The sequence below is a fragment of the Vipera berus genome, assembly GCF_964194415.1.
Source record: "Vipera berus genome assembly, chromosome: 3".
NCBI classification, from domain to species: domain Eukaryota; kingdom Metazoa; phylum Chordata; class Lepidosauria; order Squamata; family Viperidae; genus Vipera; species Vipera berus.
In genome coordinates this window covers 16653333-16777372 of record NC_138204.1, presented here as the reverse complement: position 1 = coordinate 16777372, position 124040 = coordinate 16653333, and the positions used below count along the sequence as shown (strand labels likewise).

The following is a 124040-nucleotide window of genomic DNA, read 5'->3' as shown; positions in this document are numbered from 1 at the left end:
GCCTGAAATGGTATAGGGTTTCCTGCCTGAGCAGGGGGTTGGACTAGATGACCTCCAAGGTCCCTTCCAACTTTATATTATTATTATTATTATTATTATTATTATTATTATTATTATTAGCCACAGGGCCTGGAACTGGCTGTCCCCAAAAATCTGATTAGGCACCTAAGAGTGAGTAACCACCAGGAAATAATGCTTAAATCATTTAATACCAAGAAAGTAAGCGAAGCAGAAGAGACAAATGCATGGCCCCGAAGCCATTTCTAAACCCCCTTTGTTCCAGAAACAGTTCTAGGTGACAGCTCTAAGTGCCCCTGTCGGCTATAAATTAAAGATGAGGAGGGGACCATCTGCAGCTGATTTGCTTTCATTTTACCTGCTTACTCTTATTTTCAGCATGTACCCAGCAGATGTGGAGGCAGAGGAAGGGGGGGGGAAGCCTAAGGAAAAATAAACCATAGATTGAGATAAAGGGGTGGGGAAAGTTAACAATGCGATTAATAATTAAACAAATGTGATCCACAATCACACCCTCCATTTCCACCGTTCAAGCCCAAGTGTAGGAGAGAAGAGGGATCAGCTGCCCCGGGACAACTGTGAGCTTTACAGAATATTTGAAGAGGAACTGGCCAGAAGGGGAAAGATTTGATGGAGCCTGTGGGAATTGGCTTGAAGCTCTTCTTGATTGATCATCCACTCTTGGCCTTGTCTCAGTAAGACTGGCTTGGTGGTAGAGGATGACTTTGTAGTCTGGGGTGGGGGGGGGTAATGCAAAAACAATTGCCACATGCTGCCCTCCCTTCGCAGGTTCGGATGAAATGAGTGAATTTACTACAATGTTTATTGAGAAAACGGCATGCAAGTGGACTGTTGTAATACGGCTGAGTTCCTATGTGTCAGAATTGAAGCACAGTTCAGGGGGAAAAAAACACCCAAAGGAGATATTAGTAGATGGTTTATCAGACCAGATAAGTTGTTATTCTGTGACTCCCTCATCCTTGCCCAACTCCTTAAGCATTATACCACCCACAGGCTCTTTAACTGCAACTAGGTCTTTGGTGAACTTTTTGCCTTTACAGTTATACAGCTTCAGTCTTAATATCTAAAGCTTAGTTTTTTCAAACTTGGAAACTTTTAAAACCTGTGGACTTAGTAGAATAATAGAATAACAGAGTTGGAAGAGACCTTGGAGGTCTTCTAGTCCAACCCCCTGCTCAGGCAGGAAACCCTATAACATTTCAGGAAAATGGCTGTCCAGTCTCTTCTTAAAAACTTCCACTGTTGGAGCATTCACAACCTCTGGAGACAAGTTGATCCACTGGTTAATTCTTCTAACTGTCAGGAAGTTTCTCCTTAGTTATAGGTTGCTTCTCTCCTTGACTAGTTTCCATCCGTTGCTTCTTGTTCTGCTTTCAGGTGCTTTGGAGAATAGCTTGACTCCCTCTTCTTTGTGGCAGCCCCTGAGATATTGGAACACTGCTGTCATGTCACCCCTCACCCTTCTCTTCGTTAAACTACACATACCCAATTCCAGCAACCGTTCCCTATATGTTTTAGCCTCCAGTCCCCCAATCATCTTTCTTGCTCTTCTCTGTGCCCTTTCTAGAGTCTCGACATCTTTTTTACATCGTGGTGACCAAAACTGGATGCAGTATTCTAGGTGTGGCCTTACCAAGGCATTGTAAAGTGGTATTAGTACTTCACGTGATCTTGATTCTATCCCTCTGTTAATGCAGCCTAGAACTGTGTTGGCTTTTTTGGCAGTTGTAGCACACTGCTGGCTCATATTGAAGTGATTGTCTGCTAGGACTCCAAAATCCCTCTATTTACTACTATTTTTCTAGTTACTACTATTGAGCCAGGTATCTCCTGTACTATAACTATGCATTTGGTTTTTCTTGCCTAAATGTAGAACCTTACTTTTTTCACCATCGATTTTCATTTTGTTAGATAGGGCCCAATGTTCAACTCGGTCAAGTCTGACTTCATCTCTGAATTCCCCACCCAGCATGGGGAAGTTGAAGTCCACACGTCCTCAAATTGACAAGTGAAAAAGTTTGGTCTAAAGAATATGAAGGAATGTCTCTTTCAATACTGTACATTTTTACTCAAAAGTAGTAACTGTGAGAGGGATCTCGGAGTCCTAGTAGACAATCACTTCAATATGAGCCAGCAGTGTGCTGCAGCTGCCAAAAAAGCCAACACAGTGCTAGGCTGCATTAACAGAGGCATAGAATCAAGATCACATGAAGTACTAATACCACTTTACAATGCCTTGGTGGGGCCACAACTAGAATACTGCATCCAGTTTTGGTCACCATGATGTAAAAAAGATGTTGAGACTCTAGAAAGGGCACAGAGAAGTGCAACAAAGATGATTGGGGGACTGGAGGCTAAAACATATAGGGAACGGTTGCTGGAATTGGGTATGTGTAGTTTAACGAAGAGAAGGGTGAGGGGTGACATGATAGCAGTGTTCCAATATCTCAGGGGCTGCCACAAAGAAGAGGGAGTCAAGCTATTCTCCAAAGCACCTGAAAGCAGGACAAGAAGCAACGGATGGAAACTAATCCAGGAGAGAAGCAACCTAGAACTAAGGAGAAACTTCCTGACAGAACAATTAACCAGTGGAACAACCTGCCTCCAGAGGTGGTGAATGCTCCAACACTGGAAGTTTTTAAGAAGAGACTGGACAGCCATTTTCCTGAAATGGTATAGGGTTTCCTGCCTGAGCAGGGGGTTGGACTAGATGACCTCCAAGGTCCTTTCCAACTTCTTATTATTATTATTTTTATTTTTATTTTTATTATTTTTATTTTTATTTTTATTATTTTTATTTTTATTTTTATTATTTTTATTTTTATTTTTATTATTTTTATTTTTATTTTTATTATTTTTATTTTTATTATTTTTATTTTTATTTTATTATTTATTTATTTATTTATTTATTTATTTATTTATTTATTTATTTATTTATTTATTTATTTATTTATTTATTTCCTAAAGATCTGGGAGACATGCTCCAAATAGCTTCCACTGCTGAGGTTTCCTGAATGGTTATCCCCACATCTGAAGCAAGGTATATCTGGCACTGACTTTATTGTCTTTCCAGAACAAAAGTTCTTTTCACCATTTTGGGTCTTTATATATGTTAATATTTTACATGCAAGTTTTTTTGGGGAAAAAAGCTTTCTTTTATTTGTTATTGTTTATATCTTATGTTTTTAATTTTTTACTTTGTTTTAGGCACTCCGTGAAAGTTTTGTTTCGAAGTGTGCCACAGGCATTTTTGAAATAAAAACAAGTTTGGTAAGAGAGACGTCTTGTTTCCTAGAAAATCAATTCTACTGAATTGCACTAGGATTTCCCTCTGAGTAGACATAATCATGACGATGGTGTTACATTGTACACACATCCTAATCTCCTGCTTCCAACAGCCCTCTTTAAATCTAAGGCATGAAATCTTAAACTCAATCTTTCAAGTCTTAATCCAGCTTTGGATGGTTTCAGAGCTGGATCTGAAATATCAAAGACACTTCATCCAGGTGATTCTTAAAAGCATTATTCCCAGTAGGAAAGCAAACATGTTGCCTCTTGCAATATGTTTACAGTTAGCAAGCCTTATAGTTCTTCCTACTTGTTGTCTAAAATAGGAACTACAGGAAGATGAAGCAAAGCAAAAAAGTTTTTTTTCCTGTGTGTGGTTATTTGAAATAAAGCTGCAATCAGCCATGAGAGCTCAACTCATTTTAAAATTGGACTCCACCTCTGTTCTGATTGTTTTGCACTGATGGTGTTCAGCTTAGCTGAAAGAGATACAAATTCCCCTGACTGGGATGCCTGTAGAGGGATATGATTTCAGATCCTTTTTTTCAAAACACTTCTGACCTCAGCCTTCTTGCAAAACTCAGCTGTCCTGCTTTGATGAATGATGATGATTCAGGAAGTGGTATCTCTTACAACTATGGATAGAAATATTGGATTCGGCACACTTGCAAAGGTAAATTCAGAGGGATTTTCACAGCAGAAATCTTTGAAACATGAGTTAAGAGATGTGTGTTCCAGTCTTGTACAGATATTCAAAAGATAATAGAGATCAGAGGGACTTAATTCCAGAGAAGTGTGTCTCTATGACAGCAGCTTAAGGGAACTTAAACTTTCAATCAGTTTTGTTGGACATAATTAGAGTGGTTTGTGAATAAGCCCACAGAGACTAAAATTCTTCTATAGCATTCCTACGCTTATTTACAGGCTTGCACTATTAACATTATAAGGCTATTTTGGAGAAATCTAAAATATTATTGAAGAACCAATGGAGAAATAAGAATATAATAATGATAAAATTCGGACCTGAACTGGGCACAGGATATAACTATCTGTACTTTTGAATGGTTAGGAAAAGGCTGATTGTTTTGTTTTGTTTTGCTTGGTATGGATGTTTCTAAATGGATGACATAGATGCTTCTAAGCTGATGGTAATTTTTTATTGTGGAGGTTGTCCTACTGTATGTTGACTTAGATGTTTTAGGAGAACAATTGGCTTCATCAAGTTTTAAACTGGAGGTAAAGGTTTCCCTGTCCAGTCATGTCTGACTCTAGGGCACGGTGCTCATCTCCGTTTCTTAGCTGAAGGAGCTGGCATTGTCCAAAGACATTATCTGTGGTCATGTGGCCAGCATGGCTATATGCCAAAGGCACAGAGAATGCTGTTATCTTCCTACCAAACTGGGACCTATTAATCTACTCACATTTGCACGCTTTCAAACTGCTAGGTAGGCAGGAGTTGGGACAAAGAAAGGCAGCTTACCCCATTGTGCAGCACCCGAATCTCAAACTCGGGCTGTTAGTTTACCAGCTGAAAAGCTCCGCTTTTTAAACCCCTGAGCCATCGCTAGAGGTAGCACTCTCAAAAATCACATTTTATGATTCCACTTGACCAAAGGATGCATGCATGATGATGATACAAAAATGCAAATATGTAAAGCAAAACTTCATAACAGATTGTCATCCCGATGGTTAAACTCCAGTCTGATCAAGGTATTCTGTCCTCTTTGAGATGGCCTTTAAAATGCAAAAAAAAAATGCTTTGAAAAGCAAAAACACTTTGAAATGAAGAGTGCAGTCTTATTGATGATGGGCAGGTTTGTTCCCTGCAACAAGCAGGACAATTTCTCCCAGATACCTCCCAATATTTTTTAGTTTTTAAATAAGGAGGATAATTTCTTCCAGATACCTCCCAATATTTTTTAGTTTTTAAATTAAGAGTCTAAATAAGGGGCCTTTCTGCAGAGCACCATTTGCAGTCAACAAGAATGTGTCCAGGGTCTTTGATGGCTGGTGCTCCACAGATGGACAATCTTCCTTCAATTGGGACTCCATGAAACCTCCCTTGTCTAGTTGTTTGAATCTAGCTCTAGAAAAAGGCTCTTCTGAGATGTTGAGGCATGTAAGTTGTTACAATATTTTTCAAACTGGAAGGCTGATTTGTGATGAGGAAGCCTTATTAGATAAGATAAGATAACTTTATTATCATTTTTCACCATGGGCACATTGGCACACATTAAAAATGAAATTCTGTTGCTTGCTCTCAAAAGTGTAAACATACATAACCCACATATAAACATGCTACATACAGCATACGTATATACCTCATCATCACAATAGTCCTCTAGAGTAGATTTGTAAGACACAAAATCCAGAATCACATTTCTTGACCTCCTTGAAAGGATAGGAATTAAACATTGCAAACACTTTATTCTCAGCTCAGATCTTGTTCTTTCTTGGTAAAAGTGTCTCTCTGTGTGGGTGTTCTTTTGTAATGGGAATCAGGTTCTTTGAAAATGTGAATGGGAGAGGGAATGGTTCCACCCAAGCGGCGGGCAAGCGCATGCACGCGCGCAGCTCCATTTGCGTGAGCAGAGGACACGCTCTTGACCAATGCTCACACAAGTAGGGATGCAGGTATGTGCACACACACTTGTCCACCACTTCCATGGCCTGGTTGTGAATGGCGTATGGGGCACAGCCTGTGAGTTGGGGACCCCTGTTCTAAAGCACTACTCTAGAAGACACAAGTGTGACCTGTAACTATCCTGTAGTCAGCTATTCCCTCTTCTGGGAACATTTTGTTCCTGGAATGGGAAACATTCACCTATAAACCTAACCCAGTCCAAAGGATCCAGCATGAAAGGCTTCAACAACATTTTTTCTACTATTCCTAAAGCCTTCTCTTGTCCATGTGCGAGAGCCAGAACATTTCAACTTTGTCCACACTCTGCCTTTCTTCCAAAGGAAAGAGGACCATTCCCACTGAAAATAGATCCTGCTAATTTGGTCCTCATGCATGTTTCTCCCTGGAAAGTTGCACAACAGGCAAAATGCCAGAAACCATAAGAAGGGATGATTCCTCATTCGTTTTGTGCTAGAGCAGACAAATTCAAGATGGGGAAGTGCATCCATTGTGGATCTTCTTAACTTCTTGGTGGCCTTCCATTCCATCAACCATGGTATTTTTGTGGACTGAGTGAGTCCAGAAAGTGAACTCATGAGTTTGGGAGAGGGAGACATAGGGTGGTGGTTTTCCTCCTTCCTCTGACCAGTTCCAGTCAGTTTTGGTGGGGGGAAGCTGTCCAACCATAGACCCCTTCTTTACCTTCTCCCAGCTTTTTTTTTTTTAAAAAAACATCTACATGAAGCTGCTGAGGTAAGGCATGCTGATGATACTCAATTATATCTCTCTAGTTCTTGTGATCAAGTGAGGCTGTCATAGTTCTGTCGAATGTCTGGAAGCTACAGAGGACTAGACGGGGAAGAATAGGCCATGGCTCAACTCTACCAAGACCAAACAGTTGTAGGTTTTGGGTCCCTTAAGTCAAGAAATCAAAGAGGTATATGCCAAACAGAGTCATACTATTCTAGTTAAGGAACCATACCAATGGTTTGAAATGTAAAATCGGTATCAAGAAAATATTAAACCAATTAATAAAAGAGAAAGTGGTGTGGTTTTGAAATTTTTCCCAACTACCAGGAGAAGGGAGCCCCAAATGCACATCTTTGAAGGTTCATTCCATAGCTTCAAAGAAGATTGGAAGTTGTGGAGAGATCTGGCCCATAAAACCACCAAGAGTCAGATATGATTGAATGGATGATATCATCATCCTCATCCTCATATCCATAGCTTGGAACCTACATAGGAGAAAGTTTTCTCCCTTAGTCCCGCTTTTGAAAGTGATGGTATCTTGAAAGGGCTTCTCCAGCTCTTTTAAAGATATATGTAAGTCCCTCCAACCCACACTATGGGGCTGAGGTTTTTTTTGTTGTTGTTGTTGTTTAAAGTGATTTACATTGCAGATGCCAGCCTAGGACAGATGGCCCATTTGAATAGGCAGGCCTCAGTGAAAGTATTATTTTTTTTAATGGCTCTGGCATGGCTTTGTTCCTTCTAATATATATTCTCTCTCCGCCCTTCCTCCCTGCCCTGTTTAAAGATGTTATTATTCAGCCTCTACTTGGAATTTAAAAGGGAACTCCTGAGGCAGCAGTGCTGAAAAAATGGGAAGTAACAAACACCCATCAGAAAACCAGAAAACCCGGCAACTTTGGCTGCAGTGTTAGAAGGCTGCTGTGAAGTACGGCTCAAAGACCAGATCCCTTAGCCGTATTCAGCCTTTCTGCATTGCTTTCAGAATCCCCATTTGTGGATTCTTAAGAGTGGGAGCTGGTGTCCTTTGCCTTTTACCTTGGAGACACCAAGCACCTCCCGGGGAGACCTCCATCTGCATGAAAGAAAACTGCAAGCCCGTTGCAATCCTGGGGGAGAATTTCAGTGGGTGATGTGATTTGGACACACCGCACACATCCCACAATCCTCCCTCCCTCCCTCCACCCACCCCAAGGAAGGCTGTTCATTTCACTCCAAAAAGATGACTTCTCGCTGCTGCAAAAGGAGAGCAGAATTAGACAGCTGAGGCTCACCAACAGACTTTTAAATGGTGTGCCGGGCTCCATTGCCTTGCAGCAGAAACGAAAAGCCGGTTTTAGTATGGACTTTGAAGTGATGGGAGATAGTGGTGCAAAGTGATACAAACAAGATGAGGGTCAACGTGAGTATTGGGCATTTCTGGCAGCTCTAGCTGTGCTTTAGTAAAATAAATTTATTTTATTTATTTATTAGAGACGATCAGTAGTGTGCGTTTGTGTGTGCATGCATTTATTTTTATATAAAGAGCACTGGTTAAAAAGAAAATCCTTTTAGGTTGCATTTTTTAATTCTTTAGCGTTTTTGTTATGGCAATTTTATACTTTTCACCTTTTGCTTTGCTTGACTGAATCTATAAGCCTTCTCGAAAATATCCATTGATAGTCATAGAAGTGCAATCAACCGCCTCAAAATGTATACTACTAGAACAATTCTTCCACGTGTAACATACCTGGAGGTCTGATCTGTTTGGATTGTTTTACTTCTGAGTAAGTAGCATAAGAAAAAAGGGGTTCCCATTTGTAGGAAATGCAGTTGTCTTAAATGCATGCTCTTATTAGCGGATGTGAATATTGTTGAAGTATGAATGTTTTCCATTGTTCTCTACCTTTCCTCTGGAAGTCAGGGTAAAGGCAATAAGCTTATATATCAGGAAGTGAGGCAGGAGAAGGTTGCCATCTCATTTTGTTTGCCCTCTTGCAAAAATAAAATAGAATCTATGCAGCATGCACCAGTCCCAGCTGGCATTTTTCGCTGATGAACTATAACAATTACATCATAGGGATAAATAATACACACCGTGATTATGCCATCAGTGAAGAAATACCTAATAGCAGTTGAAGTGAACTGAAAGTGAAGGGAGGAAAAGGTTCTGTATAACATTACTATAAAACTAGTTTGTTTCTTATACCATATTATTAGATGAGATGATAGAGAAACATTGCTTTATCGTCTCATTTTCGCAATATAAAAGCATTTCCAAAATTGATAGGAACACCTCTCTTCAATCTACTTGTTAATCTCAGGAGTAATATTTTTTCCCAATTTTCATGGAGTAATTCTTACTGAATCCCATGCCTGGGAGGGATGAGAGTTCTTCATAAAGTCTTGCATCCCATAATTTGCAGCCTTGACAGCGATCTTTGATGAATCCAATAAATACAGAAAAAGATTTTTTTGTTGAATTAACTTTATTCCTAAATCATAATTTGTACATCTTACATTCCTTAAAATTTAGACCAGTAGCTTTTTCAAAATTGGATATTCCAGTACCTCACTTCACATTTTGTATTACGGTACCAATATTAGCCTTCATCCTGTTTTGTTTTGCTTTAAAACATTGGTGTAAAGTTGTATTGTTGGTTTTACTTCAAACATAGCCTCTCTTAAATGTGGGTGTCTTTGAACGTGCCAAAAGGATCCAAGACATATTGCTTGATCAGTACATACTTTCATTGTATATACTGTTCTGCAGATGATTCTTAATCAGAGCATATCCTCTCAAAAGCCTTAAACTGGACATTATAAATAAGTTAATTCAAGGTATGACTGGTTTTGCTGACCCAGAACTTCCAATAAACATTTTCCCCACCATCTCCAAATTGGGGTTAATTTACAACAGCAATTTCTCATTTGAGCTTAGTTCAGAATTTATCTACAGGCCTATCAATGTCCAAATATATCTAGCAGCTTTCAAGACTGAAAACGAAATCCCTATAAGTTGACCCAGGAGTTGTCAAGGCTTTAAAAGAGATCAGACTCTGGTTCTGTAAATAAGTTCAAAAGCAATGATATTCACAAAGATTCTCATTCCACAAAAAAATGGATGCTAAAATTCCAGTCATAAAGTTGAAAATCTGATAGATTAAAGCCATCACCAGCACAGTGTGGAAAAAAAATGTCAAGGGATCCTCACTTGCCATGAACATTTTCTCAACAATTTGCCTGCCTAAAATACCTAATAACATTGGAATTCATCTTAATATGCATATCAGTTCTAGAGACTGTTACTCATTTTATTTACATTAATCTTGCCTCCAGAGCACTCGGAGGTAGTTTTAACCAGTGGTGGGATTCAAATATGTGAACAACCGGTTCTCTGTGTGGTTGCCACTTCCGGAAGTCCATTCTGGGCCTGGGCAACAAAAAATTAGCTACCGGTTCTGCCAAACTGGTGCAAACTGGCTGAATCTCACTACTGGTTTTTTATTTTATTTTATTTATTTTAATCCCATTTATATCCCGCCCTTCTCCGAAGACTCAGGGCGGCTTACAATCTAAGCACAAATCAAATGTGCTTAGCAATAGCCTTCATTCTATGTATATGCCTGCTTATTAGGGCTTTCGGGTCCCCCAAGCGGCATTATTACAAAGTCAGCTTATTGCCCCCAACAATCTGGGTCCTCATTTTACCTACCTCGGAAGGATGGAAGGCTGAGACAACCTTGAGCCTGGTGGGATGCGAACCTGCAATAATTGCAGGCAGCTGGTTTTAACCACAGATATATGTCCTCTGTGATGTGATTTATGCATGCAGACATATTTAATTCAGCAAACAATGATTTATTCCTAGGCAAATATAGTCTCATGTGTTTTATATAATTCAAACAAATCAGCAGCCTTTCCCATAAGGAACAAAGAGTCCCTGGTTGGATATGCATGGCCCCTAATTGATTCTATGGCATGAATCTGAATTCCAGTATTGAAAGAGAGATTTATTTTGTTTCAAAGATTTACATTCAATTAATAGCAATACTTTTCTTTTCCATGACTTTAGAGGAGATTAGATCCCTCACTAAAGCTAAAATAAACAGAATATAAACAGAATATTCTTCAGTCATTTTTTTTGTAGAAAGCCCAACCTGTCTTTCAAAGTAAGAGCTTGATGGCAAGATAAAGTTGCATTTCAGCAAAATATCTAATTGGCATTGCTATTCTAATACTAACCCACATAGTTTCCTCAAGTCAGCCCATTTTAGTCCAATTCTTTTGGCAAAAGATGCATTCAGCCATTTTAACAGTAACCCAGTAAACATTGAATTAATTATACAGTAGCATGGAAACCTACCTCTAATCTCCTTTTTGCTGAATGAAGACTTATACTTTTAACAACATTTCAAATATTATTTCAGAAAAAAATTAAGGAAGTTAAATTCTGATTCTGAATTGGTCAACCAGGAAAAAGTCTTAGCTCTATTGGAAGATGCCTAATCTTATATCTTTAAGGCTTCAGGGCAACATTATTTATAGTCTTTTAACTTCAGTTATTTGAAAAAAACAGGTCTGTTGTTTTAATGCTTTTAAAAGTGTATGAGAAGTTGTGGAGCTGAACATGTAAGAAACGCAGGTACAAAGTACAGCAGGCATCTTTAAGCATTAATCAGAATAACAGAATAACAAAGTTGGAAGGGACCTTGAAGGTCTTCTAGTCCAACCTCATGCTCAAGCAAAAGACCCTACGCCACCATTTCAGACAAATGGTTGTTCAATCTCATCTTAAAAACCTCCAGTGCTGGAGTGCCCACAATTTTCAGAGACAAATCGTTTCACTGATTAAGTGTTCTAATAGTTAGCCGATTTCTCCTTAGTTCTAGGTTGCTTCTCTCCTTGACTAGATTCCATCTACTGCTTCTTATCCTGCCTTCAGGTACTTTAGGGAATAGCTTGACCCCATTTTCTTTGGGGCAGCCCCTTAGACACTGGAACACTGCTCTCATGTGACCTCTGGTCCTTCCAGGAAACTCAGGCCATAATAAGCATTTACGACATTGTTTTTATTGGGTGCAGTTAGATTAATGGCCTTTCCTTGAGAATGAATTGTAGTGTTATTCATCCATTTTTAATCAGCAGAAATTATTTTGTTATGAAGTTTGCTGTCCCTACCGCCAATCTCCCTCCTAACTCTGTTTCTTCTGTTTCAAATCAGTCGAGTCATTGAAGTAGGTAGTAATGGGGGATATACCTTAACGAACTCTACCAGGTTTGTCAAACTTTCCGCAATCATAACCATTAAAGAAACATTTGGAATATTAGAAGACTTTCAGATTAAACGAAAACCCCTCTCTACATTTTTTTTTATTACATTTATATCCCGCCCTTCTCCGAAGACTCAGGGCGGCTTACAAGCTTAGCAGCAGCCTTCATTCTATGTATATGCCTGCTTATTAGGGCTTTCACACACACACCCAAGCGGCATTATTACAAAGTCAGCTTAATTGCCCCCAACAATCTGGGTCCTCATTTTACCTACCTCGGAAGGATGGAAGGCTGAGTCAACCTTGAGCCTGGTGGGACTCGAACCTGCACTAATTGCAGGCAGCTGGTGTTACTTAAGGAGGCATCAGCCCACTGCTCCACCAAGGCTCTTAACTGGCATGACATTCTTAACGTCATGCCAGTTCACACTCATGGTTGAATTTCTGTATGCTTTCCCGTCCTCTCTTTTTTAGAAAGGTCCTTTTAAATTAAAAGGACACTGTCCATGTTTGCAGCACACCTGTTTAAACTAACACCTTGTGTTGTGAGCTTGCTTACCACTTGAATTATTTCATATGCCATGTGCTGCAGTAAGAACTCTTTCAAAAGAATGTTCTTTTGAAAAAACCTCTGAGCACTCAAAAGCCCAGAGAGGCAGATTTCTAGCCCAGAGAAATCTCTTTTTTTCAAACATTCATCAATGCTTTTCTTATTTGTACTTTTCTTCTTGGGTGACTTGTGCAGGATCCCCATTCCATCTAGCACAGCCCCCGAGACCTCCTCACCATTAATTGCTTTCTGAACTGTAGTCTTCCTGAATCCCTTCTGTATTTCAGTGAAGAGTTTTCAGCTTCTGATCCATTCTCCTGAAGAAGCTGACGGCCAGGGCAAGCAAGCACACACACCCATGCACGCACTCACATACACAGAGGCTGAAGTAGGGATCACCAGCTCTCACCAGCTGGTGGGTGGCACACATGGAGACAGAGGCAGTATGCAGAATCCGACCAGCTGATTGATGGCGAGTGCAGGCATTGCAGCTGTCAAGCAGACGTTTGTGTCCGATTATGAATGTGGGGAAAGTGCAATGACCAGTACATCTAAAGAAGATGTAAGTTTGTTTTACTTATGGACTGGATATGAGAAGAAGGAAAAACCCTGTGGATGCTACAGATAAAAGTTATTGCTAATGAAGGATTTCTATGGAAAAGCATTTCAGTAATCACCTGCCTTTTCCATCCATCTCTCCTGGCGTTCTTTGCCTTTTCTTTAACTCATAAAACTGGAGAGCCACTGCTGGTCTGACTTTGATAATATTTCAATCAAATTGCTACAATTCAGGATGCTATTATCCGAATGACATAGTTTGGCCTCAGCAAGCACTAAATAGCAGCATGATTAACAGAGTCTAAATCCTATGTCTAACACCCACACACACCCCACCTGTCAGAGGTCTGAAACATGTCTTGAAGTATGTAATAGTTCCCACTAGAAACCTAGTCATAATTTTCTTGATGATTATCTATTAAATAAACAGAAACATGGTTTTCCCAATGGTGCTTTTCAAAAGGCAACTAGACTCTCTTCCCCCCCGCCGCCCCTTTGGACATGTTTCGCTTCTCATCCATGAAGCTTATTCAGTCCTGAACTGAAGAAGCTTTTTGGATGAGAAGCAAAACATTTTCAAGGGGGAAAAAACCAAGAAAGTTCATGTTAACATCCAGCTTGAGGATCCAAATAAATAACCAGGTTCATTACATTTTTGAAAATCTTACTGTTTATTGAATACAAAGCATGGTACTGGTGAAGCAAAATTCACTCTAAGGTTCTAGGACATCAGATCATAGAATGAAACAATAGTCTCTTTGCCCAATCCCCCCCTTCCTCACCTAGTCCCTGTAAACAATTTCACTTTGTTAGGAACTGTCTGCTTCTTTTCCACACCTGCTGCAGTGTCCTTGGAAATGGTTCAGGCTCTCATGGTCTTCAGCAGAATCAAAAAGGCTTCATTTCTCTATCTAAACACTTCTAAAGCTAACTCTAATGGCAAATGAAGAGACTCATAGCTGCCAAAGTTTCATTCTTGGCAGTCCAGTTGCCTTTTGAAAAGTACCTTTGGGACAACCATGACTTGGATGATTGAGAATCTCCATAGACAGAAACATGGTTTGTAAACTGCAGGAATTATCATAGACCACATGCTAAGAAGTCAAACCCAAAGAGACTCCATTTTAATTTTAGCAAGATATATGAAACTCAACACAGATACAATAAACACATCTTGATCCAAATGATTGAAACAAGTGGGAGATGCTAGCAGTAGGGAGTGATCTTCCTCTGGAATTTTTCTTTGACTTTCCGGTCTACTGTACAGCCCAGAAATTAGTCCCCATCCATGCATTAACAGACCTAACCCTGCTTAGCTGCTGAGACCAGAAAAGAAAAGTGGGTTTTAAATAACTTTTGCCTAACAGATGACATTGCTGAAGCTGCATCTAATTGTTTCACAGCTGAGTCAGTCTGCTGCAGAAGATCTGTATTCCAAAGGATGAATTTATTTCTTGTTCTTGCCTTCCTTCTTTCTGGTCACCCTGTTATGAGTCATTTTACCAAGCAAAATAGGAAATGGGGTTGGGGAGAGGAAGGAAGAAAAAAGTCCTAACTTGCCCATTCTTATTAATAGAATGACAATGCGGAAGGTGCTTGTGCTCAAGGTAGGTTGTGAAACCAAGTCTTCCTTTCCAGGATGCAACAATATTGCCATTTCCTTTACAGGTGTGATTGTTGTACAGCTCAAAACGGTTCTCTGATAATGTGGTGAAAACCCTCTGTGCTCCTGTTAACCACAGCACAAAAGCATGGGCCGGTATACATTTTCTCAAAGATGCTTTTTCACGAGGCAACTGGACTTTCTTGTCTTTTTTTGAAGACATTTTGCTTCTCATCCAAGAAGCTTCTTCAACTCTGACTAGATAGTGGGGAATGGAAGGATTTATGCTCCTGCAGACAGCTGGTCATTTGCATTCTTTTAGCGAGTCACTAATGCTACTGTTCTGTACCAGCCTGCTACCGGCCCTGCAGAAAAGGCAGGGACAACCCCTTTACAAGAAGGCAAGAGGCTGGAACTAAGCCTGCCAAATTTATTAACATAAAACAGAGCAAAGAGAGCAAAGAGAGCAAACACGAACCATGAAACAGGAGCTGTTCAAACAGTTGCCTTCAGCAAACCAGCCCTCCCACGCATTCCCCTTTTAAACAGTTCAGGGCGTGGCTTCTCTCTGCCTCCTTCCGAGGTGCCCCATTGCCTTCCTCTGTTTACTCCTGATTGACTGCCTCCTGCGTCGGGCGTCCTTGAACAGGGCCAGCTGTGGGTCATCTTCATCCACGCTGTCAGGCTCACACAGCCGGGTCTGCGTCGTAACCAGGTGGGAGGGGCCTGGCTGAGGGCTCTCATCAGCAAGCTCTCCAACACCCTCAGCAACCTCTCCAACACCCCCCTCCTCCTCCTCTGAATCGTCCAACCCAACTGCCGAACCCACAGGCTGACCCTGAATCACAACAGCTACCTGGAGGCTTATCTGTATCTTCAGGATCACCTGAGTAGTGCAAATGAATGTGGAGCCTTCTTGGAACTGCTGAAAGGACTGTGTTGTAGACTGGAGATAGATGATGTCGGATCTCTCCCCCTCTGTTGAGAGAGGGCCATTCAGTTTTGACATATCTATCGCCAGTCTACAACGCAGTCCTTTCAACAGTTCCAAGAAAGCTCCACACCCATTTGCACTACTCAGGTGACCCTGAAGACACAAATGAGCCTCCAAGTAGCATTAGCGACTCGCTAAAAGAATGCAAATGAACAGCTGTCTGTATAAATCTTTTTCATTCCCCACCATCCCGTCGGAGCTGAAGAAGCTACTTGGATGAGAAGCGAAATGTCTTCAAACAAAAACAAGAAAGTTCAGTTACCTCATGAAAAAGCACCTTTGGGATAACTATGACCTGGATGACTGAGAATCTCCATAGACATTTATACATTTTCTATATATCATGACCTCTGGACATCAGTTTTGGACTTTTTTCTCCTAGCCACATTGGTGGGCATTTCTGCTTGCCTTCATTTAATAGGGGGGAAAAAGAACCTGTGTAATTTGTAGCTCTCCAACTGCCAAGTTCTAATCTATCCCAGAATGAGCAGGGATGTCCTCAGGATGTAATCAAAACAGTCATTGGTGGCCGCAACAGTGCCATCAATACATTAAAAATGGGTGGGGTTCCAGTTGCACTCTCACAAGCACAAGCTTGACTTTGTAGTCTGTAGACATCTCTGGTAATAAGGCTTGTGAGTGGCTCTACCCTTACAGCTTTGTTGCGGGGTAATTTAAGGACAGCCGTTGGTAGTTCCTTCTGGTTTTGCTTCTCTTCCCAACTAGCATTATCAGCCAGTGAGAAAAACCATGGTCACCATCAGTCATCCCCAGTGTGATAAAGTAGGCTTGGATGGGTGTGAGTGGATGCTCAGGATGAATGTGTCAGTCACCTTTCAAACTTTTCAAGCAGTCAGTTGCACCTGTACCTTCTTGCCCTGGCTATTTCTGAACATGACTCTATCAATCCACCCCTTAGTTTAATTGATACTTCAGGGAAGGGAAGGGAAGGAAAAAAATTCCTTGTATCACTTTATGAGGGTTTTAGAAAAAGAACATTAATACTTAATTATTTCTGATGAAAGAATCCAATAGACATCTGTCTTAATGCTCCAGTAGGTCATTACAACCTGCTGCTTTTATCCCGGTGGAATATTTTATTAAAATATTTTCTTTTAGAGTCAGTTTGGCTCCTTTCCCAGGATGATTAGAGGAGGAATCTTAATAATCATTTGTCAAGGGGACCACAAGAGCAGTAGTTAACATTTTTTCAGCCTGTGCTATGAGGTTTCCTTCATTTGACTCTTTGTTTCATGCAATTTAATTTCATTCAGAGTGATATTAGTTGATGGGTCTCCCAACCACTTTTGCGGCAGCAAATTCTGCAGGCTAGCCTTGATTTTGTGCTGACTCTTGAATGCTCATTGAATGAACATGATTTCTACGGGTTTGAGAGAACGGTAGAAAAGCCGACCAATAGTAAAATGCCAGAAAACGTCATCCAAGAAATAACTTTCTATCTAAATCCTCAGGCAAGAAAAATCTCATGCTGGATTCCACAGCAACAATAAAAGGTTTAGTGACACGTATCTGTATTTTGAGTTCAGTTTGTATGCATGCATGTTGGGTCATTCACCAAAAAGAAAATAAGCTGCAAGGACACTATATTTCTGTTGAATCCAAATGCTTCAGGTAGCATTTAAATAGCTATAAGCCCAAATGCAATTGGCCTGAGAGAGAACTGGGGGAGGTAATATTATGCCAATGTCTGAAGCAGTGTTACTCGACCTTGGCAACTTGAAGCCATGTGGACTTCAACTCCCAGAATTCTCCAGTCAGTCAATGGGAAAGACAGCTCAGAATGCAACTCTTCTGTCTTTCATGCTTACAGTTGTTGAATCCCTGTAGGTAGTAAAAGCATTCATGACCGGTAGAATGGAATTCAGCCACATTAAGCTAGTGGATTTACAGCTTCGTAAGTCTAGTGTTTTTTTTTACTATGTAGGACTAAGTGACGGGTTTGTTTTTTTGTAGATTTTAAAAACTGAACCCTCTGGCAATGGGGAGGAAGTTATGTTTTCATAAGATAATATGCTGGGGTTGGATAGGAAGTCTGAGCATGGGGAAAAAATTGATTGTGCCATGGCAGAAATAGATGGCTCATCCCAGATCGGTCAGGTAAAATGAACTGGTTGTCACAAGAGATGGAGGCAAGCAATTTCTGGCAAAATGAGAAGGTAGTAAAGATGGAAGCATTCAGTGTGTCCTATCTCCAGGCTGCAATTACCTTTGGCGTGATGGTGGGGTCTGTATAATTGTCATAGTGTTTCGTTTTCTTTTGTTTTATGGAAAGGTGCGGGGGGGGGAGGAAAAGCCAACTTGAATATCTTTTTAGGCAGCATAATGATTTGGCCTTACGGAGATCACTGATGCTATTAACTTCTATTTGAGAGCGTATCCAGGGCAAGGTCTTAAGTCTGTCCTAGGTAAAACCTTTCATAAAATGCCCATTGCTTTTTGCCATCTGTTTCTCCAAATTGTTTTATATACTCCAGTGAGTATAACTGAATACGGTTTTTCAAAACTCTACCAGAAATGCTGGAACACTGCTCTCTATTAATTTTTTTAAATTTTTCTTTTAGTTAATTTCTATTAAAGATTTTTTTTTACAGAATTAAAAACATTTAGATGAAAAAAGAAAATACAGGAAAGTAAACGAAAAAATGGTGAGAAAAGAATGAGAAATGAAAGAGAAAGGAGAGATATAGAATGTCTATGGAGATTTTCAGTCACCCAGGTCACAGTTGTCCTAAAGATATTTGTTATTTCTGTTATTTCTGCTATTTTTTAGTCCTTAAAAGGACTGTGGAGTTGTGTGTGAAGCCAGGAGATCCTCCCAGATGTCTGGCTACCAGTCCGTCTGTTACTCATTTAGCACCACCCAGGAGGCACGTGTGGCTTAAGGTTTGCCACGGACGCGAGTAACTTTGTAAATTAGCAAAAAGAGAACTCAATATATACCTAAATAATAAATTGCTCCCATATGAGGCTACACCAAAATACCTGGGGGTCACCCTAGACAGGACTCTGTCTTTTAAAAAACATATTCAGAATTTGGCTGCCAAGGTTAACAGCAGAAACAACATTCTGCAAAAACTATGCGGAACAACTTGGGGAGCTTCAGCTCCAACTCTTCAATGCGCAGCCCTTGGGCTTTGCTACTCTGTAGCGGAATACTGCGCACCTGTATGGATAAACATCCCACATACAAAACTTGTTGATGTTCAACTCAGCCATATGATGAGATTAATTACTGGGTGCATAAAATCTACACCTATTCACTGGCTACCAGTTCTTAGCCACATACTTCCCCCGCACGTACGACGACAAGAAGCTCTCATACGGGAGTATAGTAAGATCCTGCTAAACTCCTCTCTACCCATTCATGCCTATACCTCTGATCTCTTAAGATGTCGATTAAAGTCAAGAAATCCACCACTCCTCACAGCGCTTAAGCTGCTGGCCGAACATCAGAGCACTATACAAAAGTGGATGGAAGCATGGAGTAGCTATACCTCCCAAGATATTTCTGAGCATATTAATCCTAATAGTATACCTCCAGGATTTAATCTACCCCGACACATATGGATGACATACAATAGAATTAGAATGACTCATGGGGTGTGTGCTGATTCTCTGTATAAATGGGGAAAGACACCTTCAGCACAATGTGATCCAACATATAGTGAGGGAATGCACTAATAGAAGATACCCAGGAGATTTTAAGGACTTTCTCTGCGTAACAACGTCAGCTACTGACTGGATCTCCAAACTCGACATTAAACTCTGAAATGTTATTTCTGTTTTCCTCTTAGGGTTTATAATTGCTTCTTTTTAAAAAAAATGTTTTAACTGTTCTAACTTGTAAATATGAAGTGCTCTTAATTCTGTGTGTGACCAGCCATATGCTAAATAATAAATGTCCTAAAGGTGCTTTTTCAAAAGACAACTGAACTTTCTTTGTTTTTTCCTTGAAAATGTTACGCTTTCCTTCCAAGACGTTTCTTCAGAAAAACAGCTTCATGGAAAAAAGTTAAATAAAGAAAAGTCCAGTTGCCTTTTGGAAAAGCACTTTTGGGAGAGATATAGGAAAAAGAGAAAAAGAAATGAAAGACAAAATGTCAAGAAATGACTTCCAATCTTCTTTACAGCAGTTCAAACAAATATTATCCTCTCTAAGGTATAACTTCCTTCTTTCTATAATCTATCTAATAATTGAACATATAAATCACAAGTACATTATTTTTCCATATTTTCAGCAAAAGAGTCCCACTGCAACTTTTCCATGTAATGAGATTAAGGTTTCCATTTGTTCCCTTTTCAAATTGGATTTTTTAGTAGCAGGCTTCAACCACTGGTGTCAGTGAGATTAGGATGCTAAATTTGGAATCCAGAATTAAACAGCCACTGTTGATACACAGTTGCTTTACTCTGGACAGTGGTTCAGTGTAGACTTTTACATTGGAATTGTACATGGTTAAAGAATGATTTGGAAGAATGGCTTTGGAGATGAGCAAACATGCAATATTTCTTTACTGCGGCTCAAAGAAAAAGAACTGCTCTTCTTTCACATTTCTACGCCAACTAGAAAAAAAAAGATATGGGTGCTTTTTAAGAGTTGCATCATTGACTGTTTAAAGCAGTTTGCTGCAGAAATTTGAGAAAAACAAAACAGCTTTTCTGGCAGAGAGACCCTAGATTCATATGAAAAGCATTTTTTCCAAATCATTTTTGAAGCATACATGGCCTTACTTTAGCTATTATGTCAGATATAAGATTATAAAGAGGAATGGAATGGGACAGTCAACCAAGACACCATTAATAAAAATATTTTAAACTCCTGATATGGCAGTAGTAAAAATGGCAGCATTTTAAAGGAAGAGTTAAAAGCAATGGTGAAAAAGCAATAATGAGAAGTAAAGCCATGGCAAATCTAGACAGCACACTAAAAAGCAGAGACATCACCCTGTCAACAAAAGTGCGTATAGTCAAGGCTATGGTCTTCCCAGTTGCAATGTATGGCAGTGAAAGTTGGACCATAAGAAAGGCTGAGTGCCAAAGAATTGAGGCCTTTGAACTATGGTGCTGGAGAAGACTCCTGCGAGTCCCTTGGACTGCAAGGCTATCAAACTGGTCAGTCCTAGAGGAGATCAACCCTGACTGCTCTTTAGAAGGCCAGATCCTGAAGTTGAAACTCAAATACTTTGGCCACCTAATAAGAAGGAAGGACTCACTGGAGAAGAGCCTAATGCTGGGAAAGATTGAGGGCAATAGAAGAAGGGGATGGCAGAGAATGAGGTGGCTGGATGGAGTCACTGAAGCAGTAGGCGTGAGCTTAAATGGACTCCAGAAGATGGTAGAGGACAGGAAGGCCTGGAGGAATGTTGTCCATAGGGTTGCGATGGGTCGGACACGACTTCGCAGCTAACAACAACAACAACAACAACAACAACAACAACAACAAAAGGCATAGTCAACTTGCCAAGCCTTTGGTAAAGCAGGGTTGTCCACAGGGGTATTGCATGTACATATAGAGATACACAGAAAAAAACAAAGAAAGCTTTGAATGCATACTTGTGACCACCATCTTAACTTTATTTTAATCACACTCTTCAGGTACCCCTGGGGTCAAAAAAGGTTTCAGTATTTAGCTCATTTTGTAGGATCCCTCAGATATAATTAGGTTTGTGCAAACAACTTAATAATTTTTTCCATTACTTCTGGAGTGATTAGATAATGGGAGTTTGTGGTGATGATTTCCTTAATTGCCATTATACCTAAGGAGGGAAGGAAGTCAAGAAGAATGGCTGATTCTGCTTAGTGCAGTGGTAGGCAACCTCAGCTCTTTTATGACTCATGGACTTCAACTCCCAGAATTCCTGAGTCAGCTATGCTGACTCAGGAATTCTGGGAGTTGAAGTCCATGAGTCATAAAAGAGCCAAGGTTGCCTACCCCTGGCTTAGTGGATCCTGCACCAGGCAAGGTAGCTTTGGAAGACCTTCATATTAATCCCACTGGAGATTAGATTCAGACAGTTAGGTTTTGTGTTCGGTGTAAGAGTATGCATAGGATTGGGAGGAAATAAAATAGTAGAGAAAGATTGCAGAATTAGGAATAAAAAGAAGTGGGTGAAACTGCTCTCAGTAGGAAGGAAATGAAAAACCTTGGAAAGTGAGTTGGGCTATCAGAACTAGATCTGAACAAAACGCAGGCAGTTCTTGTCTATGGGGATTCTCAGTCATCCAGGTCATGGTTGTCCCAAAGGTGCCTTTTCGTGAGGCAACTGGACTTTCTGACTGGATGGTGGGGATTAAATCCTTCCATTCTCTACCATCCAGTCAGAGCTGATGAAGCTTCTTGCATGAGATGTGAAACCCTTCAAAGAAAAACAAGGAAGTCCAGTTGCCTCTTGAAAAAAGCACCCTTGGGGTAGGTAGCTCATACTGTCACCTCACTACATATATACTTGACTCATAAAATAATCAACCTAGGGTATTGACTAGGAACTTCTCTACTCTTTGTGTGTTTTGAATTGGGAAGTGACAATAGTAGAGCATAGAGTCTTGGTGGAGCAGTGGGCTAATGCCTCCTTTAAGTAACACCAGCTGCCTGCAATTAGTGCAGGTTCAAGTCCCACCAGGCTCAAGGTTGACTCAGCCTTCCATCCTTCCGAGGTAGGTAAAATGAGGACCCAGATTGTTGGGGGCAATAAGCTGACTTTTTAATAATGCCGCTTGGGGGGGGGAAAGCCCTAATAAGCAGGCATATACATAGAATGAAGGCTATTGCTAAGCACATTGGTTTGTGCTTTAGATTGTAAGCCGCCCTGAGTCTTCGGAGAAGGGCAGGATATAAATGGGATTAAAAATAAATAAAAAATAAAAAATATACAGGTGGTCCTCGACTTATCAAGTTTGAGACTAGAATTTCCTTTGCTAGGTAAGGTAGTTAAGTGAGTCATGCCCAATTTTACAACCTTTTTGCCATGGTTGTTAAAATGAATGACTACAGTTGTTAAATGAATCGTGGTCATTAAGCAAATCCAGCTTCCCCCACTGACCTGTCAGCAGTGAGCTGGGATGGTTGCAAATACTGATCACATGACCCTAGGACTCTGCAACCTTTGCAAAAACACGCCAGTTTACAGGTGTCCAAATTTTGATTGTGTGATTGCTCATAAATATGCTGCAATGCTCATAAATATAAAGACCTGTTGTGACTTTTTCCAGTGTTGTTGTAACTTTGAACAGTCACTAAATGAATTGCTGTAAGTCAAGGACTATCTGTAGGTAGCCCAGGGCTGGCATGCAGAGTTGCAGAAGGTTCTCTAAGCTTGGTTTTCACTGGCAGACATTCCCATTACCCATCCAAATAACCAGATAATGTCATATCATCACACAACAGCTGACCCTTGTAAAAAATTAATTCTTGCATTAAAATTTTAACTTGTCATTTCCTCAGTGCAATATGCGTGGAGGGTTAGTTGGAAAGCAATTGCGATATTTGGTTAGATCAAGGCTTTGGGGGGGGGGAATTGGAAAAAAATAGAAGGGCAGGCTGACATATTTGTTAGAACACCTCGATTTGTTTAAAATAATTATTCCATGAGGCAAACAAGCCTGTTGTCCATCTCTAGCAGCTGTTAAGACAGGCAAAGGGAGGGGATGATAAAGCAGGGAGAAGAAGGAGCTCATTGTTTCTAAGCCATCTCAGCAGGCAAAATGGATGTTATCAACAGCAGGACACTGATACAATCTGAGCTGGCAAATGCACGTCTTCTCTTAATTCTCTAGAGCAGCTGTTCCTCTTCAGCAAATGTGATGGTAAAAATATAACCCATATGCTTTTGATGCAAACTACAACTCAACAGAACTTGCACGATGCTGTACTCTTATTTAAACATCGGTTTAGTAGAAAGCTCTCTGACATTTTTCTTAGAAAGTCCTGGACTTCAGCCCTAACATACCCGCACTGTCCTATTTTGGATGGTGATACTGGCATAAATATGATGCCATAATCAGCAGCTCCTATATCTATAGCAAGCTTTCACCCACCTCATTGCCCCAGGAAGCAGTAAAGGAAGCAGTTAGGAATGGTTGCAAACCACTAAGAATCTTAACCAGGCCTTCTTATTCTGCGATGTCGGAAGAGCACATGGGAGTAATTTCCAGTTTAGTTTATAAACAGCACACAGATCAGAGCAAGCAGACATGCCATCAGCAGAGCTAGCAAAAATATAATTTTATGTTTGTACAGTATATGAAATACCAACAAAGATAAAAATTGTTAATTGGCAAAAAGGAGGTCAAAGGTGAGCAAAGGGGAAGGGGAACAGAGAAGAGATGAACTCTTAGGTCCTTGGTGCTCTCTGAAGTTGGTGATTTTCTTGCAGACGTTTAATTACCAAATTAGATAACACCATAAGTGCACAGTGCACAGTTCAACCCTGAGCTACAAACATTATCTTCTAAGACATGAACTATGGGCAAGAATCTGCATTATTTACATTCTCTCAATATCAAAAAGCGTAGAGCTTTCCACAGCCATGGAAACCGTACTGCGGATTGTTAGCATGGACAGTCCCAGTTGGAATGGCCTTTGGTTACTACAGCCTGAACACTTTTATGCATACTGTATAACAGTAAGGTAGTCCTTGATTTGTTGTTTGTTGTTTTTAACCATTTAGTCAGGTCTGACTCTTGGTGATTTTCTAGGCAAGTGCTCTCCATGCTAGTCTGTCAAGCACACAGCTTCTTTCAATCGTTTTATGTTCAACTTTGCATCAGACTTGATGTTATCAAGCCAGTGTGTTCTTTTGTTTGCATCTTCTTCTTTGTCCATTCCTAGCATCATGGCCTTCTCTAATGAATTTGCATGTATAACATGGCCAAAGTAATTCAGACGTATTTGGCCAAAGTAAATCGATTTTAGCTTCCAGTGATATGTCTGGTTTTCTACAGCCACTCATTTAGTTACTGTTCGAAGTGACAACCAATCCTCACCCAAATATCTCTTGCAGCATTCCCATAGTCACATAATCATAATTTGGGCATTTGACAAATGGCATGCAGTGTCCTTGGTTTGTGTGATCATCATTTGTGAGCTTCCCAGCTGGTTTCCAACGAGCAAAGTCAATGGGGGAAACCAATTTCATTTAACAAACACACAAGTCATTTTACAATTGCAGTGATTCGCTTAACCACCATGGCAAAAAAAAGGTTGTAAAATCGACTATCGCCCACTTAACAACCACTTTGTTTAGTAATGGAAATTCTCGTCCTGCTTTTGGTTTTAAATTGAGAACTTACAGAATAGAGATAGCAGCTAGGATACCAAGTGTTCACTCCTTGATTCTGCACCATGAAGGAATCAATTTGGTGGATGGGAATGACATATCCAATACTTTAATTGTGGTGTGATGAACAGGTTGATTGTAGCGCCACAGGGCAGCATTGCCTCCAAATTTCTCCTTCTCTGCATCAATATTCAGTCTTTTAATATGTTTATTATCTTAGGTTTTGGGACAGTAACAATGAGTTCTAGCAATATCACCTTCTCTGACCAGATGTCCTCAACAAACTTCTGAGAAGTCATATCATGTTTTTCATATTGTTAATTCTTCCTTGGGGAAAAGGAAGTGTCCAGTGTTTGGATCACCCCTGAAGTCCTCTTGTACCCCTTTGAACTGCTTCTAGGATTAATGCTATTGTCAACTCTCCTAACCCTGTGCCACAGATATCTACAGCGTAAACAGCCCAAGAGGGCATGAAATTCTAATCCTGGTGGAATACTCACGTTGGAAAATCCTTTGTAGGTAGTCAGGCAAATTACATGCAGCAATTTCCTTTATGGGAAAAGAATCAAGTAGACTGGAAATAAAGGTGAAGTTTTTGCTCAGTCATATCACCAGATGAGACTGTCAAAATGCAAGACACCCCGTGAGGTTAGTCACAAAGAGCTGTTATCAGAGGTACTACACAGTGAAAACTGCAGGAAACTCCAAAGCAGGTTGTTTTTCAATAATGCACACCTATATTTTAGAAACTGGCAGATATAGGAAGTGTGTGGTGGGGTGACATAGGGCTCTGTTCTAGGCCCAGTGCTCTTCAACATCTTCATCAATGATTTGGATGAGGGGATAGATGGGGAACTCATCAACTTTGCAGACGACACCAAGCTGGCAGGAATAGCCAACACTCCAGCAGGTAGGCTTAAGATACAGAAGGATCTTGACAGACTTGAACATTGGGCACTATCTAACAAAATGAAATTCAATGGTGAAAAAAGTAAGGTTCTACATTAGGCAAAAAACCCCAAATGCACAGATACAGTATAGGTGGTACCTTGCTCAATAATAGTAACTGTGAGAGGGATGTCGGAGACCCAGTGGGCAATCACTGAAATATGAGCCAGCAGTGTGCTGCAGCTGCCAAAAAAGCCAACATAATGCTAGGCTGCATTAACAGAGGAATAGAATCAAGATCATGTGAAGTGTTAATACCACTTTACAATGCCTTGGTAAGGCCACACTTGGAATACTGCATTCAGTTTTGGTCACCACGATGTAAAAAAGATGTTGAGACTCTAGAAAGAGTACAGAGAAGAGCAACAAAGATGATGAGGGAACTGGGAGCTAAAACATATAAAGAACGGTTTCTGGAATTGGGTATGTCTAGTTTAATGAAGAGAAGGACATGATAGCAGTGTTCCAATATCTCAGGGGTCGCCACAAAGAAGAGGGAATCAAGCTATTGTTCAAAGCACCTGAGGGCAGGACAAGAAGCAACGGATGGAAACTAATCAAGGAGAGAAGCAACCTAGAACTAAGGAGAAATTTCCTGACAGTTAGAACAATTAATCAATGGAACAACCTGCCTCCAGAAGTTGTAAATGCTCCAACACTGGACATTTTTAAGAAGAGATTGGACAACCATTTGTTTGAAATGGTATAGGAGGGACAACAACAACAACAACAACAACAACAATAATAATAATAATGATAATAATAATAATAATAATAATAATAATAATAATAATAATAATAATAATAATAATAATAATAATAATAATAATAATAATAATAGGAAGTTTTCAGGGCTTAAGGCATGTTTCTGCCATTCTTTAGAACATTCTCTTCAAACCCAATTGCATGTCTTGGGAAAAAATTACCAGAATGACAAAGCACCAGCAGCCTCAGGTCAGGATTAGTTGGATGAATGTACATCTGGCCTTGCTAATCTACTTAAAAAGAAAAAAAAGTTCATCCTTTTCTTCAGAGTTACTGAAAACCCAAAAAACCTTGGGCTGATTTAATGGATTCTACTAACAGTAACACCACATTAGATGCAGATATTTTAACATATAGTGCCGTTACTCTCCTTCTATTTTTTCTGTTCTTTTTATTAAACTATATTTTTCAGTTACAATATCTAGCAAGTCTCTCTTATATCTATAAAGGCATATTTGCATTCTTTGTTGAACATTAAAGTGCATATTTTTATTTCCCTTATGTTGTGCATTAGTGTACGGACAGCAAGGCCATGACCTTTATGAGTCAATTAGCTTCCTGATTTTTTATTAAGTAACTTATAGGCCCCCACTTAGGAACACTCTCTCTTCCTCCTACAACAAAGGTGTCAAACTGCCAGCCCACGGGCCAGATGTGTCATGTGGAAGACGCACCCACACAAGCTCTGGCAAGGGGAAAAATGTCATGATATGTTGCGACACGTCACGTGATGCGGCGAGTTTGATACCCCCGTCCTACAACAATCAAATTTTTATTCAAAGTGGTCATTTTAGGATCTTCATCTCCAATCCCCATGTCATTCAATTTGAAGTCCTACTACTCAAAATCAAGATCCTTGTGCTAGATATTTTCTTTCCAGTCCTTCTACTACTAAGCTTTATAAAAAGCTGGTAGTGGTGCAAGAACTCAAATTTTTTCATGAATTCTGCTTTCCACCAACTCTTTTTTTCCATAAACTAGAAGGATGGGTGAATGATTGAGTTCCCCAATTCTTGAATTTCCTTCCTCAATCTTCAAAGTCCATGATGATATGGATGTAATGGCTCCTGACAATATTGTCAATAGGAAGGAATAATACTTAGTAAAGTTGATGAGGAAATGAAATAAACCTGTCAGTCCTAGAAGTTTCTTTCACATTTTTAATCAGTTCAGGTTGAGAAGTCAGTCCTAGGTTTACAGTTATGCAGAGCTGATCAGATTGGTTCAAGGTATCATTGAGTAGTTATTGAGTAGAACTGCAGAATGCACTCTTTCCATTCCACATGTGGCTCCCAAAGAGGTCAACAGTAATTCCTTCAGCCATGATCTGCCACAGTAGAACCCAAATTAAAAAGCCTTGACTTTATTGCTTGTATCAACATCTTCCACTATGTTATTGTAGATTTCATTGCCAATTGAAAATAAAAATAGCTCATAAATTAAGCTGGCCCAAGTCATTTTGCAGCTTGAAGCCAAGAGCAAGATGACCATCTTCCTCTCTTTATCGTTGTTGGAAGCCAGTCAGTCTGATAATTAAATCTTATTTTAATCCTAGCAAAACCTGAGAGCAGCTGGCTGTCTTAAGGGATTCATCAGCACCTGCTGTCTCTGGCAGCCTCGTCATTTGGACAGCATGGAGTAAAGAGAATCTGTAGGTAGCAGAGTTGAAATTCTCTCCCAAATTTGTGGAGAGAAAAAGTTGATTGGAAGCTTTATAATAATAATAAGTTGGAAGGGACCTTGGAGGTCATCTAGCCCAACCCCCTGCTAAGGCAGGAAACCCTATACCATTTCAGACAAATGGCTGTCCAGTCTCTTCTTAAAAAATTCCAGTGTTGGAGCATTCACCACTTCCGGAGGCAGGTTGTTCCACTGGTTAATTGTTCTAACTGTCAGGAAGTTTCTCCTTAGTTCTAGGTTGCTTCTCTCCTTGACTAGTTTCCATCCGTTGCTTCTTGTCCTGCTTTCAGGTGCTTTGGAGAATAGCTTGACTCCCTCTTCTTTGTGGCAGCCCCTGAGATATTGGAACACTGCTATCATGTCACCCCTCACCCTTCTCTTCATTAAACTACACATATCCAATTCCAGCAACCGTTCCCTATATGTTTTAGCCTCCAGTCCCCCAATCATCTTTGTTGCTCTTCTCTGTACTCTTTCTAGAGTCTCGACATCTTTTTTACATCTTTCTTTACATCTTTACAGCTTTCTTTAAATTTCTCCAGGGGAAGAACATTTCTCCAACTGTTTCTTAAGGGTGACATTCTAGCCCAGGGGTAGGCAATCTTGGCTCTTTTATGACTTGTAGACTTCAACTCCCAGAATTCCTGAGCCAACCTACCCCTGTTCTACCCTATAATAGCTTGTCAAGATTGCAAGATGTCTCCAATAGAAAACAAATTTGGATGGCTGGTCCTCTGTAATCTTTCCATTGCTGAAGTTCTCAATCACCCAGTTAGGAAGCCTGGAGCTATCCTCCCTATCTGAAAAGCAAAGAAGGGATATGCATAAGCATTCCTTCTAAAACCAGACATGAAATTGACTAAGTGCCATCAAGTCACTGTTGACTCCTAATGACCACAGAGATTTTCTCCATGACAACCAGATGCGAGACATAAGAATAAAGTCTCTTCTATGAAGAACCCAAGGAACAATTACATCTAACTCAGTTGTTACACACCAAACTTCAGAAGTGGGGTGCTTTGCACCTGCTATGCATATCATTTTGTTCTGTTCCATATTTTCTGTTGTTCTAAAGCCTTTGTAGATGTCCACACTTTTCTTTTGGGGGAAAAAAATCCCATAGGAGGAATAACGTCCTGATCTCTTCTGTTAGAATTTAATGAAAGTGGAAAAAGCCGGTGAAAACCAAGAGAGAACTTTTCAGTGAAAAAGAGGGCTCTTTGATAACTGGGGTAACTAAGAGTAACTGGGATAACTAAGTAAGTACACCAACACTACCAATCCCAAGAATTTTTTCAACATTCTCTTCTCCTATAGTAGAATTTCAGAAGCAAAATTTCTTTCATTACATTGAAAACTAGTGACAAATACAGGTTCTTCTCTAAATCAAGGAATAAATACATTTCTAGTAAAAAAAGGGCAATGTGTAACTTGATGAAACAGCTGTGACCTTGCACACCTGATTAATTTCTTAGAATTGTCTTTGCACATAGGCATGAAAAACTCCTACATACTGATAAGACTTGATAGCCTTGTGGAAAAGATACGAAGGTTGACTTGTTCACACATTGGTATATTTTAATACTAAGTTTAGTACTTAATAAAGGTTATGTGTTGAAGTTCACATTCCAAGATAATAATTTCCCATTACTCATTTCTCACATTCTGTATATGGTTGATGAATTTTATCTCTAACAAAAATCTATTTCTAAAAATGTAAGGTTTTTTTTCTTTATGGAAGTCTGATCTTTATCAATTTTGGGGGTTTTCACATTGGTTTCAGATATGTTAGATAGTAACATCTCAATTTCCTGTGGTTCTTGTATTGTCATAGTAACTTCTATTTTGAATTGGCATGGTCTTCTCAAAAGGTCCTGCATAAAAGAAAGACAAGACATTTATAGGCAATGTAGAAACCAACCAAGGAATACTTCCTCATTTATACAGGCAACTAGAGAATGCTGAGGCAGAAGAACTGCTTCTAAAAAACTGGCATTGCGCGTGCAACAAGATCTGGGAAGTCCCAAAGGCTTTGAAAACATGTGGGTTTAGAGCAGGGGTAGGCAACCTCGGCTCTTTTATGACTCATGGACTTCAACTCCCAGAATTCCTGAGCCAGCATGGTTGAAGTCCATGAGTCATAAAAGAGCTGAGGTTGCCTACCCCTGGTTTAGAGCATCTCTTATGAAGTTAGATTTGAATATTTATGAATGGGACAATGTAAAACTAAGGATTTCTGCAGATATTGCCTATTCATTTTTATGTGTGATTATATTCTCATCTTCATATACTTTGAAGTTACTTCTTAAAAATAGGAGTAGAAAACACAATTGATGATAAGAAAAACCTTTGTGGATCAGGCCAAATCTAATAGATCACACACAACACATATGTTGTGCAGGCCCAGTGTGTGCTATAGATTTATTTAAACACTTTACAATATTGACATTACTGTACGTGTAAAACAGAAAGCCCCAGGTATTTTTTGTAACAGAAGATCATTTACTTGTGAGAGCATCTCCGTCAGTCTTATATCTGCAATTGAGTGAGAATGATAATTAGCAGCTTTGAATTTATATAACTTATGTAAGCTAGTTGGTTAAATAAATGGGGCACAGAGGACTCCCAGAACAATATAGAATCGAACTCTGTCTCATTGAAACCTTTATGGCAACTTAAATATAAATTTAGTAATTATGAGAAGCAGCGGGCTTCCCTTACTTTTAATTTGTTTGTCTTCAGAATACCTTGGCCAAGGCTTTATATGACAACAAAGCTGAGTGTCCAGATGAGCTGGCCTTTCGCAGAGGAGACATCCTTACTGTTCTTGAACAGAATCTCCTTGGGAGTGAAGGTTGGTGGAAATGTTCACTTCATGGGAAGCAGGGCTTGGCACCAGCCAATCGCCTCCAGCTTCTTACTTCGTCACAGGTTCCTTCCACTGAGCAAGATTTTCAAGGACTGCCAACCAATTGTTGGACTACCTACCAGGTTCCTTCGGTACATGGAACTTCTGCACCATTATCAGTCTATGAAAAAATGGATGGTTGGATTACTCCACCTTCATCTTCATCTTCTACTTCATTGTTGCCAACACAAGAAGGGTACCAAGGACCCGCTTTGGCTGCCAAGCTGCTCAGTGAAAAGACTGAGACTTCATCCAATCAGGTAAAGGTGCATGCTGCTTGTCAAATGGTAAATGGATACTGTAATAAATTTAGGAAGAAATGGAATAAATCTTCCTTTTCCATCATATCCCCAGCTGTTTTTTTGTTTTTGTTTGTAGGCATATACAAAGACACAGAGATTTATTTCTCTCTGCTTAGATTTAAAACTATTGAATTTTAACTCCCATTGCCCATGTAGTTTGGAAGATTAACGACTTAAGATCCCACATATTCAGAGGACACCGATTTGAAGAAGGCTGTTAGATACAGTATATAAACAATCTACTTATACAGATAAATTGTATATCCACTGAAATCCACTGATAGATCCAATGGTGGGATTCAGCCAGTTTGCACCACTCTGGCAGAACCGTTGCCCGGGCCCAGAATGGAATTCCAGAAGCGGCATCCACACAGAGAACCGGTTGTTCACATATTTGAATCCCACCACTGGGATAGATCACTTCATAATTTCCAGCGGATCATTGATTTTTAGTTTTCAGCAACTTTACACAGAAATGGTGGTTGGTTGGTTGGTTGTTTTTTTTTTACAAAAGATAGTGATAATTGAATCAATTGTAGAAGTTAATAAAATGTTGAGCAAATAAAATTAGATAGAATGGATAATAATAAACACATAATTATTAATATAAATTTAATATACATTGAAATATAGAAAATTTAATTAGTTAAATAGAATGCAATCTGTTTCTGTGTTATATCAGTAACATTTGGTGTGCCATTCAGTAAAAATTATAGTCAACAAGTTTGGGACACCCTTGAAGACATGGAATGCTTCAAATTTTGTTTGGATGCTTGGATTACATCTTTTCAAATTCCTAGTCAGTAAGGGTGACACACTATCATATAGGAATCTTCCCAGACTGTAGCTTTCACCCAGGAAAGACCAGATAAATCTCAAACACATGGGGGGAGGGGTATGGGGGGTGACTTCTTGTGCTTATGTAATGAGTCCTGATTAATCATCTGTTTGAGCCCTCCTCCCAACTGGGGCAGGCTCAAACTAGAGGGAGAGGGTTTACAATAATAATTCTTGCAATAATTTACAATAACAAAGGAAGTACTTCACATATCAGATAGTATCTTTATGAAATTCAAATCAATTTAAGGGAGCCTAATATTTAATATCTACACTTAGAAATTGAAGTACCCTCTCCTCTAAATATTTGGGGAGGGGAAAAAAAGCACAGGAATTATGTAGCCTAATTTCTTCCAGATGTTTTTGAATATAATTTCCATAAACTCCATATACTTTTTTGCTGGTTTTGGGCAATATAATGATATGAGAATTGCAACGAAAAATTACTTAAAAACACTAGGAAAGCCACAACCAAGGGCAGAAAAAAATTGCCCTGACAATTTTTATTTTTATTATTTTATTTTAATCTCGCCATCTCACCATCAGGCACCCTTGAGTGGCCATGTCATCAGCTTGGCTTTCAAGAATTCTTTACTTGAATCATTATTGGAAGTAGAACGGCAGGCCAGGTGGCATTTTTGGTGTTGATCTGATAAGTCCATGTTCTTAAGCACTTGATAAGGCTGGTAAAGTATGGTAATTATAACTAGCTTTACCAGTTCTTTAGTTATATATATAAAAAACCCACCAAGCTTTCAAATGTTAATCATGTGAATGTAAAGTTTTCTCTGACTACATCTGACTTATGACTGCAGCTGTTTCCACAGAGAACAAATGTCCTGTAGCAATCCTTCACCACAACACTTAGGCTTAAAGAACACATATGGTGAAATGCCCAGCTAGTGCAGGAATAGAAATAAAGCAATAGACTAGAATCACACAGAGTCAGCTGTAGGAGGATCAGCTGCTGCTGACAACCAGTCAGACTGCTAGCCATTTCTTTTAGAGTCTAATATGACACTTGGCATATGCCTCAATCCTTAGTGTTTCTTCTTTGAAATTTCCTAAGCAGCAAATAATTCAAAACACAGTGCTTCCCCCCCAACCCCCAACCCCAAAACCATTCACTTCTTTATAATTGAACTACTAAATACCTGTAAAATTGACTTGTGTACATCTAATCTATTCTTCTGTCCCTTCTTCGATGTTCGATATCTTCTTCATATCTGAAGTGCAAGTGCTGGTGTGTATTGTAATCTTTGCATTTATTTAAATCAGATTTCTTAGCCCAGTCAAAATTTTAAGAGGCTGGCGTATCTGAGAATTATTCAAAATCTAGCTTTAAAGAGTCCCTAGTATTTAATACCAAAATGGTACAATAGTTAGAATACTAGAGTAGGTTCAAGGAGATCTTGGTTTGAGCCTCTGTTCGTTCATGAAATAAATTATAGGCTAGTCTTGACAAAGGTTCGTTCCTCGGTGTTGCAACTTTTATATCATTGATACACACTCCAGCCTTTACTTTCTTGATACTTTTCTCTTATCCCTGTCCCTGCCATCTTCATCGTGATAGGTTTTTTTCAGCTGATTATTGTGGTTTCCCTGCATTACTGAATTATATAGACATTCATAGAAGATGTTATCCTCAAGCTTATGTTATATCCACGATAAGTTTCAGATCTGCAATATTTCCCCACATTCAATTTTAATTTGGAATAGGGAAGAAGGAAGAGGATACTTAAAAACAAGAAATTTGTATTTGTCCTTCCTTTCCTCTTCTTTGTAATTTAAAAAAAGGTTGGTAGAGTGACTAAAGAATCATTTTTAATGGCTATCTACCTCTGATACTTGCCCCAGCTTCTGCCCATCTAGCAGTTTGAAAGCTTGCAAATGCAAATAGATAAATAGGTACCACTTCGGTGGGAAGATAACAGTGTTCTATGTGCCTCGGCATATATTTCCATTGGCCATATGACCATGGAAAAGTCTTTGGACAATGCTGGCTCCCTCGGAGAAGAAATAGAGATGAGCAGCATACCTTAGAGTTGAAAACCTTTACTTTTACTCAGTTGGTAATTGTGTCTTTTTCATGACTCGCGTTTATGATGGTTGCAGCGCCCTGGGGTCATGTGATCCCCTTTTGTGACCTTCTGATAAGCAAAGTCAATAAGGAAGCCACATACACTTAACATCCGTGTTACTAACTTAACGACTGCAGTGATTCACTTAATGGCAAGAACCGTGGTAAAATGGGGCAAAACTCACTTAATAACTGTCCCACTTAGGAACAGAAATTCTGGGCTCAATTGTGGTCAAAAGTAGATAAAATCTATCAATCAGTCATCCTTTTAAAATACTCTAAGACATCTTTTTATAGAGACTTTAACTGTTGATCATTTGAACTTTAACATTTAAAGTTTAAATTGATTTTATGTTTTTATTCTAAACAGCTAGCAAACTTTAGCAATCAATAACAAACCTAATTGTAAAAAAAATAAATCTCAGGTTTATCCACTTTCCCTGACAGATCAGCAAAACACTTAGACAAAATGAAGCAGCATAAAGTCTTGGTACCTTTTCAACAGATTGAATTCTCTAATTTACACACTAGACGTTTTGCTTCTTTTGTGTGTCCTTAGTTTCATCCACCAGCTATTAATGGCTTAGTTGAGGGGAAAACAGCAGTTTCATGAGCAAACAATACATACTTTTCAAGGTTAATAACTATCTGTAGGAGAAGCACTTTTTCATTAAATGGTTAACAAATACTGATGCAGCATCACTTGAAAGAAAAGCAACTCATAAAAGGTTCACAGGTAACATCAATGTCATTTTTATCTCTTCATTCCCTCCTTCTTCTCCCAAGCACCTCTTCACTCTTCCGAGAGCTACTTGGGCATCAGTCCCGGAAAAAAGAAATGACGTCTATGACATTCCAACATCCCAGCATTCTGGATCTCTGTTGACTCAGGTGAGCATGGTGGACATAGCAAGCTGATGGTTGAAAATAATTGCCGTCGTTACTTGATTGGCAAGGTTGTATTAAAGGCACTTATCAGGAAAAAAAATGGAGGAAATCTGAAAAATTGGGTAGATTTCGGTTTATATTTATTCTATATCTGGACAGCCATCTTTTTTGGACTCAGCATGTGAAAAATTCAGAAAATTCCTTATTTGACTCTGCTAGCCGGCCTCTCTCTCTCTCTCTCTCTCTCTCTCTCTCTCTCTCTCTCTCTCTCTCTCTCTCTCTCTCTCTCTCTCTCTCACACACACACACACACACACACACACACACACACACACAAAACACACACAATGGCAGCATTGCTAAGGCTGGGCCTGAAGGAGAGGCCTCAGGCTTTCACTTTGGCCCTAGCACGACCTCTGCCACTCAAAAAGGCTGCCTTACACTATTCCCCAAGGTGTGTGAGCCTGTTCCTTGCTTACCTCTTTAGGCTGAGCTATTTTTGCTCAATAGTGCTGGAACTCTTAGATTAGAATCATGAAATCAAACCTTACTGGGTGATTGTTTGCTGGATTGTCTCTAGGTGGCTACCTCAACATTATTTCTACTGGAATATGACCTTTCTAAATTGTGTAAGCATATGTAGCACTGTTCCATAGCAAGTACAAGGAAATGACACTACAGGATTTAACAAACCGCTGCCTTTATGCAATTTACAAAATGAAGAATCCTGCCTCTCCCCCAATAGCTGGTACATATTTTGGAGAAGTAGCCTGATCAATCAATCAATCAATCAATCAATCAATCAATCAATCAATCAGAATAGCTCAAGCAGGAAACCCTATACCAGGGGTAGGCAACCTTGGCTCTTTTATGACTCGTAGACTTCAACTCCCAGAATTCCTGAGCCAGCATGGCTCAGCTTGGAAACCTCTCCCTTTCCCCTCAGCGTGGCTGGCTCAGGAATTCTGGGAGTTGAAGTCCACGAGTCATAAAGTGGCCTACGCCAGGGGTAGGCAACCTTGGCTCTTTTATGACTCGTGGACTTCAACCCCCAGAATTCCTGAGCCAGCATGGCTCAGCTTGGAAACCTCTCCCTTTCCCCTCAGTGTGGCTGGCTCAGGAATTCTGGGAGTTGAAGTCCACGAGTCATAAAGTGGCCTACGCCAGGGGTAGGCAACCTTGGCTCTTTTATGACTCGTGGACTTCAACCCCCAGAATTCCTGAGCCAGCATGGCTCAGCTTGGAAACCTCTCCCTTTCCCCTCAGTGTGGCTGGCTCAGGAATTCTGGGAGCTGAAGTCCACGAGTCATAAAAGACCCAAGGTTGCCTACCCCTGCCCTATACCATTTCAGATAGGTGGCTGTCCAGTCTTTTCTTAAAAACCTCCAGCGATGAAGCACTTAGAACTTCTGAAGGCAAAGCTATTCCACTGGTTCATTGTTAGGAAGTTTCTCCTTGATTCCAGGTTGCTTCTCTCCTTGATTAGTTTCCATCTAGTTTCTTGTCTTTCCTTCTGGTGCGTTAGAAAATAAGTTGACCCCCTCTTCTTTGTGGCAGCCTCTCAAATACTGGAGCACTGCTATCATGTCCCCCCTAGGTCTTCTTTTCTCTAGACTGGCCATACTCAAATCCTGCAAGCTTTCTTCATATGTTTTGATCATGGATACTTTATTCATGACAACCTGTGACATCTTTAGTGTTGTTAACATATTCATGTCACATTTGCCCTAATTTTGGATAAGCTTTTTAGAGCTGTGCTTTGCTTGCAAAATCTGTTTGGATCTAAATCTCCAAAGTTCATGTTTTGTTTTGTTTTAAGATACTCTGCCATCTGGTGCCCATATCCGTTCAGTGCATTGTGACAGAGGCCCTTTTATTTTATGTAGCCTTCTCCAGCCTGTATTGTGGAGATGGAGCTCATATATCTAGAAGGGACAAAATTAGAGAAGACGGTCATATACTAAGGAGCCATGCAAGCCTCAGGGCTCTTTCCTTAAGATGTGCTTAGATCTCTAGTTAGCTTTCATCAGAGTATTTTTCTAGTTTAGTACATTTATGTTTAGTTCCATAAGGGTGAACACTGAAGAACTTGAAATGTGCCGGTTCACAACTGGACATGCATATCTGAATTCAGAGTCTTTAGTGCACACTCTTTAAGTCAGGAATGCGCGAATGTTTAATCTCCTAAATATTAAACATGTTAGTTTGCTGAAATATACTGTACTAAGAGCTGGATTTTGCTTGATGTTAGAACAAAGATGGTCCCCAAAGATGCTTTTCACACAACTCCAGAGTTGTTCACTAAACAATGAAACCCACCATCCACCTACCATGGAATGTGAAATACAGTATAACGAGAGTATTGAGTCAATTCACCTCCTGCCAATCTTGCAGGCTAATATTTCACACTTTTGTTTATTGCTGATTCCAAATTTTAAGGAAACACTAGGCTAAATCTTCCTTTAACCTTCTAAGCCTCAGTTTAGCAGTCCCTAATGAGCCAGCTCCAGGCTTAAGTGATACCTAGGGTAGCAGCCTCTGGTTAGACCCTCTACTGTATACCAGCCTTTCCACTCTGAATGTATTCAGTGACATTTTTCATAGTGATCCAAAGCAATATATTTAACTGAAATGGAAATAAAATAATGCCACAATTGTTGGCCTCTGCCTCAGTTCTGACCTCCCCAATTGTCCTACTGTATGTTACTGCCTGGTGAACTTCACCTTCATACTTCGATTGCTAAATCCTGTTCCAAGTTAGGTTGCTTGGAAAAGTCCCACATACAGGCCATACTCAGCGTGTGGTCCTCAATGGAACTGCATTTACATGGAAGGGAGTGTGTAGTGGGGTGCCCCAGGGCTCTGTTCTGGGCCCAGTGCTCTTCAACATCTTCATTAACGATTTGGATGAGGGGATAGATGGGGAACTCATCAAATTTGCAGACGACACCAAGCTGGCAGGAATAGCCAATACTCCAGAAGATAGGCTTAAAATACAGGAGGATTTGGACAGACTCGAACACTGGGCGCTATCTAACAAAGTGAAATTCAGTGGTGAAAAAACTAAGGTTCTACACTTAGGCAGGAAAAATCAAATGCACAGGTATAGTATAGGTGGTACCTTGCTTAATAGTAGTAACTGTGAGAGGGATCTCGGAGTCCTAGTAGACAATCACTTCAATATGAGCCAGCAGTGTGCTGCAGCTGCCAAAAAAGCCAACACAGTGCTAGGCTGCATTAACAGAGGGATAGAATCAAGATCACGTGAAGTACTAATACCACTTTACAATGCCTTGGTAAGGCCACACCTGGAATACTGCATTCAGTTTTGGTCACCACAATGTAAAAAAGATGTTGAGACTCTAGAAAGGGCACAGAGAAGAGCAACAAAGATGATTGGGGGACTGGAGGCTAAAACATATAGGGAACGATTGCTGGAATTGGTTATGTATAGTTTAACGAAGAGAAGGGTGAGGGGTGACATGATAGCAGTGTTCCAATATCTCAGGGGCTGCCACAAAGAAGAGGGAGTCAAGCTATTGTCCAAAACACCTGAAAGCAGGACAAGAAGCAACGGATGGAAACTAGTCAAGGAGAGAAGCAACCTAGAACTAAGGAGAAACTTCCTGACAGTTAGAACAATTAACCAGTGGAACAACCTGCCTCCAGAAGTGGTGAATGCTCCAACACTGGAATTTTTTAAGAGGAGACTGGACAGTCATTTGCCTGAAATGGTATAGGGTTTCCTACCTGAGCAGGGGTTTGGACTAGATGACCTCCAAGGTCCCTTCCAACAACTTCTTCTTCTTCTTCTTCTTCTTCTTCTTCTTCTTCTTCTTCTTCTTCTTCTTCTTCTTCTTCTTCTTCTTATTATTATTATTATTATTATTATTATTATTATTATTATTATTATTATTATTATCTTTCCTCACTTGATGCTTTAAACTCTGGTTGGATCTGACAGATGTGCAAACTCACCCATCAAGAAGAGGTCTGGCTGGAGGAAACTGTTGTAGGTGCTGTAGATATCCATGCTCTCATTCCTTTGGCCCAGCGTTCATCTAAGTATGCAAATGAGAACCAAATCAAAGAAACTCTGTATAATTGTTTATCAGCTGAAGGAAACATATAAATGAATGGCTAGTGGTAACCGGGTTTTTTTATGTTGAACTCTTTCATTAGGGCCTTGCCACTCCACCATTTTCTAGAAAGGACTCCAGAACAGTTCCTTTCATGGAATGGTGCCCAGAAAAGGTGCAGCAACTTTATGATATCCCATCAAATCCTGAAAAGCCAAGATTTTGCCCATGGCAAGACACTGCAGTGGAAGATGTAAGTTTGATCATACTTAAATAAATATGTTGTTCTGAATCACAGAGTTATGTGAAGCTCTGTTAATTGTTCAAGAGGCAGATTGTGGGGTCTATGGGGAACTCAGATCTACATACAAAGTGTACCTTTTGAAATTCAGAGGGGGCAGGATTTGGAGTAGGAGCAAGCAATTAAAATATAAACTGCAAAAGGCTGGGGTGTAAGCTTGGATTTATATCAGGCCTGTGAAATCCAAATGCTTCCTAGTGCCCATTAAGCAATGACTATTTCAGAGAAGAAATGAAGTGTAACACCAATAACACATAGGACAAAAATACCCCCTGTTTTTCTCAAAATAAAACTTGAAGTCTCCTCTCATCGTAAAAGACAAGCAAACACATTATAGCATATGGACTTTCTCTGGACCTTGAGCTTCTTTTTACCAGGAAGTGATGCAAATCTGATTAACTAAAGTCCGCACTGATCATATAAACTCACAACAAATTCTACAATTTTCCTCCCTACCGAATCTTCAACAAGTTACGTTTGTTTCCTGCAAGAGTGAAGAACTTACATTCCATTGAGGTTGGTGATCCTGTCTAAGGGGATACTTGAACAAGCAATCTGATCTTCTAATGCTGGAGTAACAAAAAGCCATCATGCCAGAATAGAGCAATCTGAAGGCAATGGAGTAATGGTGTCATACTATGTAGAAACAATCCACCATGACTACTTTTTTAAGATGGATATGTTTAGGTGCAAAACTGAGAGATCAAGAGGAGGAGTCATTTACTTGCCAATAGCTTAGCAATATTGGTTGGCACTTCTCTATCCTCAGCTGTTGACCAGGAACAGCAAGAAATGCCTATTAGTTCTCAATAAACAGCATGGATCTCGAAGGGATCAAAATCCTGACCATACTTCAAGTGGAATCACAGGGGGTAGGTTACAGAAATTTTGGTAGTCAAGAGGTTGCCTCTGAGTTCACATCATCTAGCCCATAAAGTGTTGCTCTCAGTTGTCAAGTGGAGGTTGATATAGGCAGATCCTTTACACAAGGAGCAAAGAGGGAGATTACTACTACTAATTGCTCCAGTGTATGATTACTTGTGGTATTTTTACATTTCTTATGTGTTGGTTTATTATTTGTGTGAACTTTTTTTGTTCTATACATATGAATACAAATATTAAAGAAGAGAACAGAAATGAAGGAGTAGTAGTAATCTATCATGCTTTGTTCTCCTCTCCAGGTTTACGTCATCCCAACACCATCAACTAAACCCATTGCTAATTCTACAGAAAAGCATTACAAAACTTTACCAAATCTTTGGAAATCAGAATGGATCTATGATGTACCTGTGGCACCAGACAAAGCAAAATTAATACAAATTTCTCAGAATCATTCCCCACGGAGACATGCACTTTATGATACACCACCAAGCAGGTTTGATTCTGATGCACAAAAATTATCTCCAATAAATAGAGGGAAATCAGTAGATCTAAAATCATATAATATTCCACCTATACATAGGAAATTAACTTGCCCAGAGCTTCCTCTTTATGATGTACCATCCACCTGCGATACGTTTGTGCAGCGCCCAGCTAGCAACTATGATGTTCCTTCCAATGTTTTGTCTACCAGGACTGGAAAGGAGAGCCAGAAATTGACTCATTATGATATTCCAAAAGGAACGCCTATTGCTTTGGCACAACAGAAGGAAAATAATTACAATTCAGGAGATAACCCATACATTATTCCTTTGCCATCATCCACAGAATGCAACGTGGACCAAGATAGATTGTCTGTTTCCAGTGAAAATAGTAGGACCAGCACCCTATCCACGTTGTCAAGTTCTTCTACCGAGTCCTTTTCATCAACGTTTTCAGAAGAACTTGTCAAAGACACAGCTATGGAGCTTGAGTTGGCTATAGACACCCTGACTAAACTGCAGCATAGTGTATCCAGTTCAGTTGCAAGTCTAATGATCTTTGTGAGCAGTAAGTGGCGATACCAAGAATATTTAGAAGGAAACATTGAGGAAATCCACCGAGCAATTGATCACATAAAAGTCTCCTTGGGAGAGTTTTTGAAATTTGCTCAAACGATTGAAAGAATTGCAGCTTTGGGATCAGATAGTAAGCTTCAGGCAAGAATTAAAAAACAGCTGAATATTCTCTCCGATTCCTTTCAGATTCTGGTACAAACCAGAGACGCCTTAAACAAAAGCAAGTGGTCGCTTGAGATTCTAGCTATTAAGAAACCTCAGAGTAACCCAGATGATCTGGATCAGTTTGTTATGGTGGCTCGGACCCTTCCTGAAGACATTAAGAGATTCTCATCTATTATTATAGCTAATGGGAAGCTACTTTTCAAAAAGAGCTGCAAAGATAAAAACAGCAAAGATTCTAAAGCTGGGGTAGAGCTTAAAATGAAGAACTTCAGTCATGAGAAGCAAGGAGAAAATAATTCTGTTCTAATAAATAGTTTGGACAAAGCAAAACAAAATAATCTGTCTTCAACAGAGACAAGTCTTTCTGTCCCTGAAGACTGCTCTACTCATCCACAGGTTGGTGTGGTTAGAATTACTGTACAAATGACAATATTTTAAAGTTATTAATATGTGGTTGAGAGCCAGTTTGGTGTAGTGGTTGAGGCACTAGGTTGGAAACTGGGAGACCATGAGTTCTATTTTGTGCCTTGGGCACAAAGTCAAGTGGGTGACCTTGGGCCAGTCACTTTCTCTGAGCCCCACGAAGGAGATAAAAAGGAGAAAAACCTTGCCCAGAAAACTGCAAGGACTTGTCCAGGCATTTGACAGGAATCAGCATTAACTTGAAGGCACAAAAAAAATTGTGGCTGAATCCACATACCTGCAATGGCTAGGGATGGACTAACACAGTGGTGGTGAACCTACGGCAAGCGGGCTAGAGGCGGCACTCAGAACCCTCTCTGTGGGCACCCTCGCCATGCCCCAGAGATGGCAACTGTCCCTCTTCAAGCAGCCCGCTAACTCACCGAGGCCCCATGTGGCCGGATGCATCCCGGCATGGCTGGTTTTCCTCCCCCCCGTCCCGTCCCTCCTGGCCTCGCATGCTCTCCTTTTCGTGGGTATGACCCACTGCATCACCTCCTCAGCTGTTGGCCTGCCATCCAGCTCAGAGGCAGCTTCTTTGAACTGCTGGTGCCGGTCGAGGAGCCAGCAGGCTGTGGCTGCTGATGGACACCATTGGCCCCTGTGCGCTTGCTGGCCTTTCTGTGTGGGGGCTGATGGTGTCAGGCAGCAGCCACCCCAGCCCTTGCCTTGCCCCATGGCAGTGGCACCCCTGTCCTGCCTCACCTCACCCCACAGGAGGAGCCTCCTGCCTACCGCACCACCTGCCAGAGACCCCCTCCATCCCTGCCCACCCCCCACAGGCATCCCTCCCCACCAGCAACATGGAGGTGACCACGCCCACCTTGGCCACACCCATCCAATCTGCCATGACCACCTCAGCCACACCTACTCAGTGGGCCATGCCCACCTGGCATCCGGCGATAAATAAGTGGGTTTTGGGTTGCAGTTTGGGCACTCAGTCTCTAAAAGGTTCGCCATCACTGGACTAACACAATGGGTAGTAATGGGAACTGGTTTGAGTGCCTAGGCCAGGGGTCTTCAAACTTGGCCCTTTTATGACTTGTGGACTTCAACTCCCAGAATTCCTCAGCCAGTGTGCCTAGCTGAGGAATTCTGGGAGTTGAAGTCCACAAGTCATAAAAGGGCCATGTTTGAAGACCCCTGGCCTAGGACAATTACAGATTGCTTATCTGTCTGCAGCCCTTCTGAGACTGTGGAAGTACTCTGCTAAAACATGGCCACGCCAATAGCCTGGAAGACCAATAAATGTTTCAGGAAAATTTACTGTATAGCTGAGCTTTACAGTTGAATTTTACGCAGTGCTTCCTCAGCTGCAATAGTATGTGAATGGTTTATGCTGTTGGTGGACTTGCGTGGTCTTAAGTCAGGAAATGCTTTAGAAGAGCCAAAATCATCATACTGAACTGAATCCATAAACAATTTTTACTGACATTTATTGAAAAAGGGATACCATTACAGAAATTCCAACAATTGGATTATTTTAATATTAGAACTTAAATTTTCTCTTTCACCTTGCTAGTGCAGAGTCTTCTTCAGTTTCTTTCATTCACACCCTCCCTGTATCAGTGGGCTGCTGGCCCATTTCCCAGACAACTGAAGAACACACAAGCGTCTTCCCTAGCCATCTCTTGAATCCTTATCAAGCTGGGAACGGATCACTACGAATGTAACCAAATTATATTTAAAACTGCTATTAAGGTCACCATGGGATTTTGCAATTACAGGAAGCACAGCAGGGGAGCTAGTGAGCCTCATTCCATTACGGATAGTTAGAGCTTTATTTTTAGTTTTGCAAACATTAGCTCAGCATGCATAACAAGTGATAGAAATATGTCTTTGAACAGTTATCAGGTGGCGTCATTTTCTTTTGGGGTGGCAAGGAGATGAGGGAAATTTGTGTTCCTGTGAGATCTGCACCGCTTTGTGTTCTTATCTAATCTCAGCATTCTGAGGTCTGCAGGAAATCAATCAGATGTGCTTCAAATGGTTTAGGAAAGACTGTGGAAATGATTTTAATGTTAAACCACACATTATGCACGCAGAAGCTTCCATGTGCAATCAACAGAGATTTAATAAAAGCTTAACAAGCAAGGGACAGTTCTTTGACATTTTGGAGAGCTGCTGCCAATACAGAGCTAGTTGGACAAATAGCTTGCTTGCTAAGGCAACTTTCCACCTTATTATTTGCAGTATTTCCCACATACTTTATAATTCTGATGAGAATAAGCATTTTAAACAGCCTTTCCCACCTTGAAGCACTTATACTTGAGTAAAGCATCTTCCTGCAACCAGCACAACCGTTGAAAAGAATTCCAGGACAAGCTACAGAACATTTATAGTAAGAATTCTCAATGTTTTTCTTTTTTTCATTCTGTCCCTAGAGTTCTCCACCTACCATGAAAGAAAGGACTCTGAGTAAACAAGATCCAGATAACAGAATGATACTCTCCAACCTCTCCAGGCTGTATTTTGGAGCTGTTCAGAAAGCCATTGGTGTTTTCCACAAAACTCTTAGTGATAATCAGACCCCAGAAATCTTCATAGCCAAGAGCAAGCTGATCATTATGGTAGGCCAAAAGTTGGTGGATACCTTGTGTCAGGAAGCCCTTGAAAAGGCCAACCGTAATGATGTCTTGCGTGGTAGCAGCACATTTTGTGGCTTATTGAAAAGTCTGGCAATTGCAACCAAAAATGCTGCAATGAAATATCCAAGTCCTGAGGCAGTTAAAGAACTTCAGGATCAAGCTGATGAATTATCTCAATTCACGCAGCAATTTCGAGATACGATGGAATGAAGGACTACTGGAACAGTTCAAAAGACAAATGTAGATGTAATGCTTGAACAGGATAAAGTACATCCACGTGGAGGTGGAGATGTATGCCAACTTCCCTCTCTGTGTCTCTTAATACAGTTCCAGACAATGTTGGGTGAGAGGCCTGCAAGAGTGTCTTCTCTCAACTGTTAAACAACATTAAATTCTTCCTCATTGTCAAGAATCCTGATATAGAGATCTTTTGAGCAGAAGCTTTTATTTGTATCAGCTTGACATTCATCCTCAACATGCATACAGACATCACTTGAACATAGGTAGCTTGAGGTCAAGGTTCAGTTTATGCAATTCCATTCCTCTTTAAACTGTACATTCTGTTGAGGCACAATGTTTCATTAAGACTCTAAGCGTGTTCGCAAAAACTGTGTCGATTTTTTAGATATGATAGGCCTTTTATTATTACAAAGCATGTGTATTTGTCTGCTTGAAGGTAACAGTACTGTAGCATTCTACCCCATAGAGATGTGGTGCCAATATATACATTTAATAAAAACCTGACAGTCAATTGATATGACAAGATTAGGGATGTTCAGAGGACTTGTTATGAATTGTTGCAATAGTGGTCAAGCTATTAGCCATTCTTGCAACCATCCACTTGGTGGGACATACTCCTTAAGATGGAGCAAATGCTACTGTGATTAACCATGATTTCACGTGTAACAGTGTAGTATGAATTATTTATGCAGCAAAAAGCATGGTAAAGAATAGAAAGTATTCAATAGTCTTGTGATTACTAATTGGGCTCAGCTCTGTTATTTATCTTAATTTCTCTTCTTTCTCATTTCCTTGAGCCAATTGCCCCTTTTAAAGAATTGCATCATCTTCATATCAACAAACATGCATTTTACTTACAGTTCAAACAGGAGCAGTGTTCACAAATAGGAGAAAAGACATTATTCTGTGTGGTCTTGCAATGAGAGATCAAAAGGAAAACAAAGACAACAAACAAAAGGGAATCTTGCAGAAACTTACAACCTCCGAAGAACTGCCTAATTATATATTAAAAAGCTATTAGGTGCAATTAATCCTTCCTTGTGCATGTAGGATTGTTTAGCCAAGAATCAGAATCATGCATTCATTCTTTTTCTCATTATATACTATATGTGAATGGCATCCTACATTTCAGGAATTAGACAGTATATTCTCACATTTGTGGGTGGTCAAATATACCTTAAAAATGAGTGCAAATTACAGGTGAAGTAGACTGAGGACAAATATACATTACCCAATCACAGTCCTAAAAACAGAAAAAAAGGCTTGGAAATGTGTGCACAATTTTCTATTTCATTTGGGCAAGGGTATGTCTTGGGGTACATTGCAATCTGTGAGCTAGACAAAATCAACTCCACATAACAAGGGTCCATAGTATATCTTTCAGATATTAGCTATTTCAATTCTTGTAACTTCTACAAAAATGATAATACCTTGCCAATAAACCAGGTCTTGTTGTGCACTATTTTACTGTGAATACATTGTGCACTGAAGTGTAAGCAACCACTTCAGTTTATTTATTTATCAAATTTATATACTGCCTATCTCACAATTTAAGTGACTGGGAGATTGACAAATAAGTTCCATTTGTGTCTTGTTTTTAAGACAGCAGGAGAAGGTAGATAACTTTGAATTATGGATTTGAAGACCATTATTCAAGTTCAAGTCCCATGAACAGCAAGAATGAACAATAAATTAGCCCTTGAGAAAAGCTGAGTGTGCTCTTATGGTGATGAGGAGTAAGCAGAAGTTCATAAAATGATGTTCAGTCCTCCCCCAGCATGTTCATACACCAATAATATTGTTCTTTTTAGTGCCAAAGACAAAGGTTTACCAAACGTTCAGGAAGAATAGAACTGTTTTATCAGCTTACTGAATTAACCCTTTTTTTGGCTTTACATAATACTCAGAACCACACACAAAATGGCCTATGATGAACACACTAACATACAAGAAATGTTAGCAAGGTTAACACTAACTGAATTTACTATGTTATATGACTGCGTCCATAAAGTCACTACCTGACCTGATTAAACACATTGTGTAAATATAAACACAGAGTATTGGAGACACTGACCCTTCCACCTTCAATAGAAAACTTATTAAAGATTTTCAGTTCTCTCTGCTATTAATTAAAACAGCCTGACTTTTTTTAAAGCTTTGTCAAAAATATCACATGCTGGTGTTAAAGGAATCTATTCATTACAGTGAATACAAATCTTTTCAAGCTCATTAGACTGAATGATATTTAACACTGGAAATCAAATATTGAGTGCCAATTAAAAAAATATATGTATCTGATAGTTGAACTGTGAAGTTCTTGGGGCTCTCTGAGCTTGGTTGTTTCTTTTCATGATGAAAACTCTTTCATCTCACAACAAATGGACAGAACGAGCCAGAGTTTCAATCAAACTATTATTAATCTTAGATCAAACCCAATCAAAATGCTAGGGAATTCAGGGAAGCTTGGCCCGCAGACAAATTAGTCTCAATAGACACATAGAGATAAGCCACATTTACACACCATTCGAAAGAGTAAATAAATGAAAAAAACCTAGGAAGGAATCAGAAAGAACACATTCCCATATTCAAATAAGCAGGGATCAACACTACACGAACAACCAAAGAATCACCTAATATCCTAATCAAGGAACTACCAAGAAGAAAACTACACACTCACCAACATTGGCAGGGCAAACTATTTATAAACAGGGACAAACCCCACATTCATTGGCACTGATGATGTAACTTAGTTGGGGAATAAAATGTCTTCAAGGAAACAATCAAACTCAGCACCAAGAACTCCAAATGCTGAGCTCCAGAAATCAAATATTTTGTTATTTGTTAAGTTCAACTTTACAGATCATAGAAATGTACATAAAGTTTAAATTCACCACCAATCAAAAGTGTGTACAATCACACCTTACCACCAGATCCTTCCTATTATTCCTCCACTGCAAGTCCCATGGTGCTTACCTGAAGACAGAACAAGAAGCAATGGATGGAAGCTAATGAAGGAGAAAACTAACCTAGAAATAAGGAGAAATTTCATGACAGTTAGAACAATTAATCAGTGGGATGGCTTCTGGTTATGGGTGCTCCAAAACTATTGATTTTTAATAAGAAATTGGACATCCATTTGTCCAGAATGGTATAGGGCAGGGGTAGGCAACCTCGGCTCTTTTATGACTCATGGACTTCAATTCCCAGAATTCCTGAGCCAGCTGTGCTGGCTCAGGAATTCTGGGAATTGAAGTCCATGAGTCATAAAAGAGCTGAGGTTGCCTACCCCTGGTATAGGGTCTCCTGCTTGAGCAGGTTGGACTAGAAGACCTTTAAGGTCCCTTCCAGCTCTGTTATTCTGTTAAATCTGCCCAGTTAACTGTGGCTGGGATCAGAATCTTAGTTTTACATCATCATCCCCATACTGCCTCAACCATAAAACCCAGGTTAGTGAATTCGCACGAAATTCTGACTCCTGAATTCAACCTACCGGCTTGAACGAGCACAGGGCAAATAGGGCAGCGTTTCTCCACCTTGGCGAGTGGAAGATGTCTGGACTTCGACTCCCAGAACTCCTCAGCCACGCTTGAAGCTGAAGTCCACACATCTTCCAGTTGCCAAGATTGAGAAACACTGCCCTAGAGCAGGGGTCTTCAAACTTGGCCCTTTTACGACTTGTGGACTTCAACTCCCAGAATTCCTCAGCCAGGTACTCTGGCTGAGGAATTCTGGGAGGTGAAGTCCACAAGTCGTAAAAGGGCCGTCCACAAGTCGTAAAAGGGCCAAGTTTGAAGACCTCTGCCCTAGAGTAACGTGTGGTTGTCTAATTTGTGTCTCAGTGTATAGTGCGAATACAGGCCTAAGGAGAAACTTCCGCCTTGGGAAGCCGCTTCGTTACTAGGTTACCCGAGTAACGTAACTGCAAACGTCATCACGCCTTGCCCGCCGTTCTGCGCCGGAAAGCTCGGGTCATCTGACCGGAAGCGTCTTTCTGCTTGGCAACCCGGAACTTACAGAAAGCGAGTTGAAGGCGAAATGGGTTGCGATGGAGGAACAATCCCGAAGCGGCACGAGCTGGTGAAGGGCCCTCGTAAGGTGGAGAAGGTGAGGCCGGAGTGAGAAAGGAGAGCTCCGGCTGGTGGTGTGTTCCGCCCCGGAGTAGAGAAATGGTGGCCTAGATAGATCCACTACTTGAGTTTGGGTCCTTTTTGCAAGTATAGCAGACAGGAGTTTCATCGAGTTTCATAACGTTAACTTGCTTATGGGAAAAGTAATTCCAAGAATAAAGAGGGAGCTAGGAATCGGTTTGATTAAAACGGCAAGCTTTTCTTTTTAATGAGGATGTGTGGGTGGGGTACTATCCACATAGTTTCAAATGTTCGAGGAGAAGATAGAAAAAGGCCATGTCAGAGTAAGTGTTGAATTGGGGTAAGGCTTTTCACCAACTCAAAATGTGAGATTATAACTTGTTCTTCGATATTACAAATATCCAGATGAGCATGTACCTGTCGCTGGGTCGGCAGCCAGACTTACGTTTTGACTCCAATAAGCATGAAGAAAGAAACACAGAAATACATTATGCTGTGGGCATTTGCTTATTTCTGTGGTTACTTCATTTTTTGTGAGGGTGATTGAAGCCCCTTTCTGGGTAGAATGGGTTTGTTGGTTGTTGCTTGGTTTGTGCCACTTTTTTGTTTTGTTTTTTACTACAGTATTAATGCTGTCCATGTTTTTATCTGGGTGCTGCCAGGGTCACAAAGAGTAGGGAGATATAAATATTTGATAATAAAATAAAAAATCATTTTACGCTTATAAAGTAGAAATGTAGCATTCTGAAAGTAACTGGTATGATGTGAAGCAGCAACTAAAAAAGCCAGTATAGTCTTGGACTGCCTAAGAAAATCTACATAGATCAAGGCACAGTAATATCTATTCTGTGTTACATAGACTTCCAATAAAGAAGTATATATGTAGCTTAGTTGACCAACTGTAATTTTTCCGTGTATAGGACAACTTTGCAAATCCAAATGGGGCAAAAAAAATTACATGTAAGTACAAAGATTTTGAATTTAACAATAATATTTCTTTTTCTAAAATTGTATATAATTTGTTATATTCCTCAGGTTGACAAAAATGCAGAATTAGTAGCCCAATGGTACTATTGCACTCTAAGTCAAGAAAAGTTAAGCCGACCTATAGTAGCTTGTGAACTTGGCAGGTAAGATTACACTTTAAATTCTTTTTCAGACAAAGTCACATGTTTTGAATAAGTTTGAATTAGAAAGTTAACCTATTTTTCATAATATATTTTTTGCTATAGACTTTATAACAAAGATGCAGTCATTGAATTTTTGCTGGATAAATCTTCTGATAAAGTCCTTGTGGAAGCTGCATCCCATATCAAGAGTATTAAGGTATGTTAATGTGTTTAAAATACATGTTAATGATTATAGTATACAAGTTAAGCAGAGTGCCACAAAATTTCTCTTTAACTTCCTTGGTATTAATGAAACTCTGAAGCATCTTATTTATGCAGTATGTTTTTTTATATAAAAGGGGATATGTGAGATGCATTTTCTTCCAAAAACAAATACCAGCATGTTTCTTTTTTGCTTCTGTGACGTAAATATATACTGTCAGGCTACTGCTTGTTATCTATGCTGCCTTCTTTTTGCTTCTTATGCCTAAACACAGTCATAATTCTTCCTGTAAAGATTGCTTTTTCTCCTTCCCTCATGCTTTTTTCCAGAATCAGACCCTTTTAAACTTATAAAGGTCCATTGATGTGGTTTAACCTAATTCAAGAAAAATGCTTTTATCACCAGAAACTGCCTGTTTCCCAAAGACATTGTCTTATGCTTCAGACTTGGCCTGAAGTCAGAAACAGTTCTATTATCCCTTTCTTAACTTGCTGAAAGAAAAGGGAGGTGATCCTAAAAGCTGTGCTATATGTTAGAATCACTCCTAGCAATGCTGAAGCCATAGTACATCATCAGGAACATAGAATGCTTTCTATTAAGTGTGATCTCACTTGCCAGAAACTGCCTGCTTGCATCTATACCCTATATATTTTCTTCTAGAATATTTGTATTTTTCATACTCTACTGTTGTCTTCCAATTTAGGTGATACTTCCTTTATCATAGTGTCAAAACAAGTTACATAAAGTATTGTTCATTTCTTGCAGAATGTCATAGAATTGAATCTCTCAGACAATCCAGCTTGGACTGGTGACAAGGGTAATACAAAAGGGGATAAATATGATGACATCCAAAGTGCACGTTTTATTTGCCCTGTAGTTGGATTGGAAATGAATGGAAGGCATCGGTAAGTGTGTTCATTTTAATTAGGTTATAAATAATATGCTTTGCTGCCTTTTTTTAAATGTGGCCTTTTTCATAAAAAGATTGCTTTTTCTGTTCCATGATCTTTCCAAACTATAAAAATAGAGGATGTAAAGTGTAATTGAAATCCCAATGTTATAAAAACTGTTTAATAGAAGTAATACATACAAATGCAAAAAATATGACTATGACTCCAAGTGTTTGATGAGGTACTAATAAATAGCTCAGTGAAGATAATATCCCTGTGAAAAACAATATTCTATGTCAAATATCGTTCAGAAAAAATTAAGTATAAAAATGTTAATATGACATTACTTATGTACAAATCTGTGGTAAGATTTGACACAATTCCCTCTCCATCTCTGTTCCAATTCAGAAAACATCCATCATGATATTTTTAAACAATGATTGAAAGTTCTAATTCTGTCAGGTAGAAATTCCTCTAATGTACACAACAAAAAACACACTGATTGTACTAAATAGCCAATTGTTCACTTGACGGGTTTGATTGGCTTATTTTTTTAATTGAAAAATTAAAGAAATTCTGGAACTGCTAGAGAAGGAGCAAAACTAATAAACTTGGAAATTGGTTGTACTTGAGTGAACTCTCTTCTATTCATCTTTTGTCTTTAGTCTCTTATGAACTCCATGGAGCGTAGTTTAAAAAAGCCTGTAATATAACACCAAATGGCTTCAAGGCAAATGCAGATAATTTATTATCAGTAGTATAAATTATGAAATTGATTATCTAATTATACAATTGTGTGTTAAAATGAAGAGTAATGTAGATACAAATTAGAAACTTCAAATAAGACAGAAAATACACACTGAAGGTGATCTTACATTTCCCCCCCCTTCCTGCATCTTTCTGTTCTCACAAACATAAGAAACTGCCAGATTCCCAATTACTTTTGAATACACTTTTTCAGAAATAAACATATGCGGCAGTAAGCACCATTCTCACTGGTTTTACTGTTAGGTCCTGGAAAATGCTGTCATGCTTGGCTCTCCCTTATTCATATCCTTGTTAAACCCCCCCCCCCTTTTCCCTTCACTGTAAGCCAAACATAACATATGATTGCACAATCTTTAGTATATACAGTAGGTTGTTTACAGCAGCCTTAGAACTTGTTGCTGTACAGTTATCAATGTATTCAGTAGTGCTTTTTTGCAAATACAAATCATTAATTATCAAAATCCTTACCTTGACATTATTGGAGAAATCAAATTTATTGATGAATGTTTGTGAATCTCATCCAAGAATGACTTATAGGCTTAGGTCTGAAATGTCTGGATCTATCTGTAACCCAATATTTTAACAATTGGCAAAGAAAATGTTAAATCTAAAAAACATCCATGTTGATGGAAGTAAAGAGGCACTGGTGTTTATTAGTGTACTGAAATGCAACAGCAAATATTGTAGTCTTGCAATGTTTTTTTCCCCTTAAAATATTCATATTACCACATATTAACCTATGTTAACTACACAGGTATTCTGGGAAGTACAGAAAAATCAACTGGCAGTTTTGCCAAAAACATAAAATATTTTTTTCTGAATGCAAATAGAAAGTAAAAGTTTTTGAGTTGAGCATGCACCAAAAGCCATACTTTTCAAAAGCAAGTAGTTGATTAAGCTTGTTGAAAATATTTTTAAAAATAGTGTTCATATTTGATTTCCCAGAAACTTCATCTTGTAAGAATATGAGCTTTATTTATATTATGCCTGCACCATATTAAAATGGAGTGTGGGAGTAATATTCCCTTGTTTTGTCTGTTCAGTAAGCTCTGGGGAAAATTTTGCTGCAATAGGATATGACTTCCCTACTCCATCTGCCGATTGTTGCTAGTCAGAGATTTGCTTAGAAAATTTGGCCTTGCAACAAGATTTAATTCCTGACAAGGAGTATACAACATTGCAACTAGGATACCTTTGAAACAAATAGTGTATTGATTAAAAATCAGCCTGTGTCACATTATCCAGCGGTTGGAGGTCCAGCCGATCCGAATCCGACCGATTGCGACTAAGAACCTACATTAGGTCTTATCTCGCTGCGATAAGGGTGGCGAGGTCTAATCACTTCGCTACCCTTATCGCGTCCGCAGATAATCGCCCGGCCGCTCTGTTTAGGGTGACTCGCTCCCTCCTTAATCAGGAGGTGAGGGAGGAACCCTTGCAGGGTCGTGCCGAGGAGTTTAACAATTATCTGTCGGACAAAATCGCTCGGATTCGGACCGGTCTGGACTCTGACTGGGCAGAGTCTGGCGATCAGGACACGGGCGGTCTTGTCGATATCACCTGGGAGGAGTTTGATTCTGTGACTCCGGAGGAAGTGGACAGGATTATGGGGAGACTGAGCTCCACCACATGTTTATTGGACCCGTGCCCTTCCTGGCTGGTTTATGCAGCCCGGGAGAGGACACGCAGCTGGTTCCAAGCAGTTATATCAGCTTCTTTGAGTAAGGGTAGCTTCCCTGCCGTCTTGAAAGAGGCGGTGGTGAGGCCTCTCCTCAAGAAGCCTGCCTTGGACCCAGCTGTATTGAACAACTTTCGTCCGGTCTCCAACCTTCGCTTTCTTGCGAAGGTTGTTGAGAGTGTGGTGGCGCATCAGCTCCCTTTGGTCCTGGATGAAGCGGATTATCTAGACCCGTACCAATCGGGTTTCAGGCCCGGGCACAGCACGGAGACGGCATTGGTCGCGCTGGTGAATGATCTCTGGAGGGCTCGGGACAGGGGTCATTCCTCTGTTCTAGTCCTATTAGACCTCTCAGCGGCTTTCGATACCATCGACCATGGTATCCTGCTGCGGCGTCTCAGGGGATTGGGAGTGGGAGGCACGGTCTTACAGTGGTTCTCCTCCTATCTCCAGGGACGCTCGCAGTCGGTGTTGACAGGAGGGCAGAGGTCGACCGCGAGGTCTCTCGTTTGTGGAGTTCCTCAGGGGTCAGTCCTCTCGCCTCTTCTGTTCAACATCTACATGAAACCGCTGGGTGAGATCATTCGTGGCTTTGGAGTTGGGTATCATCAGTATGCTGATGATACCCAGCTTTTTCTTTCGACCCCAAACCACCCCAGTGATGCCCTCAACGTGATGTCCCGTTGCCTGGAGGCGGTTCGGGTCTGGATGGGGAGGAACAGACTTCAACTCAACCCCGACAAGACCGAGTGGCTTTGCATACCTTCATCCCGGGTCTATTCGGATATTCCATCTCTTTCTATGGGGGGTGAATTATTACCCCCCGTAGATAGGGCTCGCAACTTGGGAGTCCTCCTAGATTCACGGCTCACCTTGGAAGATCACATGGTGGCTGTGACTAGGGGGGCTTTCGCCCAGGTTCGCCTGGTGCGCCAGTTGCGGCCCTATCTAAGCCGGGATGATTTATGCACGGTCACTCACGCGCTCGTGACCTCTCGTCTAGACTACTGCAACGCTCTCTACATGGGGCTTCCCTTGAGGACCACCCGGAGGCTCCAACTGGTACAGAATGCAGCCGCGAGAGTTGTGTTGGGAGTCTCCCGATACTCCCATGTCACACCTCTGCTCCGTGAGCTGCATTGGTTACCAGTTGTCTTCCGGGTGAGATTCAAGGTGCTAGTAATGGTGTTTAAAGCCCTACATGGCAGGGGTCCGGAGTACCTTAGGGAACACCTGCTGCCGGCGTCTACTTCCCTCCGCCCTGTGCGTTCCCACAGAGAGGGTCTCCTCAGGGTGCCACCGGTCAGAGAATGTCGACTGGTGGCCCCCAGGGGGAGATCCTTCTCTGTGGGCGCCCCGGAGTTATGGAACCAATTACCGGTTGAGCTCCGGACGGCGCCCGATCTTCGCTCCTTTAGCCGCGATCTGAAAACATACTTGTTCGAGCAAGCCGGCCTGGCCTGAGGGGGGATTGGTGGGGTCTTTTTACTATTTTTATTGGGGTTTTTACCATGTATTAACTGTATTTTTTAATCGGGCATGTATTTAATTATCTTTTATTTTTTGTAAATCTCTGTGTTTTATTCTTGCCCTGTACACCGCCCTGAGTCCTCTGGGAGAAGGGCGGTATAGAAATATTAATAAATTAAATTAAATTAAATTAAATCTACAGTGTGATCCCTTACATGTTTTCATAGAAATAAGTATGCATGAATTCTGTAGGTCTTGTTACTAGCTTAAAACATACAGGTAGTCGTCGACTTACAACAATTCATTTAATGATCATTCAAAGTTACAATGGGATGAAAGAAGTGACTTATGACCATTTTCTCATTTACAACAGTTTGCAGCATCCCCAGGGTCACGTGATCAGAATTCAGATGTTTTGGCAACTGACTCATACTTAGGACGGTTGCGGTGTCCTGGGGTCATGTGATCACCTTTTCTGACCAAGACAATGGGGAAGCCAGATTCACTTAACAACCCTGTTACTAACCTAACAGCTGTAGTGATTCACTTAACAACTGTGGCAAGCAAGATTGTAAAATGGGGCCAAACTCACTTAACAAATGTCTTACTTAGCAACAGAAATTTTGGGCTCAATTGTGGTCATAAGTTGAGGACTACCTGTATAGAATTGCTGTTCTAGTCAGAGTTGCTTTAGCTCAGGGATTCCCACCGGGAGTGCGAGACGATATTCCAGGGAGTGTGAAAACTTGAGTTTTCAAAATTATCGTGTATATGCATAATTCATTGCCTTTATTTCGAACATTTGTAAGGGGTGCGAGAATATATCAGAAGCCTTCTAGGGGTGCAGGGTATAGAAAAGATTGGAAGCTGCTGCTTTAGCTGGACTAAGACCTATGTGTTCAATCTACTTAATCTTTCCCTTTGGTTTTCTCAGCTTTTGCTTCCTACGTAACTGTGGATGTGTGTTTTCCGAACGCGCACTCAAAGAAATTAAAACTGAAACTTGTCACAAGGTATGTTACCTCCTTGTCCTGACCCCAATTGTTCTCTCTTTCTCACTCTCTCTCTTCCCTCTCCCTCTTACTATACTTTTTGTCCTGTGTTCCTTTATCTTAAATCCTGTGTAACAAAGCTTTAATATTGGCTAACTAGATTGCAGTTGTGAGTTAAGGAAATACTTATCCTCGCTGCCTTGTTTTGATTTTGGATGCATGTGGTTATTGAAAAAAAAGGACATTAGTTATTTATTCAGTGGGAGTCTTGGCAGCCCAGTAAAATTCATTCAAGCGCAAAGCTTTTTACTTTTAGCCAAATTGAAATCTGTCTTTAGAACTCGGATTTTGTTTTCCTGTTTTTTCAGTTTCACTTATGTGGTCCTACTTTTTAAGGAACTTTGTTGACAAAATTACTCTGTTGTTTATTCTGAGGGTCTCAGTATTCCCACCCAAATCTAGATACTTTCTCCATAGAGTCTTATCTTTCTGTTCCCAAAAGAAAGAAAGCAGTCTGGGGAGATTTCTGTGTAATAGTCAGAATACAGTATGTTGAAGTATTAGCTTGAACTCTGCATATATGGATCTGTTTGCTTGCACCTGACAATAAAGTCAATGCTGTATTCCATAATCTCCATTTCCCAAGCACACTTCTTAGAAATGTTTTCAGCAGCTGAAGTGCCTGTATCAAACAGTGACATTTGTGCTGAATTTGTCTGAAGAAACCCACTCAATAACCTGCAATATGGACAGCCTTGACTTTTCATAGTTCATAGATATTCAGGGTAACATAAATTCTGTGATTGTCCACATTCAGAATGAACAGAGCATGGAACAGCGTGGTTTTTAAATTTGTTTTGTTTTTACTGCTGCAGTAAATGCAGAGCTTTAGAGTTTGAAACACAGAGGTCAATAGAAGATGATTTATTGATAGTTTAGGTTTCGTTTATTGCACTGATTTTATTTAGAGATGATTGCTTTAGCCGTAGAGGTTCTCATCCTTATTTCTGGTGATTCACAAAACAAATTTAAACATCCTTGCAATTGAACTCTTCATTGAGGTTACTTGATTGTTAGGTGATTGAGAGAAAGAAATCAGTTACAGACATTGTTGAATTAATTACTGTATTATCATCTTAAAAAAATTATTGGAAATAGAGGTTATGAGTGTTTGTATCATTAAATTGTAATTATTATTTGGCATGTTGGAAGAAGTCTGACTTTCTTTTCAAATTCTGATCAATGCCTATATTTTAAATGAGAATTAGACCTGAAAGAGACTGGCTTAACAGACATGAATATCCAGACTCAAAGTTTGTGAAAGAATCACTAAAAATAAATATGTGTACACAGTATATGTGTATAAAATTACTGAGCTCTGCGATTGCTGAGATTTGTTCTAATAGATGAGTGGCAGCTTCTTCATAGCAATGAAATGCTTTGGTGGGCATGCTGATGGACATGTCTTCAAGAGCCTTTGGACAATTATTTTTTCTGGGAAAAATGGGAAGGGAGACAGTGACGGATGGATGGCTAGATGCAATACTTAATAGGAACAACTAACCCTGTGGCAAAAAAGGGTATAGAACTCCTGTAACCGTGACACTTTATGTGACATAACATAATACCAACTTGGTATTTCAAAAGTGATTTTGTTTTGTTTTGTTGGGGTTTTTTAGGGATCAAATGCTCATGTTAAGTATTTCCATAGCATTTGGCACACTTTTTCCTCCCTAACTGAAAAACAGAAGAAGACTGAAAATGTCAGTGTCACACATTCTGGAGAAGGAACTCTTGGGGCCATCAAAGGGATGCTGTCAAGCTATATGCATAGCCCTAGATTATATTTTTTCCACCCTCACTGTAGCATTTGGATGCAAATCATTCTTGTACTATACGTTGATTATTGCAAATGCAAAGTAAATATATTGTGCACATGGAGTAAAGGCAGCTATTTTTCTCTCTCTCTTCTTTCCCCATTCCCCCAAAATTATCTTGTTGCCCTAATAATAAACTCCCTTGAACCATTGAAAGAACTTTCTCTTTAATCACTTGCCTTGGATGTCTGCTAGGGTGTGTGCAGAAGGGATGGTCTGCACACAAGCTTGTTGCTTTCCCATTTGGAAGGGAAAAGGCTTAAATTGCTTTGATTGCATCTCCTGTGGGGTAGGAAAAAATGATTAAATATAGTGTGTGTGGTTTCTGCTTTAGATTACGGTTGCTGGGCAGGGACCAGATTTGAAACATCTGGATATTGGTACAACTCTTGTTTTTTAGTGCGTAGCATTTCTGAATTTTTACAGCTTGTATTACCTTTCATTGCTTAATCAGCTGATTGCGGACTCCAGTCAAAGCCTCTTTTCAGAGAAGAATATTGTGATAGATAAACCTTATTGGGGTAGTAGATTTTTTAAAATTAAAACTTTTTTAAAATTAAAAAGTTGATATCTATTTTATAGCCCTAGTGGCTTTCAAAGCAGCTTAACGAAAGCATCTTGCATAAGAATTCATGAAATCTAATACAGAAGCAACCATCAAGGGCCCTGGAGGCACAGTGGTTAGAACGCAGTATTGCAGCCTAACTTGGAGTTTGATCCTGATGGGGCTGGAGGGTGACTCAACCTTCCATCCTTCCGAGGTCAGTAAAATGAGGACCCAGATTGTTGGGGGCAATACGCTGATGTTGCAAACTGCCCAGAGAGCGCTGTAAGTCAAGGACCATGTGTTAAAGGCTACCACATGACTCCCAAGCATCCCTGAGAGTATTGATGTATTAATTAGCAGCCCTTACCAGTATTAATAAATTGCCTCCATCACCACCACTGCTCTGTCAGGTGTCCATTCACTGTGGATTTCATTTCCCTCCCCCCCTCATATCCTATTCTTGATCTTTCCCAGGCATCGTCCCTTCAGCTTCTTCCTACTTGGCAACAGAGTCTGTTGGGAATTAAGGAAATTTGTTATAGTTCTGGAAAATCTTGACGACTTGGCAGCTTCTCTTCTAACCCCCCCCCAAAAAAAACACCCCCCAAAACCCTGTTTCTATAGGAACCTTCTTTTACTTCTTGTACCAGCTCATCCAGGGTTTAGGTGTCCCTCTGAAAATTAGGTATGTCCTCAATAGGCAGAAGAACGATTAGCTAATTCATCTTTCTGGATTCCTTTAAGCAGAATGCAGTCTAACTTATTTTGGGAGTCTTGTCTTGTCTTCTTTTAGATATATGTGTTTTCAGTAAGCGTGGGAAAAATGTCCAAACATTTCTGAAATCCAAGATATATACAAGATGTGCTTGTCTTCTGCTGTAAACTTCCTAGTGTTTGTTTATATTTTCATGTATGCTCTCATTTTATAAAATCTTGCAGCAATGTTTGGTACCTGAAAGGCAGCATGATCATTTTTTTCCCAAAACATCCTCACAGTGTGGGAGCTCAGTTTATTCATTTCAAATGATACTTTTCACATAAAAACCTGTTTTAGAACAGACTGAAGGAATGGGCAGTAAAAGCAGCCTTAAAAGGCAGAATTGATGTTCTCATTTTAAAGTGTTTTAAGGTTAAAATGAGAATTGTGTGCACTAGCTTGACCTTATTCAGAAAAAAAAAACCACCCCTAGATATTAATTTTTTTTATGTAGCCTTATGGTCAGAAAAAATACATATAAAATCTCTTAAAGCAGATCTTAAGTTGTTTAGAAGTTAGTCATTAGGAGATAGCAACAGCACTTAGACTTATATACCGCTTCATAGTGCTTTACAGCCCTCTCTAAGCGGCTTACAGAGTCAGCATATGGCCCCCAACAATCTGGGTCCTCATTTTACCCACCTTGGAAGGATGGATGCCGACAAGCCAGTTGTGTTATTGTGAACAAATATGAGTTGATTCATTCCTAACTCTCTAAAGTAAAGGTTTTCCCTTGATTGAGATTCTGCCTGACTACCACAGCAGCAAATATTGGTTCACTTGAAGGCACTGTGACTGTATCATTTTTTCCCCACAGCCCTGTAATGTAGGCTTGTATATTGGATGAGAGTGAGGGAGGACGAGATAAGGTAAAGCAAGCAAATGTTTCCCTATCTCCCTGTTTCTTTGAATCTAGCATCTCAAAGCTAAAAGTTGATAAGCAAAGAAGCCAAAGAAAATAACGATGATAAAGGTTTGTACATTCTGCAGTGTACTGGGATGTGATCAGTTGAGCCTGGGGAAATATACATTTCTGAAGCCGTACTGTATAGGACACAGGTATGCAACCCGCGGCTCCAGAGCCGCATGCGGCTCTTTCAGCCATCTCCTGTGGTTCCCAGTCCTCTGCCATGTGCAGTCCCCCCCCAAAAAAGTGGGACTAAAAAATTTCAACCAATCAATTCAAATATAGGTGCATATTTCGCCTTCGCTCCACTCTTCAGTCAAACCCTGTTCTGCGCATGTGTGCATGTACGTGCATGCACACACATTTTTTTGCGGCTCCCAGTTTTTCCTTTTGTGAGGGAACCGGTTCCGAGTGGCTCTTTCACTGTTTCAGGTTGCTGACCCCTGGTATAGGACATTCACTGTGTGCTTTAATATATACAGTGCCTTCAGAAAATATTCAGACCCCCCCCCCCATTTCACTTTTGCCAATTTTGTTGTGCTGCAGCCTGCTGAAATTCACTCTTTTTTTCTCATTAACCTACACTCAGTACCCAATAACGACAAAATGAAAACAGAATTTTGGAAATGTCTGTAAATTTATTAAAAAGAAAAAAAACCTGAAATACCACATTAGCAAAAGTATTCAGACCCTTCACTCAGCACTTTGTTGAAGCACTTTGGCATCAGTTGCAGCCTTGAGTCTTTTGGGGTATGACGCAATAAGTTTCGCACACCTGGATTGGGGGATTTTCCTCCATTCTTCCTTGCAAATCCTCTCAAGCTCGCTCACTCAAGTTGGATAGCGACCGTCGGCAGGCAGCCAAGTTTCAGATCCCTCCAGAGATGTACAATAGGCTTCAAGTCAGGGTGCTGGCTGGGCCACTCTAGGCCATTCACAGAGTTGTCCCTAAGCCACTCCTGTGTTGTCTTGGCTGTGTGCTTGGGATCGTTGTCATGTTAGAAAACGAACCTTCGGCCCAGTCTGAGGTCCTGAGCGCTGTGGAAGAGGTTTTCATTGTGGATATCCCTGTACTTTGCTCCATTCAGCTTTCCCTCAACCCTGACCAAACTCCCAGTTCCTGCTGCTGAAAAACACCCCCATAGCATGATGCTGCCACCGAGGTCCCTTCTAGGCCTATGATTCTATGATTCAGTGTGGAGGGAGTATTTCCTGCTTGGCCTTGCAAAAAACAGGATTTCTTTGGTTCAGAGGAATGCTGACAAAGGTGTCAAATGAACACATTAATATATCAAATACCTGTAATTTCTTGAGGGTTTTTCCCCCTCTCTGTTGAGATGAAAACAAACCACTATTTATCTACAAAAGTAAGACTTCTGGCATATTTGTAAGACCAATGTGTCCTACAGGAGTTGGTTGCTATGTTTCTGGCAGTTAATGTTTGTTTTTTATTAGCAATTAGCAGTCTTCCCTAAGTGTGCTCTCTCTTTGAAATCGTTATGGACATTTACTCAGCCCAATCTGAACTTGTTAAGGGGGGAAAAAAAGCCACACTGAAATGAATTGCACACATTTTAGATATACTTCATTTCTTGGGTCTGATAGACCAGGAGTCTCCAACCCCCGGTCCGTGGACCAGTACCAGGCCATGGCATGCCAGCAACCGGGTTTCACAAACAAGGAAAGCCCCATCCGCAAAATACAGGCAGCACGCAAAACCATTCCCCTACGGTCCATGGAAAAACCTCTGTTCACAGAACCGGTCCCTGGTGCACAAAAGGTTGGGGACTTCTGTGATACATAATACAAGTAGTCCTCGACTTACCACAGTTTAGTGACCGTTCATAGTTACAATGACACTGACACTGTTTTTCATACTTAGGACTGTTGTGGCATTCCTGTAGTCACGTGATCAAAATTCAGATGCTTGGCATCTGATTCATATTTATGACCATTGCAGTGTCCCAGGGTCATGTGATCACCTTTTGCAACCTTCTAACAAGCAAAGTCAATGGGGAAGCCCGATTCGCTTAATCATGTTACTAATGTAGCAACTGCAGTGATTCACTTAATAGGTGTGACAAGAAAGGTTGTAAAGTGGGGCAGAATTCACTTAATGAATGTCTCACTTAACCACAGAAATTTTGGGCCCAATGGTGATTGTAAGTTGAGGACTACCAGTATTTATAGGCTGTATCTCCAATCTCTTTAGTCTCAGGGTTAAATTTAATTTTATTTCACTTTAGAATGTAGTTAGACATTGACTTTACTTACTAACCCTACTTGAAAGCTGCATTTAAAAACTCCAGTGCTTGGAATATTAGAGGATCATTAAGTGCTCTTGCTTTATTTATCACCTCTGTCTACACTGATGAGGATGTGGAGGAAGATCATTGTGTTCACTCAGTTTAGCACTGTTCTGACACATTCATATTAAGTTGTTTCACTCAGCTTGTGTTGTTTGCCTTGGATCCCCATTGTATTTTTTTTTATCATCATATCTGTGAATCTGAATCATATCATTGTTCCATGTGCCCCCCCCAGCTTAACCGTGCAAATGTTGCTTAATTGATACCAACTGAGGCTTCAATCAGGACTTTTGATTTTTCCAGACTGGTGATTTGGGGAAATAAATCAGTCTTGATTGCTTCATGGCTGTTATCCCACCCCAAAAAACCAAAAACAACAAATTGCAATTTTGTTGATCCTGCGAGATATTTTAGGACCTTTGGTACCATCAACTACACAATCCCTCTGAGTTGTCTCCATGAGGTGGAGGTTGGAGGTGCTGCCCCACTTTGATTTGACTCCTAATTACAAAGATAATTTCAGATCATTGTGTCTCTTCATCCTGCCACAATGTGCTATTTAATGCTCTTTAATGTTTGTGTGAAGCAGCTGGGGTTGGTCTTCATTATGCTGATGGCATCCAACTCTAATTTCCCATAAAATCTGAATCGTTTGAAGCTATCCATGCAGTGCCCATGCACTGAACTATTAACTGGGTGCAATGATTAGTTAGATCAGGGGTGTCAAACTCAATTTCATTGAGGGCCGCATCAGCATTGCGGTTGCCCTCGGGGGCCGGGTGGGCATGGCCTACTGGGTGGGTGTGGCTGGAATGCGTGTGGCCTACTGGGTGGGCATGGCCAGCTCTACATCGTTCGCGTCAAGAGTGCCTATGGGGGCCTGGGCAGGAGTGGGACAGATCTGAGGGTCTCTGGCAGAAGGAAGTGGGACTGGGACAAGTGCCAAGGCATGGTCCACTGGAGGAGCCTCATTATTCCTCTCAGGCTATGCGTGGGGCGGAGGGCTGGATGGTGGCACAGAGGTCAGATTCCCAGCCCAGCCCTCAAGCGCCCACGGCACCAAGCCTAGCCCCACTTCCCCAAGGGGGAACCCAGCTGCACTTTTTTTAAAAAAAATCCCATTTATATCCCGCCCTTCTCTGAAGACTCAGGGCGGCTTACAATCTAAAGCACAATGTGCTTAGCAATAGCCTTCATTCTATGTATATACCTGCTTATTAAGCGGCATTATTACAAAGTCAGCTTATTGCCCCCAACAATCTGGGTCCTCATTTTACCTACCTCGGAAGGATGGAAGGCTGAGTCAACCTTGAGCCTGGTGGGATACGAACCTGCACTAATTGCAGGCAGCTGGTGTTACTTAAGGAGGCATTAGCCCACTGCTCCACCAAGGCACTTACCTCCTCCTCGAGGCTGGTGCTGCTGTGCTTGTTCTCCTTAGCGAGGTTGCTCATGATGGGTACGAGGGCAAAGTCAAGAAGGAGGCTCACTCCCTCTCCATGTGAGGAGACCTGGCTTTGTATCCAAAGCTTCCTTAGCAATAGGATGGGAGACCCTCCCAGGATAGGCAAGGGGCAAGGGGCAAGGGGATGGTGAAAGGGCATTAGGGCAGGACTAAGGCAGGACTTCCCTCAGACCCTCCCTCTCCTTCCTTCTTTCCTTCCTTAGAACAGAGTGGTGGGAAAATAATTTGAGATGAGGGAGGGAATAAAACAGGCAAGAAACGCAGCTGGGGAAGTGTCATCCTTTGTGAGGAATGAAGAAATGCACCATCACCCGGAAGTGGCCAGCACATGGCCCTTGCCTACTTCACATATCCGGCTTGGTGAGCTCTGGGGAAGGAGATGCCATGAGCAGCGTGAGAGTTGATGTTATCTGGGCAATGCTGCCCAGCCCCCAGTCTACCTGGTTTTGGCAGGCAATGGGGCACTGTCCTCACAGTGCCGAGAGGCTGAGCCGGGTGGCACGAATCTGAAGAGAAGCGCAACGCTGCCCAGCCCCTAGCCTGCCCAAAGTAGGCAGGGCCATGTGCTGGCCACTTCCAGGCGATGGTGCATTTCTTCATTCCGCACAAAGGGTGATACCTCCCCAGGGTGTACCCAGGGGGCAGTGCCGACGTGGCAGAGGCCGGTCCCTTGCTGTTTCCAGATGGCCTTGTGGAGCTAAGCCTCAATGTATTTCAGCATAGATGACCACCATGAAATTGTACACTAGCTCCTGGGCCGGGGCCAAGACAGCGGGGGCCGTTCCCTCACTGTTTCCAGGGTGGCTTCGCTGGCCACAAGAAACCACTTTGCAGGCCTGATCCGGCCCCCGGGCCTTGTGTTTGACATGTCTGAGTTAGATGAAGGCTAATAAGTTATGATTAAATTCTGCCACCACACAGCCTGTGTGTTTCCTGGCTCCTGCTGCAGTGAACATACAACACTGATTTTTCAGGCCTTCCACTGGCTACCCATTGGCTTCTCTATGCAAGAAACAGACTTTACGAGATTTCCTGCAGTTCTGTGTTGTCAGGAAGGGCGTCCAGCTAGTAAACATTCAGCTCCATCCAGTCATCCTTCCTCTATTCCAAACTAAGGCATTACACGGTCGGTTGTTAAAAGGGAGGGTTTTGTTTTTTTTGGTGCTGTTGTAACAGAATCTTGAAAACGTGATAGCATCTTCCCTCTTCCCCGTTATACGGGGAAGTTAAGGCAGAGACAGTTCCTAAAATGTTCTTTCTGTCCCAGGCTTAAATCACATTTCTGCTAACTTCCTCTGCTTATCTTCTCCACGATTCTTTCACTGATTCCTCATGATTTCTCAGCTTCAGTTAGTTCAGAATGCAGCAGCCAGAACAGTTTTGTGCAAGCTTAGACTTGTGCGTGTGTCACCTCTTCTGTGGGAGCCGCGCTGGCTGCCAATCTGCTGCTGGGTACAAGTCAGGTTATTTAAAGGACTGCCTCTCCCCTGTTTCATTTACTCGGCCCACCAGGTTGGGAAGGCAGGATATGCTACAGGTGCCATCAGTCAGGGATAGCCATCTAGTGGGATCATTAAAAAGGGGGGGCTTCTTGGTGGTGGCCCCTTCTTTATGGAACCTCATTCCCTCTGAATTATGGCTGGCTCTCAGCCTGTTCCTTTTCCCAAAGGCCCTAAAAATGCGGTTTTGTCAGGAGGCCGGGGACCACGAATGGAGATGGAGCTGATCAAGTGGTTGATTTGATTGCGTTGTTGCTGCCATGGGTGTGTGCTTTTTTTTTAAACGGGTTTTATTACATGGTGGGCTTTAAAAAATTTTGTAAGCCCCATGGAATCACCCACGTATGAGTTGGGCAGCTATACAAATCTGCTATACAAATCTGCCTGCTCCCGTCAGTCAGCATCAGCCTGACCCATTACAGGGGTCCTCAACCTTGGTAACTTTAAGACTTGGGGACTTCAACTCCCAGAATTCCTCAGCCAGCTCAATTCTGTGAGTTGAAGTCCCCAAGTCTTAAAGTTGCCAAGGTTGAGGACCCCTGACCTATTAGAACAGCCGAGGAGGAGACAACTAATTGTCCCACATTGCAAGAAGTTTGGGGGCCCTGAAGTGAGAAGGTGCAGCTTTTATATGAGAGTGCCGATGTTTTGGACCAAACTCCTGGCAGAGATCACATTCCTCCCCCCACCCCTTTTTTTTTTGCTGGCTTTCCAGAAAATATTAAGCACTGTATTATTTCAGAGGCCTTTAAGATTATATTTGACGCTATCTTGCTTTTATACTTTTATACTTTTCATTTTACGATATTTATGTTGAGTGTTTCATGCGGTGTTTGGAGCCGTCTTTCCGTTCACGCTTTGGATGCAAAATGCAACAGCCAGGTTGCTGAGCAACTGCATTTTTTAATATACCTTCTGAAGCAACTGTGCCAGCTTCCAGTTTTATTATTAACCTTATTATTAACCTTTAAAAAATAATCTAGATTAAAATATCTAGTAAACTGTTTTTCTCATTGTGAAACTGCCTGGTTCAGAGAGGTTCTAATGAATTGTGGAGTATTAATTTTGTGGCTGTTTGCATTGAATTTCCTTAATAGAATAACAGAAGGGACCTTGGAGGTTGTTTAATTTCAACCCCCTTCTCAAACAGGAGAGCCTATACCTTTTCAGGCAAATGGCTGTCCGGTCTCATCTTATATCTTAGGGAAAGGAATATAGAAATGCCTTAAGTAAATAAATACAAATAACCAAGCTGTCTGCTCATAAACATTTACAAATAATATCTCTCCATAATTATAGAGTCTGTTCCTTACTTCCTCTTCATGTGTACTGCCTCTGTTCATTCTGTGTTATATATAAAACATTTTATCAAAAAGTATTTGAGATGGTATTCCACAACCCTCCCAATAGAACAAAAAAGAATCTTTATCACACTGTAAATGAAGAGTGTTGACATGTGAAAAATTTCAGGCATGGTGACTGTGGCATGGCACTTTTAATGATAGAATGACAGGTTAATAATTGTGTATTATAAGCAGCAGGGATGCGGTGGCTCAGTGGGTTAGGATGCTGAGCTTGTTGATCAGATGGTCGGCAGTTTGGCGGGTCAAATCCCGAGTGCCCCGTAAAAGAGTTAGCGCCTGTTACTCGTCCCAGCTTCTGCCAACCTAGCCGTTCGAAAGCACGTAAAAATGCAAGTAGAAAAATAGGGACCACTACGGTGGGAAGGTAACAGTGTTCCGTGCGCCTTTGGCGTCTAGTCATGCCGGCCACATGACCACGGAGACGTCCTCGGACAAGCGCTGGCTCTTTGGCTTTGAAACGGAGATGAGCACCGGCCCCTAGAGTTGGAAACGACTAGCACGCATGTGCGGGGGAACCTTTACCTTTTATTATAAGCAGCAAATATTTTCACCTCTAGACTCCTGTGCAGAATAGTGTGCACTTTTCAAATATTGCACAATCTTTGTTCTGAATTTTACTTCTTCATATGAACTGGGTGCTTGCTTAGCAAAGGCAAAATTGTAGTCTGTCCAGCTGGGTTTACTGAGGACAAGAAGACCTAAATCTGCTTTGCTTTGAAAGTAGAATTTCTGTGCAATCTTCCTTGTGCGGAGAATACAAACAGTAATGTTCTACATATTCTATTTATGTCAGCAATATGTTCTGTAAACACGACTGGTCTCTATTTAATCAGAAACAAATGCCTGCTAGGCAACACAATGCTCTATGTATATTATGGAGGTAAATTTCTATTAAACGTCAGTCCATTGTGGGCGATGTGCCCTTTGTAAACCCAAACTATTAGTAGATAATAGTAATGTTGACATACCACATATGAATAATTAATTGCTGCAAATTCATTTCTATCAAAGGAACAATATAAATTTGATAAATAAATTAAATAAAGCAAGCTAAGCGTTATGCATTGAGGAAACCTGTCACAATTTTTTTAACCAAAATCAACTTACTTTGATTTGAGAAAATCGTAGAAAACTGTGTTATTGTGTGCAATATATCCTGAGGGTTAATTCTATCATCTGGCCATTCCTCTCCCTTAGTATATTAAGGATAAATATAGTGGTTGAAAAAAAAAGGGATGCGGTGGCTCAGTGGGTTAGGACGCTGAGCTTGTCGATCAGAAGGTCAGCAGTTTGGTGGGTTGTATTCCGAGTGCCGCGTAACAGAGTGAGCGCCTGTTACTCATCCCAGCTTCTGCCAATCTAGCAGTTCGAAAGCACGTAAAAATGCAAGTAGAAAAATAGGGACCACTACGGTGGGAAGGTAACAGCGTTCCGTGCGCCTTTGGCGTCTAGTCATGCAGAGACGTCCTCTTTGGCTTTGAAACAGAGATGAGCATCTTCCCCTAGAGTTGGAAACGACTAGCACGCATGTGCGGGGGAACCTTTACCTTTACCTTTACCTTATAGTGGTTGAACTCTATGCAATGAACTTACTTTGATTTGGGAAAATAGTAGTAAACTGTTATTGTATATGAAATATCCTGAGGGTTAATTGTATCATCTACCATTCCTCTCCCCTAGTACATTAAGGATAAATATAGCTGCTGAACTCCAAATTAGGCAATTTGGGAGGAGAATTGGTAATCAGGGTTTATCCTGGAAACGCATTGTTAGCTTGAAAGTAACTAAACAACATCTCTAATTGTTGAACTTTACCCAGAGACGTTGGTAGGCATAATGAAAAGTACTAATGATTTTTAAAATACACTTTACCATTACAAACTGCTAATTTAAAAGCATGACCATTTGCTTCGGAGGAAGAAAATAAACAGTGCCCCTCATCCTGATTAATATTTCCCTATTCCTCTAATGTTTCTGTTTCTTTTATTTCCTTTATTCTAAATTCTTGGTCTTGAAAACTAAACATCATCTATTCTTTTTCACGATCTACCTCAAGAAAACCTGCATCATGTGGTATTTTCTTGAAAACCATGGTGATATCAAAAGCATTGCTGACATTTTATGGTATATTACTACGAACATTACTTCAAAGTTACTGTTACGCTTCAGAAGAGTTCTCCACTGCAATATCAGCTTTCATCCAGTTTTTGTAACATAAACCCAGTGGATAAATCATTGCCATCCATTGTTTTTCATGAAGAAAATCCTTCTAAATATATGTCTACAGTTCCAGGATGCGTGGAAGTATATGATTTATGCTTAAAAAACCGTAACTATTTTCCTTTTGAAACATCTGACTGTCGTTTATTTGGGCTTAGTTTCTCACATAAATAATGGAACAAATGACCAATAATAAGGTTAGAGATTATTTAAAATAAGCACAACTTCTAAAGAAAATACTCATAGCTGTGGGAAAATGTTTAATGATTCATGGCCTTTTGACTAAGCCAGAGATCACGGCAATGGAGGCTTGCATCAACTTTTCACTGCTGATGAACTGTTTTACTGTACTCTAGGCAAGGCACTTCCCCACCTTTCTTGTAATGAGATATTTTCAAGCTGTGAATGAACCCTATTGAAAAGATACAATGCTGTGCCCAGCTATAAAAGTAGGGTAAGCTTCGTTACCGGTAACACAGTGTGGAAAGTATGAAGAACGATTCTTCTATACTTGGCAAGAAGGAGCTTCTATTGAATTGCAAAATAATACCCTTCCTTCAACATAAATAAAGGAAGGAAAGAACAATTAGATTCAGCTGAATGCCTCGCTATCCATTTCAGCCTGGATGCAAAAAGAGGCCACATTTTCCCTTCTTAATCTGGCTGATACTGCTTTAATGTCTGTATTGCTTTGATTAAGGGTTGGTCTACATCTGGGATGGGCAATGTGAAGAGGCATGTTGGCTCAGTGGCTTAATGACGAGGGAGATGGTCTCAGCTCTGGCAGTTTGAGCCGTAGCTCTGTGTAGCGGAGTGAGCTCCCATCCCTCCCCTCAGCTTCAGCCCACCTTACAGTTCGAAGGCATGTTTTGTGCCAGTCAATACAACAAGTACCACTTCAATGGAGAGACGAGCTGGTGCTCTGTGCAGGCAGTCGGATTCTTGACGACAGCTCTGAACTTCCCCAGTGGCGCTGCCCGCTTGCGAGGAAGCTCCAGGAAGGGAAGGGGGCCTTGGGTGACGCTGCAGGAAGGACCCCACCAATGTACAATGCCAGCTTGCCCTTCTGTGGCCCACCTTGGGAAGTGCGCATGAGTTTCCTATAACAGGGCTGGTACCTTGGCAAGTCAAACTACTACTCTGCAAACGCATTGTGGTCTCCTGGCTCCTGTAACGGCGCCCTACAGTCTAATCATCATCATTATCATCAGTGGCTTATTTTCTGCTACTTCCAAGACTTGATTCATCCACACAGGCAGTCCTTGACTTACGATCACACTTGGGGGCCGTAATTTCCATTCCTAAGTAAAGTGGTTAAGTCAGCTGGGCCTGATTTTATGACCTTTTTTGCCATGGTTGTTAGGCAAATCACTGCCGTCATTTTGGCTTCCCCCCTGGACTTTGCTTGTTAGACTAAGCCTGCTGGGAAGGTAGCAAATGACAGCCATGCGACCCCCGGGACACTGTAGCCATCATGAATACATGCCAGTTGCCAAATGCCTGACCATGGGGATGCTGCGATGGTCGTAATTGTGAGGACTGATTGAAATCACCTTTTTCAGTGCTGTTGTAACTTAGGTCGCTAAATGAGCGGTTGCAGGTTGGGGACTAGTGTAAACTGAAATCACCATCCTCAATGGTAGAGCTCATCATAGTTTGGTCTACATAACTAGGCTGAAATTTGCAAAGAAAGAATATTGAAAGGAAAGAATTGAAAACAACTGATTTACAAGAGCATGCCTGTCCCAAAAGTGCTTCCCCCCCAAAAAAAAAAGGCAACTGGAATTCCTGGTGTTTTTCTTTGAAAACATTTTGCTGCTTCAGTTCTAAGTCAGTTCAAAGTTCAATCGCCTTTTTTGGTGGGGGTGGAGGGGAAAGCACCTTTGGGATAACAGTGACCTGGATGATTGAGAATCTCTATATAGTCATGCCTCTCTGCCTGTGTAACTGAGATTTGGCTATGGCAAAAAAAAAACAATTAAGATGAGTTAAATAGGGATTGGTTGCATGGCAAAGCAAGAATTAGTAAAATCAATGGCCAATGTAAAATAAATGTACTGATGCGTTTACTCATGCAGAGAGAATGAACGAGGGTTGATTGATAAAAATAAGTGTTTTATTATTTATTTATATAGTTATATAGCAGCCCAAGGCGACACACATACCTAATACTCCTTCCTACTTGGATTTACTCTCGTTTTCTTCAGAAGCACAAGGAAGTTCCACAGCGTTCTTTTTGTTTTTGCTTACCATACACCTTTGAGGTAGTTTGGAGTAAGCAAACTAGTCCAGTGAGCATCTGTAGCAGAAGAAGACCAGAGCCTGGTTCTCCTCCTCTCTCCTCCCCCCCCCCCCAAAGTCATAGTCCTTAGACCATTTCATCATGCTGGCTCATTCTATTCTTTCCCTTGGGAAAAACAGAAAACTGAGAAAGGCATGACTGTAAGAAGCTAATGAGATCTTCAGAGAGAGGGGAGTTCAAAGTTTAAAGGCAATGTATGAAGTAGTGTGTGGACAGAATAGAAGATGGAACGGTTTTGCAAACATAAAAAAGTTATGGAGCTGTGTTGGTGATTAGAATGCAGTATTGCAGGTTAATTCTGCCCACTGCCAGGAGTTTGATCCTGATCTGCCAAAGGTTGACTCGGCTTTCCATCCTTCCAAGGTCGGTAAAATGAGGACCCAGATTGTTGGGGTCAATATGCTGACTCCGTAAAATCGCTTAGAGAAGGCTGTAAAGCACTGTGAAGTGGTATATATGTCATTGCTATTGCTATGGAGGATAGTGTTGGGGTATACTATTAGTTAGATTTTTTTTCTTTCTTTCTCCAGTCAGTGCCTTTAATTTCCATTGCAAAACATTTCTTAATCCTTTTTTTCCTGTGCTTTCCATATTTTGAAAGTGAATAATGAGATCATTGTGTATATATGGGTCAAATCCATCTGAAGCCATTACAATCTTTGTGAAACTATTGATTTCCCCCCCTCCCTTTAAGAACTCAGTGGAGATGAACCCAACCCAGCTTTTCTAGAATTAAAATAAACTGTCATTTCAGAAATTGCAGTAAGTACAAATGGGAGGAGGTAGACTTTCAGGTGTCCTATCTGCGCACTTTTGATTAATTAGAGCTTTATGTCTTTTCATTGTGCTTGGAAATTAATGAAAGTCCAGTTGGCTAAGTACAGTGTTTTTAAAGTGCAAATCAAATTGTTCTCTGACTATCCCATTTATTGCTTTTTTAGTCTTTTTAGGTACAAGAGCCCATTTTACTGGTGTAACCAAATCACATTGGAGCAGTTACATACACTTTCTGTGTTCTTGGGGAAAGAGAAATACTTTGCCCTTCATTGTTAAGATACACACCAGTCCAGTGGCACCTTACTTAGCTAAACCTGTGTACATCTAAATGGCTGGATCTTTGTTAAACAAATCAGAGACGGAGAACGTTAAAGATTGAGCTCATCTGCTTAAGAAATCTGCAAAGAATTTTTCTTTAGAAGTGTAATTTGCAGGGGAGATGCCACACCTTCATTAAATTATTTTTTTGTAAGTTTTATTTGGCCTACGGGCATTCAATAGGGTCTCTTCTAAAAAATCCAAGTTAAATTTGTAAGAAGTACTGACATAGAAGCAAATATAAACCATGATATGGAGTATTTTTTTTCAGACTGCAGCTCCCCACCACCACCACCACTTGGATCAAAATAGTTGTATAGCAATAGGATTTACCTTTATATACCGGCCCATGGCACTTTACAGTACTCCTCTGGCTAGTTTACAATGCAGTGCATTATTTGCATATTGCCCCGAACAATCAGGGTCCTCAATTTACCAACTTCGGAAGACTGGAAGGCTGAGTCAACCTTGAGCTGGTGGTATGTTGTTTTTTCGTTGGTAAAGCTAGTAGCTATCACACTTCTGGATACAGCTGAGCCTGGAATTTTGGTCATTGTGGGCATGAAGCAGATCACCAGGTGACCTGACTCAACTTTAGGAGTGCAGGGCAGTGAAAGCGGCTGGGTGGGCATGAGTGACTGTTTTGCACCCTTGAAGTCTCCTGGGCATTTGGAGCTTCATATGGGGCAGCTGCTTTATGCCCCATGGTGCAGTTTCCTGAGTGTTCAGTCCTGGGCAACCTGGCTGCTTTGTGCTGCACTGTGGAAAACTTCCCTGACATTTAAGTGCATTGGGGGATGTGGGGGGGGAGGAATGGCAGATGGGAGGAATCGTAGCATCTTTGCCGCCAGTCATAAATTCTGGCAGGCTGCCAAGCAGCCAAACTTTGGTCATGTGTCCAGTAAATTAATAATATATAGTATATTTTCATTAATACTGTTCTGCGGATAAGCTTTCAGTTCAGGAGATATAGATTCAAATGAAATCTTGAACTGTTGATGTATAAAGACTTAGTTGAGTGCCATATATACTTTTATTTTTGTCTTCCTAATTTATCTTTATCTTTATATCTATCTATCTATCTATCTATCTATCTATCTATCTATCTATCTATCTATCTATCTATCTATCTATCTATCTATGTTTTTAAATGTTTGTTAAGCATTCAGAATACACTTGCTTAGTCCAGACATGGGACAAATCTTATTTCCTGTTTCAGCCTAGCCCAAGGCCATCTCTCTCTCTCTCTGTTAGCTGAGAAGCAAGGAAGATATGCGTTAAATGTTTGTTAAGCAGTCAGAATACACAAGAGAGCCTGTGGCCTAGGGGTTAAAACAACTGCTTAAGACGCAGTCGGCCCAGGTTCGAATCTCAGGAGGGTATGGCTGACTGATGAGAACAAATAAGTTTGAAATGATCATATCGGTCTCCCTTTATTCTTTGTTAGCAAGCCAAAAAAAAATTACACAAATATGAGCTGCCACTGCTGTGGCTACTGCCTGTTGATGGCCTTGGGCTAGGCTGAAACAGGAAATAAGATTTGTCCCGTGTCTGGACTAAGCAAGTGTATTCTGAATGCTTAACAAACGTTTAACACATATCTTCCTTGCTTCTCAGCTAACAGAGAGAGAGAGAGAGAGAGAGAGAGAGAGAGAGAGAGAGCGCCTGTGGCCTAGGGGTTAAAACAACTGCTTAAGACGCAGTCGGCCCAGGTTCGAATCTCAGAAGCATATGGCTGACTGATGAGAACAAATAAGTTTGAAATGATCATATCGGTCTCCCTTTATTCTTTGTTAGCAAGCAAAAAAAATGTGTGTGTGTGTGTGTGTATAGAGAAAGGGAGAGAGAGTTTTTTACTTGGTTTTACATATAGCTTTATAAGGTTGGACTGAATGGAAGGAACAGTACTACCAAATGATAGAAGAATTTGATTAATTCTATGACTTTTTATTCAGTAATTTATTAGTTAAATTTTACATAAAAGTTGCATGTGGAAAAATGATGTTAAAAAAAGATAAATAATGTATGAATTATATTTAGATATGGATTTAGATATGCTTAAAACAGACTTATTGGACAAAACGGGACAAGTTAGCCATGATTCATTTAGGTACATTTAACTTCAGAGACTTAAGTCAGGATGCTATTTTTAAATAGTTCATTTGAAAAAGCAAGCGTTCTATTAAAAAGAGATTTATGTGAAAGAGAATACAGGTATTCTTTTGTCCTGGTTTACTGACCACAACTCGGTTGTTAAGTAAAGCAGTCATGAAGTAAATTTCTGTTGTGCTTATGATTTTACTACAGTTTTTCTTTGCTTTACAAACTTGCAATCTGCGGCCAGTCATAAGTGCTAGCAGGCTGTCAAGCACTTGTAAATGCAAGGATTGGTCGTAAGAGTTACTTTTACATCATCTTCATGACTGCCAGCAGTTGCTAAACAACGACTAGAAACCATTGTCTAAGTATCTAAGACAATATACACCAATTATGTGTTTCACAGCAGTTGTGTAAGACAAAAAGGAAAAAAACCAAAAAAAAACCAGGCCCAGCGAAATTAATATTTGTAAAGACACTAGAACTGTGCATATTGAATCTTCATGTTCAGAATCTTCTTTTCTGTCCTCAGGTCCAAGATGCTAAATACTTACGATGTAGTATCCGTCTTTGGAACATACATTTTGAAATGTATCATGTTTTTGGTTCTGCTTTGCCCTCCATGGTGATTATGGTTAGTCCAGATGTGCAGAGCAATCTATTCTTCCAAATGCCAGTGTGTTTCCAAAGGAACTTCAGCTTCCTGGAGCAACTTTGTTCTGTAATACCTTTCTAGACACTCCATGACAAGTGGGTATGTTGCTGGCTCAAATTTGTTGGCAAATAAATGAGGAGAATTAATAATCCACTCTAAGTCTCCAAGTCCATAGATGCAAATGTCTCTGATATAATGCCCTACAAGAGAGAAATTTTTACTGTGAATTGACAATCCCAGGCTGGATACCATTTAGCAAATTAAATATGCTGTAGATCGAAATTAGGGAAAGGGGAAGACAAAGAAATGGCCCTTTAACGTAATAATCTAAAAAAAGTTTAGTTACTTTTTACCATAATTTGGTTTTGATCACAGATATGTCTATGTAAGACATGGATACACATGAAATGGGGGAATAAGAAGGACAAATCCATATCTTGGTTTCCTTTGAAAGAAGTTAGGAAGAATAAAGCTGCTTTTTTTTTTAAAAAAAAGAAAGGAGCCACAAAATTTTACTAGTTGGATAAAGCTCAGCCAATTATATGTGTTGGATATGTATGTTAGGTGCAAATTCTTTGTGCTTCACATTGTAATTAAATTCACATTTAGGATTATACTGTACTGAGGCTTATTGAGTCATCCACTGTAGTTTTCTTAGCGTTGCTTCAGTGGGATTTTGTGAGCTTTATGCCTCCATTCCCATCAGAATGACCAGAACATCGCTGCGTATTTGAGCACCTGGCAGATAACTTTTCAGTGGTTCGTGAACTAGGATTGTGTCATGTTCAGTAATTACCTTTGCAGCCATTGTGGGCTTGTCCTTCTTGATTTTTCCACTTGATTGCTCGTATATTTCCTTGCCAAGTTGTGTTTAGAGTAGCACCAGGAGCATCTATACAAACAATTGGAAAGCTTTGTTATACATGTTTTACATTTTCAAAAACAGATGTATGCTTTGGATGCATGAATCTCTCTTCTAGTATTGCTGTTCCCAGGTGACTAGTAGTGAGTTCCCCTTGTAACGGATTATATCTGCCTTTACTTTTACTTTTGGAGGAGTTCTTTACAGCCTTTGCTGCATGTTCACCATCTTGGCCATATCTGCCTTTAAAAAGGTAAAGGTAAAGGTAAAGGTTCCCCCGCACTTGCGTGCTAGTCCTTTCCGACTCTAGGGGCCAGTGCTTAACTCCGTTTCAAAGCCGAAGAGCCAGCGCTTGTCTGAGGATGTCTCCGTGGTCATGTGGCCGGCATGACTAGACGCCAAAGGCGCACGGAACGCTGTTACCTTCCCACCATAGTGGTCCCTATTTTTCTACTTGCATTTTTTACATGCTTTCGAACTGCTAGGTTGGCAGAAGCTGGGATGAGTAACAGGCGCGCTCACTCTGTTACGCGGCACTCGGGATTCGACCCGCCAAACTGCCGACCTTCTGATCGACAAGCTCAGCGTCCTAACCCACTGAGCCACCGCATCCCTATCTGCCTTTACTTGTTTTTAAATATATGACTATACTGCATCTTAAGGCAATATCCATTAATTATTTCATTCTTTTGTGAATCTTGTAAGTGGGCGGCTTAAAACCATTAATAAATACAATTAATTCTGATTCATTTCAGTGAAACAAATAAGACCACTTATGAAAATGCTCTCTTTTAAGCAGACTACGGGCCATGAAAGTTTTGGCAGTAATAAATGTGCTAGTCTTTAAGGTCCCATAAAGTTTTTGTTGTGGTTACCAAAGGATACAGCTGCAACATAAAAAGAAAGCTTTTTATGAAATATGCAAATATGAGAGTGCTATTTTTTTTAAGTGCAGATTTTGAAGCCTCTAGAAAATTTTGGGTGAAGTTCCCAGAACCCCATCAAAGGTTACTACAAAATTGCATTTTTCTTATCGATATCAGTGAAATGTGAATTGCTCTGGTCTCCTCTACATTTTGGAGTATAATCCTTAGCACATCAATCAAAACAGCCTTTTATTTGGAAGAAAAGTTCATTTCCTTTTTAAAATAAGAACAAGAATACAAATTCTCATTACAAATACATCAAATAGAAGGATTTGATGATACCTGCCCTTGGGGAAACTGCTTCAGGGCAGAGCTAATGCCTTACATTGTAAGAATTAATTACTTTCTAGGGGCTGTTCTTTTGGAATAAAAAAGAAGACATTTTAGATCATGGGTGTCAAACTCAATCATATCACATGACATATCATGATGTTTTTTTCCTTTGCGGAGCTGGGGTGGGCGTGACGCATCCGGTCCACAGGCCCGCCAGTTTGACATCCCTGCTCTAGATGCAATGCAGATGAGTATACTGCTACCTGTGTGGTTTCTTTAGTCAGGGTAGTAAGCAAATCATTGAGAATTTGAGAAACTACAGATATGGGAGGATCTCCCACCCACTTTCCCTAAACTCAGGCTACAGAACTACACCTGGAACAGGTTCTCCCATTCTAAAATAAATTGTACTGCTTACTGTATGCTTCTGAGTCGCAACTGGTCAGAACCTGTCCAGTCCCAGTCTTCAACTTTTAGATATGTCAACATGATATTTGGGTGACAGATCGCATGTTTCTCAAACCACCAAATGTGGGTGAAACTCATTGTTGGTGGGAATGTAATATTTGTCAAGAAAAGTCTGGAACATATAACAGCATAGTTGATAGCTAGTATATCAATAACAAAATGGGTTGTATTTCACCTTCAAGGACTGAAAAACTTTCCTAGGCCTAGCAGTCAGGCAATAAGGTGGAGCCCATGTGATTATAAACTTTATTGGCTTTTTATCTCTGCTGTTCTTACAGGATCATTTCTGGTGCGTTAATGTCATTTTAGTTATGTTTTAGTTTATTGTGAGTCATCTACAATAGCCACAGTAAGATGGGTAGCCATACAAATTGTATTAAATATAGATACCTAAATAAATAAAGTAAGTTTGTTGGTCCCTTCTGATTTTTTAAATCATATCATTTAAAGTATTGGGATTGAAACAATGTGAAATATCACTTTTTTATTTTGCTTTGTTTTATTGTTGCTTTTCTTTATCCCCTCCTCCCCCAAGTTAAGGAAAAGCCCTCCAATTCACGGTGTATTATGAATTTGTTACTTAATAAATCTGAAAGGCAGACTGAAAAGAGGTTTTGGAATTTGGTTAATGGTTTCCAATAGATTCTCCTTAGTTTATATCTATCAATATATTATTAAAACCTCTCATTCCTGTAATCTTTAACTGGGCAAAACAATGCATCATAGGGCAACATTTTTGAATTAAAGTACCATATAGAATGTTTCCAAAATCTGGGATTCATAACTCCTCTGGAGTTGAAATTTGGAAAATTTTATAAAACATTTTACGCCATAAAAAGTATTATTTATTTATTTATTTAATTGATTTTATATACCGCCCTATTCCCGAAGGACTCAGGGCAGTTTACAGGGTGAATTAAAACAATACAAATAAATACAATTAAAATAGAATTAAATTAAGACTAGCCCACAATTAAAACAATTTTAAATTTTAAATTTTAAATTAAATTAAAAACCCCTCAGTCCAGGCTAGAAAGATCAAATAACCAAGTTTTCAGGTCCCGGCAAAACGAGCGAAGGTCCGGGGCAGTCCAAAGTTCCACCGGCAGTTCATTCCATAGGGCAGGCGCTCCCACAGAGAATGCCCTCCCCCTTGGAATCACCCGCCGGCATTCCCTAACTGGCGGAACCCTAAGGAGGCCCTCCCTGTGGGAGCGCACAGGACGATGGGAGGCTGATGCTGGCAGCAGGTGCTCCCTGAGATAATCTGGACCCATGCCATTTAGGGCTTTATAGGTCATCACCAGCACCTTGAATCTCACCCGGAGGGCAACTGGAAGCCAATGCAGCTCGCGGAGAAGAGGTGTTACATGAGAGTATCGGGAAACTCCCATTACTATTAAAACCTCTATGAGATAATAAATACAAAAATGGCATAAAACATTTTCTCTGCTGATGTTAATTGTGCTATATAGTTCAACATGGTGTATTTTCGTAACAGATGCATGTCTGAATGTAACCAGTTTTGCAGTGAGGGCAAGTACCTTAGAAGTTGAAGGCATTGCAAATCTGGTAAAGAAATATTTCTGAAGGGAGGACCCAAGGGTTGTCTAGTATGCAATATTTGTGAATAATGTACAGTAGACAAGATAAATTCTATAATTCTGCTTACCTGGAATGTGGTTCAGGGTGACCCAGTAATGCTCATCTGGACTGTAGGTGTCTCTTGACCATTCAAGCAAATCTTTTGCACGTTCATCAGTCAGGGTGAACTCTACAAATTTTCTTGTGAGTACATAGTATGCAGTCCCAAAATATATGGTCAAATTGTGGGGTGGTTCACTTTTCACATTATTAGTTGGATAGACATATGATTTTCCTGAACGTACAAATTCTTGGTAACTGAAATTAGTCCTGTGTTTCATATGAGGTGGCTGAACAATTCCCGGAGTTATATTTTTACCATTCCATTTACTTTTAATGTAGTGTATAAGTTCCTTGTTAGTTTTGATGGGATAATCCTGACCACATAGATTAATAACATAATTCCATTGATGATTTAAATGAATCAAGTCCTTCATGCAGTTGATATCTGCTTGCAATCTGGAAAATCCTGCATAGACAACTTTTTCTGTCTTTGAAGCAATAAAAATGTTTTCAAAGCAGTTGACCAAGTTTTGGACAGCTTGCTTAAAACCGTCTGATGATTTCTCATCAATATGTATACAGTAAACATTCTGAGGCATGTAAATGGCTCTGAGTAGTTTTATAAACATATCCAGCTCCTTGTGAATGGTGACGATGTACGCCAAGGAAAAGTTCCTTTCTTCTTCTGACAATGGCCTTGTAATGAAGTGGAGCTTCTTCTGCAGTGTAGAGCAGTTACACGGTGTTTGTATGCAAGTAGACATTTCTTTCCCCCCTAAAGCCTCTTGGCACTGCCGGCCAATTTGAAAAGCAATTCCTTTCCCGTCAAAAAGGGCTGAGCAAAGTTCATCTGGATAAAAACCACACTCTTTTGAAATGACTTTTTCCTTGTCTTCCTTGAAGATTGTATTCCGTAGATAGAAAACACCAAAGACAAAAATGCAAACCACAATGCAGACTAGAAACCCTGATTTTGCTCTCTCAAGTAGGTTCATCTTTGGCTTTCCAGATGTTTTCTGGAGCTCTAAATGTTCTCCGGATTTTGCTTCTGGCCACAGTTCTCTGAAACTGTTCTACCTAGGAAAGGTTAGGGGGGAAAAAGAGGATTTTTAATTATTTAATTTAAATGAAGCTTAGTCGATGCTTCATTCAGAGGGAGTCAAGCTATTCTCCAAAGCACCTGAAAGCAGGACAAGAAGCAATGGATGGAAACAAGTCAAGGAGAGAAGCAACCTAGAACTAAGGAGAAATTATCTGATGGTTAGAACAATTAATCAGTAGAACAACCTGCCTCCAGAAGCTGTGAATGCTCCAACGCTGGAATTTTTTATGAAGAGACTGAACAGCTATTTGCCTGAAATGGTATAGGGTTTCCTGCCTGAGCAGGGGGTTGGACTAGATGACCTCCAAGGCCCCTTCCAACTTATTATTATTATTAATTTGAAAGAAAAAAATACTTCATTGCTATTAAGGTTTCATATTACAAATGCAGGTGTTCTTGAAGACTGTCTTAACTCTGCTTTAACAATTAATCTGCTTTTACCTCTTGTGGTTTTGATTATGGAATCTCTCTCTTTCACTGACATGAATAGAGATAAACTGTTCTTTCATACAGCTAGCTGATAATCTTTTGGATTAGATAGAAACCTTGTTATGGATTTCAAAAATACATTTGAAGCATAACCAGAATTGGATCTAGTCTGTTTTTTACTGTTGATTTTATGAGGGAACTTCAGAAAAGACCGAAGTTTTACCATCATCGTTATAATGAAATCCAAGCCATGAGCTGTTTATTTTTGCTTGAATTGCCTGAATTAGTTTTCAAACGCATCGTATAAAATAGAAAGTAAGCTGTCTTGAATGCAGTTCATATTTATTCTGCTTGGAAGAAATTGTGACCTTAGCAACACTGTATTGTCTTGCACTGCTGTTTAAAGAGGCTTTCAGAGCAGTTTTAGAACAAAAAAAATACTGTTGCATATTTTTACCTTTCTGAGTATGTTTTTCCACAAGTGTGGCTTTGTTGAAATATTAGAAGTGCCTCAGTATAGTAGTATGTTTCTTTACAGCTCAGGAATAAGGACTTCATCCTTGAATACTTAGATGCTAAGTATAGGCAACCCTAGGGGGAAAAAGATGCAGAAAAAGGAAGAGCTTGTTGAAATACTGAGATTCAAACCAACAATTATCTTGTATTGATTTTTCCTGCCACAACAAACACTCAACCAACCCTGTTCGGCAGCGATTATGCTCGCCTATGATGTCTATATCTTTATATGCATGCACAGCTTCTTAACGCAAATGATTTTTTTTTAATCTTACGATATGACATATAGTAGAAAAAATCTCTTAATAATCTACCTCTCTAATGATGTTTGGTCATGCTCACCCACACACCCATAAATCTCAATTGAGTTGAAATCACGTTTTTTTAACCTGCATATTAAGAACAACATGCTCACATTTAAAACGTACAGTTATATATATATAAAAAACCAAAAACGATAATATACAAAATGTGGTTCATTGTCCTTACCGCTAAGACCTGGGCTTTCGAGTCAGAAAAATCTTCTGTTCCCAAGTTTGCTGTGCCGACGCTGTGTGTGGAGGGCTAGATGAAGAATGCATTCATTTTCCTGTTCAGCCTGATCTTTTTCCACCCCCCCAGCCACAGTGTTCTTTGGCGTTGCTGCTTCTGCAGGTTGAAGAAAAACATCAGGAAAATCAGTTCCCCGTAGAATAGTACTTGCCTGGAGGCTCATAGGAGTTAAGCTTTGTATGTAAACATCAACATAGCATCTTCTTAATAAGACAAGCTGTAAGTATCCATTGAATCAACAAACGTTCTGCTCTCATACCAACCTTTCTGTGATGTGGAAAAAAGAAGGTGGGAGGAAGCAGCGTTTGGAAGGTGAATGCAAACATTTCTGAGGAAAACAGAATCACGCTGTTGAAATGCTGCCTGCTGCAAAATGACTAACACAGCCAAGAATAGATTAATATAATGGACATTGCTTACACTGTAATGAATGTTAGGAGCTGGGAAGTGTGTGTGTGTGTGGGGGGGCATTACTGGCTCCGGTCGGAAATGGCTGTGTGACAGTGAATAACTTAAAACAAAAAAGAAAGAGGAGGAGATCTGCAATCGATGTTGTTTCATGTCACCGGGGAGACAAGAGCATGAAAGGGCAGCAAATGGTGTGCTTCAAACCAATTTAAAATCATTCCTTTTAAAAAGTAAAGGGATAGAGTTTGAATTGTTAAGATCTGTCGCGTCTCCTGAGCGAATATCCTGCAAGCTACCTGGAACCTCTTGAGTTTGTACTCAGCACTTTCACCATTAAGGAATCTGTGGAACTCAGAAGTGTGAATTCATGTCTTATCTTTTTTTTCTTTCCCCTCCCCTCATGCCTTTGTAAATTCCCTGTATGACTAGCAACCTTTCATCAGTTGGATACCGTAAAGGGAACAGGTTTTTTTTCCCCTGCACAGCATAAGCTAAAAATGAAAAATAAAGCAGGAACTTTAGAGAGAGACAACAATGAATGCATTTAAAGGCGCACTTTGGTGGGGCAAGATTACATCCTGGAGTTTTGCCAGTCAATAATCCTGGACATTCTTCACCATTTCAGAAGTGGAAATGAAAACACCTTTATAAGTAGTCCACTAATAATAGCCTCCAAAGTAAATTGCAGAAGGTTTTCCTAGTTCTTAAGACAATGTTATGTTAAGGCAGAATCCACCTCTTGGTCACATAGACGGCAAACAAATGTAATAAATAAAATGAATATTATTGTATTCTTGAAGTTTTATGTGTTGGCATAAAACCAGTATAAGTATAAGGATCCATCATGAGGGCCCCCAAGTAACACGCAGGGCAAGAGAAATCCAACCCAACTTGTTTGTTACTGCAGCAATAGAGAAGTACGCTCACTGCCTGTCACCTTCCCCTTTTTATACAATATTCAAACAGAAGGAGGAAAATGATTGGAAAACTTGATACCTACGTAGGACATCTTGTGTATCCCATAATATAAGAGTGGGGGTTCAATTATAATAAACTGCAATAGCATGGAGCTGTGTTTTTAGGTATCTTTTGTCATAACAATAGTTCAGCAGTCTTAATTGCCCAATCGATATCGATGGAGATTCTCAGTCATCCAGGTCATAGTTGTCTCAAAGGTGCTTTTTCCCCCCAAAAGGCAATTGGATTGTTGTTGTTTTTTTCCTTGAGGAAGAAGAAGAAAACATTTCGCTTTTCATCCAAGATGAGGGAATGGAAGGATAGGTTGTGATAGGATGGTGGGGTGGATGGAAGGATTGCATTTCTTTGGAGTCATCTGGTTGTTAGCGCTCTCTCTGAGAGCTATTGAGGCCACTTGGGGGTTTATCTATTCCCTCAAGGTCACCTGAATCAGGTTGCAGTTGGTTGTGCAATCTTCTTGATCTGCTACAAGGGCCTGTTGTAGACTGGATAGGTGGTGTCTTATTCCTCTCCTTCTGCTGAGGGAGGAGAGTTCAATTCTAACATAGATGGATTCTCTTAGTCCTCTTTCAAATCCTCTCTGTCCAAAATGTGGACTTTGCTATCTTCAAAAAAGTGACCTTTGTCTTTCAAAGCAGATGTCCTGATGGGTTAGATCTCCTATGTTGTGCCATGTTCTTGTGAAGTGGTTGTTTTGTTTCACCAATGTATAGATCTGCACATGTCTCACTGCATTGTATTACATATATATCACATTGCTAAATTTGGGTGTTTTATCCTTGGGGTAGACAAGCTTCTTTCTGCCTTAATGTATTCTTGGGTTTAAAGTATACATGTATGTTGTTTTGGTTGACAATCCTTCTGAGCTTTTCAGATATTCCTGCAATATATGGAATGACAACGTTGCTACGTTTGTTATTTTCTTCTTTGTCTGTAATGGAAGAGCTCTTGGCTGGGTCTTTTTTCGGATCTGATGAAGGCCCAATCAGTTTTGTCTGTTGCTAGTTGTCAAACCTGAAATTTCCTTACTTGCTATTAGTTTCATAACCTCTTTACTACCCATTAGAATATAGGCCACCATATACATATGTTTTAAAAACAAAAAGGCCTACTTTTTGCCAAAAGATGTGCTAGAACATATAAATATGTGTGAGTAGCTAGTGTCTTCCTGCTGTGATGGGCCTAAATATTCATCATTCACAGCCAACGTGGCCTGGACTGCGATGATGGTTGAGTTCTAAGCCCAGGAGAACATAGGATGTCAACTAGGGCATGTTCAAAATATGCCAGAATGAGATATGTTTCCTGCATCAATTCATATGGATAAATTGATATACCGATAATGGATGAAGAACTGAGCATTTTTAAAAGCTTCATTCGCACAAGTTGTCTGGCATAGTGCTTTGCACTAAAGAGGCACAGCCGAAAAGCTGACAGTATTGAAAGGGATGGGATTTCTCACAGAAGCACACTTTTATTTATGCTCTCAGAACTCTCAGTGATTGCATTCATGGTTACAAAGGGGAAAAAGTCCCACCTTGGCCATGAAAGCCAGCTGGGTGACTTTGGGCCAGTCACTGTCTCTCAGTCCAACCCACCTTAACAGGGTTGTTGTTGTGGGGAAAATATGAGATGGAAGATATGTTAGATATGTTCACTGCCTTGAGTGATTTGTAAAAATAATAAAGGCGGGATAGAAATAAATATTTTTGTTTAAAAAAAACCTCAAAAATTTAGTGGTGAAGCATGGATTTATGCCGAAAAATCGCAGACTGCATTCACAGCTTTTTAGGGTTTCATATAAGCAGTACTGTTACATAATTTTTCAGGACGACTTTCGAAAGCTTTTGCTAATCAGGACAAACAGCAATGGATTAAATAAAAAAAAATCTGATAGTGCAGTACAGACAAAGTCCATGTATTGATAATAACTTAATGGGGAAAAATCATAACTATATATTTATAGCTTCCTTATAAGGTACATAATCAGTTTTGGATTATTACCATTATACATGCATAATACTTTGTATCAAATATGTAGACTGAGATTTAATCTTGATCACACATATTTTAGAACATACAAACAGATGGCCCAGTTCAGAGTCAATGAGCTTCTTTGTGTGTTCTCTAAATAATATGGGACAATTTATCACTCAGCATAAAGTCCAAATTGGGATTAACAGTGAACAATTTTCCAAACAGAATTTGGTTGGGGTATCATAAGCAACAATACTTTCACTGTTCTAAAATTAGTGATCTGAATTAATGAATTCTAGAGCAAATGAAAGTGTTTTCATTTTTTAAAAGAAATAATTGGCATAAAGAAAATTATTTGATATAAAACATATATAAGAATTGCCAAGTTCTTCAACAGAAGTGATGACCACCAATATAGTATACTTTTGCTTAATATTTCAAATATCCCTCTTTCATTAAAATTAAAAGTGAAATTAGGCGCCAGGACCTTTAGGAAGGTTAACCATTTAGTTGTTGGGAAGGATCCACACACTTAATCACTCTCAATATAAATTATTGTAAATGTTTATTTAAAGCATTTGATCTATCAACTTAGGGGTGTTCCTTATTTAAAAGAGCTTAAAAGGGGAGGAATTTACAGACCAACAGTTCTTCTCATGGATGTAGATTGTAGACAGGAAAAATCCTTAAAATTTCATTAAACATACCGTATTTCTTCTGTTTAATTTAAAATGTATTTTTTCTAACCAGGAACACTTTTAAAACACTTATACTCAGCAAAATGTTTTGGATTACAATTAAGTGGGGAATGATTGAATCTGAATATATACCAGTTTTGAATGCAATATATCAGCGGTAAGTTCCTCTGAGTTCAGTGGGACTTATTGCCAAAGTAAATGACTGTACCAAAAAATTTCTAGTAATGTTACAGCTGGTTCAAATTTTAAAACAATTCATTCTTAAAAATTCAGAAATTGTACACTCACCCAGTATTGGAAAGACAGATGGTTTAAAGCCAAACTTAAGAAATGAGGGGAAATGTTCTTAGGATCCATTGCCCTTCAGGCAAGTTCAGTCTTTAAGCTTGTCCATTTTTAAGTGGTTTCAGTCACATGAAAGGAGTTAATTGTTAACATGAAATGTGAGTATTTTGTGGCGGATTTCCTTAACCACTTATGTCCCTTGTTTAGGCATTCAACAAAAATAACAATTCAAATAAAACCTGACTTTTTTTCACTGTCATTCGGATGACCTTGTAAGGAAGCGAACCGGCTTTGGTAAACAAGATGTGTAGATATTATTGTGCTGTTGATTATAAATAGGCTTATTTCAGCCTTTAAGGCTTTTAGCAGCAAATAAGAGACATTGTGGGAAAAATAATCTTGCATTCTTCTTTTCTCTTCTAACTTTTTAGCTGCTGAAAGATTCATATAAGAGAATAATTACGAACATTTCCTGATTTGCCCATGTTATTCCTTTATACCTCTATTTTGCAAACTGCCCTGGCTCCTAGCCAGTGCTTTATTTGTAAAAGAAAAAGGTGCTGGAACTCACTCACACATGTCATACAACCCACCTTACCTACTCTACAAGGTTCCATCCAAAAAAGGTGCCGGAACTCCGTTCTGAGCGTTCTATGAGAAAAAAAAGCCCTGCTCCTAGCTGACTTCCAAGTGCAATTTAAGGTGTTAGTTGTCATCTATAAAGCCCCTCATGGCTGGGGCTGAATACTTGAAGAACTGCCTCTCTCCAGTGGTCTCTACTCATCCTATTAGATCCAGCAAAAGGAGCACGCTTAAGGTCTTGTCAGTTAAAGAATGTCATCTTGCAGAAATTTATCTTTTTTATTACAGTGGCTGCTCTCTGGATCATTTGATTTTTCATTACAGATGGTCCTCAATCACTTGTTCAGCAACCATTCAAACTTACAATGGCACTGAGTGAGTTCTAGCCAGTCCTCGGAATTCTGGCCATTGCAGCAGCCCAACAGTCACATGATGGCAATCCAGGCTCTTAGCACCTGGCTTACAAGCGAGCCATAGATACTTGATCACGATTCCCTGCCAGCTTCCCACAAGCAAAGTCAGTGGGGAAGCTGGCAGGAAGACAGATGTTGCAGTCCCATGAGGTTTACCAGTGGCAGCCTGGAGTGCCAGAATTGCCATCGCTAAGTGGCAGTGGCACAGTTATGTAATATACGTTACCCCTGTGTCACTTAGCGATGGCAATTCTGGCCCCAGTTTTCGTTGTAACCAAGGACTCCCCGCAATTATCGTTCAGGATAGACAATGTGTGCGGATAACACAGGTAAGTCCCCGACTTACAACAGTAATGGAGCCTGCCCATTCATGTCAGACATTGAGGACAATGTTAAATGAAGCGCCTAAATAAACAACATCCCTGTCCCTGCTTTCCCCAGTACGTTTCATTAGGTAGGTAGAGGGTCGTTAGGTAGAGCATGGGGTGACTCAGAGATGGGAGAAGCCAAGGGAGGCCTAGCGCAGGCACAGGGATTCCCAGGAGGCCTTCTTCACCTTCTAGGCTAGGATATCCCGTGCTCTGCCCCTGCCCCTTGGTTTCCCCAAAGCCCTATGGGCCTCCTCCCCACCCCAACCTCCTCGTCACCATTAGCTTGCTTACCTTTTGATGAGCTCAGGAAGTCAGGTGAGAGAAGGCTACTTCCTCCCTGATCAACATGGCATAAACAAGAAGAAGAAATCCTGTCATGTTTGCTTTTGTTGCAATCCTTTCCTCTCCAGATGGCATAAACCACTACAATTTATTTTTAGTTCCGCCAGCGCTAGCTTTACGCTAGCCTTACGCTGGCAGTGCTAAGAAGAAATTTTGCCTATTTCGGTTCCTTGCAAGCCTGTTGACGGGGGCAACCTCTGGGTTTCAATGCATAAAAGGGTGGTGTGTGGTTTTTTTGGTTTTTGGTTGTGTGTTTTTTTTAGAAAAATCAATGAATGATGTTCTTGGATTGCTACTGCATCTTGCTGTCACATTAGGTAACATTTGAGTTCCAAAATCTCTTTTCTTGGACTTTTCTTTGATGGCAAAGATAAGACCCATTTTGAAACCTGGACAACCAGGTTCCCAATCCTGCCCCTGACCACGGATTTACTCCGGAACGTATTCTGGTGATTCCTAAATGGAAGTCTTGGACACAGCAAATCACTTCTTTCTTGCCTGATTCTGCTTCTTACAGGTAGTCCTCGACTTATCACCACAATTGGGGCCAGAATCTTACTCATTGAGCGAAGTGGTTGTTAAGTGAGATGCCCACATGACTGCTTTGCTCAACAACTGCAATCCTGGCCGTCCCAATTGCCATTGGTAAACAGTCTCCCAAGTTGTTAAAGAGCTGCCTGCCGAGCATAATTCCTCTCAATGCTGGAAGGGAACTGCTTTGGTGGGCTGCAGGATCGGAGCTCGTATCTTTGAGATCAGAGCTCTGTTTCTGCACTCCACTGGAGGAGTTTGGCTCCCCTCCGTGTGTGGAAGGAAACTGCTCCATTTCTACACCCCACGGAAGCACTTCAGTTTCCCTTTTCTCTTTCAGCCAGGTGCCAGAGATGAGAGAGAGTCCTTTTGGCAGGCAGCAACAGCTTGCAACCTTCCCTGCCAGCTTCCCCATTAACTTTCTGAAGAAGCCAGCAGAGCTGATTGCAAATGACAATCACAGAACTGCGGGGCACTTGGCAACCCATGAAGCCAAGCTCCCAGATTGTGATCATGTCACCACAGGGCAGGGGGCAGTATGGCATTTTAAGGCAGCCAGAAGTGCTTTTCCAAAGCTGTTGTGCCTTTGAATAGATAAACATTTAGACTTGATGTACCCCTTCACGGTGCTTTACAGCCTTCTCTAAGCAGTTTGCAAGACAACATGTGGCCCCCAACAATCTGGGTCCTCATTTTGCCATCCTTGGAAGGATGGAAGGCTGAGTCAACCTTGAGCCGGTCAGGATCAAACTGCTGGCAGTCAGCAGAATTAGCCTGCAATACTGCATTCTAACCACTGAGCCACTATGACTCTTAATTGTTCAAAAACAAGTTGTAAGTCAAGAACTACTTGCATTGCAGCAAACTACAGATAAGGACACTCTGGCAGCATTTTCTATGGAATTATTTGCAGCTTGCAAACACGATGAACCTTTGTTGACCCAGTATATTTCACGATAGGAAATAGAAAAGTAAATTTTCCCATCGTGCCCCCCCCCCATTATGTAAAGCACAAATGAGGTTTTGGCCAATTCTTACCTAAAATCATTCTGTTTTAGTTTCATTTCTTGTAGGCAGAGTAATAAGAGACTGAGCTTGATTTGTGTAGCATTATTACAACCTATTTTAGTTCTATTCCAGAAGAACCAACAATCATAAAGCTCTAATTCTGTCTTTAAAACATTAAAAAGGGGGGGGAAAACCTGATTCATAAAAGTTGCTGTTAATTTTTTTTCCATTCCAGAAAAAATAAATTAACATACCAGAGTAGAATTTCTGAAGTACACTTTTGATAATATGCTCCTCCTGGATTCCCAAACTTTTTAAAGCAAAATCATTTAATTGACATTCTGGTGATTTGCGCTGGCAGTTGTAATAGTATAATATTTAGGACCTATAGGCAGTGCGCTTTTTGTCATAGAACTCACCAGAACAGAGTTCCAGCACCTTTTTTCGACGTGCCTGGCTGAGGAATTCTGGGAGTTGAAGTCCACAAGGCATAAAAGGGCCAAGTTTGAAGACCCCTGTTTTAAATAATCAGAATCTGAAAAAGAAAGAGTTGAAAAAAATGGAACACTTCGTCTCTCATTTTGACATACCATGACTTTACAGCTCAGTCCTGAACATGACATTTTTGAACCCTACCTACTCTGGTCGGTTGGTCATCTAATCCTGGATCTTCCAAATGACCAGTTGGATATATTTGGCAAAGCTTTCAAGCACATTCTGAAGAGGTGTCTCTTCTGTTGTTCTCCCTGCTTTTTAAGATACGCTGCCTAGGAGCCTGAAAGTAGTAAAAAAAAAAGATGTACGAAGGATACGTAACTATTGGCAGCCTCTACCAAAAAACATGCAACTGTTCCTATAAACTTCCAATCGCGAATCCACAGCACTTGGCAAGCTTACCTAATTCTCATTATCTTTGCTCTGCAGATCTGTATAAAGAACTCAGTCTCTGTATCCTTCTCTGTTCTCAGCACCTCGTGTCACCAAAATCCTCAAGCGGAAGAAATTGTGTAACTGAAATTATATGCAAGTGCACTGAATCTGAATACATTCTTATGGGAGAAAATATTTCTTAAGACCCATCTACATCCACGTTTCTCCCAGGTTTTTGTCTATTCTAAACTCTATTCTAAACTCCCAACTCTAAAATGATCTGGGGTATATCTACTTCCTGTTCTGTGACTCTACTGTGGGTACTATATCCTACATCCAGGGCCAGAAAAATACGTCTTACGGAGATCAAATAAAAGTGGATTCTGCATGAGCTCTGTCCTCCCTCCCAACTCTATTGCTCTGTGATAAAACAAATGAAGCAGCATGCTTACTCCAAAATAAAGCAACCATAGAGATAATTTGATTAGGAAATCTCACCGAGAAACACTCACCCTAGGACCGTTCCACTTCTCTCTCATTAACAATAAAAGGAAATAAGCTTGCCGCACTTCAAAGTTCTCTTACACTGGCTTCCTGTTGCATCAGACCACGTTATACTGGAACAATACTCGCTGCTCAGAAAATCAGAAGTGAGGATATTGCAAAAGTAAGCTCGGAAAGATGAGTTATTTGATCTCCCCCCATCATTGCCTTTTTCCTCCACAGAAGAACACTGGTGGTCAGTCTTTCAGCTGCAGCAGGCATTCAAGTATTTCCAAAACGTTGACCATGAATGAAATAGAAATCAGTTTCTAGCAGAAATAAAACAGATGAAAATAGCAAATAATCTAGGAGCAATTGGTGTTTTTTTTATTTTCTCAATGGGGTTATCTTTTGTTAAAGCCTTTCGATTCTTACTTTTTTTTAACATTCCAAATATAATTTAGATATTGAACCTAAGGGTCAGCTTCCACCTCACGCTTGCACTTTGCAACCATTCAGTATCAGCTGCCATGAACTCAAGGGGGACTAGATGGGAGGGAGGAGGCTTCAAAGGAAATGAAACTGCCTCTTTGCAAGAAGAGCTTCAAGGTCAAACGGCTGTGAAGAGCACACGGCTGCATATTAAATCTAGTAACCGTTCCAAAAACAGCTTTGAATTTGATTGGACAATGGGGGCAAGCGATGGGTAGCACCTAGGAGGGGGTGAATGTTACCCTTGGGGATTTTGGGACACAAATTTCAGTTTTGCCTTTGTATTACTGTATTTCATTTGACCTCTAGTAAACTATAAATGGAGTTGAGGATCGCTCTTTCTTAGGAGCTCAAGCTGAGGCAGGTCTGACACTAAGTGAGTTCTGTTTTCTTGTTGACCGAAGCCATAGCTGCTGTTTGCATGTACCTCATTTCATTATCTCTTTTGTATTCTTACTACTATATATTCATCAAAAAAGAAGACCAGGTTTTTTCCCCCCAAGACTTGACTTTTAAAATGGGACAGTTCTATTAGAGCTGATGAAGTTATGGTAATGGAAGCAGTTTGTTTGTTTGTTTGTTTCTTCCCAGATCTCTTTTTGTGGGTTGGTGGGTGGAGAGGTTGTTTTATATTTGGTGTCTCTTCTTTTCAAATGAAGATTATACCAGATACTCATCACTACTTTTGTCCTTCAAAGTATCTCCAGCACTCTGCTTACAATATTCTGATATAAAAAATTTAAATCCACTGTAAAAGTTTGCTGCGCATAGACCACAACCACAATTGTATAGCAAAGTGGACTGCTATAACAAGAAAAGAAAAAACCTTGAGGCTACAATAAATCAAGTAACGGAAGGGCACAATCAACAGCTCTGAATGTGCTATTTAATTAATGCTAACACACATTCTGGTAGAGAGAAGTTCCCTGAGGATGGGCTCCAGCACAAGTCTGAAAGCTCAGAAGACTAAACCTCTGGTCCTGGTGACCAACCCAGATTGGATCCTGCAGCATTATCCTGGGGCTGGTATATTTGCCTTCATTCGTTCATCATATCGTTTAGCCTCCAGACCCGTTGTCAGTTTTCTGCATTCTTTCTAGGGTGATTACATCTTTTTTGTATCATGGTGACCAGACTTTGATGTCATATTCCAAGTCTGGTCTCACCTGTGCAGTATACTAACACTTCATGTGATCATGAAACTATCCCTCTGTTGATGCATTAGCTGTTTTGGCAGCTGTGGCACACTGCTGGCTTATACTTAAGTGGTAGTCTACTTGGACACCTAGATCTTTCTCCCTGTTGCTACTGTTGAGCCATTCCATATCTGTGCATTTGGTTTTTCTTGCTTATGTGTAGAATTTTACTTTTTTCACCACTGAATTAAATTTTGTGGGATAGGGTCCAACATTCAGGTCCTCCTAAATATTGAGTCTATCATCTAAAGGGTTAGCTATTCCTGCCAGCTTGGTGTCATGCTGTAAATTTGATGAGTTCCCTTTCTATGTCCTCATCTAGATCATTTATGAAGATGTTGAAGAGTATTTGTATCTGATGCTTGTGGACAACATAATCCTCTTGGTAGTCATCCTGAATTTGTGTATTATTTGCTTACACATAGAAGGTTATTTTCAGTACTAGGCCCCGCCATTTTAAAAAGGAAGAGGGAAAATTCAGGTGTTGTATAAATCTAGCTGGCCATTTAATGGATTCCACTTACAGACCTTCATTTTCCTCTTTAAACCTTTCCAATTTGTTTTGATCAATAGTTCACACATGACTGCAACTGAGTGTCCTGAAAAAAAGCTTACTTTTGCACAGCTTTGGTAAGGAGGCAAAGAATTTATTAGAGGAGATCCTGTACAAAACAAACAATGGGATTCTCTCAGCAATTAGAGAAATTGAAGGACATTCCTGAGTTTTAGCAAAAAGAAAGCTTCACTGATGTAATAAGATAGATGCCCAACAGTTTCAAGCACTCCTATTCTTATCGCTCCCCACCTTTATTATTTCTCAATTTCCCAGCAACACGATAGTTTGAGAGACTGGGGAGAAACTCTGTCCAGAACAGGACTTATAGATTGCAACTTGCCAATCAAGAATTCGCTGTACACAATGTTGATGAATTTGGTAATGCCGATTCCTTAGCCAATTTCCTCACTGTTCAGATATCTGCCTTTTCTCCTCATTTCTCCTTGGAATGCAATTCACTCACCTCCAAATAATGTTGTTAATGCTTTAATCCTTATTTTTTTCCTGTAGGAGCTGGCTTTAGCTTTTTTCAGAGAGATTTTTTTAAACTTTGTCACGTAGATAACAAGTACTTTCCCCTGGAGATTCCAATAGCTGGCAAATTTATAATAATTGTTGGAGAGATAAACATATTGATCTGCTATAAGGTAGTTTCATGTATTTTTTTGGTAGGAGGGATGCCGAGTCCCAGAAAATGTAAAACTGCAGACTGTTTTTAAGTCTTGTTAGATCTACAAAATATGTTGGCTGTGATTGACACATCTCATTAGGTTCCACTTATATGCTACGGGTAGTCTTCGACTTATGATCACAAGTGGGACCAGAAGTTCTGTCATTAAGTGAAGCAGTCATTAAATGAGTTGTGCCCAATTTTACTACATTTTTGTTATGGTCATTAAGCAAATCACCATGATTATGAAATGAATCACATGGTTGTTAAGCGGATCCAGCTTTCCCCAGTGACTTTTTTTGGTGAATTATATTTGCTATATTTATTTTATGTGTAGAATTTTAATAAAGATGGTGGGGGGGTGAATATCAGTCCAACCCTACAAGTATTTATAGAATTAGAATTAGAATTAGAATTAGAATTAGAATTAGAATTAGAATGAATTGGAATTGGAATTGGAATTAGAAATAGAAATAATAGAATAGAATTAGAATTAGAATTAATAGAATAGAATAGAATAGAATAGAATAGAATAGAATAGAATAGAATAGAATAGAATAGAATAGAATAGAATAGAATAGAATAGAATAGAATAGAATTCTTTATTGGCCAAGTGTGATTGGACACACAAGGAATTTGTCTCCAGTGCATAAGCTCTCAGCGTACATATAAGTGTACATGATCATAAATCATGATTATAGTCATAAAAATACATTCATCATAAATCAATAGAACACTTAGTGATAGTCATAGGATACTAAATAAGCAATCAACATAAATCATACTAGGATACTAAATAAAACAATACAAATCATAAGATACAAGAAACAAAATTATAGTCATAAGAAGATAAGGAAATAGGTAATAGAAAAGATGAGAAGAATAATAGTAATACAGCCTTATTAGATAGATTTGACAGTGTTATGGGAATTAGTTGTTTAGCAGAGTGATGGCGTGGGGGGAAAAACTGTCCTTGGATCTAGTTGTTTTGACATGCAATGCCCTATAGCAGACATGTCAAACTCGCGACGTCACGTAATGTCGCCCAACGTATCGGAGCTTTTTCGCCATTGCCGGCAATGGGGTGGGTGTGGCTCCCTGATGACATATCCGGCTCGCAGGCCGGCAGTTTGACACCCCTGCCCTATAGCGTCATTTTGAGGGTAGAAGTTGTAACAGTTTATGTCCAGGATGTGAGGGGTCTGTAGATATTTTCACAGCGCTCTTTCTGGCTCTTGCAGCATACAGGTCCTCAGTGGAAGGCAAGTTGCTAGGAATTGTTTTTTCTGCAGTTCTATTATCCATTGAAGTCTGTGTCTGTCTTGCTTGGTTGCCATTCCAAACCAGACAATTATAGAGGTGCAGATGACAGACTCAATAATTCCTCTGTAGAACTGTTTTAGCAGCTCCTTGGGCAGTTTGAGCTCTCTTGAGTTGGTGCAGAAAGAACACTCGTTATTGTGCTTTTTTGATGTCGTTTTTGGTGTTAGGTGTCCATTTTAAGTCTTGAGATATTATAGAAGCTAGAAACTTGAAGGTGTCTACGGTTGATATCCTTATTTAATGAATGAAGATGAATAAAACGTTATATGGCAGAGAAAGCAAATACCTAATTATGGATCTGTGGTACAAGCTACATATATAATAATAATAATAATAATAATAATAATAATAATAATAATAATAATAATAATAATAATAATAATAATAATAATAATAATAATAATAATAATAATAAATAAAAATTAATAATAAAATAAGGAGGAGGAGGAGGAGGAGGAGTTGGAAGGGACCTTGGAGGTCATCTAGTCCAACCCCCTGCTCAGGCAGGAAACCTTATACCATTTCAGGCAAATGGCTGTCCAGTCTCTTCTTAAAAACTTCCAGTGTTGGAGCATTCACCACTTCCGGAGGCAGGTTGTTCCACTGGTTAATTGTTCTAACTGTCAGGAAGTTTCTCCTTAGTTCTAGGTTGCTTCTCTCCTTGACTAGTTTCCATCCGTTGCTTCTTGTCCTGCTTTCAGGTGCTTTGGAGAATAGCTTGACTCCCTCTTCTTTGTGGCAGCCCCTGAGATATTGGAACACTGCTATCATGTCAGCCCTCACCCTTCTCTTCATTAAACTACACATACCCAATTCCAGCAACCGTTCCCTATATGTTTTAGCCTCCAGTCCCCCAATCATCTTTGTTGCTCTTCTCTGTACCCTTTCTAGAGTCTCAACATCTTTTTTACATCGTGGTGACCAATGTAAAAAAGATGTTGAGACTCTAGGAAGGGTACAGAGAAGAGCAACAAAGATGAATCTAGTTTAGCTTAGGGTTTCTTTTTATTAGTAAAATATTTGCAATATGAATAATATATCTTTTACTTTCAAGGGCTACTGTTTGGAATTGTACCATATCATAAATAGTGTTTTTAAACAAACATTTTTTTTTCTTATTAAAGTGTGGGATCCCTTTTCAAGATGACGATGTAATTGTTCTTAATGGCAGTAAAGAGGACGTAGAGGTGCTAAAGAAAAGAATGGAGGAGCGAAGGCTGAAAAGTAAATTAGTGAAGGTAAGGTCTAAATATATTTTCTGAGGTTATGCATAGATACAGCGATAAAATAACAACAAAGTTGGCATGAAAGTTCTGGGATCTCGAACAATAGGGGTTACCAGGAACAATTCAGTTTTTACAATAATAAATGTCATTCCAATAATTGCTGCTGCCCAATAACACCGCTGTGTCCCAGTGGAGTTCATAATAGAATACTAGATTGTAATATAAATATCTTTTCAATAGTGGTTGAATAAGCAATTATACATGCTGAAAACATTGGGCTGTGTTCAAGACACTCAATATGGTTCATTGGCTTTCAGCCAGTACAGGTTCACAGCCTGTTAGATCCTTGACTACTTTTTCTCCAAAATTTGGTCCATAAAGAATGTAGCAGCTGTTGATTATCATAAAAAAAATCTGACCTCTATTTAGAGACAGAACCTTTAGTAAGCTGTATATTGCCAGCTTCCGGATTTCCCCAAAAATGAGCAATAAGATCAAATGGTATATGAAAAGTGGGGAGCAAAAAAAAAAATATATGGGTGGAGTTAAAGCCATGTCTGTAGTCAGCTCCATTATTTTCAGAAGGTCCCCTACGCCAACTTTACCCTATGAGGCCATTTTGTTGTTTTCAGTCCAGTCTAAAGAAGGGCAAGTTTTGCTGTGATTTACAATAGTAAATGTGGAAGAATGTTGAATTAATCTCTTGTCTTGTAATAATTTATAAAGTCTTGGATTATGCAACCAAACACAACATCCTAGCCATATATGGATTATGTATATCTGTATGTAATATCCTGGTTTTGAAGCCTAAAAGTGTTGATGGAGGCATTGTTTATTCAATATAATACTGATTCTCTTTCTTTTACTGGTCTTTTCACTCTTGCATCTTCATTTTTTAAAAAAAAATACTTCAGCACAATACCTATCTAACGACCTGTAGGTCGTTAGATAGGTATTATGTCTCATTTTTCCTATTCATTTTTGAAGACTGCATCAAAGAGAGGAAACAGAAAAATATGAATGTCAGAACTTAAAGAAATATACATCTTGAATTTTTGAAGAGACTGGTGAGGCTAGTCTTAAGATTTTACAGTTGACCCACTCCGACACATAATTGTTTCGTGTTATTTCAAAATACAAAATTGTTTAGAATCTTGTTAAGGTTTCAAGGTGCTGTAAGGTGCTTAGCAATCACACTGACCTCAATCAATAACTTTTAAGGTCAATTATTGACCTACTAAGGGGTGAGAAAAGGGTTTTAATCAAAAGCCATCTGCTATTAATTTTTTCTCTAGAATGAAAAGGTAACATGCCACCCAGTGGACGACAGATGATACAAGCATGTGGGGTTATCTTTCTCTCAAAACTAAATTTGCTTGACATATTTCTGTGTATACTGTTGGTACATTACTATAGTAATGTACTATAGTATGGTTTTTTTGAGTAGTTTTCTTCTTTTTTGAAAACTCCCAACAACTTATAAGAGACAGTTCTCTTTATTTTCAAACTCAAATGTAGCAACTGCCCTTCTTTGGCCCAAAAAGTGAAATAGACTGCATATCTTTCATGCTGGGTTTGCTCATTAGACCTATAAATGCCTTACTGGAATACTTGCAGAGCCAGAATGCATATCGGCAATACATCTGGATACAAATTTTCTCTTAGGTCAAACATGTTTCTCTCATAATTTTTTCCCAATACCTACTTATATATTTGCCTTACAAGAAATGTAAAGTAAAAAATGGACTTAGAAATATGTAGACTAGCCTTTAGCTGAGTAGATTGTGTAGTTTTCTAAGTCAAAAGCAAGGATGAATGAATGCATAAAGCACCTCTAAGCCAAGTGTATTCCTAGTTATCATATGAATCTTTGGATTTTGCCAGTCTTTGAGCTTCTTAAATCGCTTCTGGTTTGTTTCTTTTGTTTCAGAAATCCAAGAAACCTAAGGTAGCAGAGGCCATTGTGAAATCAGAAGCCGCTGAAGGTAAATTGTTTATATTGGGTTCAGTTATTAATGTGGAAATGAGATTGAAGATGTTATAAATCAAAATAAATAAAACGTATATTTTTTCTGTTATTATTTGCAATGATTGTGAGCTCTTTTCTTGTATAGAAATTAGAGCATATATTGAGGGAATCTGCAGAATCTTATTAAATTAACTGCTTTTTTAAAAAAAACTTTTCAGAGTACATTGAATCATAAATTAACCAAAAAGTTGTTTACACATAGCTATGCCAAAGAAGTTTAACCAAGGTTACCACAAAGATTATCAAGTTGCACAAATATTTATGCCTTTAGCTTTCCCATCTTTTTCTTGTTGTTGTTAGTTGCAAAGTCGTGTCCGACCCATCGCGACCCCATGGACAACGTTCCTCCAGGCCTTCCTGTCCTCTACCATCTTCTGGAGTCCATTTAAGCTCACGCCTACTGCTTCAGTGACTCCATCCAGCCACCTCATTCTCTGTCGTCCCCTTCTTGTCTTTCCCTCAACCTTTCCCAGCATTAGGCTCTTCTCCAGTGAGTCCTTCCTTCTCATTAAGTGGCCAAAGTATTTGAGTTTTAGCTTCAGGATCTGGCCTTCTAAAGAGCAGTCAGGGTTGATCTCCTCTAAGACTGACCGGTTTGATCGCCTTGCAGTCCAAGGGACTCGCAGGAGTCTTCTCCAGCACCAGAGTTCAAAGGCCTCAATTCTTTGGCACTCAGCCTTTCTTATGGTCCAACTTTCACTGCCATACATTGCAACTGGGAAGACCATAGCCTTGACTATACGCACTTTTGTTGACAGGGTGATGTCTCTGCTTTTTAGTGTGCTGTCTAGATTTGCCATGGCTTTCCTCCCCAGGAGCAAGCGTCTTTTAATTTCTTGGCTGCAATCCCCATCTGCGGTGAACTTGGGAGCCCAGGAAAATAAAATCTGTCACTACCTCCATTTCTTCCCCATCTATTTGCCAGGAATTGAGAGGGCCGGATGCCATGATCTTGGTTTTCTTAACGTTTAGTTTCCCATCTATTCAGATTTATTAGTGCTACAGGAAGTATACTGTACTTGTTAAAATGTGATAGTTGAATCTCTAGTTATGAGATTGGAAAAAAGTAGCTGCCAGGTTTGTGCCATTGGAACCTAACACAAATGTCCTCATTCTGCAAAAACAAGTAGGCAAACATTGACGCGCCTCCTCCTTTGCCCCTTCCTTTTTCTTTTAAAATTCAGCCAGTTATTCCTTCTCAAGATTAGCATGATGAAGACTTGTCTTCCTGTGTCAGTCACAAAGTAATCTAATTGAAATTAAAAGTTTCAGTAATAAAACTGACCCATTTTGCACCATTTTACATTATTATTATTATTATTATTATTATTATTATTATTATTATTATTATTATTATTATTATTATTATTATTATTATTATTATTATTATTATTATTATTATTATACAGATTCACTGAGTCCATCTCAAGTAAATGCTGCAAAGGATGCTACACAAACTGGAGAAAAGAGAAGCATTGCCTTCTGCAAGAGTTCAGGTTGGTGTAACATAATCATAATCATAGTAGTAAAGTTGGAAGGGACCTTGGAGGTCATCTAGTCCAACCCCCTGCTCAGGTAGGAAACCCTATACCATTTCAGACAAATGGCTGCCCAGTCTCTTCTTAAAAAACTTTCAGTGTTGGAGCATTTACAGCTTCTGGTGGCAGGTTGTTCCACTGGTTAATTGTTCTAACTGTCAGGAAGTTTCTCCTTAGTTCTAGGTTGCTTCTCTCCTTGATTCCATCCGTTGCTTCTTGTCCTGCTTTCAGGTGCTTTGGAGAATAGCTTGACTCCTTCTTCTTTGTGGCAGCCCCTGAGATATTGGAACACTGCTATCATGTCACCCCTAGTCCTTCTCTTCATTAAACTAGACATACCCAATTCCAGCAACCGTTCCTTGTATGTTTTAGTCCCCTAATCATCTTTGTTGCTCTTTTTCATTTCCAAACCTAATTTATAAATGCAGGTAGTCTTCGACTTACGACAGTTCATTTAGTGACCCTTCAAAGTTACAGTGGAGCTGAAAAAAGTAACTTAAATCTAACAGAATAACAGAGTTGGAAGGGACCTTGGAGGTCTTCTAGTCCAACCCCCTACTGAAGTAGGAAACCCTATATCAGGAACGTCAAACTGCCGGCTCGCAGGCCGGATGCATCACGACGAAACCGCACCCTCCCCATTGCGTTGACTGTTTTTCACAGGACCATTGCAGCAGGCCCATTGTCACATGAACAAAATTCAGATGCTTGTCAACTGGTTCATATTTATGATAGTTGCAATGTCCCGGGGTCTATGTGATCAGCTTTTGCGACTTCCTGACAATGGGCAAGTCAGATTCATTTAACAATCTTGTTACTAACTTAACAACTGCAGTGATTCACTTAACAACTGTGGCAAGCAAGGTTGTAAAATAGGGGCAAAACTCACTTAACAAATGTTTCACATAGTGACATAAATTTTGGGTTCAGTTGTAGTCGTAACTCGAGGACTGCCGGTACTCCATTCAATAGTATTACAGGTGAAGCTCTTGCAACCAAGGGTCTTCCTTCACTTTCATAAATTGAAAGATCAGAGTTTACAGAATTAAGTTCCTTTCTTACTGAGAGTACTTTCCCTAATGTTCTTAATCATGGTTAGGTGTTACGGGTTGAGTTTTAAACATACGCAAACTAACCAGGCTTCCACCTTAAGTAAAAATTGAAAGTGGAGTATGTAACTCCACTTTCTGGGCAGCTTGATTGAACTTGGTTCTTGGCAGATTAATTGAGCTGCTGTGTTGTAAAAGATTCCCTGTCATACCTCAGGGGACCAAACACTTGGGTTGTAAGTATTTCTGTGAAAAGTATATGTTATCTACATTTAGATAATTATAAAGATGATGATGATGATCATGTATCTTTACATGATTATCAAACTTTTTGGATAAAAAGCTATTCTGTCCTTAAAACAATATCGAAATACAAAAGTTTTTTTTAATTTTTTTTGGAAAACTAATACTTTCAACTAACCTAAAATTTGGGGTATGACTATTTAGTAGGATATATGTTGTTTATTTGTGTATACATACTACTTTATCCATGGAGAATTCACGTTCCCTATTTTCTTTGTCCTCTGTTCTATGGCAGTCAGTGAAAAAGCGCCATCTTTCTCTGGAAAAAGCATCCAAGGTGCATCAGAGCCTGTGAAGAGGCCCTCAGTAGCCAGTGAGAAATCAGAAGCCTACAAGTCTATTTTTACTTCTCACAGCTCGGCCAAACGCTCTAAGGAAGAGTCTTCCAATTGGATTACACACACCGCATACTATTTCTAAAACAGAAAATTGTATGATTTTGAGCGTGTCCTGCTTTTTTGCCACCTGTTGCTTTCTGCTTATAGGAGAAGCTTTTGTTATTGGAAATAGCGCTTTTTAATAAGAAAATAGCTTCAAAAACAAGCCAGCATAGTTTTGAACAGGACATAATAAAAAAGGTAGCTGAACATGGCTTTAAGTTTTTAAAGGGTAGCTACTTTGAATAAATGCTCACCATAAGAATGACTGTTTGATGTTCTTTTCAAAGAGGGCAACTGTGCTTATTTCAGCTAGGTCCTGCTTAATCTGAACAATTAGGCTGCACCTGAGTGCATAGGCACACTTGGTATCTTGTAAGTATTTTCTATCAATTTACCTTAGTGGGAGGTTTCAAAATTGTGAATGGAAAGATAGAAGCCAGCATTACATCACCCTAATTCTTCTCTAGATTTCTTACAGATGTCACGAGACATTTCCCCATCCTAGGGTCCAGATGTGAGATTAACTTAATAGGTCTTAGTCCTAAAGCAGATGCAAGAACGACATATCCAAGAATTTTTGTGGGGTGATAAGCCACAATCACACATTTACCTTCTTTATTCTAACTTGTTCATGTTTCTTGATAATAGCTCTTTTTGATCTATCTGATATTGTTAATTATTAAATTATAACCGTAATTCTGCAGTTTCTAAAAAGAGCAAACAGTGTTTGTAACATTCTGACACCTTGTATATTCAAATAAAACACAGTAATTGAGTAATTTGTCCTGCAATCTAGTATGTGATTCAGATTTATGTAGCTCAGCATAACTTTTTTTTTTAGACTTTGGATCAAAAGCATGGCAAGCAGAAGGAGAATACATAAATTTTGACCTCTGAACTCTTCTGCAAGCTAGAATCTGCAAAGAGTAGGACCATACTTTATTGGACGTTAGATGAAAAATATGAGACAGAATATTCTCTCATTGAACGCAGAGTTCTTGATAAGAATTGAAGCAATCTTGAATAGAGATGGGACATTCTGATGAAGATATTTTAATGTTACATTCCTCCAAATATTTTTTCCCAGAATCCTCAAGGCCTTAATGAAAAAGCCCTGCTTTCACGACCACTTGTCTAATTGCTTTGACAAGTGAGCGCACAAAGAAACCTCCCGTGTAGATCTTCAAAATGCTACTAGAAAAGACAGTCCTTTAGGTGGAATTAGGAGTTCAAATCCAAGACAATGTAGAGTGGATACAATATTTCATCAATGCTGCAATAGGGAGTATTGTCCAGAACTTAGAGTCTCTAGGGCAGACATGTCAAACACAAGGCCCGGGGGCCGGATCCGGCCCGCGAAGTGGTTTCATGCGGCCCGCGAAGCCATCCCGGAAACAGTGAGGGAACGGCCCCCACTGCCTTGGCCCTGGCCCAGAGACCCTTCTCCTGCCAGAGACCCCCAGATCTGTCCCACTCCTGCCCAGGCCCCCATAGGCACCCTTCATGCGAATGTTGTAGAGCTGGCCATGCCCAACCAGTAGGCCATACGCACTCTAGCCACGCCCACCCAGTAGGCCACGCCCACCCAGTAGGCCATACGCACTTTAGCCATGCCCACCCAGTAGGCCACGCCCACCCTGGCCATACCCACCCGGCCCCCTGAGGACAACCGCAATGCTGATGCGGCCCTCAATGAAATTGAGTTTGACACCCCTGCTCTAGGGCATGGGTGGGGAACGATGACCCTTTTATGACTTGTGGGCTTCAACTCCCAGAATTCTTGACCCAGCTATGTTGCTCAGGAATTCTGGGAGTTGACGTCCATAAGTCATAAAGGGGCCATCGTTCCCCACCTCTCCTTTAGAGTACTGTCCCATCCTCTTCCCCTCCATTTTAGAAATTGGAACACCCAATGTAATTCTGTGAGAAGTAAACACACACCATTGATCTTTAAGGCCTTTATTAGAACCAACCAAGAATGTACAAGTGAACGTATAAACTTTCAAGATGTCTTCTAGACAACTTGAGAACTTCTGCTTCGCTATGGGCCATGATAACATGATGAGATCCTCCAATTATGAAGTGATCTCCAGATTAAAAGATAGCAGTTCTCCCCTGCCTATTTGCCAGCTCCTGGAAGAGTCACATATACATCTAGATATCTGCCGAATCAGCATCTCCTTTTTAAGACAAACTACTAAGGACAGTGCTGTTCAGCAATGGAGGAGGAGATGTTGATTGGTTGTTAAGACATTGCTAGAGTTGCATTTGCACTATTGGGGGGCTGTCTTTGTGAATCCAGGAGGTATCCGCAGCTGAAGACTCAGTGGTCAAGCAGGATCAGAGAGACATCTATAGAACAGACTGACTAGTGGCAAAAGATATTTCTTTTGGAAAGAATAGGCCAGGGATCAGTTTGACAAAGCAGTTGAAACTCCTAAACATCAGAAGAGTGTTATTTTCCTCTTTTCCAATATAAGTAGCTGACTGAATGTATGAAAGAACATGTGAGTCAGAAAGAAAAAGTCAAAATGCAAAACAACAGCAACAACAAAACCTGTAAAGAAATATATGAATATTAAAAGTAACACAATCCATTTGAAAAGTATTGTTAATAATAAATTATTGTGATACAGAGGAAGAGTGAGAGAGTGTACATAAAATTCCGGTCCTTTTTTTATCCACCCCCTGACAACTATTTTCAATATTTTAATATTAATGTTATAGTAGTAATAGATATCCAGCTATGGATTTCTATCATAACCGGGTCATCTTGATCTTGGATTAGCACTGCTCAATTTTTTTGTCAGGACCGAAGGGCAGTTGAAATTGAGTTGTTCTAAAACTCATCCTATTTAATTTGGCAGGACTTCTTCAGTTATTCCTCATTAGTGTGTTTCCAGATGAATTAACTCATCGCCTCTTCTTGCCAAAAAGACAAAGCAGGCCATTGTGTGCTGTTTCCATAATGCCTTCCAACTCACATGACCATGCTAGCTGGGGATGATGAGAGCTGTACTCCTCCTATACATTTGAAGAAGGGACAGCACAAATAGAAACGAAAACAGTACTGCCACCTTGTGTTGGTTTCCAGAAGGAGCTTTTGAAAAATTTTGCAGGACTAATACAAGTGGGAATTTTGGACTGCCTAGCAATGATTCTTTGTATAGTTAAAAACTCGGGGAAAATGTCACAAGTTCTGGGATTCTTAAAAGCATGCACAAGCTATAAGACATTTGAGATGTTATCTCAAAGGTGTTTTTTTTAAAAAAGGCAACTGGACTTTCTTGGGGGTTTTTCCTTGAAAATGTTTCACTTTCCATCCAAGGAAGTCCAGTTGCCTTTTGAAAAGCACCTTTGGGACAACCATGACCTGGATGACTGACAAATTCCATAGACATTTGAGATGTTACTAATAATGACATTACCCTTAAGGTGCTTTTTTTGTTTCTTCCCCTAATATTAATAAAACTGAGTTCAAAATCAGACAATTGTGTTTACTATTTGGGCAACATTCCTACTATGTAAGTACCAGCTTCAGTGGCTGCAATAATTTTTGCCATTTTATAGACTTAATTAGTCATATTTGTCACACTCGGTTTGTCATATCATTTGCATAATATTTTTCTTTTTCTAAATTATTAACCCATAAAAAAAAACAATTTTACATCCTTGAGAATTTTCTCCCAGATCAAAACATTGTGCGGCTTTCTCATCCTGCTCTTTTCTATTTATAAATGAGCGCTTGACCTTTTCCTCTTGTTCTTCTCTTCCTTTTTTTCTTTTTGATTGTGAAGCAGAGTAGCTAATTTCTCGTTATAGAAGGCAAAAATGTGACAGTCTGATTCACAGTGTAGATCTATGTTTTGACAGTATCTCCTTAGCTTTTCTCCAAAGAGGAGGTTAATCTTTGAGAAATAATGTAAATGTCTGTTTATAGCTGGCTTATCTACCTTCTGGTTCATAGAAATGTTCAGCTATTGTTGCATCATAATTTTCAACACCCCCATCTCGATAGTGAGTGCTGGTAGAAATCGCAGCTTAGCCAGAAATAGTCTGTTTCCTAACAACAAAACTTCACTGTAAGCCTTGTTACAAAGTCGTGCTATGCATTGCTAAGCAGTATTAATTTCAGAGTTAGGTTAATCCATAATAAATACATTTTAAGACAACTGAGTGGAACGAAGGATGAGTTTTGCTTATAATCTCTTGCCCAACCACAGAAGTAGATGTCCAGAAAAGCTAAAAAGTCTATATTAAGAGCTATTTAAAAAGTATTCCATCGTGGTTTCCAAGACTGGACAGTAAAAGCGCTCAGTTATCACCTGGAAAATGCTAAATACTCGGTCAGAAATATTAGGCTGCTTACAAAAATGCAGCATACTTATGTTACAATGCAAAACCTCAGTAGTTGTTTCTGCATCCTTTTGTGTGTATGTGTGTGTGTGCGTGTGCGCGTGTGCCTTTCAGTCAACATTGGTTCCTGGTGGACTGCCTGAATTAACCCCTGCAGTTTTTTGACAAGATTTTCCAAAGCGTCTGGAAGTTGAATCATGGCAACCGGACGTTTTCTCTTTTTTGGTTTGAAATGTTTCACTGCTTATCCAAGTAGTTTGTTCAGGCTTCCTTGTTTTCCAAAGTGGTTTGCCTGCTTCCTAGGACTGAGAGAGAGTGACTGGTCCAAGGTCACCTAGCTTGCTTTGTGTCTAAGGCAGGGGTAGGCAACCTTGGCTCTTTTATGACTCATGGACTTCAACTCCCAGAAATCCTGAGCCAGCATGGCTCAGCTTGGAAACCTCTCCCTTTCCCCTCAGCATGGCTGGCTCAGGAATTCTGGGAGTTGAAGTCCACAAGTCATAAAAGTTCCAAGGTTGCCTACTCCTGGTAAGGCAAGACTAGAATTCACAGTCTTCCAGTTGGGGGGAATAAGAGAAAAAGAGTTTAACATAGCTGGCCACACGAGCCAATCTCACTAAATTGATCTGTTTGGTATCAAGTGAGTTGGTAGCTTTTGAGACCTGCTTCTCAAAAAAAGTGTTGGATAAACTTTTCGAGGGTCATCTTTTCCTAAATTTAGTCTAGATATTATTTAAAAATTAACATGCATTTTTAAAATTCTTTCAACCTTGATGGGTTATATTAGTTTATCAGATTTTATACTAGTTTGTTTTTCTCCTATGCTTAATGTGGTGTATAACAAAATGGTAAAAACTCGTGAAAGTCCAATTTTAGAACAACAAAACCTGCACCCAACTGAAAGTAATCAAGCTTATAGCATGAATCATAAGAAGTCTAAAAATATAACAGAAGTAGAAGTGTTTATACATATGTTCTCTTCTGCTTTGGTCTAAAAGCTCGAGAATATAAAAATAACTTACCTAGATCCAAAAATAAAATAGGCACTAATTAGACTACTGCCAAGAATATTCCATAAGGGAGCAGGAACCAAGACTTGTGGGCCTCTCAGTGAAAGTTTCCAGGATAGATTCTCTCTTTTAAGATCTTGATTCTTAGATCCTGACAAACAGGGAGACAACCCCCCACACATCTATATAAATAAGAAAGTGGTGTGTTCACTGAATCATAGAACTGAAAAGAACCATTTAAAGAACCAGATCCAATCACCTACTCATCTCAGAAATCTAAATTAAGCTGCCCCTGACTATGGCAACCAAGACTGCTAAGAAAATTATACCTGTCTAAACAACCTGCCTCTCAATCTCATGGGCAAGTCAACTTAACGTTGTCCCCATCTACCACTTCTTTTTTCTCCCCAGTGACATTGGTGGTCCTGCTGTTCCTTCTATCAGTCTGGAAGAACAAAAAAGTCATGAAAAGAGGTTAGCAGCTACTGGAAAGGAGAAGCAGCCAATAGAAGCTGGATAGATTCCAGTTAGTTCATCACACTTCTGTCACCATCAATGCAACACAAATCATGCAGCGGTGGTGTCAGGAAAAGATGGAAAGCACTCCTTCCACAGCAGTTCAGGAATGCCCTATGTTAACTGTGCTCAGCTCTGTCTGGGAATGAAAACAAAGATCATACAGATGTGCCCCTGAAGAATTGTTACTGAGTCCCATTCAAATGAATGTTAGACGATGTGTAGATGGGACCTAAGACAATTTTATGGGTGTACAACTCACTGGTTTCTATGAGTGGTGGAGATTCCCACAAGGTCAAATGCATCTCCAATGTAGCAAGATGAATGTTTTTCTCCTTTCATTGTCACGTTCCTAGCTGGATTATAGGATCAACATTAGTTCTTTCATAAGTGCTGTGGCTTAATTTTTCAGTGTTGAGGCGCCAGTTGCTGTCAGCATAATTTGGGATGGAAGAACAGTAACATACTCATCCACATAGTCAGCTCAGTGACAGGTACCAATTTAAAAGGGGGCTGCTTGTATTCTATAAATCCAAGTTAGTAAGAAAGCAAAACAGGAGCCAAAAGCTAGTTAACAGTGTGGGCAGAATTCACAAACAGAACAAAGCAACAACGATGCACAATAGAGAAATCCTACCTGGAGTCCAAGAGCTGCATGTAGACCCTAAAATCTTGGGGTTCATCCACCCAATGTCTCCCAAAATTAAATTTAAATTAATAAAAATGTATTACCCCAAACTGAATTTTAATATAAAGGAGAAGATCCTAAATGCATTATAGCAAGACAGCTACTTTCAATTTTAGTAACCTTATAAATGCAAATATGAATGAAATGATAAAGATAAAAATTGAGATATATTTTTTTTCTTGATCCAAACCCAAAGGTGCTTTTTTCAAAAGGCAACTGGAGTTATTTTTCATTGAAGACCTTTTGCTGCTCATTCAAGAAACTTCATCAGTTCTGACTCAGTTTCAGTCAGAATTAAAGGAGCTGCTTGGATGAGAAGTGAAACATCTTCAAGGAAAAAACTAGTCCAGTTGCCTTTTTTTATTGAAAAGTTTTACAATACATTTTATCTTTAACAATCCCTCCCCCCTCCCTCCACCCAACCCTTCCTAACCCTCCCTATCCCTCCCCCCACCCCTTCCCCCCTCCCCCCTCCCTGACTTCCCAGAGCTAAATACAAGGTATAAAAGTAAAAACAATCATAAACAACCATATGTTAACAACAATAAACTATTAAGTCTATCGCACTCTAGCTCATATAAAATGACTACAAGCAATACTAATATCACATCAAAACTTATACAAATGCTAAATGAAACTTTTTAGTCCCATATTTGTTCTGGATGTAATCAATCCACTTTTTCCACTCCATAATATAACGTTGTTTTGAATGGTCTTTCAAATAAGCCGAAATCTTTGCCATTTCCGCCAGGTCAGAAACTTTTAAAGTCCATTCTTCTATAGTCGGCAGTTCCTCCTTCTTCCAATATTGACCTACTAAAAGTCTTGCTGCCGTAATTAAGTTCAACATCAACTTAGCATCCACAACAGTAGTATCCGTAATTATGCCCAATAAAAACAATTGCGGACAAAACTTTATCCTTTGCTTGAATATCTTCTGCATATTCCACCAGATTTTAATCCAAAAAGCTTTAACCTTTTTACAGGTCCACCATATATGAAAATACGTTGCGTCTTCGCCACCACATCTCCAACATTTAGGTTGATAGTTCGGATACATACTTGTAAGCTTTTTAGGATCTAAATGCCATCTATAAAACATTTTGTAAAAGTTCTCTCTTAAATTTTGAGCTTGCGTAAATTTTACGTTCCTCACCCAAATCTTTTCCCAAGTATCCATTGTAATAACTTCTTGAATATTCTGAGCCCACTTTATCATACAATCTTTAACAAGTTCTGTTTCTGAGTCAATTTCTATCAATGCAAGATATATCCGTTTGATATGTGCTGGACCCTGATTTCTAATTTGCTTTACCAAATTTTCATCAGTCATTGAGAAACCAAATTTCTGGTCTTCTTTCCACCTGGCCCGTAATTGACCATATTGAAACCAGGTTTGAACAATCTTCTCTTCTCGTAAAAAATTGTATGGCTTCAAACACCATACATTCCTCTCCAAACTTAAAATTTCCTTGTATGTAGTCACATCATGTTTGAACCCAACATTTATGTTTTCTATTGCGTGTTTCGGTATTGCCCATAAAGGTATCTTGTAGTTTAGCTTATGTCTATACTTTTTCCAAACTCTCAGCAATGCCTGTCTTAAAATATGTACTTATCTACCTTCTTATCATACAATAAATATGCATGCCAGCCAAATAACAAGTCGTGGCCCTCAAGATTTAATAATCTCCCTTGTGTTAAATTAATTCAATCACTTATCGCTGACAACGCAGCAGCTTCATAATATAATTTAAAGTTGGGCATTTTAAGACCACCTCTTTCACGCGTATCCTGCATAATCTTAAATTTAACTCGTGGCCTTTTCCCTGCCCATACAAATTTATTGATACCCTTTTGCCATTCCTCCAGATTTAAGTCTTTTTTAGGAATAGGTATCATTTGAAATAAAAATAGAAATTTAGGCAAAACATTCATTTTCACTGCTGCAATTCTTCCCAGTAGAGACAATTGCAATTTTTCCCAGCTCTCCAATTCTTTTTGAATTTTTCCCCATAACTTTTCATAATTGTTTTTATATAACTTTGCATTTGAGGGTGACAAATACACCCCCAAATATTTAACCCTTTTAACAATCTCAAATCCAGTTAACCCTTCTAGAAGGGCTTTTTGCGATACTGTCATATTTTTGGCTAATATTTTAGTTTTTTGTATATTAACCTTAAATCCAGAAACTTTTCCATATTGCATTATTATCTCCATCAGGTCCACAACAGAATTTTTTGGCTGGGTCACCATAACAACCAGATCGTCTGCAAACGCCCTCAATCTATAATCCTGATCTCTAATTTGAATTCCCTTAATTTTTTCTGAATTCCGTATTTTAATCAATAATATCTCCAATGTTAAAATAAATAATAAAGGTGATAACGGACACCCTTGTCTTGTGCCCTTTTCAATATTACATACTTCAGTCAGACTATTATTTACTATTATTTGGGCTGTTTGTTTTTGATATAATGCCCTAATTGGTTGTAAGAATTTATCCCCAAAATTCATTTTATCTAAAACTTTCATCAAAAATTGCCAATCCAGTTGATCAAAGGCTTTTTCGGCATCTAAAAAAATCAGCACCGCAGGGATCTGGTTATTCCTTTCCAAAAATTCCAACAAGTCTACTATATGCCTCACATTATTTTTCATTTGTCTACTATATGCCTCACATTATTTTTCATTTGAAAAAGCACCTTTGGGACAACCATGATCCGGATGACCGAGAATCTCCATAGACATTTGATCCTACTCATTTCTTTTCCAAAATTGTAAGCTCCAATCATTTAGAAAGCCAAGGAAGTTTGATGCATTGCCAAACGATACTGGGGAAAAAGCAGAGCTCAAAGAACATCAAAGACTAAATCAGGGGTCTTCAAACATGGCCCTTTTATGACTTGTGGACTTCAAATCCCAGAATTCCTCAGCCAGGCACGCTGGCTGAGGAATTCTGGGAGTTGAAGCCCACAAGTCATAAAAGGTCCAGGTTTGAAGACCCTTGGACTAAACACACTGAATTGGGTTGGAGTATACACATAGATTTCTCACGTTGGCCTCTGGGAGTTTTTCCAGAATTCCAGCCAATGATTCATCAGAGCAGGATTTAGGGGCATCAGTCCAAAACCCCATTTAGTGAAATGAACAAGAGGGCCAATGGAGTGGGTGGTTAAACTATTGAACTTGGCCATGGGAGAACCAAGTTGAATCCCATGTTTCAGCCATGGAACCTCATTGTGTGAGTGTGGATCATTTTCTTTCCATCCAACCTATCTCACAGAGAATTATCACACAGCAATTATTAGTATTATTATGGGGAAAAATTGGAGAAGGGAATTGTCTTTGTTCCAGTTTGAGTCCCTCTGTGAGGGAGATCAGCGGTTTCTACATTTGATAAATAAGTAAAATTTTAAAAAAGAAAGAAATAATAAGAGGAAACTCATTAGAAAGACAGAAAGGTTGTTTCAGGTCACTTGTATATTTACAAAAAAGGAGACATCTCTTAACATAATAACTTCCAGTCTAAAATCATTCAGCTGTATTATGTTTGCCTGGCTATGGAGTTTCTCAGTCATCCAGTCCTGGTAGTCCCAAAGGTGCTTTTCCAAAAGGCAACTGGACTTTTTTGATTTTATCCTTGAAAATGTTTTGCTTCTCATCCAAGAAGTTTAGAACTGAAGAAGCTTCTTGGATGAGAAGCGAAAATTTTTCAAGGATAAAATCAAGAAAGTCCAGTTGCCTTTTGGAAAAAAAAAACCTTTGGGACATTATGTTTGGTTGTTGACAACTGCTGTTTCAGCTTTTTTTAAAAGACAAGAATTCCCAGATGGTTTGCACTGCAGACGTAACACCTTCTTTAAAACTAAGAATTAAACACACACACACACACACACACACACACACACACATGCTGGGAAAGGAAAGCCTGGGTTCCACTGGAAATCAAACTTGATAGCTGAGTGATGTAGAATAGTTGTGCTGTGACTGCAGATTTTGCTTGTTAGCAATTATTTTGTATGGAAAGTTGGAGTGAGAAATATGATTTTTGCCTTAAGCAAAAGCTGTGCGCCTGGACTGTCTCAGGAGCAAATGTTCTTGTGCTTTTTAAAAAAGCTTGAAACAGAGCAGACACCTGCTGGAGCTTAACTCCCATTCCCAGTGTCACATTTTCATCCTAGGAGGCTCAGCGCAGCTCAGTTTAATTGGGAGAAAAGGGATAATTATCTTTTAATATTCTTTCGCAGGTTTAAATCTTATAAGCACTTTTCTGTTATGAGCTCTTGGACAGAATGATGTGGGTGTAAACAAACTTCAAGCTCATTCACAGAGTTGGATGGGGAGGGCAGGCAAAGCCAACCCGAGAATTTTTTTTTTTTTTTGCTGACTTGCAAGTTTCACTAATACTGACAGCTTTTTCTTACTTGTATATAATTACTTACTTGCATGACAAACTGAGCCACAACAATGAGCCACCCACAGTTTAGCCTGGCTCATTGTGCAAATTTATCTCACGTAGTTAGGGGTCAGTATATTGTACAAGATGCCCCAAATTGGGATGATTCTATAAACTATAGTTATCTTATGAATTTATTGAGTTTGTTATATAACTGCTTACTGGTCATTCTGTTTTGCAAGAAATGTGTGAAATTGGAGTTAAACACCATTGAGCCAGTCCTGTCTGAAGACATTTCCATGATCATATGGCCAACATGACATCACATAGCATTGTTCCCTACCCACCAAAGTGGTACCTATTTATCTACTCGTATTTGCATGCTTTCAAACTGCTAGGTTGGCAGGAGCTGGGGTGAGTACAGGAGCTCACCCCATCACTTGGTGCTCAGGTCTCGAACCTGGGCTGCTGGCTTTCCAGCCAACAAGCCCAGTGTCTCAACTGCTCAGCCACTACGCCACCCTATTTAGAGTAAAAAAAGTATTCTATTTAGGGAAATCATGAGTAACAGGGTCACGTGAGTGTTAAAAGATTTTCAAAATTGTTTAATATTTATTTATTAATTTTGTGCTACTATTGTCTTTATTATTTGCTATTTGTTGTTGTATGCTGTCTAGAGTCACATTGTTTGAGTTGGATGATCCAACTCAAACAATGTGACTCTAGACAACATACAACAACAAATAGCAAATAATAAAGACAATAGTGACACAGAAGGAAAAAACAACAACAAAGGCCTGAAATCTTTACCCAACTTGTGATCCAGTTTTCCTCATTAATATTTGTGTTTATGAACTTCATGATATTTGTTTGGATGCATACATCATACTAAAGCTGGCTTATATTAACCGCATTTTGTTTAAAGAAACAGAATGGATGCTATTCGGATGTAGTGCTACATATAGATTGCAAACCACAATTGCTGCACTTCACAGTGCAATAAATCAAACCAATTCACACTGGTTAATCCAATGCATTAATGATATCATTGTTGCTGTGGAAACCATTGTAAGATTACATGTAGTGTTCCTCTTACTTGCAATTTTGTCGAACCATACATGCAAAAGATAGTTTAATCCAGTTAACATCTGTATGACTTGTAGAGCTGTTCATATTATTCAGTAATGCCATTCTTTTAACAGTTGACTTCAAAGTTGTCTTTTTTCGAAAAATGGCTTAGGACATTATTCATTTTAAGTCACTCTAGAGAAGTGTCGCGGTGGCTCAGTGGGTTAGGACGCTGAGCTTGTCAATCAGAAGGTTGGCAGTTTGGCGGGTCGAATCCCGAGTGCCGCGTAACAGTGAGCGCCTGTTACTGGTCCCAGCTTCTGCCAACCTAGCAGTTCGAAAGCACGTAAAAATGCAAGTAGAAAAATAGGGACCACTACGGTGGGAAGGTAACAGCATTCCGTGCGCCTTTGGCGTCTAGTCATGCTGGCCACATGACCACAGAGACGTCCTCGGACAAGCGCTGGCTCTTTGGCTTTGAAACAGAGATGAGCACCGGCCCCTAGAGTTGGAAACGACTAGCACGCATGTGCGGGGGAACCTTTACCTTTAGAGAAGTGCCATTGTAATCATTGAGGCAGATTGCCATGGCCAACTGAAATCTCATCAGTTTCCATGAGTCTTTGTGGCGAAAGATTTCATCTGAAATGAATTCCAGGGACAATTTTCTTTCATTGGCAGTAGAAAGAATACATTGAACAAATGACAGAATATTCTAATAAGCTCCTTCTTCACTTCTGATAATGTTCTTTTAAAAAAAAAATTCTCAAACTGGTAAGTTTGCTATGCCTATCTCCAAATTAACTTTCAATGCTCTTTTTAGTAATACTTCCGGCTTGGCTCAGGGGGTCTCAAACTATGGATTGCAGCCCACTGTCAGGGCAGAAAGAAATTTGAGGGGGGGGGGTTCAGTTTGCAATACTGCCATTTCTGGAACCACATCCTAACAGGCTCCAGCTATATCTACTAAGTCCACCCTCCTTCCAAGATCTGGTATGAACTCACCACCTCCAACACCTAGTTCAGGGGTAGGCAACCGTGTCTCTTTTATAACTCATGGACTTCAATTCCCAGAATTAGTGATGTTTTTCATCCAAAATTAGTGCTTGAAAGCGAGAATGTACAAAGTTTCTTGGGGATGGAGAGGGGCTATCTCCAAATGCTGATTTATGGCTTGGAACAAACACGTGTGCACACATTTCAAACTCTGCTAACACCTTTCCCCCAAATTCAGTTTAGCTTTTTAAGCTAGACAGCAGCCAAGGAAATCAAACAGGAATTCCTTGTTTCAAAGTAGGCATCTCTTTAGCACAGCTGAGTTGCAGTTATTAGCTTTGCCCATAGGATGGCAATATCAGCACAGCCTTTTTTTGAAAGTGGGTTTTGTGAGGAGAGATCAGTCAAAATAAAAGTCTCCAAAGTGACATGAGTGGAGTGAAAATTAAAATTAATAAAATAACTCAATAGATTCTAGATTCCAGACTGGAGCTGTCTGGAGTAAATTGACAGTAGAAAGCAGGAAATAAGGATTTAATGATCTTAGAAGGGAAGGGCCCGCTCTGGATTTAAATATGTTATTTAATTCCCATTCTGTGATTTTGGGTATTCCTAAACTCAGTGCTCCTGTACTTGGTAGCCCACCTCTTACACTTACTGTGACCCTAAGCTTTTGCCCAAAGTACTACCCTAATGTGAGAATTAATATCTCACAGTCTGATAGTTTTGGGTCAGTATCCAGAATTTGTAATTAGCCTGGTGGAGATTTCTGGCAAATGTGATCCCAGTATATCAGCAGTGTAGATAATGTAGTCCATCCAGTTGGACTATCTACACATTGATAATAAGCAGGTGAAATCCTTTTCCTGTGACTTCTACATAGACAGTGGTATATTTATAGGTCAATTATGTTTTTTTATATAAGTAGATGTATACTCCTCATTTTAGATGGAAAGAGAGAAGTTATGGTGTGAGCTTTCTTTATCTCTTCCTTTCTCTCCCTTGCCCTCACAGCAAACACGTGAGTAGACTTGATTGAAAGAGGAGGTGGGACTCAACACTTCCCAACTTTGCAGAGTGGCAGAAATTGAAGACCTCCCTCACCACAGAATCATAGGGTTGCAAAGGACCCTGTGGTCTTCTTGTTCATTCCCCTGCCCAAGGCAAGAGCACTTATTCCATCTCAGACAAATGATTGTCCAATGTTTTCTTGAAAACCTTCACCTATTGAGCACCCAGAATTTCAGGAGGCAAGCTGTTCCACTGACTAAGTTTCCTTTCCTTATTTTATCATCACTGACTTCAAATCCAAAGAAGGTATTCAAGCTTTAAAACACAGGTGTCAAACTCGCTGCATCATAGTAGTAGCAGTAGTAACTGTGAGAGGAATCTCGGAGTTCTCGTAGACAATCACTTCAATATGAGCCAGCAGTGTGCTGCAGCTGCCAAAAAAGCCAACACAGTGCTAGGCTGCATTAACAGAAGGATAGAATCAAGATCACGTGAAGTACTAATACCACTTTACAATGCCTTGGTAAGGCCACACCTGGAATACTGCATCCAGTTTTGGTCACCATGATGTAAAAAAGATGTCGAGACTCTAGAAAGGGCACAGAGAAGAGCAAGAAAGATGATTGGGGGACTGGAGGCTAAAACATATAGGGAACGGTTGCTGAAATTGGGTATATCTAGTTTAATGAAGAGAAGGGTGAGGGGTGACATGATAGCAGTGTTCCAATATCTCACGGGCTACCACAAAGAAGAGGGAGTCAAGCTATTCTCCAAAGCACCTGAAAGCAGGACAAGAAGCAATGGATGGAAACTAGTCAAGGAGAAAAGCAACCTAGAACTAAGGAGAAACTTATTATTATTATTATTATTATTATTATTATTATTATTATTATTATTATTATTATTATTATTATTATTATTTGATGTGTCATGATGTATCATGACTTTTTTTGCATTGCCAGAGCTGGGGTGGGCACGGCCTCTGTATGATGCAACCGGCCCATGGGCCTGCAATTTGACACCCCTGCTTTAAAACAAGTTTACTTAATTTGAAAAAGATGGCGATTTTAGGCATTGTACCTTCAGATACTGTATTTTGGAACAGATTAGATATTGGAACTGATTCAGATGATTTAAAAAGAAGTTTAGGTATAATCATCGAGAAGCATCTTCCAATGACCAAAATCAAAAAATAATAATTATTCCAACCCCACAATAAAATTCATACATTGCAGATTTATTCCCTATGTTTGACACCCCAGTGTGAATGCCAATTCTCCTGTTGCAGGAATGTCACCATCCTCATGCAAGAGGACAAGGCCACCTAACAAGCTTGCACAGAGCTAGATAAAGAAAACTGTTGTGATGGGCTAAACTAGATGACCCCAGAGGCAACACAGTTAGGGTTAAAGATGCTCAGTTGGTTACAGAGGGAAGGCTGACTGATTCTTATGAGATGAGGAACAGCAAACTATAAATATGAGGACAGAGTGGAGAGAACAAGGATGGCTGACTAGAATTTTGCAGAAGCTAATGGGCTACATCTTTATGAATCTCAGTTGTCTCTTTAAATATCAAAGGCAAACGGAATGGAATAGCAAAAGAGAGTTGTCTCCACGCTCTGTTTCTCAACTTTTCTGCAACAGTAGCTGATCCCTCTTTGTTGAAAGCAGGATGCTGAATCCAGCTATGCTCTTAGCCTGATTTTCTAGGAATCATGCTGTCCTACAGAGTGAATAGTTGCAAGGGAATAAGTATTTCATGTCCTGCAGGGGAGGTGGGACAAATTTTCCCACAATATTATATTATAAATTATTATATTCTGAATGCTTTCATATGCCACTGTTTCCAAAATTAGTAGTTTTAGTAATTGTAATTTGAGAAAATTCAGACAGTTCAAAAATAAAGTTCACCACAGCTGCCTATTGTCTTAAAAGGCTGGATGGTTTCTGAGCTGAAAAACTCTTTCTTTTTTCCAAATTGCTTCTTGTATAACTAGAGATGCCAACTTTGATCCAAATCCTTTGAAAGAAGCTCTTGAACATGCAGACATTAGCAAGTGATAATGATGATCACCATGTTGTGAAATCCTTCCCTGACTGATTTCTTCCATTAAAAAACTGTTAAAGAAGCAGTGATAGAATAGAACAACCTTGCTTTACAAAGACCTAATGCATTTTTCCCCAATCCAACTGCAGGATAATTCTTAAATTGGTTCTCAAGTCACTAGAACCAACCTTCTACAGGTGTTGCTCCCAGATACTGCAAGAAGCAAAAGGGTGCAAATAAGGAGTTGGAGTTTGGACTGTAAACCCCAAACCTCCATCAGAATTGAGTGTAAAGAGCAGAGGCATCCCAGAGTGGGGATGAGGCAAAAATCTACAAGATGGTAGGCATTTGACCTTGGGATCAAAGTTAGAATAGAATACAGCTGGAAGGGACCTTGGAGGTCATCTAGTCCAGCCCCCTGCTCAAGCAGGAAAGCCTATATATACCGTCTCAGACAGGTGAATGTCCAGTCTCCTCTTAAAAATCTCCAGTGATGGAGCACCCACTATTTCTGGGGATAAGCTGTACCACTGGTTGATTGTCCTCACTGTCAGGAAGCTTCTTCTTAATTCCAGGTTGCTTCTCTCCTTGATCAGTTTGCAACCATTGTGTCACTTGAAAAACCATCTCTGCCATCTTGCAAATTTTGTATGCTCCCTGCCCTCATAGGTGCCCCGGGATAGAGACATCTTTCCCAACCTAGCAACCTTCAGATTTTCATTGCTTGGAGTGCCCATGTTCCTAGCCAGAGTGGCCTTAGGTTAGAAAAGACTTCTTAAGCTGCAGGAAGAGCTTACAGTTTGGCTTTGGGGTTGCAGGAATTACTCAAAGCTTTATTTTATTCCTTGATGTAGACTCCAAGTGTAATATTTTGAGAATACTAGCATAATATTCCATGTGCGGTATACTGTAGGCATCCAGTGAGTCATGGAACTGATTCAAAAAGTCTGGAGGAGGCTACTGAGAACCAAGGCCACTGGAAAATGAGGAATAAATTAGCATGCTGAAGGTAGAATAAGGCTACCTTATTGCACTAGGTTCTGCTTCATCTCAAAATCCAACATTGCCGAAAGGAGAAATTCTTTGCTGTACCATCACCACATGTTCACTTAGTTTCCTTCATGGCAAGGAGTTCTGATGATAGCCAGGTCCATGCACTAAGTCAGTGTTTCTCAACTTTAGCCACTTTAAGAGGTCTGGACTTGAACTCCCAGAATTACACAGCCAGCCATGGTGGCTGCAGAATTCTGAGAGTTAAAATCCAGACCTCTTAAACTAGCTAAGGTTGAGAATCACTGCACTAAGTCATAAAGTGGTTTGGTTTAGTTTGGATTGGCATGGCACATTCTGATGTCTTAATTTTAATGCTTAATGTCTTTTGGTTCTTTTAACATTCTGTTTTATATTATTCTTTTATGACATTGTAAACCAGCCAGAGTCATTTGACAATGAGATGGGTGGCATATAAATTCAATAAATAAAATATACGTAGCCAACTACTGTTGATTGCAAACCAAGATTAGGTCTTGGCCCAAGGTAAGAATTCTGCCCATTGTGGCTCATTCAACAAACCATAATTAAGCAAACCATGGATTAGGTTTAGAAGAAAACCACATCCCAGCAATTATCTGAAATGTTTAGGTAGCTTTTTGCCCCGAGACAACCAGGAGCCAAAGTTTCTGAGAAGTCTTCTGCTGGGTATGCCAGGCTCTTGTGTCTTTTTCCTTTCCATTGTTAGATATGGCATTTAACCATCTTCCCAACCTTGCATGGGGGTTACTCTTCTGAATCTCCCAAACTCATGCCACAAGTTGACGCCCTTGATGGACATCATGCCTGAATCAACCCTTGGTTTCCCCCATCCTTATCTGCATCTCGTGCAGGGAAAAGGGTTATAGCCTTCTCTCAACCTTCTCCTTTTTCTGTCTTTAAAACATGGATGCCAGACTTATAATCTGAGGCTTTACAGAGGGCAGATCACTCTAGGTGGTGCCATCCCAGCTCTAGAAGGCTATTCTTAGCAGCTCTTCTGACCTGAATTCCTCAACCCTTCCCTTGCCCTTTTTGAACCTGGTCTTCTGGTGCCTTGCAAAATTGTGTCATGACTCTTGTCTGATGGAGTCAAGTGTTCACTGAGTTCTGCCTAAATCTTCAAATTAAAAAAAAGTGTGATCCTTTTCAACTATTGCCAAGGAGTTATTTAAACAGAGAGTACAAATTAAATGAATTAAACACACACACACACCAGCTCTAATTAAAGACCACAGAGAATCATCCCAGAACTGGCTCTGCCCGTGTTATCTTGCTCATCCTGGGATGCTTCAGACAATTTCAAATGTCACAGTTTCATTAAATGTTCATTAAGGGCGCCACCAAATTGAGGAAAAATGGTATAATCATACTTCACACTCATATTGGCTTTTCCATTCAGAGATCAGCATAAAGTAATTACCTATCTTCTTTTCAAGAAACATAAGCAAAAGTAGTGGGGGAGGGGGGCAGTGAAACTAATTTTTCCTCAGGATAAAATACTGGGAAGATACCCAAGGAAGCATTCCAATTTCTTCCATGCCTATGTTTGTGTCTAAAGCTACCCGGGGCTCTCTTACGTGCATATCTTAATTATTAATACATGCAGGGCTTTTTTTCTCATAGAATGCTCAGAACGGAGTTCTGGCACCTTTTTTGGATGGAACCTTGTAGGGTAGGCAAGGTGGGTTGTATGACATGTGTGAGTTCCGGTACCTTTTTCTTTTACAAAAAAAGCACTGAATACATGTTATTGTTAAACACAAATTTTATTTTTTTTATTTATTTTAATCCCGTTTATATCCCGCCCTTCTCCGAAGACTCAGGGCGGCTTACAATCTAAGCACAAATCAATGTGCTTAGCAATATGCCTTCAAATTCTTCTCTGAATTTGTGGGTGGCGATGTTGGGGGAAGAACTCTTCTCAAATTTCTCCAAGGAAAAGAGAACTTCTCCAGATATTTCTCAAGGAATGAACAGGGACACCACTAGTGGAAATGCTTCATGAGAGGAATTCCCTCTGTGTTTTCCCCCCATGTGATTTAAGAGAAGTATGGAAACTCAAGAATGTTGCTGAATGTTAGAGAGATTATACAATAAGGGCAGCACATGTACACACACGCACAACACCTACATACACAACCTGGCCATTTTCAAACTTAGGACAAACTTACCACCCTGCATTTGTGAGAATTTTATTGATTTTTGCTTTTGAAAAAGACCCTCAATGTAGATTACACACCATGCCTCTTAACCTTGGTCAACTTCCTCAAATGACATAGTATTAAAATGTCCATCATAACCAACCACTGTGACTCAAAGATATTTTTCTGTAACTATCAAAGAAACAAGGACCTAATTCACACATCATATTAACCCATTTTATAGTTTGGTTCCTTTTTACTTAACATCTTCTGTGATCCTAGCTACTTGTGGTTCATTCAACAAATTATGATTAAGCTAACTATGACTTGACCTATATGAATGCTTGTTACTGTATTTCTATGTTAGTTATAGAAAAAGAGACTTTCCTCCAACACAGAAAAAAAATTAAGTTGATAAAATAGCGATAGAAAACTCACTCTCCAGCCTCATCTATTCACTTGCCTTTCTAGAATATTCTGAAAGAGTCCCAAAGGTGCTTTTTCAAAAGGCAACTGGACTTTCTTTGTTTTTCCTTGAAGACCTTTTGCTTCTCATCCAAGAAGCTTCCTCCAGAACTGAAGACACTTCTTGAATGAGAAGCCAAATGCCTTTAAGGAAAAATGAAGAAAATCCAGTTGCCTTTTGAAAAAGCATCTTTGGGACAACCCTGACCTGGATGACTGAGAATCTCCATAGAACTTTTGAAAGAATAATAAATACTGTACTTTCTTAATAATAATAAATACTGTACTTTCTTAATAATAATAAAACTGTACTTTTTACTGTACCTTGGTGGAGCAGTGGGCTAATGCCTCCTTAAGTAACACCAGCTGCCTGCAATTAGTGCAGGTTCGCATCTCACCAGGCTCAAGGTTGACTCAGCCTTCCATCCTTCCCAGGTAGGTAAAATGAGGACCCAGATTGTTGGGGGCAATAAGCTGACTTTGTAATAATGCCGCTTGAGGGGGGGGAAAGCCCTAATAAGCAGGCATATACATAGAATGAAGGCTATTGCTAAGCACATTGGTTTGTGCTTAAATTGTAAGCCGCCCTGAGTCTTCGGAGAAGGGCGGGATATAAATGGGATTAAAATAAAAAAATAAAAATAAATAAATAAGTCTTTTTAACAGCAAATATCTCTGTTGCTTTTTCAAAAGCAACATTTCCAAAAGTCATTTTGAGGTGAGGACACAATTTAGGGTCTGGCCAACACCTGCCTAACACAATGTTTTCTTCTTGAACATCAGATAATAGATGCCATTAGACAGGAGGTCAAACATTTGGTTGTTCAGATATTGTGGACTCCATTACTAGCTTGGTCAAGGACAATAAGCATCATGGTGCAATGAAATATGGGCAGCCATTATTTTATTTATTTTTTTTATTTTAATTCCATTTATATCTCGCCCTTCTCCAAAGACTCAGGGTGGCTTACAAGCTTAGCAGTAGCCTTCATTCTATGTATATGCCTGCTTATTAGGGCTTTCACACACACACCAAGCGGCATTATTACAAAGTCAGCTTAATTGCCCCCAACAATCTGGGTCCATTATCCTTCCCTCTTTGCAGGGGCTTTCTTGCTTATCTTTTGCGTCTAAATTTCAGAGATAAATTATAATTCTCCAGATGTGTAGATTTCATAAATCCCAAATCATTGACCATGCTAACTAGCAGTGATGATTCCCCCCACCCGTTTTCCTTCCTTCCTTGTGTTATATTTATACCCACTTTCCTTCCAGGAGTTCAAGGCAAGTTCAGGAACATATAATAATTCCTACTGCTTTATTTCCCAAGAAACAATTCTTTAATTTGCTTCGTATATTACGTTAAACCATAATAACATGCTTTATATCTTTTTAGTCCAAGTATTGTATGAACCCAATTGATTGTGCCTTGCATGGACTTAACCTAATACATTCCGTGATGGAATGTAGGCTTGTCCCTGGGTCTCCTTGTAATGTTTAAATCCTCTGCCCAGATGTAACTATCAATAGTCCTTGACTTACAACAGTTCATTTAGTGACCATTCAAAACTACAATGGCACTAAAAAAGTGACTTATGTCCAATTCTTACACTTACGACTGTTGCAACATCCCCATGACTGAGTGATCAAAATTCAGATGCTTGGCAACTGACTCACATTTATGACAGTTGCAATGTCCTGAAGTCACATGATCACCTTTTGTGACCTTCTGACAAGAAAGGCAATGGGGAAGCCAGATTCACTTAACAACCAGGTTACTAATTTAACAAATTCAGTGATTCACTTTACACTGTGGTAAGAAAAGTCATAAAATGGGGCAAAACTCAGCTAACAGCAGCAGAAATTTTGAGCTTAGTTGTGGTAATAAGTTGAGGACTACTTGTAATATGTGAGAAGGGAGCTGCTATGTTTCATTAAGTAGCTAAACTAGCTAAGAGACATCTAATCACAAAGTAAGATGCTCCCTCAGGATTCTACAACAGAAGAGATTGGATAGGATTAGATGATTTATACTTTTTTTCATCATCATCAGTTTTGTGCAGACATTACAGAACATCAAGTATTCATTTAGAGAACTTTTTAGGAGCTTGAATTTATTTACAAATTATGGTGGATGTTCCCTGCTGACGGTGATTGGCTCCATACTCGCTCTGATATATAATACCTTTAAATTCTGCCCCCAGGGGACATTTCCAGCACATCACAACAGTGTTTAATGACAATTTATGATAAGAATACAAAGTCTTATGGGATGAGTAGTGCATCAATGGCAAGTCTGATCGAGAATGGCAACATTTGCTTCCAGCAGCCAAGATCAAAGTTGACTTGACAGCAGGTGATGTGAGTCAACTGTACAA

At 39.8% G+C, this 124040-nt stretch overlaps 3 protein-coding genes across 8 annotated transcripts; 2 read left to right on the top strand and 1 right to left on the bottom strand.

Annotated features, from left to right (window-relative positions):
* Window positions 1–7860: 7860 nt before the first annotated feature.
* Window positions 7861–45738, top strand: CASS4 (Cas scaffold protein family member 4). The gene is made up of 6 exons (XM_081325857.1): window positions 7861–8102; window positions 31089–31514; window positions 35260–35364; window positions 39544–39693; window positions 40923–42239; window positions 44690–45738. Exons 1-6 carry the CDS (start codon window positions 8091–8093, stop codon window positions 45101–45103), a joined length of 2424 nt encoding a protein of 807 aa, XP_081181983.1. The 5' UTR covers window positions 7861–8090; the 3' UTR covers window positions 45104–45738.
* A 3378-nt stretch (window positions 45739–49116) lies between these two features.
* Window positions 49117–102703, top strand: RTF2 (replication termination factor 2). The gene is made up of 9 exons (XM_081324082.1): window positions 49117–49237; window positions 50257–50351; window positions 50454–50547; window positions 51319–51458; window positions 56294–56372; window positions 96528–96641; window positions 98560–98614; window positions 100068–100154; window positions 101784–102703. The coding sequence occupies exons 1-9, from the start codon at window positions 49169–49171 to the stop codon at window positions 101966–101968; spliced, it is 918 nt and encodes a 305-aa protein (XP_081180208.1). The 5' UTR covers window positions 49117–49168; the 3' UTR covers window positions 101969–102703.
* LOC308666057 (beta-1,3-galactosyl-O-glycosyl-glycoprotein beta-1,6-N-acetylglucosaminyltransferase 7-like) lies at window positions 74601–91529 on the bottom strand. Of its 6 annotated transcripts, none has more exons than XM_081324541.1 (9): window positions 91196–91529; window positions 90711–90824; window positions 90450–90588; window positions 90233–90348; window positions 82158–82316; window positions 81610–81743; window positions 79647–80698; window positions 76242–76337; window positions 74601–75645 (listed from the first exon to the last, which is right to left on the bottom strand). In XM_081324541.1, the coding sequence occupies exons 7-9, from the start codon at window positions 80614–80616 to the stop codon at window positions 75449–75451; spliced, it is 1263 nt and encodes a 420-aa protein (XP_081180667.1). In that variant the 5' UTR covers window positions 80617–80698; window positions 81610–81743; window positions 82158–82316; window positions 90233–90348; window positions 90450–90588; window positions 90711–90824; window positions 91196–91529; the 3' UTR covers window positions 74601–75448. The 6 variants fall into 6 exon arrangements, with proteins under 6 accessions (XP_081180667.1, XP_081180669.1, XP_081180668.1 ...); XM_081324543.1 differs by having other exon boundaries at window positions 90454–90588; XM_081324542.1 differs by having other exon boundaries at window positions 91182–91201.
* Window positions 102704–124040: the final 21337 nt, after the last annotated feature.

What these genes read in the sequence shown, in the direction of transcription:
- RTF2 (XM_081324082.1), top strand. Translation starts at nt 49,169, where the DNA reads ATGGGTTGCGATGGAGGAACAATCCCGAAGCGGCACGAGCTGGTGAAG. An exon ending in GAAATGAATGGAAGGCATCG is followed by an intron (nt 51,459 to 56,293) that starts GTAAGTGTGTTC and finishes TGGTTTTCTCAG; the next exon opens with CTTTTGCTTCCTACGTAACT. An exon ending in GAAATCAGAAGCCGCTGAAG is followed by an intron (nt 98,615 to 100,067) that starts GTAAATTGTTTA and finishes ATTATTATACAG; the next exon opens with ATTCACTGAGTCCATCTCAA.
- LOC308666057 (XM_081324541.1), bottom strand. Translation starts at nt 80,616, where the DNA reads ATGAACCTACTTGAGAGAGCAAAATCAGGGTTTCTAGTCTGCATTGTG. An exon ending in CACCCTGAACCACATTCCAG is followed by an intron (nt 76,338 to 79,646) that starts GTAAGCAGAATT and finishes TTGTTTGTATAG; the next exon opens with ATGCTCCTGGTGCTACTCTA. An exon ending in AGCCCACAATGGCTGCAAAG is followed by an intron (nt 75,646 to 76,241) that starts GTAATTACTGAA and finishes TCTCTCTTGTAG; the next exon opens with GGCATTATATCAGAGACATT.
- CASS4 (XM_081325857.1), top strand. An exon ending in CTGGATCTCTGTTGACTCAG is followed by an intron (nt 35,365 to 39,543) that starts GTGAGCATGGTG and finishes CTCTTTCATTAG; the next exon opens with GGCCTTGCCACTCCACCATT. An exon ending in AAGACACTGCAGTGGAAGAT is followed by an intron (nt 39,694 to 40,922) that starts GTAAGTTTGATC and finishes TCTCCTCTCCAG; the next exon opens with GTTTACGTCATCCCAACACC.